This window comes from Meles meles, chromosome 5 (genome assembly GCF_922984935.1).
Source record: "Meles meles chromosome 5, mMelMel3.1 paternal haplotype, whole genome shotgun sequence".
NCBI classification, from domain to species: Eukaryota; Metazoa; Chordata; class Mammalia; order Carnivora; family Mustelidae; genus Meles; species Meles meles.
Window position 1 is genome coordinate 120,971,831 of NC_060070.1, and position 139,551 is coordinate 121,111,381.

The 139,551-nt window shown below is 55.7% G+C and overlaps 1 protein-coding gene across 7 annotated transcripts; it reads left to right on the forward strand.

The window, feature by feature from the left end:
* Positions 1-698: 698 nt before the first annotated feature.
* GRM4 (glutamate metabotropic receptor 4) lies at positions 699-118,339 on the forward strand. Of its 7 annotated transcripts, none has more exons than XM_046006405.1 (11): positions 699-727; positions 12,332-13,226; positions 55,166-55,382; positions 82,477-82,612; positions 85,444-85,598; positions 87,710-87,850; positions 100,443-100,643; positions 100,853-100,989; positions 104,057-104,992; positions 111,432-111,678; positions 117,741-118,339. In XM_046006405.1, the coding sequence occupies exons 2-11, from the start codon at positions 12,708-12,710 to the stop codon at positions 117,788-117,790; spliced, it is 2,739 nt and encodes a 912-aa protein (XP_045862361.1). In that variant the 5' UTR covers positions 699-727; positions 12,332-12,707; the 3' UTR covers positions 117,791-118,339. The 7 variants fall into 7 exon arrangements, with proteins under 7 accessions (XP_045862361.1, XP_045862363.1, XP_045862359.1 ...); XM_046006407.1 differs by lacking the exon at positions 699-727 and adding an exon at positions 1,590-1,694 and having other exon boundaries at positions 104,681-104,992; XM_046006403.1 differs by lacking the exon at positions 699-727 and adding an exon at positions 1,591-1,694.
* The last annotated feature ends 21,212 nt before the right edge of the window (positions 118,340-139,551 follow it).

Consider the following 139,551-nt stretch of genomic DNA (forward strand, 5'->3'; position numbering starts at 1 on the left):
GGTGCCCCCTGCAGATCGGCCAGGAGGACTGAGGTGCTGATGGGGAGGGAGGTCACTGCTGGCCACTCTCCCCCAGCTCCCTGGCACTGTGCTGAGCACCCTCCCTGGGACAAGGACAGTCACACGTCACAGCTCTAATTGAAGCCGCTTCTGCAGTCTGGGACGAGATGCTCTTGCAATCCTAAGAGGGCTGCATGGCTCCCTCCTTCTTTTCTTCCCCTGCCTGCCTCTGAGGCAGGCCCTCTCCCGGGATTTTTCACAGCAACCGCCCCCCCCCCACCCCCATTGCTGGGGCTCCGGCTTCTCCCTGACTGAGGGATTCTTTCCTCGGCTTGTGTTAGCCTGCCGCCAGGCCACCTGTTACACTTTGCAAACCAGTGCTGGAGGGAGACCAGCGGGCTGCGGACCATGGGCTGGGGGATCCCCTAGCTTAGTGAGGTTCTGGGGAGGAGGGGGCCTCAGTGGAAAGAAGCCCTCCTGACAGGCTGGGAGACTAGGGGTAAGTGGATTTGCCTCAGTGGGACTCAGTTTCCCCCCGCGTGATAGGTGCGTGATAGGCTCGAACCAGGAGCGGTGGGGCGTGCAAATGAACACGCCACATGGGGGCACACGCAACGTGCATGCGGATGTGTGAGGAGAGGCCCTGCGGGTGGGGGTTCTAGTGACGCACAGGGGTGGGGAGGAGCGCAACCCCTTTGCATCGTAGTGCTTTGCTCTACTTCCCAGGGTATGTGTTTGAGGCTGTGTTCCCTGACCCTCAACCTTTGTAGTTGGGAGGGCTCCCTACCCGTCCTCGGGGCGCTAAGCTGATTCCCGCCTGAGTGGGGGTGGGAAGGAAGGGGCTTCCAGGAGAGGGCGCCGGTGGGGCGTGGTGGGAGGGGGAAAGACTGCGGGGCGGGTGTGGCGGGGTGGAGGGGCGCTTTGGGAGCCCCGGCCTTCCGGCGGTGGAGGTGCGGGGTCGGAAGGGGGGGGCTCCCAGGTGCTCTCTCTTTAAAAGGCCAGCGGAAGCGCGGCGCGCTTGGCCCGCACTCGCCGCGCAAACTTGCCGGGCTGGGTTCACGCCTTCCCGAGTGCGGCAGTGGGCGCCGGGGCTGAGCGGCTGCGGTCCCCTCGCCCCCTCGTGCTCCCGGGCGCTCCCGCCCCCTCCCGCAGCCTCCCCTCTCCGCGTCTTCCTCGCTCCCCCTGTCTCTCGCTCGCTCTCCAGCGCGCTCTCTCGCTCGCTCTCATTTTTTCCTGCTGCTGCTACTGCTGCTGCCGCGGCGCCGCCGGGCGCCCGCATCTCGGCCGCCTGCGCTCGCCGCTCGGCTCGCGCTCCACTCCCTTCCCCGCCCGGAGCCCCCGGCTGGACCCCGCTGCCCGGAGCCGCGTCGCCCGCTCCCTTCGGCTCGTACGCCGGGCTCGGCGGGGCCGGAGCAGGGCTGGCTAGCTGGCTCGCTGTTGCCGGAGCAGCGGCAGAACGCCGCGCGCTTGGAGGCGGCTCCGGCCGGGCAGCCGCCAGCTCATCCCCGCTGCGTCCCGGACTCCGGGCGGCTCCGCGCCCGGCTCGGTCCGCAGCGTCAGCGCCGTCCGCCGCGGCCCGGGCTCCGGGCAGCGCTAGCAGCCAGCCTCCGCCGCCGCCGCCGCCTCTCTGCGCCCCCGGGGCAGGCGGGAGCGCAACCGACCCCTCGCCGCGGCTCAGACCTCGCCGGCGCGCGGTGAGTTGTGGCCCGCCGGAAACCCGCGGAGGGGACTGTGCCCTCCGGCCTCTGGGGCGCGGGCTGCGGCGGGAACATCGGGGCTCAGGGAGGTGGCCTCTAACTGGCTCCCGCGCTCAGGGCTGCCGGGAGGAGGGCTGGCGGATCCGAGCCCTCGGGGCTGGAGGGTCTCCCTTCGGGGCTGGGGCAGTGTCTCCGAATGCCTCCGAGGGAAGGAATGGGGCAGCAGCTTTTTTTTTTTTTTCCCGGGCCTGGGGGAAAGTGTCTCTGTTTAGGAGGGTTATGTCAGGTTCTGCCGGATGGGGGGTTGCGCCAGCTCTCAGGTGGGGACGGCGGCATTAGTGCGCCCCCTTTGCGCAGGGGTAGGGCAGGCGGGGGCGCGGAGCGTTATTTGCACCCCTTCCCCGCCGTCTCCCGGCAGGAGTGCTGGCAGCACCAGCCTCGCTCGCCTCGGCTCCTTTCCCTTGCACCGCGTCCCGCTCCTCCGGCCGCCCCAGCGCCACCTTCGCCACCGGCCGGCCCGGCAGCCGCTCGCTCGCGGCCGCGGCGGGTTGGGACTGCGTTCTAGGGTCTGGGGTCTCCCCGCGGCTCCGGGACTTCAGGGTCAGGTGCTCCTGGGATACTCGGCACCGACCCTCTCTGGGACCCTGGTAAACCCGAGTCTCTACGAAGACGCCGGGCGGGTGGCCAGGCCGTGTGTATGTGTGTGTGTGTGTGTGTGTGTGTGCACGCGCGCGCGCGTGTGTGTGTGTATGTGTCTGTTGGGGGGTCCCCTCCGGGGTCGGGCTTCCCCGGCGCCCAGGAACTGGCAGCACCCCATCCCCGCGCGGGGGCGGGGCTGCGAGGTGGAGGCCCGGCCTGGGAGCGGCGCCCCCGCACCGGGGCTGTCTGAGGCTGTTTGTGCTGAAATGGGGCGGCAGCAGCGGCTGCAGGGAGTCCTGAGGCCCAACGTACGAGCGCCCCCTGCCCCCAGGCCACGAGTGACACCCCCTCCTTCAGATTTAAGGTCCTTTTTGGAGGAGGCTCCCGGTTTCCGTACCCCTCTCGTCACCATGCCTGCCCCTGGGTGCGGGGAGAGCTGCTTTTCGGGACTGAGCTGGGCTTGGCGAGTGGGGTGTCCGAATCCACGTGTTTGTTGGAGCGGTGGTTAGTCTGTCTGACCCCCTGTCGTCTGTTGGAAAGCTCTTGGTGATAGGAGAGGGAGTACTGTGTGTGTGTGTGTGTGTGTGTGTTCCCCTCGTAGTCTCCATTCTGGGGGGAGAGTGGGGGCCCAGGGCTGGTAGGGCGGCTAGCTGTCTCAGTTTTATACTGGGCATCCCCTTCCCACAGCCTGCTGCTCTTCACTCCCCCAGGGTGCGTGCTGGCTCTGCTCCACTCTCCCCCCTGAGATCCACAGGGGATGTGGGGCCTCTTCCCTGGGGTCTGAGTGCTGAGCTCCTCAGAGGCCAATGCCTGGGTGGCTGGGAGAACTTCCACCAAGAGGTGAGGACCCGTGGGGAGCCTTTCCTGGTGACATTTCCTGAGGTGGCAGGGAGGGGTGTCTGGGGGCTCCAGATGTGGTCGCCTCCCCTGGGCAGGCTTTGGGGGACAGTGGTGAGGGCCCCTGAGGTGGACGTGTGAGGGTCAGAGCCCTTGTACCTTCCCCAGGGCCCCGCAGAGGACCACTTGGAGAACCTCTTTTAGGCTTTAGTCAGAGTCCTGTCCTTGGTGTGGGGTAGCGGGGTCTTTGGGGTTGGTACCCCTGAACCTCTGCTTAGCCTTGGATGGGTGTGCCTGCCCACTTCTTCTCCCCTGCTGTCTTCATCTTCCTCCAAATTCTGCTGTTAGCCATAAACTTTCCCCCACCTGTCACCACTCTCAACCTCTCAGAGACAAAAATACCAGAAAGTTATACCCCCTTGAGGTTCTAGTTACTGCAAGGGCTACCCCTCCCCGGGACACCTGCATTTAAGAGAGGCCCAGAGAGGGAGATGACAATGCTGACCTACTGCTGGTGAGTCTCAGGAAAGAGATGTATGGGATGGGGGGGGGGGGGCGGAAGGGGACAGGCAGCTGGCACAGAGAATGGGTCCTGAGCAGTCGGAGGGGGAGAAGGGGAGGCGGGGAGGCGGGAGCATGTCAGGAGTTGAGTGGCTTCCTCGGCCTCAGTGGCCTAGCGTAGGCTGCTCCTGTCTTCCCTCATCCCTCCTCCCCCACCCTTCCTCGGGGCGGCTTCATTCTGTTGGAGGCGTGAAGTCCCCAGGAGGAGCGCCTCGCAGAGCACAGCAGCAGACAGGCAGCCTGAGGTAGGTGAGAGCACCAGCGAGCGAGTGAGCCAGAGAACGAGGGAGTGAGCATCTTGCTGGCGGGAAGGGTGGGGGGTGGCCCAGGTGAGAAAGCTCTGAGGGGGGTCCCCAGCCCAGCTTCCAAGATGCTCAGCCACACCTGAACCCGCCCTGCTGCTGGGGGTCAGCTGGCAGGAAAAGACGGGACCAGGACCCACGGGTTTCTGCGCTTTATAATTACAGCCAATAGACACATCCTCTCCCCTAGACAAGTGCTCGGAGCTGGCAGCCCCTAATTACCACCCACCCCAAGACATCTGTCCACCCTGCTGTCCTCCTCTGCTCGGCCGAGAACCTAACTTTGCAGTGGGCAGGCCCCGCTGGCAGCATGGGCAACTGGGCCCCGCTGGCTGCTGCCTGGAAGGTTATCTGTCTTCTGCAGAGTGGAAGCTGCCTTTGCCGCCCCGGAGAAGGCGTGGGGGGAGCTGGCATGGGGACTCAGGCCCTTGCTCGATGGGGCTGCTAGGCAAGCTGGCGGCTGGCTAGGCCGACCTGAGACAGGAGACCCAGGGGTTTTCCTTGAGGGGTAGCCCGGCCTGGAGCCAACCAAGGACACTAACCTTCTGTGGCTCCCACCCAGCCTGGGGCCAGCTCCTGGAAAGAGCAAGGAGGGCTTGTTTTCATGTCAACTCTGCCCTAGTTAGCAGGGGACTATCAAAAATTAATTTAGAGATTTCACTGCCTTTGGCCCTTGTAGAGTGCAGGCTGCCTTTCCCCAGCTCCTGGGAACTCTTTCTTTTGTGGCTGTCTACCATCTCTGGCCTCTCTCTGGCCTCTCACCTGCCTCTCTACCAGGGTGCCCCTGCTGCCTCCCAGCCCAACTCCAGGCTCGCAGCTTTGCATGCCAGACAAGCTTCCTTAAGACCCCCACCTCCCCACCCCTTTCCCTGGCCCTGCACTTGAGAAGGAGACAGATCAGCAGAACTTGCTGGGAAAAGGCGAGCCTAACCCACAGCCCTGCCTGCCCCGCCTCCTAGCCCGAGGGCCCAAGAGAGCCTCTTCAGCCTCTCGGTTGTTTCTCTTGGCTCCTTGGAAAGATGAGCACTGCAAGGATAGTAAAAATCACCCCTTAAATTAAAGCTGATGACTCCCGTCGAAATGTTTTATTATTAACCTCACCGTTTGGCGATCTCATGGCAGCAGCGAGGCGTAAATATATGTGTACACACGTATATTAAATAAATTGGGGAATGCAGCGTGTAATGACATTATCTGGACCCCATTCAATTAAGGTAGATATTATCTGCTTTAATGGGATGCCAGCCCACAATGCCAGCCCAGGCTGTTTTGGGCTGAGCCACGCTGACTAGCTGGTTTGGCGTTTCGTGAAGCCTCCTTGTTCTGGACAAAGCTCTGGCTGTCCATTGGCTGTGATGCGGGGAGTCCCAGGAGAGCCCCAGGAGAGCCAGGCCAGCTGCGGGTCCCAAGCTGGGTCCTGCCCTGTCCCCTACTGTCAGCCCTCCCCCCATGCCCCCACCCCTCAGGGGGACAGGAATTAGCCCTCACACCTGTTTTCTGATGGGGGCTGTGGCTTCTAGTAAAAATACTGTCATTGCTGTGGCTCACGTCTTTACCAGGGATTCTAGAATTCTTTTTTTTTTTTTTAAAGACTTTATTTATTTATTTACTAGAGAGAGATAGAGTGCATGAGAGAGAGCAGGGTTAGAGGGAGAGGGAGAAGCAGACTCACTGCTGGGCAGGGAGCCTGACCTGGGACTCAATCCCAGGACTCCAGGATCATGACCTGAGCCTAAGGCAGACGGTTAACTGACTGAGCCACCCAGGCGCCCCAGGGATTTTAGATCTTTGGAAACAAGACTGGGACTTGACCTGGATTCTTAGGTTTTCAGTGAGTGATTACTTCTCAGGTGTCACCGTGCCTTCTCCCTGCCTGGCTTCAGTGTGGCCTAGGGATGAGCTTTGACATGCTGAGCTGGTCTGGGCCCTAGCCTTCCAAGGCAGTGCCGGATTTGGGGAAGCTCTGATTTAAGGAAGGGGGGACAGGAAGAAGGAGGAGAGAGGAAGAAACTACATTAGCCGGGAAGCCCACAATAGCACCAGCTGCAAACAAAAACACTTGGCCACTTGGATTGTGCCAGAACACTGGGGAGGGTGGCGGTAGGTGGGGGTGGGGCGAGTTGGGGCAGGAAGGAGAGGCCTGGGGGTCGGCATGGGAGTGGGGGCTGGTGGGTGGAGAAGATTTGGGCTCTGGCTCTTGGGGAGGGGGAAGATCAGTGTTGGGCCTTTCGTGGGCTGAACTGGCAGGGGTGGGGGGTGCCCAGGGCTGATGAGATGGGCTTGCTTTGCCCTCCAGTGTCTGTGAGCTGCTGTGGCCTTAGCAGGTGGCGGCTCTTGGAGTTTGTCATGAATCCTTGCCTGTCACTGTGCTCCAAGTCCTCCAGTGGGCTCCCATTTCTCCAGCCACAGAGGTCTTGTTAGATCTTGTACTCGATGCCCTCTCTGACCTCTCCTACCTCTCACCCTTCGCACTGCCCTCCAGGTGCACTGGCTTCCTTGCTGGTCCTAGAACAATGAATGCTAAGCACAGCTCAGGGACTTGTTTTCCCTCTCCCCGGGACAATTCTCCCCAGAAAAGGCTCACACCTTTCCTGTGTTTTGTTGTTCCTTCTATGCCACCTCCTCAGAGAAGCCATCCCTATCTTTTTCTGAAAAAGCACCAGGGTCTTGACCTCTCTCCTTCCCTGTCTTAGGTTTCTTCCTAACCCCTTGATTCCCCAAAGCGCCGCACATCTTTGCGTGGTCTGTTTATTGCCTGTCCTATGCCACCTCCCAGGTTGACCCCACAGGGCAGGAGCTGGTGTCCGTTGCTCCTAACTTCTAGTTTCCCAGTGCCCAGAGCAGAGCCGGACACAGCAGGTGCTCACCACACATTCCAATGACACAGGTCAATAACCAGATTGCTGTGGCAGATGAGATTGTATTCTATGCCTGACCTCACAGGGGGGTTGTAAGAATTTGGCGCCGGGTCCGAGACCTACTCTGTGGATGGGCAATGCGGCTGCAGACCCTGCCCTGGGATCCCCCGTGGCTGCCGGCTGGCTCTGGGCACGGACCTGCCTGTGTCTTGTTGTTTATTGAGAATTTTCTGTGTTCTGAGCCTTGGACTAGGCACAGGGGATACAGAGATGAGAGTGGTCCACGCAGGCCCTTAAAATCTTCCAGGCTCATCCTTGTGAAATAACAACAGAGAGAGAGACGTGCATGTGTGAGGAGGAAACAGGAACGGGAATAATCCAGGCAGGCTTCTTGGAGGAGGAAGAGTCTCAGTGGCTACCTGAAGGGTGAAAGTCACAGGGAGGAGGCTATGGGGAATCATAGAGTGGGGAAAGCACAGCGATGGATTTGAAGTTTTCTTTTTAGTTTCTGTGGGCATTAAGCTGTGGAATGATGTCCTCATCTCTCCTCTCCTCTGGCCATTTCCTTCCGTCCATGTACATGGCAGTGTCCAGCTCATGCCCAGCACAGAACCAGTCACTTCGGAATCGGGCTCTTGCTGTTCTGGGGAATGGGGAAGTGATGACTTGAGATGCGAGATCTGGGGTTTCTGCCCTTCGGAGGGTTCCTGATGCAGGCTGGAGAGCTGGAGCTGTTTGGAGCTGGGAAGAGAACAGGGTATGCAGCCCAGACCCCCCACTGTGCCCTCTTCCTGCTTTTCAGACCTGGCCTGGCTAGCCTGGGGAGTGCCTCATGCCGGGAACTGGGCTGCTGTTTCTGTGACATTAATGCCCTGAGAGAAAGGGTGGGAAGAACTCAGACTCCTTCATAACATCACATCATTCATTCACTTCCACAGTCCCTGGCACCGTGCCAGGCTGGGAAGCAGACAGCCGGTAGAGTACGACATGATCCCCCAACTTGGGTTGCTGGGGTTTGAGGGAGCTAGTTGGCCACCCCCCCCAAGGACTTGGAGTCACATTGGTGGAGATCAAACTATGGGCCTTGTTGCTGGTGGAGCAAGGTAGGTGCTGTTCCCTGGGTCTACCCCCGTCCATCTGGGAGGAGACTGTCCAGCAGAGCACACCAGTGTGGGGTCCCACGGTGGGTAGGAGAGCAGGGACTGCAGAGGTGGCTTGCAGACCCCTGTCTCAGGTCCCCATGGGCTCCTATGGGCACAGGAGACCTCCAGTTCTCTCTTGATGTTCCCATTGGGGAGCGAAGCTGCCAGCCCCGCTTGGGGAAGTGTGAGATGTGGGCGATGAGGCATCTAAACAGCTCGGGAGATTCCAAACAGACTCCACTCATCCATCCGTGATGCCCAGCTTTTCTGAGCACCAGGGCTGGGCCACAAGAGAGGCAAAGGTGAAGAGGGAGGATTCAAGTGGAAAAGTTAAGGGGAGGGAGGAGGCCGGCTCAAGGGCAGCCAAAGCTGGGGTGGGGAGAGTGCTGGGAGGCAGGGTGGGTGGAAGAGCCCGGAACTTGAGAGGCTGAGAGCAGGAGCCTGCAGCTCTGCCAGGAGTCCCCAGCCCCAGCCCAGGGAGTGGAGAGCAGGGCCATTCCCTCTGACTCTGGCCTTGACTTTGGGCTTGGGGAGAATTCTCTTTCCTTAGCTTTGGGAGAATAAAAAGCAGCTTAGTGGGAAGTAAGTCAGACCTTAGGAAATCACAGTGGCTTTTTGTGGATCGGGTTGTTGTTCCGTGGTTTGTGATTCCTCCTGGCTTGGGCCTTGGTCGTGGAGGGAAGGGTTTAGGTTAGATGTGAGGAAGCACAGGATCCAGCTCGTTAGGGCTTGGAAGGGGTCAGTGAGGCAGGTTGGGGGAGTTCCTCCCTGCGGGCCTGCAGGTATCAGAGACGCCCTCAGACCTTGCCGTGCCTGGATTGTGGGGGGAGGGTAGATGGCAGCCATCGCCTTCTCACCTCCCCTTTCACTGACGAGGATGTTCTGAGAAATGCTGTTGCATGTGGAGATGACCACGTGCTCCTCCCTCTTCTCGTCCTGCCCTGCTTGTCTGGAGCCAAAGATCTGGCCGAGGGTAGAGGGGAGGGGAATGCAGGGGTTGAGGAGAGAGGTGGGATGGAGAGGGAAAGGACAGAATGGGAGGCCCCCTGGAGGTGGGTGGTGGGCACCCACTTAGACCCCCTGCTTCCCGGTGACTTCATTTGGGGAGGGATACATACGTCCCCCTCCACCAACCCCCCAAACGTCTGAGGTGTCTGAGGTTGGAGGGCTGTCTGAGAACTCTGTCCCCCTTCCCAAGATGGAGACAGCCCTGCGGCATCTGGAAGCATGGCCTCGGCTCCCCCTGCCCCACCCCCAGCCTCAGCTCTGCTCTCCTTTCAGTCCGAGTATTTTTACTTTTCCCTTGTTCCTGCTACAGGATCAAAGGAAGGAGAGGAGGCTAAAAGAGGCGGTGGTTTGCCCAGCTCTTTGGAGATGGTCAGAAAAGGCAGGCCCGGCAGGACTGAGGCATGGAGTGGGGCCCACCCTGTAGGCTGGGGTGGGGCCCAGGGTTGCTGGGGGGAAGCCTGTGAGCGGGCTGTGCAGCCTGGCGCCTGGCCTGGGGCCTTGGGGTCTTGATGCTAATCCTGCAAGTGTTTGCTTTTCTTCTTACTGAGGCATCCTAACTCTGTGTAGCCTCTGCCTCTCTCCATTGTGTGTATATATGTGTGTGTGTGTGTGTGTGTGTGTGCGCGCGTGTATGGTGCATGTGTCTTCTATAGTAGGTGTGGGATATGTGTGTGCATATGAGTGTGTGGTGTGTATATGTTTCTGTATGGTGTGTGGTGTGTGTGTGGTATGTGTGTATGGGCATGTGTGTATATGTTGTGTGTGCGTGTGTGTGTGGTGTGTACCCGTGCCTCCGTGCACATGTTGCTTGGCCTGGGCGGACAGCTCAAGCTTCTAGGAGAAGCCAGTTTGGAGCCCTCGTGAAGAGTCTGGAAGCCTGAGTAGGACGGACTGTCAGAAGCGGCTGTCTGTCAGTCTCCCAGCCTGCCTCTGCCCTGCTGTGGCCTCAGCACATGGCCTGTTGTGATGCCGACCATCCCACCAGTTTTAATCCAGGCCACCCAACCCTGGATCTGCAGGGGCCTCGAGGCCTCTGGGCTGGCGTGGTGGGACGTGGGGGCTCCGGGGGGTCTGCGCGGTGCCGTGTGCCTGGGGGGGAGGTCACTGTGTGAGCGTGGGCTCATCTGTGTGGGAGGGATGACAATGCCAGCCAGTCCTGACAATGTAAGCCAAGCACTTAGTCTGGGGCCCAGCACAGCACACGACTTTGTCATTGCTCCATGGGCTCTCCAGCCTGTGGACAGGACAGCGCTGCATTGTGCAGGCTGACCCACCCATGGTACTCCTTCCCTCCCCTGTGACAGCTGAGAATGCGCCCCTGCAGAGGCAGTATGCCCCCCAGACCACCTCCTCCTCCAGCCCCCGTCACAGAGATTTGGAACCCAAAGCCTCTCCAGGGGACGGCAGGGCAGGCGCAGGACTGGGGGAGTTGCCGAGGCTCCTCCTATCTGAATTACCGGGCCCTGGAATCATTGGCGAGTCCCCCAGAGCCCCTCACTCCCTGCAGCCCCTGGGGGAAGCGATCTGATAAGTTTCATGCACAGGGAGGTGGGGTTGGAGATGACAGTTCCGTCCAGGGGTCTCGCCCCTTCCCAGCATCTTACGGGCTCTTACTCTCAGTCCTCTCCCTGGCACTTCCGCCAGTGCTGGGGCACTGGTTCCTGGCTTCATGAGCTAACGTGGGATTAGGAAGCTTTCCTGCAGGCTACCCCAGGTCTCTCCCCGAGTCTTGCCCCATCTTGACTTGCTCTGTGACTTTGGGAGGGATATGGGAGGCCTCCGGAATTCTGGTTCCCCTGCAAAATGGGCTGCAGGGGAATTAGTAGCTGTGTTCTTGGCTCCTGAGGAGCTAAAAGGTGAGGGAGCATTTTGATGAGGGGTCAGAGGCGAGGTAAGGTTTGAGAAGGTGTTTGTCAGAGAAGCCCAGGAGTTGAGGCCTAGAGTCGGGTGCTGTACCCTCTTCCCTCTCCTTTCCTCAGAACTGCAGCAGTCAGGGCCTCTGGGGGGCGATTACAAGTTGGGGACCAGTGGCTCTGAGACCCCTGCTTGGCTGGATGCAGGGACCACATCTCTAGGACCCCCGCCCCCATCCAAACGCAAGCCTTTCTTCTAAATACCTAGGGAAACTGAAGCATAGAATGTGCACATGACTTGCTGGTCTTCCTTTGACAAGCCCATCTGGAGGGGAGCCTGGGAGTCAGCGCCCCAACTAGTCCCTGACTCAGCTTCTAGCTTTTCTCCTTGTGGCCTCCTAAGTTGAGGGGAGGGAGGTTGCTGGCTTTGAGCGGGAGGCTGGGGCAAGGGAAGGAACCCCAGGGGAAATTAGCCCAAATTAGCAGTGAGAATGAGGAAGAGCTGGTGTTCTCTCCTCTACCCTTGCAGATAAATATTTAATCATAACAACAATAATAATGACAATGATCCTAATAATGTACAGTAGCTTGGGCTGTAACCTGAGCCCCACTCTCAGAGGGAGGAAGTGGGGGGAGAGGAGGAGCAGTGGAGAAATTGAGAGATAAATACTTTGAGAAAGATGGCGGGGAGGGAGGCTAAGCAAATGAAGAGGAAGCTTGTCTTCTTGGGCTTGGAGCCCCCTGGGGTTACCCTCCTCGCCCTGGGGTGGCTGGGCCGCTGGGGTGGAAATGTGAAATTTGCATTGCCCGATTGAGGAGGAGGATACTGAACCCGGACAGCCCCAGCTGGTACCTGGCCTTCAGAGTGAGCAGCTGCCAGCCTGGTTTCTTAGGTGCAGGCTTTCTTTATCCCTGAGTCCCCAAGGAACCTAAGAATCTCTGGTCCCAGAGCTGGCAGCTGGGGAACTGTGTTCTGCATGATGTTTTGCTTCTCACTACCTGTGTGACTTGGGCAAAATGCTCCCCTGCTCTGGGCCTCAGTTTCCTCATCTCTAAAATGGGGTCGGATACTGTGGAACTGGTTTCTTGCTACTCTGTCACGTGGCGAGAAGTGTTGAGGAAGGTGAGGAAGACCCCTCTTCCTCCCAAGTCAGTTCCAGGCTATTCCCGGGGTGTGTGCTCTCTGATGCCCGGGTTTCTGATGGCAGTGGGTACAGACCTTGTGAAATCTTCAAACATGACCTGATTTCTGCCTCAGGCTCTCCCACTTGAACCAAAGTTGAGCAGCAGCTGGGAGAAAACCAAGTTCAGATTTGTGGAGCCTGTAGCCATAACCTCCGGCATCTCCTCTCAGGCTCCTGATGAGAGATCAGAATAGCTAATGTCTTCTTTGGGCTTCTGTTTGATTCTCTCTCTCTCTCTCTCCCTTCTAAGGTTGGTAGGAGGAGAGCATTGGAGCTGTTTTCTCCTTGATGCCAAGATACGTCAAGCTAGGAGCACTCTCTTTTCACACTCATCCGTCAAGAACAGGCCTGCAGGACGCGGGGACCAAGACTAGAGCTTTGCTGCTCCCTGGCCATTCCTGGCTGCCTGGGGGCATGGCCCGTGTCGGCAACTGAGCACTGCCTGAGTGGCAAGGAGCACCAGCATGGGTTACCTGGTTGGCCGCCCTCAGCAACCCCGCTGCTGAAGCTGCCCCGGAGAGACTTGTGGGGACTGCCCCACCCATGCTGACCCAGGCTGTGGGGCCGGGGGCCTGCCAAGGCTAGGAGTGGGGCCTGCCGTTCATGGGTCTCTAGGGATTTCCGAGATGCCTGGGAAGACAGGCTGGGGCTGGTGGTGGGCCCGGCTGCCTCTTTGCCTGCTCCTTAGCCTTTATGGCCCCTGGGTGCCTTCCTCCCTGGGGAAGCCCAAGGGTCACCCTCACATGAATTCCATCCGCATAGATGGGGACATCACACTGGGAGGCCTGTTCCCAGTACACGGCCGGGGCTCAGAGGGCAAGGCTTGTGGGGAACTTAAGAAGGAGAAAGGCATCCACCGACTGGAGGCCATGCTCTTTGCCCTGGATCGCATCAACAATGACCCGGACCTGCTGCCCAACATCACGCTGGGCGCCCGCATTCTGGACACCTGCTCGAGGGACACCCATGCCCTCGAGCAGTCACTGACCTTTGTGCAGGCGCTCATCGAGAAGGATGGCACGGAGGTCCGCTGTGGCAGTGGTGGCCCACCCATCATCACCAAACCTGAACGTGTGGTGGGCGTCATCGGTGCTTCCGGGAGCTCGGTCTCCATCATGGTGGCCAACATCCTTCGCCTCTTCAAGGTTAGTGCCTGGCTGGTTGGCCCCAGAGGTGGTCTTCCATCGACAGCCCAAGTCCTCCACACACACGGTGCTGGGCCTGGCTAATTTCTTTCTCCTCTTTCCTTCTGGACTCTGAGGAAAAGAATTATTGATTTTTTCCTCCCTTGGGAGCAGTATCTGGGAATCTGTGGTCAGAGCTAGGTTCAGCCACATGAAGGTGTTGGGGAGGGTCCCAGCTCTATGGTGCTGGCCATGGTGCTGAAACACTGCCCGGAGCTCCTTGATCAACTCAGCTCCTCTGTGGGGAATTCTGAACCAAGAGAGGAAAAGGAAGTGCTGGTGAACAACAGAAGGGAGGAGGAGATAGGTGGACAGACATATAAAAAGAGACAGACAGATGGATACGTAGAAAGATGGGTAGACAGAAAAGGAAACAGGGTCAAAAAGGTAGGCCGAATGGAAATACGAATGTTGGAGATTGCCAGAGACATAAAGCAAGACTTTTGTTTTGATGTTGTTTTCAAATAATTGCGATTCCCAAGAAAGATATGTTTTTCTTCTAGTAGTTGAGAAAACCCAGTGTGGCCCTCCCACGCCATCCCAAGATTATGTTATAAAATGTGTCTTGATTTTCTGGAGGGAGCATTGGGCTATGGCACCTGCAGAGGATGGACGAGGACAGGGAAAGGGCCTGGCAGGGGCAGGCAGTCTTTGGTTCTCTTCTTGCTCCCCGCACAGAGCCAAGCTTCCCTTGCTCATTTCCTTCCTTCTGCCCTTCTTTCTTGCACACCTTTCTCCCTTCCCTTCTGGAATCCTTCCCTGCCCCCTTCCTGCTACCTCCCTTCCTCTCTTCCTGGGGCAAGAGCTGCTGATTTGCAATTCAATTGGAGCCAAGTGCTTCGCTAAGCTGCTAAAACAACCGAAAGCTACCGGGTAGAGAGAAAAACATTACAAGCATTTTACCAATAATTATGAGCCGCTCTTCTCTTGGAGCCTGCCTTGTTTGCTCTGTGTGTTTGTGTGTGCATGTGCTCGTGTGCGTGTGTGTGTTTAAGGGGTGGGGGGAGAATGAGAGGGAGAGAGAGAGAGAGAGGAGGAAAATATGCTGGAGGAAGAGGAAGGAATGCACTGAGGGAACCCCTGCGTCCCTCCTTCACAATCTCAACCTCTGGAGATGTCCCCTTCCCTCCTCAAAGTCTCCCGAGTTAGTCTCGGTGGGCCGAGAGAGGCTGTCTGGGGTCATGCTGAGTGGGAAGTATTACGGCTGGAACTCTCCCACCTGCAGCCTTTCTGGAGCCTGTTTGTCCAGTCCCATGATACGTAGTACTTGGCAGGCATTTCTAGGGGCCTCGGTAGAAGCAGGGATGAATGGTGTAGAAGGCCGCCATGTTGTGCAGGGGGGTGGAGGTGGGTGGGAAAGAAAGGGGGCTAGAGTTGTCCTGTCACCGCGTGGGGTGGGGGTTGGGACTTTGCGGGGGGTCATGTGCCCTGTGGTTCTCACCTATGTGCCTTCTTCCTGGAGTGTTGGTTTTACGCGATGATCCAGATGGAAACGCTATTTTAATTTTCGAGCAAATGGATGCATTATGAAGAATACCAAATTAAGACGAAACAGAAAGCTTGAAGGAAACCTTGCCCTTGCCGTAGACAATTGGAACAACCCCTAGGGAGCTGGGCTGCCAGAGGTCATTCCTCCTAGCTTGTTTGGGAATAGGTAGCCTGCTCTGGTTCTCCCACCTGTCCTGATTTGGACTGAGGAGTAGAGACCCAGAGGGGAGGAGGAAGCAGGGCTCAGCTGCCCTGGCCAGGGCCTGGAGGTGGCTTGGGCTAGCTGAGTCATTCATTGCTCCAGCCGGCCTGTCCCAGGCCTGAGAGGAGAGGCCACCTGGGGCCATCAGCAGAGGCGATGAGCCCCAGACTCTTTGTCAGCCTGTTTGGGTGGGGCCTAGACCCCAGCCTTGGAGAAGGCCAAGACTCCAGGTAGGGCTGCTGCAGTTTCCTTAGTGGAGCTTTTTATGAAACCCTTTTGGTGACTCTGGGTGTTTCAGAAGACAGCCTGATGGGGCCCTCATGGCTGTGACCTCAGTGAGTGCCCCCCTGCCATCATCTCCCAGGGGAGAGGCAGTGCCCTCTTCATAGGGAGGTGGGGAGGCTCAGAGGAGTGGAGAGGCGTTGCGACATGGCGTAGAGGCTCCAAGCAGGGTATCTGTGAGTGTTAGGGCTTGAAACATGTTCTTGGAAACATGGATGTTTTGGGGTGAGGCATCCAGGGACCCCACATGGGAGTGCAGTGTGACTTCTGTGCTAGTACCTCTCTGGCTGGGGAAAGGTCTCTGGGGGGTGAGGGTGTCTCACCAGCCTAGGGGTCCCCAGACGTTCCTTTTTCTCTGCGCATCTGGTCACCTAGGAACCTGGCTGAGGCCTCGGTTTCATCTGTGCCTCTTTGGACTGCAGAGAAATGAGTGGGTTGGGGCCGAGGGTCAAGAGTATCTGCACGGAAAGCCAGATGGGCCTGGGACATTGAGGCCTGGGGAGGAGAGAAGGGATGGGGGGCAGGGGGGACTTGTTGGAGAGGGCCGGGCCGGGCAGGGGAGTTGGGGAGAGAGAACCAGTGGAAGGCAGTCATCTGTGGTCTGTATTCCCTGGGTTCCTTTTAACAGCGTTTATGTTCCAGGCTGGCGACAAGACGGCTTCTCAATCATTAAACTGATAGAAATGAGAAGCTGGGTGAGAAACTTGAAAGCCACTTACAGAGGCAAAAATATTGAACTTTGGTGGTGGGGGTTGGGAGCTGGGGCCCCTGGCTGGAGAGTGTGAGGGAGGGGTGCCCCAGCGGGGGTAGCTGCTGGGTCAGGTCTCCTTCAAAGGGGACTGCTGCAGCCCCAGCCCGGCTCTGCCATGGCCAGTGAGTGGGGCCTGCTGGCAACTTCCACCAGAGGCTCTGATTATAGCTCCCCTTCCTCCAAGAGGTCAACTTCCTGGGCGCGGCTCTGAGAGAAGCTCTGGACTTGGGGCCGCTAGACGAGATTTCCTCCAGGGTGAAAGCTAATGGGGTGCTGTCGGGGTCAGCAAGACTCAAAACTAGCAGCGCTGGGAGGAGCCAGCTCCCCACCGTGCCAATGTGGGATCTGAGCCCTGATTAAATGACAGGGCAGGGCTGGAAGTCTGGTCCCCAGCTCCCAGACCTGACTTTTGGAAGGCCCATCCAATAAACGGGGTTGGAAGTGAGACCCAGGCCTTCATGGGGACCAGAAGCTCTGACTCTGGGAAGTTATGAGTCTGACTTGACACCTTCTATCCCGTATTTCCTCTTCCTGTTCTCTTCCTTCATCTTCATTTTGGCTCTCTTTTCCCGGGATGGGGAATATTCATGGGTGTAAAGAATACCTTTTGGAAGAGATCCTAAAGGCCAAGGCTGTGACGGGCACAATGCTGTGTTGGGACAGCCCAGGTTCGGTCTGGGTTTGAATCTTCTTTCCACCAGAGTTCCCTCACTTCTGTTCACCCTATAGGTCATTTACACCATAGTGTGAATGATCCAATAAGATCTTTTCCTGAGAGCAGCCTTTGTTTGGGGGAGAAAGAGTATATCAGGTGCCTTGGAAGGAAGCAGTTTTCAAATCTCAGACTTGTAAGAGCTAGAACAATCCAGAAATCACTGCATTGAGTCCCTCATTCTCTTGCAACAGACAGAAAAGCTGAGACTTGAAGAAGGCGGGGGAGGGGGGTCTCTATCCAGCATAGTGGTTAAGAATCTGGATGCTAGGACCAGATAGTCTTTGCCACCTCGGCTTATGGTTTCTCCTGCTTGTGCCTCTGTGTCCTCATGTGTAAAATGGGGATGGGAATGGTCTCGTAGGCCAGGGGAGAGAATTAAGAGTTAATGTCCACAGCAGGAACTAGCACGGTGCCTGGCACACAGTCAGCCCGCAGGAAATGTTACTGCACAGCTTGTCACCCGGCCTGAGATCGGCATGAAACACTCCACTGATGTGGAAGAGGCTGGAGTGGGTGGGCAGTGACAGACGGTGACCTTTGAGACTGATCCTGGAGCGGCCCCACCATCTGCTGGGCCTCTCCTGTCCTCTTGCAGACTGAGCAGCCAACTGAACTTTTAGATACGGAGCTGTGTCTTGCTGTCACACAGTGGGGCATGGGAGGAAGGGCAGTGGAGGGAGGGTAGGAGCGGGCAGGCAGGAGAAGGGGGCGGAGGGGACACCAGTGAGCGGGGGGGGGGGGGGGGGGGGGGGGGGGAGGGAAGGAGGAGGGTGGAGATGAGCAGGTGCCCCAGTTTCCTAGAAGAGAGGCGGGGCCAGGGTGCTGGTGAGCCTATTACCCCTTCCGTGTACCCCACCCCCACCAGCCTGGTGATGCTCTTGACCCACGCGGAGCTGTGAGAGCTATAAAGGTTTGTGGCTTGCTTTTGGAAAAAGCAGCCTGTCTGGTGCTTGGCTCGTTCTGCTCCTTAGGGCCTGGCCCAGGACTCGGGGGGAAACTTTGTGGCTTAGATAACAGGAGATGTTCTTTTGAGGATGTGGCTTTGGGTCTTCGAAGTGTTTTCACTGCACAACCAGGAAGAACTTTCGAGAGTCCCTCCCACAGCTAGCCCCTCCCACAGCTAGCCCCTCTCCCTTGAAGACCCTTTCCTCCTTCCAGCACCCAGGCCAAAAAACTTGGCGACAGTTTTGACCACCCTTTTTCTACCGTCAGCAAACCTTACAGGCTTTTTTTTCAGAACGTGTCCTGGATGTGGCACCCCTCACCCTTTCCACCCCTAGGGCCTCTCCCCCAAACCATTGCAGGAAACTTCTCTTCTTCTCCCTGCTTCCAAATGGGCCTTTCCACAGCCAAACCTTTGCTCAGAGGCCACAGTGATCTTTCTAAAAGCTGGATTAATTCTACTCACCCTTATTTAAACCTTTCATTGCTTTTGGCTTAAAATGCAAGCCTCCACACCCCTGCCTGTCTCAGAGGCTCTGTGCTACCTGGCACCCCAACCACATCTTTTGTCTCTCCTGGATGTACTCTACACACTCATACGGTTTTCCTTATCCTCCTTCATGACACTGTTTTCCCTACCACAGTGCGTTTGCACCTGCTGTTCCCTCTATATGGAATCTCCTTTGACTCTATGAGGCTAGATCCTTCTTTTTTTTTAAGATTTTATTTATATATTTGACAGAGATCACAAGTAGGCAGAGAGGCAGGCAGAGAGATAGAGGAGGAAACAGGCTCCCTGCTGAGCAGAGAGCCTGATGCCGGGTTCGATCCCAGGATACTGGGATCATGACCTGAGCCGAAGGCAGAGGCCTTAACCCACTGAGCCACCCAGGCGCCCCGAGGCTAGATCCTTTTCATCCCACCTTAAGCTTAAATGGACTCCTTTCCAAGAAGCCCCCTACCTCTCCCAATTATTCTATCTTGTTTGCCCATTTTCCCCTTTATGGCACTCATCACAGTTTGTACTTCTGTCTGTATTTCCTCGTTTTCCTCTTTGCTGTTGGCTTCCCCCCTCTACACTAGGAGTTAGCAAACTATAGCTCAAGAGCCAAATCTGGCCCACCACCCATTTTTATGTGACCCATGAGCTAAGAATAGCCTTGGTATTTGAAGTAGTTGAAGAAAAAAATCAAAAGAATCATATGTCACGACACAGGAATATCACGTGGGATTCAAATTTCAAAGCCCATAAATAAAGTTTTGTGGGTATATACCAGGCCGACATTTAGGTATTGTCTAGGACTATTCTTTTTTTTTCTTTAAAGATTTTATTTTATTTATTTTAAAAAATATTTTATTTATTTATTTGACAGACAGAGATCACAAGTAGGCAGAGAGGCAGGCAAAGAGAGAAGGGAGGGAAGCAGGCTCCCTGCTGAGCAGAGAGCTGATGTGGGGCTTGATCCCAGGACCCTGGGATCATGACCCAAGCCAAAGGCAGAGGCTTTAACGCACTGAGCCATCCAGGCACCCCTATTTATTTTATTTTTTAAAGATTTTATTTATTTATTTGACAGAGAGAGACAGAGCAAGAGTGAGTGTACAAGCAGGGGGAGTGGGAGAGGGAGAAGCAGGCTCCTTGCTGAGCAGGGAGCCTGATGCGGAGATTGACCCCAGGAACCCGGGATCATGACCTGAGCTGAAGGCAGGTGCCCAACTGACTGAGCCACCCAGACGCCCCAGAGATTTTACTTTTTAAGTGAACTCTACTTTTATGTCTACTTTTAAATAATCTTAACATGGGGCTGGAACTCACAGCCCCGAGATCGAGAGTCACGTGTTCTACCAACGGAGCCAGCCTGGTGTCAGGCTGTGGAACTGACACCTGGGAACTGAGTCGGTGAGGCCGAGGGTAGCAGCTGACCCCGCTAGACTCTCAGCAGCACCCACAGCACCCCTGGTTGGTGCCAAGCCCATAGCGGGCTCTCGGGAATCTCAGCCAAATGAAGTCATGGAGAGTGAGGCATCTCCTTTCCCCATGTCGCCCCCAAACTCTGGGACATCAGCAGGGTCACCATGGTTCGCAGAGTGCTGTGTAAGTCCCTGGTTGTGGGGATGTGTGCATCCTGGCCGGTCTTACCATTGGGTCAAGCAGGTGCCCACCAGTGCCCACACACACCCCCAACTTTGGTGACCCCAGGGCCCCTTGGATGTATTTCCACCCCCCAAAGAGCTCCAGCTCCTCCCCCACCTACAGAATTCCTAAAGCTTTGTTCCCTGCTGGAGGGTATGTAACCCTGTGCCACTTGAGGCTGTTGTTAGAGATTTGTCCCAACAGAGCTTCCTCAATAAATATTTGGGGGTGAAGGAGGGACCCTCCCGAGGAGGGGTGTGAGTTGTAGTCATCACAACTTTTCCATAACCCATATCCTGTGCCAGGGCTCATCCTGATCCTCACAGTAACCCCGAGGGTACAGCTGTTATCCCCGTTGTTCAGATGGAGAACTGAGGCTCAGAGAAGCTAAGCAGCTTGCCCCAGGTCACACAGCTGGAATACGAACCCAGGCTGTTTGGCCCTGAATCGAGCCCTCCTGCACTCCTATCTCTTGGCGTTCTGATAGACTTGCATTTGAGACCTGGCCTGATACTCACTGTGCGGCCTTTCTGAGCCTCCATTTACCCACACCACGCTGGGATCCACTTGGCAGAGGTGCTGATGTGTACAAAGGCCAGAGTAGGGGCTTAGGGGACGCTGGTGTTCTGACAGATATTTGTGCTTGTGGGGTGCTGGGCCCCTGGAGGAGGGCTGGGGAAGGAGTGGAGAGGTGTGGGCAGGGGCTCTTGCTGAGTGTGACAGTCAGGGCCTGTTGTCCTAGGTGGGGACCACATAGCCTTTGCTTTTACCGCCTCCCTCCTGCCCCCAAGCACTGGGTGTCCCTCTGTGGGGAGAGGCCGGGAAGGGAGACCTCAAGACCTCTGCACAGAGAGCAGAGGCTGGTGTGGGGGGGGGACACGTGGCACCGGGAAGAAGCTGCAGCCCCCCCACATCCCTCCAACCCCCAACCACTCCTGTCTGTTCTCTCTGTGCCCTCAGAGCTCTGTCCAAGCTACCTGGACGTTGCCCATGGTGGAGGGGTAGCCTCGGCATACAGTCAGATACTGGAGAGACAGAGGTGGTCGAAGGCCGGTGGGTAGGGCTGCTGGGGGAGAGACTGTGTGGCTTTAGTGGTTCTCAAGCCCCGCTGCTCATCACAGTTACCTGGGGGAGTTTACTAGCGAATTTGATTCCTCAGCCCCCAGGGGGTTGATGAGACCTGAAGGCCGGTCCTGTGTATGTGCACCTGCTTGGGGATCGCTGGCCATCAGATCAAGTGCTCTGAGCTGGCCTAGTATTTCCCCACCCACCTGGCTTCCCCAGGGGGCACGCCACCCACCCTGCAGTCCTCTCCAGCCTGCTGCCTCTCAGGTGCCCCCCCCCCACTCTGGGCCTTGCAGACTGGCTCTGAATACGGGAGGTTTGGGGGTGGAAGGCAAGATTCGGCTCTGGCGACTGGACTGGCAGACAGGCATATTATTGTGAAACTAAAAGGAGGGAGTGGGGCCTCTGGGGCGACTTCCTAGAAATGCCTGAGGGAGGGAGGCCTGGTGGGCTCCTGGAGTCCCGGTAGGAGCTGACGGGGCCCCTGGGTGAGGTGTGGGGCTTTGCAGAGGTGCTGAGGTGGGGAGGATCAAGTTCACGACTGGTAGCATCTGGCTCTTTCTCCTGCCTGGACCTTGGCTTTTCCATCTGTAAAAATTAATTCACTCACTCTCATTCACTCCCTGGCTCCGTATTGGACAGCTCCTCTGTGCCCAGCACCATCAGAACAGTTTCCTCCATCTGGCCAGACACTGGAATCACCTGGGGAGTTTTAAAAAAATCCTAGGACCTGCGCCCCACCCCTGGAATTCAGATAATTGGTCTGAGATGGGGCTTGGGGTCCCCAGGTGATACCCACGCAGCCCAGGTGAAGAACTACCACTCCAAGCATCTTTATAAAGCTGGACACAAAATAGTGGGCTTGTGTGTTTGAGGGGGAAGGCCAGCAGTGAACTGGTAAAACAGATAAATATCTCTTGGGGAGAGGCAGTTCCTTCCAGAACGTAGCAGGGATGTCACTAGAGAGGTGAGGGAGGGGGAGCCAATTCAGATGGGATGGTTGAGGGTGGCTTTCCTGGAGAGGGAACATTTGTGCATAAGCTCAAATAGAGTAAGGGGGAATTGCTTTGTGGATATCTGGAGGAAGAGTATTCTAGGTAGAAGGAACAGCAAGTACAAAGGCCCTGGGGCAGGACTTTCCCTGGTTATTGATCTAGGAACTCAAGAGAGAGGACCAAGACAGCCCTGGGAACGGGGAGAGGGGGACCAAGGGGATTCCAAAACCCACATCCTGATCCTTATTACTGCAAAAGGTGTTGTGGGAGGGGGGTCAGCAGGAATCTGATGACCTTGGGCAATCACTGGGCCTCTTAGGACCTCAGTTTCCCTACCTGTAAAATAGGCAAGTGGTCGCTGCACGGTCCTTTAGAGCCACAGAGTTGATGGGGGAAGACCTATCAGGGCGGAGTCTGCTGGCTTCCTCCCACCCACGCCCCCACTATCCCTTTTCCATCCCACCCCCTACCCTGGCCTGAGGAAGGAGAGCTGGAGACAGGAGCAAGGCAGGGCCAGCCAGACGGGGAGCCCAGGAGGCAGTAGGGTGCAGTGGTGAAGGCATGGGCTCTGGGGCCGGACGGTCTGGATTCAAACCCCTGCTCTGCTATTTATCACCTGGCGACACCACTCTGTGCCTCCGTTTCCTTGTCTGTGAAGTGCCAGAAACCCACATCTTGGGGCACTGGGAAGATGGCATGAATGCATGGCAAGTGCTTGGGGTGGCACGGAGCAGGTAGGCTGTAGGTGGCAGCTGCATGCCTGGGTGCAGCGGGCAGCCTGGAGCGCTCCCTGGCCTTGGAGGCAGCCACACCATAGGTAGGTCAGATCTTGGCCCCAGGTCATTCTGCCTCTCTGGACCTGGCTCATGTCATCTGTGAAATGGGCAGAATCACATGTACCTTCAGGGCCAGGATGTGGGATAATGCAGTGAGGAGCTAGTGCTGTGGTGGGGGCTCAGGAGGGCTCAGGAGTGTTCGTCCTCATCTGCTGACAGAGCTTCCAAGAGGGGGTTGGGGGCGGGGCATGGTCTGAGCCATGTGGGCTGGGGAGCTGGGCAATGCCGAGGGGCGGATCGCTGCCTTCTGGCAGGGGGATGACTGGTGAGTGTACCTGAGTGTCCCCAGTGAGATGGTCCTAGGGCTCTCCTGACCCTCACTGTGAGGTGGTGGGGGGGCTGCTGGGGTGATCTCTGGCTTCCCACTCTAGGGAGGGCTATGGGTCCTCTTACCACTGAGGCCTCCCATTGGTCAGGGACATGTGTTCTGGGTCTGGCTCTACTGCCAACTCACTGTGTGACCTTGGGTGGAATGAGGGCATTGAATCAGGCGGGCTGACCCCACTCCTCAACCACCCGGGGCCTCTCCTGCAGAAGGAGTGCTGAGTTTACTCCCCTGTGGTTGGGTCGCCACCAGATTGCCATGGCCCCCGTGGCCTTTCTGGTTGTCTCTCCAGGCTACTCCCTTGACCCTGCATGTTCTCTGAGCCTGTGCTGTGCTTTCCAAAACCTGCCTCGGGGATTTTCCTGGCCGTGAGCTCCTCCTGGAATCCTCTTTCCATGTTTGATGGGCAGAGTCAGACTTCTTCAAACTCTGACTCAAATCCAAGACTTTCCTGAGGCTTCAAGGGCGGAGGTGATCCTGGGGCACGTGGGGTCCTTTGTGTGGCTCTTGTGGGTCTCCCTGAAGTCCGTGGGCTTGTCAAGGGCAGGATTGGGCTGGACCCTTCATGGTCTTCCCCTTCTGCCCAGTGCCAGGCTCTGTGTGTCAGCCTTGGGACCAGGTGCGGAACCGGTGAGGGAGCTGCACCTTGCAGCAGGGGTGGGGCCCGCGCTGTCTGAGGGGTTACACTCTCCGTACCTCCCCCTGCTGAACCCTGAATGAGCTGTGTGCTTTTTCGGTTTCCTCCCAATTTATTAAACTAGCATTTTTATGACCCAGACATGCTGGAAATGAGGAGGAGGCAAATTCTACTTCATATTCCAGTTGACCTTTACGCTTGCCTCTTGGCTCAGGGGCCCCTGGCTGGGGTGAGGTGATGAAATGCAGGCTCCAGCCTCCGGGATCTGGGGCTGCAGGGGAGAGTGGTCCCCTGGAGCTGTGCTGGGAGCGGGGAAGCAGGACCATCCCAAGTCCCCAGCCCCTGCCTCATTCTGTGGGACTCTGTGGCTTTCTCTCTTTCCCTCTTCTACTCTCCCCACATCGCTCTCCTTCCTCGCCCCTATGCCTTTTCTGGCTCTGCCTGGGCCTCTCTCTGTATCATGTGGGGGCCTCATCCATGGTTAAGGCCAAGAGGTAGGAATGGCCCCCAACCTCACCTGGCCCTGGACAGTGTGCCCCAGCCTCACGGCCACTCTGGCCGCCTGCCTGCCTCACCCCTTGATTATGGCCATCAGGGTCTCAGGACTGAGCGTACCCTGGTGGGCACCTGACCCCTCCAGGCCCCGCTTCCCAACTCAGATTTTCCTCCCACCTCAACATAGTTCCAGAAATTTGCCCTTGATTGAAAATGGGGCCTGGCTGTGGGCTCTGCTCTCTTTGTCTGTAAGGCGACTGTGGGCTGGCTCTGTACATGACCCAGGGTGGTGGGAAGGTCGAGTAGTTGCAGGGATGTGATGCTGTTTCAAAAAGGGCAATTGTGGGACACCTGGATGGCTCAGTTGGCTAAGTGTCTGCCTTCAGCTCAGGTCCTGGGATCGAACCCTGCATCAGGCTCCCTGCTCTGTGGGGAGTCTGCTTCTCCCTCTCCCTCTCTCTCTTTGCTCCTCACCCCTGTTCATTCTCTTTCTCTCTCTCAAATAAATAAAATCTTAAAAAAAGAAAAAAGAAAAACCAAAAAACAAAAAACAAAGGAGGGAAATCCTGGCTTTGCCACTCCTGGCTTGTGAACTCGGGCAGGTCCCGTAACCTCTCTGATCTTTAAAACTGGGAGGACAGTTGTGAGGTTGAAAAGAGACAAGGCAAAGTGACTAGCACAGTGTCTAGTGTGCAGTAGGCGCTCAGGAAACAGTGACTATGGGGAAGTGTGCTCATGCGTGAGAGGGAGGCTGGATTCTACTCCCTGTCCCCCATCTTTCATTCCCCTGCCACTGCCCCCCCCCCCCACTGTGTCCTCCCCAGGCTTTAGTTTTTCCTGGGGTCCACTGAGAGGTGTCCCTGGATGACGCAAGAGGCAGGATGTGAAGGGGCAGTGAAGGTGGAACCAGGCCCTGCTGCCTGCTCTCCAGCCATCCCTAGGGGCCTAGGAGGAATTTAAAACTCCTTATGACTGAAATACGCTGGAGGAGCCCTCTGAGTCCCACCCCGGCGCTGGGCAGGAGCAGCGAGGGGCCCTAATGGTCCTCTGGTGTCTCTGGCCAGGGCTCCGGGGTAGAGAGACAGCACTTACCTCATTCTCCAATACCACCCCCCCCCCCAGGGGGCTGTGGTTTCTCTGAGAGGCCGTGCAGCATTAACCTTGGTCAGGGTCAGGATGGTGGGTGTTTGTGTTCAATGTAGCTGCCTCCTGTCCTCTGAGTTCAGGTCCTGAGAACTGTCAGGAGATCTGCTTGGGGCAACCTCCCGCCCCCACCCCCACCCAACCCTCCGGGCCCACGCCAGAGCAGCAGGGAGAGGGCAAGGCTGGACCCTTAGGAAGGAATTTGGGTGGAAGGCACCCCTCCCCCCACTCAGGCGAGACATTTGAGGGTTAGGACTGGGCCCCGTCCCCCTGGTGGGTGTGAGGGGCGTGGCTTCCAGGATCAGGTCTGTTCTGGGAGGAGGTGGGGGAAGTGGGGTGCATGCCGATTTCACAAAGGAGCTTTTTACCCCGGATGAGTGGCATCTCCAACGTGGGCCTGATAGGAAAGGGGTTGTCTCTCTCACAAGGCTTCATGAATTGTATTACCCCCAAATTTCAAGCATATGGAGAATTATAGAGCCTAATAAATTGCCCTGTGTCTACCACCTGTCTTGGGCAAATGATGTTTTGCCCTAATAGCATCAATACTGCCCTGTCCTGCATGGATTATTTCTCATTTATTTATTTATTATTTTTAAAGATTTTATTTATTTGTCAGAGAGTGCAAGGAGGAGGAGTGGCCCACAGAGGGAGAAGCAGGCTCCCCTCTGAGCAAGGAGCCTGATGCTGGCGCTCGGTCCCAGGACCCGGGATCATGACCTGAGCCCAAGGTGGGCAGACGCTTAGCCTACTGAACACCCAACGTGTCCCCTGTGTGGATTGTTTATAAGTCTTTTAATGACCGTGCACTTAAAGTAGTTTAGTTTTGCATATTTCATGCCTGCTGAAAATGGGATCGTCTTGTATGTTCTGTGGCTTGCTGTGTCTGCACGGTATCGTGTTGCTCCTTGGTGGCCTGGTTCCTTCTCTTGGCCATGTAGTTCCACACTGGAACAGTGCCCTGTGCATTTACTTGTTCATCTGCTGTGGGCACGTGGTAAGTTCCCTGATGATCTTCCTGGTTTCAGCAACGGTCCCACACCACCGTCCTTGCCAGCGTGACTTTGTGTTCTTGGGAGAGTTTCTTGTGGGTCACACCCAGGAGCGGAATTGCAGACTCACGGGGGAATGCACCTCCTGAACTTTCCCAGAGGCTGCCGGGCATGATGCTGTCTACATTGTATGCAAGGGCGCTGGTTTCCAAACCTGCCTCCCCATTGGAACCTCCTGGGGCTTATTAAAACAAGTTTTCACTAGATGCCTGGGTCCACATTGCCTTGCTAAGGGGAATTTCAGGGTGGAAAGTCCTATTTCACCAAGCTCCTGGGGGCTTGGTGGACCCGCATTTGGAGGTGCCTTGCCTGGGTCTGCCACTCACTTGCTGTGCAACTTTGGGTGAGTTGCTGGAACTCTCTGAGCCTGGGTGTTCTTTATAGAATGGGGATAATGATAAATGGTGGAGACTCAGTCAGGGTTTGCCCTTGTCTCCCTTGGGGTTGGCTTGATGCTTTTGAGGCCTGTGATGTGTCCAGGGTTGCCATGGCCTGACTACGCTCTCGTGTCCTCCAGGGAAGGGTCATACCTTCTTGATTCCATCTGTGAAATCAGGCTTGGATTCACTCTTTCACTCAACAAACATGCAGAGCAGGCTTTAAAAACCTGGCGTATGGGTCAAGGCTTCGGGAATCAGGTGATCAGTGATTTCATGACAGTGAGATGAGGACTTTCATGGAGGTAAATGAGGTGCCCTTCACCAGCCTGGTAGGACATGTCAGGGAAGGCTTCCTGGAGGAGGGCAGGATGGCCAGGATACAGTGAGCTGGGTTGGGGGGGTGTGCTGCCCAGCAGGGGAGGGCCTTTCAGGCGGAGGGACCTAGGAGCCCAAAGGCTTGGTGGTGAGAGGGAGAGCCTGGTGCTTGTGTGTGGGTTGGCTGCCTCGCTTTGGGCAGCACCGAGTCTTGGGGTGACACTGTAGGGCCCTGGGCCTGACACAGGTGCCGACCTCCTGGCAGTGGTCGCTCCTGACTGAGGCCTCAGGCTGCAGCTGGAAGGGGGTTTATGGGAAGCCTGAAGTGTGAGGAAATGTTAAGTGCCTTCTAAGTACTTTGATTATTTTAAATTACTTAAGTGGTTTCTAAGATGGTCCTAAGTATCCTGGGGACACAGACACAAAATCAATTAGGAAAGTACAACAAGCCTCAGTAAAGGGAGAACAGCCCCCTCCCCTGTCTGCCTCCCCTATGCCACCTAGACCTGGCTCCGGCCCTGGCCAGCCAGCCTGGACCAGGACCCCTCCTCTCACCTCCAGCATCAGGCCAGGGAGCCCCCAGGCTCTGTGCTGGGCCCTCCTGGCCTTGAGTCCTGGCTTCTCAAGCATTTTGAGAGGTAGGGAGAGGCGGGAGGGGGAGGAAGGGGGTGTGTGGAGGGATGGGGGGCAGACAGAGGGTTTGTATGTGGAGGGGGTCTCCTTTAAAGATGCTTCTCTCTCTCCTGAATGTGCCTTTTATCCAGGGGCTCTGGAGCCTATAATACTAGAGTAATATTATTATTATTATTATTTATTTTATTTATTTATTTATTAAAGATTTTATTTATTTATTTGACAGAGAGAGATCAAAAGTAGGCAGAGAGGCAGGCAGAGTGAGAGTGGGGGAAGCAGGCTCGCCGCTGAGCAGAGAGCCCGATGCGGGGCTCGATCCCAGAACCCTGGGATCATGACCTGAGCTGAAGGCAGAGGCTTTAATCCACTGAGCCACCCAGGTGCCCCTATTATTATTATTTTTAAAGATTTTATTTATTTATTTGACAGAGACACAGCGAGAGAGGGAGCACAAGCAGGTGAGCAGTAGAGGGAGAGGGAGAAGCAGGTTTCCCGCCGAGCAGGGAGCCTGATGCGGGGCTCAAGGCCAGGACCCTGGGATCATGACTTGAGCCGAAGGCAGACGCTGGCCTCCCAGCCAGCATTATTTTTGAAGCGCGTAATACATTCCCATGGGCATTTGAAGGTACCAAAGGACGTACCCCAGCCCCACCATGGAGGCAGCCACTGCTTCCTTCCAAAGAGGGCTTGGGGCTGGACTCAGGGCTGTTGTGTTGTGCAGTCGGGGGACACCATTCACGAGCGTATCAGGGGAATGTGTGTGCACCTACGTTCTCCCCCGTTTTCACACGACCACAGCACCTGCTTGGTGAACTACGGGATCGTTCAGCTGTGAGTAAGAAGCTTGTCCTCTGCATGGCCACACAGCCCTCTCTGCTTCTGCTCTCGTAAGGGACACGAGGTAGTTCCCAGCCTTGTGTGTTTAGAGACAAGGCGGATACTGCTGCCTTTGGGTGCATCAGCCCCTTTGCACGTCTGTGTAGGGTGAATTCCTATGGAGTACCGGGTCCAAGGGCCGGTGTAGGTGTAATCTCTCGGCCTCCCGCCAGCCAGGGGAGAGGCCCGGACTCCCTTGTCTGGGCTGGGTCTCCACCTCCAGGAGGAGGCCCTGAGGCTGATGCTGAACTTGGCCTCTGTAAGGCCTTGTGTAACAGATCATGGGGAGCAGGGACCCCAGTCCTTAGCTCAGAAGCTGTCCAGAGGAGTGAGTGGGTCCCTCTTAACAGTGAGCGTGTGTGTGCATAGGGGGTGGGGACAGGGGCTGCTCCAGGCCTCTGTGCAGGTCTGGCAGGAGCAGGAGGCCCTGGTCCCCTGGGCCTCCATCTGGGAAGGTGCTGAGAACTGGTTGGGGGTGGGGGTGACCATCTCTGGCCTGGTTCCACTGTCTGCCCACCCATCGCCCTACCCCCCATCATTCAGGTGCGATGACTCCTAGCAAAACTGCTTTCGTGGGGCGCCTGGGTGGCTCAGTGGGTTAAAGCCTCTGCCTTCAGCTCAGGTCATGATCCCAGGCTCCTGGGGTCGAGCCCCACATCGGGCTCTCTGCTTGGCGGGGGGCCTGCTTCCTCCTCTCTCTCTCTCTCTGCCTGTCTCTCTCCCTACTTGTGATCTCTATCTGTCAAATGAATAAATAAAATCTTTAAAAAAAACCAAAACAAAACTGCTTTCGTGCCCATACTCTGCTGCCTTTGGACTCCACGGCTGCCGCATGTATCCCCGTAGCAGGTGCAGCTTGGAGGGGTGGTGACTCCTTGGGTCCTGCAGTGGCTCAGGGCTGGAGATTGGCTGGTCCTTTGCTTTGCTGGTTCCTCAAGAAGAGCTCCTAGCCCAGGCCCGCTGTTCTTCTCATCTCTCCATCTGCACCTTGGTTTAGACGCTTCTCTCTGCTGGGAGGGCCCGCCTTCCATTCTAACCAACCTTGGGCCCTTGACAAAATCACTCAGACTCTCCGTGTTCCCATCTGCACAGTGCATCCAGACCCAGTTTCACTGAAGAACTTCCTGAGGGTGGCGAGGCAGGAGCTTTCCCTCTTCTTCCCGGAGGGCCTCAAAACTCTCCTTTGGGGGGGGGGGGGCTTGAAACTGTTCTTGTTTTCTATGTAAATTTTCCAGGTAATACTTCCTCTGAAACATCAAGGAATCCACTGCCTTCTTTCTCCCACCCCAAGGAGATGCAAGGAAAGCCTTGTCACCTGGAGCACATTGTACATATTTATTATATTAATTTTGCATAATTCACCAAACTCTCTTTGAAAGAGATGTGGCTTCCCTTACTGAAAACCCTCTTTATTCTTCCCCATTCTTCACATCTAGCTTCAAACCTCCTCCTCCCCTGGGACCGTTCCCGCCCACACCAGTCCTTACCTGGATGGGCTCCAACTCCCCTTAGTCCCTGCTGGCCCCTGGGGTTTCCTTCCCTCTAGGCTCCCCACCATGAGAGACCCTGAGGTTAGGGACTGTGTCACCAAATCCTTTTTTTTAAAAAAATATTTTATTTATTTGACAGAGAGAAATCACAACTAGGCAGAGAGGCAGGCAGAGAGAGAGGAGGAAGCAGGCTCCCCGCGGAGCAGAGAGCCCGATGCGGGGCTCGATCCCAGGACCCTGAGATCATGACCTGAGCCAAAGGCAGAGGCTTTAACCCACTGAGCCACCCAGGCACCCCTCACTAAATCCTTTTGTGGGTCCTCACAGAAGCTAGAGGGATGAGTCGAAAAATCTATTTTTTTAAGATTTTATCTTATGTGTTATATCTTATGTATTTAACAGAGAGAGAGAAAGAGTGAGTGCACAAGCGGGGGGAGCGGCAGGCAGAGGGAGAAGCAGACTCCCCGCTGAGCAGGGAGCCCGATATGGGACTAGATCCCAGGACTCTGGGATTATGACCTGAGCCCAAGGCAATCGCTTGACCGACTGAGACACCCGGGCGACCCGAGTTGAAAAATGTAGATATTTTTAAGATTTTATTTATTTATTTGATAGAAAGAGAGCACAAGCAGGCAGAGAGGCAGGCAGAGCGAGAGGGAGAGGCAGGCTCCCCGCCGAGCAGAGAGCCCGATGTGGGGCTCGATCCCAGGACCCTGAGATCATGACCTGAGCTGAAGGCAGAGGCTTTACCCACTGAGACATCCAGGTGCCCCTCGAGTTGAAAAATATTTTTAACAGAATGATGTCAATGTGAAAAAAGAAAATTTCTGTTCCTGAAGGAAATCAGGCACAGAGCCTGCTGGAACTGAGACAGGTCCTTGTTTTGACAATGAACTTTTCCCTGTTTCCTGAGTGGTCAGATGAGCGGGTTCTGCTCCAGTTTGTACAATGGTCTTTTGGCAATGTTGAAAGATGAAGTGGCTTCTTCCTTAGCTTTTTTTTTTTTTTAAAGATTTTATTTATTTATTTGACAGAGAGAGAGAGATCACAAGTAGGCAGAGAGGCAGGCAGAGAGAGGTGGGGGTCGGGGAAGCAGGCTCCCTGCTGAGCCTGATGCGGGGCTCGATCCCAGGACTCTGAGACCACGACCTGAGCCGAAGGCAGAGGCCCAACCCACTAAGCCACCCAGGTGCCCCCTTCCTTAGCTTTTGTTGGGTTTCCAGTTTAATTAAAAATACATATGTTTTCTGGACCACTTGAGATTCAGCACACGACTATGACCCACGATTTTGGGAACTTTCAGGCACCTACTGTTGGCAGCTTCTGAGCATTTCTCAGAAACTGCGTGTAGGGTCTTGGGGTCTGGAGGAAAATGGGAACTGGGGAGAGAGGAGTCACTTGCGACCACGGATAGTGTGCAATCTTTCACACTTACTTCCAGGTCATTCCACATGACTTACGGTCCTATGAAGTGGTCAGGACAGATGTCCTACCTAACACGAAGAAACTGAGGCCCCTAGAAGTTAATGTGTTGGGGGGGGCCCTAGCTAGTCAGAATCAGAGCTGGGCTTAGGACCGTGGTCCTGTATTCCCAGCCCCATGCTTGCCCCCTGCAGACTCCTGAATGTCATGGGCAGGTCCTCTGAGGTCACGCACTCTTAGTGCAGGCTCTGCACTGAGGCAGCTGGTGCCGAAAGGGGTTTGTGGGTTGACATTGTGTCAGTCTTTTCTCGTCCCCGTGGAGCACAGGACAGCCAGCCCCGGGTCCCTATGTGTGATTGTGACCCAATGGCCCCTGAGTCTTTCCTGTTGGTGCTGTTCTAAAAGCCAACACATCCATTGCAGATTTGGAAGAAAACAGCAGAGCATAAAGAAGCAAATGAAAATTGCCCACTCATCCCCCCATCCAGAGTGACAAACTTGAAACATTTGTGTGTTTCCTTCTAGCTTTTCTTGTTTATGAAGTCACGACCATAACATCTCTGTGGTTCTGTTGTCGGCTTTCATCCACGCAACTACAGTTGGGAGCATTTTCCACTATCCTTAAGTCGTCTCTGAAACATGGTGTGTAGTGGCTACGTAATGCCCCATCCAGGGATCCTATCGTGCTTTATGTGCCACGTCTCACTGGTGGCTGGCGGGGGGTGGGTTCCGGGCTGCTCCCCGGGCCGTGTCTGTGCTTTTCCAGTGGGCTCTCTCTCCATGAGGCGATGGGACAGTGAAGGCTTGGGTGCTGGGTGGTGGGAAGCAGGAGGTGGGAGGGTCCTACCTAATTGGACCAGTTATCCTGGGAGAGACAGGTGCTCAAGGTGAGCTCCCTGAGAGGGCGGATGGGAAGGCGGACACGGCAGGTGGAGCGTGGGAGGAGAGCCAGGTGTCCTTACTGTTGCTGTGGGCGTGGGACAGGGAGGCCTGGAGAGACATGCTCAGCTCAACTACAGGCATGGGGCTGAGAGGTTGTGGCTCCCACTTTATTTCCGCTCAGGAGGAAAGCTCCCCAAAGCCCCAGAAATGAAGCTCAGGGCTTCCAATCCAGAGTGGTGGTTGAGGGAGCAGGTGGGCAGGGGGCCAGGCTGGCAGGGAGGGGAAATGACCTCACTGTTTGCGTGGACAGGTGGAATGCGTGACAGGCGATGCCTGGAGAAGGAGGTAGAGGCCTCTGGGGGCCCAGGTTGGCTTTGCCACCGCGGCCCATCCGGTCGCCCTCCTCCCCAGTCCTTCCTCTGACCCCTGGGAATTCTGCTCTGGTTCCCCCACATCGCTCCCTAAACCTTTGAAGGTCCGATCTGCTGGCTTCTGCTTCTGCTGTTTCCTCGGTCCCTAAGAATGCTCTGGCCACCTTGTCTTTCCTCTAAATTAGAAAAAATTGAAGTCTAACTTGTATGTAAGAAAGTACCACCTGATGGGCTTTTATAAATGCATATACCTGCATGAACATCAAGACAGAGAACATCTTCAGATGTTCCTAGAACGTTCCCTCGAGCCTCTTCTAGTCAATAGCCTTCCTTCCCCAAGGCTAATCACTAGCCTGTCTTCTAACAGCATAAATTATTTGCATCTGGCTTTGAGCTTCATAGAAACGGAATCACACAGTAAGTCTTTCACTCACATTGTCTGGGAGATTCTTCTGTGTGGTTGGTGGTATTGTTCTTCCTTGCTCCGTACTATCCCATGGTGTGAATATTTGCCTAGTTTTTAATTTTTTTACCCATTCTTCTTCCGCTGAACATCTGGGCTGAATCCAGTGATTGGCTATTACGAATAAAGCTACTCTGCTATTTGTATGCATGTGTTTTAGTGGACATAAGCACTCACTTTTCACACATGTATGAACATGCACACACACAGAATTGCTACATGAATGATGAGTGCCTTAAGGAGGCACTGCCCAGAGGCCCCTGGGTGGCTCAGTCAGTTAAGCATCTGCCCTCAACTCAGGTTATGATCCCAGGGTTCTGGGATTGAATCCTGCATCAGGCTTCCTGCTTAGTGGGAAACCTGCTTCTCCCTTTCCCTTTCCCTGCTCATGCTCTGTCTCTCACTCTTTCTCAAATAAACAAAATCTTAAAAAAAAAAAAAAAAAAAGAAGGCCCCGCCATACATATCCCTGAAAGGATTATACCTTCTTGCCATTTTTTTTTTTTTTTTGCTTTGGAAATTCCACCTGTGCTTCAAGGCCCATCTGAAACGCTGTATGTAACCTTGATCTCCCATCACCTTGATGGATGGCAAAACTAGTCATTTGGATGTCAGCTCTACTAGTCAGGGCTGTCTCTCTCTTCCTCAGCGCTCTACCTCCTGGCTGGGAACGTAGTAGGTGCTTACTAACACCAGTGATTGAATTTATGTACCTGGCCCCAAGTCAGAGCTTCACAAAGGTTACCGAATGTAAGTGACCAGCTGGGAGCTCCTACAGGTGAGGACGCGGGCTTGTCCAGGAAGCGGCGGAGGCCTGCAGCAGCGCCTGTCCCCAAAGCCTGCGCTCATTCCACTGTTCTTGGCGGCATGTGTTTGCAATTTCTTGCTCTTTTTCAGCTCGCCCACTTTGATTTCACTCGGCCTCATATTCCAGTCCGGGGGTTGTTGAATTAAATCTCGTGGGTGACCTAGTTAGCTTGTGACCCAGCCAGCTCCTGAAGGAGCTGCCAGCTTCTTCTTCGTCGTGAGTCTGTGCTCCAGAACCGGGGATTCTCAGGTTGGGGTACGGGTGGTGAGGCTGCGGAAACCCACTCTTAGGAAATGAAAGCCTCAGCTAGCATGGCCCACATTTGTACCTCACTTTAGCTTTTCCAAGTCCCTCTCCATTGATTGTCACACTCCCTGGGCATCACAGCCTGGGCATCGTCATTTGCATTTTCTGAGGAAGGCAGAGCCCAGGGAGGTGGTGTGATGTGCCCAGAGTTCTTCGTGGGGGGTGGAGAAGAGGTGGGGTGCGCCTTGAACTCCTGCCTTCCAGCCATGGGCTACAAACGGTTTCAGAGAGTGCTGGGGTTGGTAGAGAAGCAGAGTAAGGCTCAAACCTAGCCTGGCTTGTCCCAGGGCTGCTTTGGGAAGCTGGGAAGGCTCTTTTAGGTCACTGATTTACTAAATGGTTTTTTTGAGCTCTGAAGGTTTTGCCACGTGTCTCAGGGGCAGCCTGTGGGTTAAAGTTGAGCGCCCCGGCCAAGGGGGCACTGTCCGTGGTCCTGAAACAGGACTTAGCTGTGGGGAGGCAAGGTAGGGCAACTCTGTTGGCCTTGGGGGTGCTTACAGCTTCCCAGGGGTTGCTATCCTGCCAGTTTTGGTGGGAGCTGGGCATGTGGCCGGGCAGACGGTGCGGGTGCCTTGATATTTTAATTGAAGCCTGGAGACAACGGTTGCTCTCTCTACTGCGCTAACAATGTATGAGATAAATAATTCAGCAGTGGCTGTGTTGTGCCTGCTGTCTTCACCCATGGGGGTGGCCACATTTGTGCTCATACACGCAGGCTGCCGGGTGAGCCAGGAGCTGCTATTATGGGCTGGGCCAGAGGCAGTGCATTGCCATTTTCACGGGGCCCTGGCCACCTCTCTGCCCTGGTGAATCGGTTTCCTCCCAGGCATCCCCCAAGGAGAGGTTAGTGGAATGTGGGGCCAGATGCTCCCATGTGCTGCAATTAAGTGGCACTTAAAGGTCCATTTGTCCTCAGACCAGCCTGAAATGCCAGCAAACTGGAGGAAAGGCCCCTCTTAATGGGCACTCTCCCTGGACTGCCTTTGAATGGGTTCCATTTGATTCAGCAAATATTTATGGAGTTCCAAGTTTGTGCAAGATACCGGAGCAGGTGGTAGGGATGGGAGAGATTGCCAGAGTGAATAAATCTGGGTCCTTCCTGGATGGGGAGGGGTGATATCCATGTGATTTGTCATAGCTCAAGTTGGGGTGTGGGAGGGCTGTGGTGGAGGGGCAGGTGAGAGCCTGTGAGGCCTCAGAGGAGGTGGAAGTCGCTTCTGACAGGGCATGCATGGAGGGGGGACTGCCTGGAGGAGGTGGTCAGTGTCTTGCAGGCAGAAAGGGAGTCATGACAGTGCTCTGAAAGGCAGGGGGTAGCTGGAACTTCAGGTATGTCTGGTTGGATGCAGTAAGGTTTCTGGCATTGGGGTGTGGGAGTTGGGTGGTGGGTAAGTGGAGAGGAGGGCTGGGGTAGATTGGGGACTTAGGCCTATAGAACTGTACCCTGGTCAGATTTGGGAGTTAGAAATATTACTTTGGATGTGGAGTTGAGGGTTGGTTGGAGGCTGAGGCCCGAGTCTGAGAGAGGTTTTGGGAGGCCAGTGGAACAGTTCTGACTAGAGGTGATGGATGGAGGCCTGACTGAGGGCCTTGGGCCTTCATTCTTTCATTCATTCACCAGTCAAATAATGAGTCTGATGCTGGGGGTTCAGTTAGGAATACATCAGTGAAGGAAACACATACATACAGTCCTTGCCCACATGGAGCTTACCTTCTAGAGGGGAAGAAAGTAAACAAGATAAGCAATAATTCAGGTGCTGACAGAACTGTGGCGGAACATTGCATAGGGTCAGGGATTTTGAGAGAGATGAGGAGTGGAAAGAGTCTTTTACTTTATTTTATTATTTTTTTAAGATTTATTTATTTGGCAGAGAGTGAGTCAGTGAGAGAGAGAAAACAAGCAGGGGGATTGGGAGAGGGAGAAGCAAGCTTCCCGCTGAGTAGGGAGCCTGATGTGGGGCTCGATCCCAGGACCCTGGGATCATGACCTGAGCTGAAGGCACGCTTAATGACTGAGCCACCCAGGCACCCTGGAAGGGCTCTTTTAAACAGGGTGCTCAGGGGCGCCTGGGTGGCTCAGTGGGCTAAAGCCTCTGCCTTCAGCTCAGGTCATGATCCCAGGGTCCTGGGATCGAGCTTCACATCAGGCTTTCTGCTCAGCAGGGACCCTGCTTCCTCCTCTCTCTGCCTGCCTCTCTGCCTACTTGTGATCTCTCTCTCTCTGTCAAATAAATAAATAAACTCTTAAAAACACACACACACACAACACACTTAAACAGGGTGCTCAGGGCAGGGTGTTTGAATAGAGACCCGGGCAAGTAAGGAAGGGGGGAGGTGGCTGGATGGTGTTTGGGTGGAGGGCACAGCCAGTGCAAAGGCTCAGAGGCAGGAACACTTGTTTATCTGAGGAACAACAAGCACGCTGTCCAGACAGGAGGGGAAGGGGTTGGCAGGGGTGGATCCCAAGGAACTTCTGGGTCCCAGGACAGAGTTAGGCTATCCCCTCCAGTTGTTATGGGTGGCCTTTGGAAGATTTGAAGCAGAGAGTGATGGGATCAAATAAATGCTTTAAAAGGTGCTTACTGGCTGTCCTGTGAAGACTGGATTTGCTGCATTGTCAGGGGCAGCTGACAGGGAGGAGTTTCTTGGTAGTAACTCTCCAACCTTTTCCATCCCTCTCTCTTCCATTTTTGCCTCCCCTCTTTTCTCTCCTCTCCTCCTCCCAGGGGGGCAGTCAACCTCTAATCCTCCACAGAAAGCCCCCCTCCTGAGAGGCTTCAGAGGGGCCTGGGGATTCTGAAGAGCCCCGCCCTATGCCCCGCCCAGCCCCCCTGGTCCCCGCGCCCCCCCAACCCTGGTCTGAACCTGGGCCTTGCCCACCAACCTCTCTGAGCCCCAGCGTCCCCCCCCCGCCCCCAAAAGTGAGCATCAGTGACAAATACCTCCCTCACCTGGTTGATGTGAGGTTTAAATGGGAGAAAGTATGTGAAAGCTCTAAATGGCAGGGGATTACTCTTACAATTTTCAAAGCCAGAGGGAAAACTGAAGAGAGTGGTGGTGGTAGTGGGGACCCTGAGAGTAATTATTTAAGGAGCTGTGACTCTAAGAGGTGGCCCAGCAGAAGCAGAAGTGGATTTCAAGTCTTCGAGGAGGAGACATTCGGGGAGGCAGCTGCCCCATGAGCCACCAGAGGAAGGGTGTGTGGGGCTGTGTTCTTGACCTGAGGTAGGTGCTATGACCTGTGTGCTTGGTGCCCTGAGCTGGGGAGACTGAGTCCTGTCCTCATGGAATGTCCTTCCTCATCTTCTGTGCTCTGCACCCTTTCCAGCGCCTTCCTACCAAGAGGTTGGGACCAGAAGGGTGTTTCCGGCTGGTACTGTGGGCATCAGAGTGTCCTCATTGCGGGGGGGCAGGGTGCTGCTTATGCTCCCCGCTATCCACACCCAGTCCCTTCTCTTCCCTGCAGGAAACCTGGTGAGTCCTGCACCCGACCATAGGAAACTCCCTTTGTCCCATCTCCGGAGGGTAGTTGAGTTAACTGCCGTTCATATTTTTGGCAGAGAGCTGGCAGTGAGACCTAAACTGGGAGTGCGCTAATTGAGGGGCTCCTTCTGGGGAAACCCCTGTGATTGGCATCCGGGAATCATGGCTCAGCTGTGGTCTTCCCGGCGGTGGCGGCGGCCTGGCTTATAGAGCTGTAAGCAGGAGACACCGCCTCCCTGGGGTGGGAGAGAGGACCAAAAGAAAAGGCCTGTTTAATTTAATCCCATGTTTTATTGCTCGTTGGATAAATAACCTTCATTAAGATGGAAGGTGGGGGGATGGACAGGGAGAAGTTTGATTAATTTCGAGCTGGTTTCTCGTTTGTTAATTTTCTCCCAGTTCAGCAGGATTATTAAAACAAATTACAGACACTGCTTTCTCCTCCCTAGGCAGGAGCGGGGCTTGGCTCGCAGGGAGGGATCCTGCCCTCCACCACTTTCCACTATGGCTATTTGGGTGTGACTTGGGGTGAGGGAGGAGGCCTCCCACCTGCAGGGTCTCTGGGCAAGGCCCTCCTCTTTCTTGATGGGGTTACCGCATCCCTACAGCTTCCTGGAAGATCTGGACAGCCAGGAAGAGGAGCATGGGGTGGGGGAGGCTTGCCAGCACATCTTCCTCCCAGCAGTGCCAGTGAACTGGGCAGCTGGTGTCTGGGGCAGGGGGCAGGCCTGCCAACCCCAGCCTCCAACCCCGCCTGGCCATGGCAGCCCCCCAGGGGGACCAGGGAGAAGCCCGTCTCTCCTTGGCTCCTTGCAGCCCATGGGGCATAGGGTTCCCTTGGAGAGGGGCCGTTTCCTGTGGGCTCCACACCCCCAGCCGTTCCTGGAGGGCCTTCCCGCTGTCTTCCCTATCTCCAGGAGGGCGCCAGAGGAACGGGTCCGGTGAAGGACAGATGGCCCTTGCAGCCAGGGCCAGGGAGGGGTGGAATGCCGTCTCGATCTCCAGTGCCTGGGGGCTTTGGTCCCTGTGGCTCTCGGGGCTGCCAATCCTGTAAGGCAGAGTCAAAGGACTGAGCTAGACACTTACTCAAAGAGACACATGTTATATAAAGTTGGGGTGAGGTGGGCTGTGGGTAAGGGGACAGGGCGTGGGGTGGAGCTACTTGAGACAAGCTGTTCAGCAATGGTGTCTCTGGCAGGTGCCCCTTGATCCGAGGCGAGGATGGAGTGGAGGTGAATGCTTTGCATCTATGTGGGGAAGAGCCAGCTAGGCAGAGGGCTCTGCAAGTGCAAAGGCCCTGAGGCCAGAGATGCTCGGATGCTCAGGGACGATTTCAGGAGGGAAGTGAGGGGTTGGTTAGAGCTTGAGGTCAGCAAGACAACAAGGCCCACAGAGAGCTTGGAATTTCCTGCTAAGCGCGGGGGTGGAGGGGTGGGAGTGTTGGGCTGGGGAGGGTGTTGGGGCAGAGAGGGATGTGGCCTGACCCATGTTTTAAGTGGTGGTCCTGCCTGGGAGTGTCCCCTCTGTATCCCCTGCATGTCCATGTAGGCCCACGTGTGGACCTAGACCCCCAAATGGAGAACAGGTCAGATGCCCAAGCAGGGCTGCAGATGGGGGTGTAAATACAGTAGAGTCGAGGAGCCCTGGGGGGCCTTCCAGCTGGGGGCACAGGCTGGGTCTCTCCAGCTCCAGAGAGCCCCATGAAACACATGAAAGTGACAGATAGGCAGATTTCAATTCAGAGTCCCAAAAAGCCTGACAGGTTTTGGAGCTGGGGTGGGTTCCCTCGTGAAGTGGTGAGCTGCCTGACCTAGGAGGTGAGTAAGCCCAGATCCCTGTCAGGGGCACTGTAGTGGGGCAATCCTACTGTCTTCATCTAAGAGTCTATGGTTAAAGGCTCCCTCTTCCAGGTAACATGGTTGGGTTCAAAAGAATTCACTTTGATCCCAGCGATGGGGATTCTGGCCCCTGTAGGAGGTGCTGGGAAATGCTTGAGGGACTTGAGCTGAGATTTATGCTCCTCTGAATTTACCCTGTAGAGGCCTGCTGTCTTCTGGCATGAAAGGAGGGCCGGTGTTCCCAGCTATGAGGGTGCCCAGACCCTTCTCCAGGCTCTGCTACCCAACCTGCCCCCAGTGGGACCTGTGGAGGCCTTGGTTAATGGGCAGAGCTTTGTCTACCCCGGAGATCCTGGGGTAGGGGCCTGAGTGGATGAGACAGGGTGGAAGGGGCCAAGATCCAGTCAGGGGTTCCCTCCAGAGAGTGGTGTCAGCTCAGATTACCAGTTGCTGGAAATTGGACACATTGGGCTGGGACAGGCAGAGCCTGTGGGCATCTCCAACCTGTCCCCTCATTGTCTGGACAGGACCCAGACGCGCTGGTGGTTCCTGCCATGGGCTCTGTCTCTGGCACTGATGGGCCTGGGTTTTAATCAGTAGCTAAGCGATTGAGGGAGGACGACTTCTCTCCCTGTCCAAGTTTTGCCTACAAAATGCAGATAGTAACATCTCCATGGAAGGGTTTTGTTACGAGTAAATTAAATGAGGTAATGGTAGAAAACACGGTCTGGGGCTGGAACCCTGGAGGTGACCTCAGGATGTACCAGAGACAGAGGAGAAGGGAAGGGGCCGGTATAGGTGTCTTAAAGAGGGGGTTTGCTCAGCTGGGGGCCAGGGCCCATGCCACTGGGGAGTGCTGGGATGGGGCGTAGAGCAGGTCCTTGGTACTGGGCGGGGACTGGGCTCCGCCCCACCATGTCCGAATATCTGGTCTATCGTGGGCAGGTGGAATGTGGCCACTGAACTGGATGGAACATCTGGAGGTTTCTGGAGAAAGTAGAGAGAAGTAGAAGGGTCTGGGGAGAGATCCGCTGCCATGCATACCTGCCATCCTTCCGGAGACGCTGGGGCCTTCCAGGCTGGAGGCTGGATCTCTGGGCTGAGAGTTGCAGGAGGCAGCCACAGCCGTTAGGAGGGTTCCAGAGGGGGATTCAATCTAATCCTTATTTCGGTGGGGGGGAGGGGGGTGCAGTACAGCCTAGCTGCAAGAGGTCATGTCCCTGCGTGGCCAGATGCCAGATGCCTATCTTTGGGCCTCGGTTCCCTCACCTGTGAAATGGGCAAATGCTGGTACTCTGCCTGGGGTGGGATTCTGGGGAGGAGTAAATAAATTAATGCTGCGAACTGAGTCTGGCACATGGGAAGCACCGGTGTAGTTGTTACGACACTTAGATGAGAATGCTGGAGCCCTGGATCGGGGAGGGTCTAGTTACAGGCCACGCGGGGAGTCGGTGACAGCCTGGAATTCAGGTTCTTTCCATCACGGCAAGCTCGCGGAGCTGTAGAGGGTGATGGCAGTGGAGGTGAGAGGCAGGGCTGGTCTCTTCCTGCTCTGGGCCTACTCTCTGACTGCCTCCTCACCCTGCATGTCTCGGGGCAGCTGGAGAACCTCTAGGCGCCTGCTTATCTTGAAGGAATGGACTTGGCTCAGAGGAGAAGCCGGCATCCAGAGAACCTGTTTGCTTGTCTTCTGACTCCAGGCCTTTCTTTTAGTTTTGGTGATCTTGGCATTTAGCGAAAGGCTCACAGATTGGGAGTGTCACAAAGAGACACTTGGAAGCTGGAGGGCTTGTGGGGAGGGCATACTTCTATCCATCTCCACAGATACTCCCTGGCCCTCTGCCCTCCCTTCTTACCTGGACTAGTGCAGGGGCACTCCTGCTGCTCTTCTCTGTCCCCATCTTGTCCCCATGTCTGTTTTCTGTACAGATGCATCTCATGCTCTCTTCTTCCATCCTCTTTGTGTTCTTGCTTTTCCTTGAAACTGCGAAGGACTCTTGGCCACAGGGCCTTTGCTCTTGCTATCACTTCTGTCCAGGATGCTTCTCCCTTCCCGCTTCACCTGGGTATTGCCTATCCATCCAGTTTACTGTCTCTCCTCAGGAAACCTCCTTGGGTGCCCTGACCAGACCAGGCTCTTACTCCAGGTTCTCATAGGCCCTTGCCTCTTCTTCCCAGCATATCTCAGAGGCCCCCTGCAGTCTGGGTGCTCAGCAGCCTTCTCACCCCGGGAACCCACTGGAGGCAGTGCTGGGTCAGAGGGGAGGGCAGCAAAGAGCTGAGCTAGGCTGGCCAGCCTCCGGCAGCCCACCCTGTGGTCTTGGCTAAATTGTTGCCACTTGGACTCTCCACTCCTGGGTTTCATCATTTGGACCAGGCCAGTGTTTTGCAAATTCTTTCTCTAGAAGCAGATACATTGCACCAACAGAATCAGGTAGAGAAACTCATTTATGAGAATCAGGTAGAAGTGGACTGCTGCTTTAGTTCATCTGTTCATTCGTTGATCATTCGTACTTAATTGCAGAATCTGCAAAATAAGGGCTTGGGTGCTAGGCACTATGCTAAGTCCTGGGGCTATGGCAGTGAGCAAGGCAGACAAAAACCTGTCCATGTGGGACTGACATTCTAGTGGGGAGGTAGATGATCAAGAGGACACATGAATGGAATATATAGTATCAACAGGCGGTGACAAGGGCACAGCCAGTGCCAAGGTCCTGAGGCAGGCTCCTGCCTGGTGTGTTGGGAAGGACAGCATGAGGCCCCCGAGTGGCTGGAACAGAGCAAGCAAGGGAAAGAGGGGTGGGTGGTGAGGGCAGGAGGTTAAGGGGTGGCTCGTGTAGGGCCTGGTGAACTGGCTGAGAAGGGAGCCTCTTGAAGAGAGGAGGGACATGACCGAACTTGAGTTTTACATGGGCGCCAGCTGGGAAAGGGGCAGTGGGATGGGATGGGTGGTGTGGGAGGTGGGGGACCAGTGAGAGGATGGTGGGATAGTCCAGGCCAGAAATGCTAGAGCTGTGGCCCAGGGTGATAGTGGCAGTGTGGCTGGGCCGTGCTTGGATTCTGGATTTATTTTCATTGTAGAGCTACCAGTATTCGCTGATAAATCAGGTTTGGGTCGTGAGAGAAAGAGGAATCAAGGACATGTCTGATCCTGTAGACTGAGCAGCATTTACCTGCCTAGGAAGGACTTTGGGAGGGTCTGGGGTTCCCAGTAGATGGCCAAGGGGAACAGGCAGTGGGTGGGAGCCTGGAGTTTGGGGGTAGGTCATCAGGCTATAGGTGGCCTGGGAATGAGTGAGTCTGGGAATGACTGAGTCCCGGGGTTGCCAGCACTTCGGGCCAGCCAAGGAGGCTAAGGAGGTGCTGTCTTAGAGGAAAGAGGGCACCTGGGCAGCAAGGAAGCGGCGGGGGGTGGGTGGGCGGGCAAGTGGAGGGACTGCATGGTCAGATGTTGCTGTGGGGTCAAGTGCCATGAGGACTGGTTGGAAGGATCAGGCCAAGAGCCCCCAAATCACTGCTTGACACCCTGGCCGGGGTATCACCTGGCCTTGCCTGCTTTGTGGCAGGTCCGTTTTGCTCTGGTCTTGGCTCCCCTCCCCCGCCCAGGGCTCAGGGGCCCTCCCCCTCCTCTCCTTCCCTGAGGGAGCCCCAGAGCTCCAGTGGGGCCTCCCCTCCCCCGCCAGCCTGGCTTGGGCCCAGGCTGTGATATAAATTACACGGAGTGACGGTGATGTGACTTTTATCGGCTCATGTGTTCAATAATGTTAATACATCCCATTATATCATATTATATTAATACAGAGCCGTATATTACACGCGGCGCAGCACATTAACTGGCGGGAGCGCTGGGGCAGCCGCTCTGGTTAATTTCCCCTCCGCCCGGCCGCCCCCCTCGGCTGGTGCTCAGCTTGCAAGAGCCGGGCAGCAGGCACGCAGGGCACAGGCGTAGTTCCGGACCTCTCAGGGGCGCCCCATTTGCTGAGCTTGTCCCAGCTTTGCCTGCACCTCCCACAGCTTATAGTTGTGGGCAGATATCACTCCCAGGTCATGGAGGCCCCTCCCTTTGTCCTGACCTTGTAAGTCCAGCTGGCAGGGGTCGTTAACCACGCCCCCTCTTGAACAGATGTGGAAACTGAGGCTCAGAGAGGCAAAGGCGAAGCAATGTGCTAGGGGATGTGCTGGGGAGAGACCTGGGGCACGGACTCTTGACCCCCCATCCTGGCTGCCCCCTCCCCCCCAGTGTGGGGATGGTGTGGACAAAGGGCAGCAGCCGGCAATGAAAGCCGAGCGCATGGGAGGTGTGGTGAAGGGCTGTGTGAGAGCACCCAGGGGCTGAAGTCAAGATAGCCGTGGGTTCAGGTCCTGCTTTGCCACTTGCTCTAATTTTATATCCGTGTTTGTCTGGGCCTCCGTTTTCCCTTCTGAAAAATGAAGGTAATCAATAGCATTCGCTTCATGGGGTTATTGTGTGAGGATTAAATGAGATAATCCCCGTGAAGTGCTCCGCACGGACTAGGTACTCATTAAGGCACAACTACCACCAACACCTGAGCATCCTCTCACCTGCTGCCCTTCCCTCCATGTCCAGAGCTTGCGCAGCAACGCACGTTGGCCCCCTGGGGTGCCGCAGCCACTCTGGGCTGGTCCCGAGCCCTCCTCACCCCTCAGTAACTCGAGTGTGGCTCAGTGCCGCCTAGCTCCCTGGCTCGTGGGCAGTTGTGGCACAGAGAAAGCCCAGCTTTGGCATCAGATGGGCCTGGGTGACTCCGGGTCTGCTCCCCAGCCCCCTGAGCCTCCTGTAAATGGGGCTAAGGCTTCCTATCTTGGGGCTGTGGTGAGAATCAACAAAAGGAGAGTCCGTATCAGCTAACTGCACCCAATGTACTTGTGAGACGTGTCATCATGACTCCTAGCATCTTGGACAGCTGCTCCCTTTCTAAGATTTAACATCTTTCCTCCCATATGAGCCTCAAAGTAAGGCTTAACAGAGCCCAGGCTCTCACTGCTGTGACCGTTTGACAGATGAGAAGATGGAGGCTCACAGGGGAGGCGACTGGCCTACGGTCACACAGCGAGGCGGTGGGCGGACAGTGTGGCAGCCTGTTTCCTCGCCTCTGATAACTTGGGCTTTGAGCCCTTCTTGGGAAAATGGGTGCAGGCGCTGTGGCCCCAGGAGCTCCACCAGACTCCTGGCCCTTCCTCTCTAGGCCTCTGGGCTCCTCCATTCCCTGGCCTCCCCCAATGTGTATTACTGTTGACAAGGTGAAGGAATTAGCATGTAAAACCTGCAAAAGTGAGTGTAATTTATTGATCTACATTTTGCTTATGAAATAGGACTGATTTGAGGATCGTATTTGTTCTCGCCCTTGTGCGCTTCCCGCCCTCTCCACCCCCCCCCCACAGCCACGCCCCAGCCTGTGCTCTTATCTGCGGCAATTCCTCCAAGCCTGCCTCTGAACCCTTCCTTTGTCAGCCCGCCCAGGCCCTCCACTTCTCCAGCCTCAGTACCTTATCGGGACCACATTTTTTCCTGGGTTCCTAAGAAAACATATGATGTTTAAAAGGGTGAGACACGGGACTGAATAAAGCACTTTCTGGGGAAATGTTTGTTCAAAGGCCTGTTGCCTGCCTGCCTCTCTCTGGTTCTCTCCTGGAAAACATAATTCAGAACAGTCCTGGAAATTAATCCAAGTGTCCGCGTGCTCTCCCGATAAGAGGCCGGGTGGGCCCCAGGGATGGGGAGACAGAGATGGCTGTGGGCCAGCCCCACGTGATAGCCTTCTAGGGTGCTGCTGGGAAATCAGGAGAGTCCAGAGGGGTGGGGACAGGGCTCAGCAGGCCCCAGGTGGTGAGGGACAGTCCGGCTGAGTCCTGGGGAGGGAGGAAGGAGAACTCCGAGAACCATCTGTGTGTGCCAGGCACCATCTTGCGGGAGGGGGCGCTTACCCAGGCAAAGGTAACTTTTGCGCAGTCTTCTCTGGAAGGGAAGGATGTGAGGGAGCGAGCCTCATTGCGTCTGCTGGAAGATCATTAGGGCTGAGGGAACAGCCAGCGCAGATGCCCTGAGGCAGAGCATGGCTGGTGTTTCAGGGCTCAGCAAGGAGACGGCTGTAACCAGGGGGCCCCCTCAACGCCTCAACGTGAGCAAGGCCAGGATGGGAGTGGCTGGAGATGAGATCAGAGGTGGTGTGTTGGAAATGCTTTGTTAAAAGGCCAAGTGGTGTTGATAATTTTGACAGACTGCCCTGAGCTGAGCTGTAAGGGCCGTTTTATTAGCACCTGGCAGAGGCTCCCATAGGGAGACTGCTATGTGAATTTTGCATGAAGAGGGGAGATCTGTTATTTCTCCCGTCTCCTGCTTACCTTCAACACCCCAGTCCTTCTTGCTGCAAGGTGGTATGAGTTCTCACCAGGCTGTTTCCCCCATTATGATTCCAGGAGGGAAGAGGCCACTTGTGACTGTGGGGCCGTGTCACCCCATGTGTGGTGGGAGATGGATAACGGTCCTGGCGAGGGGCCCCGTCCTGGCCAGCGGGGTTCCCAGTGACCATGGAGCTGCTCACACATCCCGGCTCTGCCCGGGCCCTCAGGAAGGGAAGCCGGGACTAGGAGCCCACTTTCTGGCAGCCTTGGGTGGGGTTGGTGATCCTAATTAAAAGCTTGGATCCAAAAGGCTTGATGATGGAATTTCTAATTAAATCAATTTCATCTCGTCTGGGAGGCAGAGGTTTGCATATGATAACCATGAAATTAATAATTATGTTTAGAAATTAGCTGTTGCTCAAAGCAGAGCCATTTACACAACCCTCTGGGGCCCCTGGCCCCCACCGCTGCCTGATCCTTTGTGTTGGAGACAGATGGGCCACTTCAGCCCAGCCTGTGACAGCCAGGAGTGAGTGGGGAGCTGAGCGCTCAGAGAGAGTAGGGCTGGCCTTTGGATTCTGTGTGTGCACATGGCTGGTCACGTGTGTGTGCGTGAGTGTGTGTGTGAGCGTGCACATATATGTGCAGGCCTACTGTTACAAGGTGGAGGCTGGGGTTCTACGCGACAGTAACCTGGGCTCTGGAGGATGTCCCCCTGGGTTCAAATCCTGCCTCGGCCACTTGCTAGCCGTGTAGCCTTGGACAAGTTTCTTAACCTCCCCTCAGTTTTGGGGAAATGGGAAGAATAAGAGGGTCCAGTTTATATAGTTATTGTGAGATCAAAGGGGTGAAGGCATTTGTAACCTCGCACGTAGTAAGCACCCAATAAATGCTAGTTTTCTTTTCTTTTTTAAAGATCTTATTTATTTGAGGGTGGGGGGAGAAAGAGAGAGAGAGAGCATGAGTGGGGCGAGGGGCAGAGCCACAGGGAGAAGCAGACTCTCTGCTGAGCAGGGAACCCAATGAGGGGCTCGATCCCAGGACCCCAGGATCATGACCTGAGCCGAAGGCAGACGCTTAACCGACTGAGCCACCCAGGTGCCCCTGAATACTATTTTGCTAGTTTTCATGGTGATAATGACTGTATGCGTGTGTGTGTGTGTGTGAATGTAATTCATTTCAGCCCAAATCAGTGTGTGCTGAGTGTGAACCCAGTATCTCCAGGCTAGTGAGGTGAAGATAAGGAAGGCTGTTTCCGGGCGTCCTGTAGCCAGAGCATGAGGCTTCTGCTGCTCCGTTAGCATCGGTGAGGCTGTGCTGGGAACAAACCTCCTTCACGTTTCTGGGCTTCAAATACATATACTAGATACTCACCGCCTCACACGTCTGTGTGGCTCAGCTGAGGGCTCTGCTCTCTCCCTCTGCAGGGACCCGGGCTGGTCTGGATCGTTGCTGGTCTTGGTAGCCAAGGGAATGTGTACCCTGTAGGGTCTTATGGCTGCAGGGAAATGCTAAGGCCTCCAAGGAATGGCATTTTCTGCTCCGGCCTTGTTAGCCAGAACGTGTCACACGGCCACAGCCAACCACAAGGGTCTGGGAGTTGAGGTTCACTGCGTGGCGCCAGGAAGGGAGCTGGGCGCAGTGCCGGCAGTTCTAAGGACAACGTTATGTGTGTGTATTTATTTATCCCTCCCACTAGAATGTCTGTTCCATGAAGGTAGGGATTTGTCTCTGCTTGTTCCCCCCCGGGGCTGCAGAGTGTGCGAGGGCTGCGGAAACCGTTATCGAGTGGGCGAATGGATAAATGAACGGATCCCTGGAGCTTCTGAGGAGTGCGGGTGGGCCGGGAGAGTGTGGGAGGGGAAGGCTGGTGGCCCCAGGGGCAGCCGGGGTGCAGGGACTGCAGGGGCCTTGTGGACAAATTTTGCTGTCTTTTTTAATATTTTATTTATTTGACAGAGAGAAATCACAACTAGGCAGAGAGGCAGGCAGAGAGAGAGGAGGAAGCAGGCTCCCCGAGGAGCAGAGAGCCCGATGTGGGGCTCGGTCCCAGGACTCTGGGATCATGACCTGAGCCGAAGGCAGAGGCAAATTTTGCTGTCTTTTAAGATAGCATTTGGCTCCTGGGAAAGTCTGATGTCCCCTTCTCAGTCGCAGTGAAGAAATGTGGCAGGCCACAGTGTGAGAGGAAGGGGGTCTCCAGGCCTGGGGGTGGCAAAGCTAAGGGAGGCTGAGTGCCCCAGGTGCTGAGATGGAGACAGAGACTAGAGACCATGGGCATGGCCCGAGTGGGGGCTGAGTGACTGACTGGACATCTGGGGCTAGAAGTCGGTGGCAGGTCTATGTCTGCAGAGCAGGGTAATGAGATCCAATTAATGAGGGTGACACGAATCCCCAGAGGATCTGTGGGGAAGTGGCCAGTGGCCCCCAGTGTGGGGGGCCCCAGTAGGCATGTGGGGAATGGCCCCCGGCTTGTGGGCTGAGAGGAAGCCCTGGGCCAGGCCTATCCAGGTCTATCCTAGTCCTCCCAAAGACCACCCAGATGCCAGCTCAGCCCCATGCCCAGGGTGCCCCTCCCCACTGCCCCCACTTCCCAGGCCTTGGAAATCCACTTCTCTGTTCTTTGGGGGGGCATCTCCGTGGGGTGTGTGTGTGAGGCTTTGTGGCTGTTCTAAGCAGTAGGGTCACTCTTCTGCTTTTAAACCCCAGGGTCCTTGTCCCAGGTGGGTTTGGACAGGGCTGAGGGTGAGGGGGCTATCCACACCCCTCCATGTGCTGGTCCAACCCCCCTTTAAGTTTCCCCACACCCCACAGGCATATCCCTAGTCTCTCACAGTGAAGGCCCTGCCCAGCTGCTTTGATGCCCCCCCTTGACCCTTGTCCCCCTCTTTGCACCTCTTCAGCCTGTCCAAGCCCTCATCCCACACTGCCAGCCTTTTCTGTCCCTACTTTTCTGTCCCTACTCCCCCGGAAAGCCCCCAGTGAATCTCTTGTTGTCCCAGACCTGGCATGTCAGCCTGGAGGCATGTCTGAGGACCCCCTTTTCTAGCCCCCACCAGGCTAGTTCTCGTTGGTGAGCCCGCGAGACTGTGGGCCCAGCTCTGAGGGAGACACACTCTTCCCCTGCCCCTCCCGAGGCCCCATAGAGGGAGAAAGGGGTGGCCGGCAGCATCTCCTGCTCCTCTGGGCACCGTATGCTGCCACAGAAGCCCCATGGGAGATGGTGTGTGGCTCCGGCGGGGGAGGGGGGCTGGGGCTGGGGCACTGTGTCCCTCAGTCCTGACCGTGCAGGCCAGACTTTTGCAAGCTGGCGTTCCCTCCTCTCACCGGCTCTCTGAACTCCAGTTCCTGCTCGTGAAGCTTTCATGTACCTAAAAGCCTGGCTGCCTTTCATCTGGGAGGAAGAGAGTGGATGCTGAGAACCGGGCAGTCGAAGCCTCGAGCAGCTGGGATCAGAAGGGCGAGGAGCAGGAAGCCAGCCCAGGGTCTGCCTGGCCGGCTGCAGGGTCTCCCCACTTCCCTGGTGAGTGGGGCCACAGCCAGCCAGGTGGGGGTCCCAAGGTCTGCGTGAGACTTGGCTGGGGCTGGTGGCCGAAGGTGGTGGCAGGGTCGGGCTTCAATCTGTGGCCTCCCGGCCTGGCTGGTAGGTGGAGCAGAAGGACCAGAGTCAGCTGGGAGGGTGGGCAGGGTCCCAGGCCCCATTCAGGGATGGTGAACCGAGAGGCAGAGTAGTTCAGTCTCTGCCTTGTTTCTGGTATCTCCTGGCAGTGATACTCAGAGAGCACTTTCATCTCTCTGAGCCAACGTTTTCTCATCTGCAAAATGGGCACAATGGTCCTAGCCTTGCCTCCCTCTCTCCTGTCAATAGCTAGCGTTTGCTGAGGGCCTGCGTGTTTTGAACACTGCATGTATGTGCTAGTGCAGTCTTTTCTTATTTATAGGGCAGGAAATTGAGGCCCAGAGAGGCTGTTTGCTTGCCTAAGTTCACAAAGCTGGATGACAAGGCTCGGTCACTGCAGAGCCCCGGGCAGGCTGGCTGTAGGGTGCCCTGGGAGCTTCAGTGCTGTGCGAAGCATTAGGGAAGAGAACAGAAGGGAAGGTGCTTTTCAACACTAGAGCTCATAGCAAGAGGGTTGGTGTTACTGTGGGGGTAGCCTTGGGGTGTCCATGGTGATGGTCATGGACTCCCAGCTACGTGTCTTGGGTTGCTGTGGACATTGTGGAGGTCAAGGTAGAGGTTTGATCCCTGGCCGTTCTAAACAGCCTTGAATGAAATACCGGCTTTTGGGGAACTGGGCTCTAGGGTGCTGGGCAGGGTGCCTCGCTGCCAGATCACTTCTCCTCTGCTGGGTGGTACAGGATTTGGAGCAGCCCCTCTTGGTGGGGGGGGACCCTTGATTCTGCTAGTCTGGGAGCCAGTGAGCCAGAGCCTGAGCTGGGGACATCCTGGGGCCCACCAGTGTTGCCGTACCTAGTGGGGGATGTGGGGCTGCTGGCCAGGCCTGGGACAGCCTGAGAACAGATTCAGGCTCTAAACACACACTTGTGCACCTGGACACACAGGCATGTAACATTTACACACGGACACGGATATGCGCGGGTCTTTGCATGGGCTGTTCCCTCTGTCTGAAATGCCCTCCCTCAAATACCCACGTGGCTCCCTCCTTCATCAGCTTGAGGTCTTGACGCAGATGTCGCCTGGTTGGACAGACATCCCCTGGGCCCCTCTCTAATGGTCTCCTGCTCTGTTCTTCCTTTTTCTCCTGGACCCTTCGTCCCATCTAACAGCTCGGGATCACCTTTCCATGGCCTGCCTCTGGAGACTGGGAGCCTCACGAGGACAGAGTGTCCCCCTGTCCATTGCCAGCACTCAGAACTATGCCTGGCAGGCTGTCGGTACTCTTACCGGTAGGAGGAGTAAATGAATGAATGGGCCGGGTGCTCACGCGCTTAGAGCATGTGCTCCCGCACGTGCACGCACACACGCGCCGCGCACACACACAGATGCACTTGGCATTCATCTTCATTGCTGCTCAAGCCCGGAAGCAGCTTTTGTCTTTCCCCACGTGGCATGGACCTCCTTGTCACTCCAGAAGCCTGAAAGGGAGAGAGGGGGAGAGAGGGAGAGCGTGAGAGCACATGGTGGGGAGGGAGAGCGCGCATGGGGGTGGGGAGAGATTTCCTCACTTCCTCCCTCTCCCCTACCTCCGTCACTTGGGTGAAGTTCTGCTGGGTGCCAGCTCCAGACACAGTGTTTCACTCTGGGATACCCCTTCTGGGGATGCAGTGGGTGTTTCTTTGCGTCCCCACAAGTGGCCTTGCCTAGCACGATCGGGGCACCTCAGAATGCCTGCTGACTTGGCAGATAGGCCAGACTTCCTCATACCAGGATGACATGCCTTGTGCCCCTGAAGCGGCCTCACTCGGTGCTGTGGAAGGTCTGAGCAGACTCTCTGGAGCTCAGGGAGGGCTGCCTGGAGGAGGTGACGTGGGCTCTGTGGGCAGAGGAAGCCAGGCAGCTGGACCGAGAGTAGGCCAGCTGCGGTTGGTCAGGTGCCGCTGGAATCTGGGTTCTGGCTGATGCTGCGTAGGCATTGGCATGGGTGTGGCTGTCCCCTCCTCTGTCACGCGGCTGTCATCAGAGGAGAGGACTTCTCTGAGGAGAATGTTAATCAAGCACCTCTCCCGCTCCAGCTGGGCTGCAATGAGATTGCTGAGGAGACCTCAGAGGCCCGTGGGGTCGGCTTGTCCCAGTCACCCTGTGCAGGGCATCCCAGGGTAGGCCCTGTCTCCCCCTACCCCTGCAGGCCTGGGTGGGGCCAGGAGGGAGGAGGGCCTTGAAGGGCCTGCTGGGCCAGCATTCCAGAAGGAGGCCCCCCCATCCCTGGGAGCACGCTGGGAGAGAGCCTGCAGAGGGGCTGGGAGGTTGGGGATAGAAGGCTAAGGGAGGTATGGCGGGAGGGATTATAACTCACCTCTGAGCTAACCTTTCAAGGGCTTACTCCCTGCCAGCACTTCATGAAAATTCCCTCATATGACCCTCACAACTGTATGAGACAGGGATTGTGATTATTTCCATTTTGCAGCTGAGAAAACTGAGGTCTGGAGAGGAGAAGTAACTTGCTGGAGGCTTCCCAGCTGATGGGTGGCTGAGCCGGGGTTTGAACCTGAGCAGTTGAGCTCTCAAATCACTGCTGGAGAAACGACCGTTCTGGGAAGCTCGGAGGGCCCGAAGCTGAGGAGGAGCCTGCGAGGGGCCCAGGGAGGTGGGGCTGGGAGGGGATGCTTCAGGAGGTTGTCTCCTCCCTCTCAGCCACCTCAGGGCTGGGTCCCTGTTCTAGGGTCTCGGGAATTATTGGGGTTAGAGCAAGGGGCCCTCCTGGGCTCCTGAAAGCCAAGGCGGGGCACCCCTGCAGACTGACCTGTTTACCCTGTGGGAACCCCATGCTTGGCCCTCCCGCCCTTTGTGGGAATGGGGGCAGGCAGTGGGGCGGGGGCCTGGGTCCTGATATCTGGACATCTGTGTGTCCGTGTGCCGTCCCGGTCCATGCAGAGTGCCTGAACTGGAGGAGAGGTGGGGAGGTGGCTTGGAGGGAAGAATGAGGGGTGATGAGTGAGAAGTCTCCTGCGCGAGGGGGCCCTGAGACTTCCCTGGGCTTCCTGTCCCTTCTGTTGCATGCGGTCCCTTTTGACTCCAGAGCCGTATTGGGAGAAAACATCAGAAGCAGGAGACAAGCTTCTTCTCATTAGGAAAAGTGCGGGTCCCTGGGCGTGCGATGAGCTCTCCTTGCTGAAGACCAGACACAGAGGGAAGCGGACAACTGGGACCTGCTGGGAAGGCAGACTGGAAGGGCCGCTCCCAGCCCCGCCCTCTCCACCACCTGCTCTCTCTCCAGCTCCTCTGTTCAGAGGCATGCCCCGGGGGGTGCTGTCGATTTTGTTTTGTTTTATTGTTTAAAATGTGTTAAATCGGGACCTTTTAGGTGCGTGCAAAGCAAATGGGGTGGTGAGCCCCCAAGTATGCGGGACTCAGAGCTGTCCGCTCCTGGCCATCGTCATTTCTTCTGTGCCCTCCCGCTGTGATGCTTTTGAAGCGAACCCCAGACCTCATCATAGCACCACCCCGCTCCGTGTTTCAGTACCGATCCAAAGCAGCAGGTCTCCACTGGTGATGGTTCTGCACCCTGGGGTGTCCTTGGCAATGTCTGGAGACATTTTTGGTTGTCGTGACTGGGGGAGGGGTATGCTCTCGGCATCTAGTGGGTAGGGGAATGGGGTGCTGCTAAGCATCCTTCAGTGCCCAGAACAGAATCATACCCCCAAAGTGTTAATAGTGCCCAGGAAGAGAGATGTTGCTCTGAATGACAGACCCTTAAACAACCAACCTCTACAACCCTGGTACCCCTTGGCAGACCCTAGAAATAGCGATTCTCCTGAAATTAACCTGAAGCTGTTCTAGAGGGCGCTGTGTTCGTGCTCAGCGCTCTCCACAGCAGAGGGCCGGCTGGTTTTGGGGGATCATTGACGCAGGTAGGAGAGGGGATGAAAGCAGGTGCTCGGGAAGATTACAGTGTGATTTATTTCCCAAGCAGGTAGTATGTTTGCCTGATTCTGCATGCAAGAACACACAAAGGGTGTCAGGGGAAGGGTCTCCCTGTTCCTGCCTCCAAGCCACCTGGTTCCCTGTCCAGAGGCTGTTCCATTTCAGAGGGGGGAAAAGCCCATCCTGCCCCCTCCCACAATAGGCTTTGTTCCTGCTGTGGGTCTCGGAGAACTGTCTAGAGCTGGGCATGAAAAACCTCCAGGATCTTTTTCACGGCTGAATAGTATTCCTTGAGGGGCTGTGGTTTCTTTTACTGGATTATTTCCAAAGGTTTGCTCTTACAGACAGTGCCACGGTGGTCATATACCTGCTTAAAAGGACCACGAGTGTTACAGTGAGAGGGTTTGGGGGTTCCCTGCAGTTGCTCAGCCAATCCGGACAAGCCATCATCTGTTTTCCCACATCCTTCCCTTTCTCCTGAGTAAGTTCAGTAAGGGAAGCAGTGAGGGGCCTGCTGGGGCCCACCTTGGGGGACCATCGGGGGGGGCAAGCTCATGGGCATCCTTGGTGGAAGGTGGACCCCTGCTGTCCCTGGGGATGGGGCCAGGTGGCAACCACTTGTTCAGGGTGCACCCCAAATCCTGTTGCCCCCCCAAACATTTCCCACCTTCAGTGGTCACAGATTGGCCAGGAGGTTTTTATCCTTCGGTTGGATGTCGGCCACAGGAAGAAGGACAGCTTAAGGGCTTTGCATCTCACCTTTGCATGGAGAGGGCCCAGGGGACATCTGTGGGGGCACAAAGGTGCTCCATGGCTGGGAGAGCCAGGCCTGGGGGACAGAGGGCCTGGAGTCTGCCATGGAGACCTGTCTGGACCCTGGGTCCCAGGCTCTGGACAGAGGGACTCCCCAGGGGCCCTGCCCTTTCTGTCCTCCTATGATTCCCTCCTCAGTGTGGCCAGGACTGTGGAATAACGGCAGGGACCTTGTCTCCTGAGCTGGGCAGGATGATGGAGCTGTGGGGACAGAGTCTGCTGGGTGGTGACGTGAGGGGCTTCCTGGGAGAGGGCGATGGGCCGAATGACCTCTCAGTGCCCCTCTTGACACCCTCACCCACCCCAGCCCTGGGATAAATTATGTTGTCCACCTAGGGATTTTTCTTTGCTGGGATCTTCTAGCTCTTTGTATGAATGGAGGCACCCAGAGGCTCTGGTGTGCGCGCAGTGCGTGTGTGTTTTGGAGAAAACCAGCCACGGGATCCAGGTGAGGCTGGTTGGGATATTTTTCTGGAAGAGGAGGGCTTGAGGGCTGCTGCATCAGTCACTTCTCATCCTGATGCCAGTCTTACTCTGGGTGGGGATGGGGAGGACACGGGGAGGCTGGGTGGTGGGGGGAGCTGAGAGGAGGTGGGAGGCCTTGGGACTCTGAGCTGGAGCCAGGGGAAGGCCACCCAGCCATGTGCTTACACTCTCTGGGCCTCAGTGTCCTCCCCTGTCAGGGGGGCTAGGACCCACCCAGCCCACACCCCAGGGTCTCCCCAGGACAAGAAGGGCTGGGGCAGTCCCGAGGCTGTGGGGATGGGAAGAAGATTGGTGCTCAGTGGTGTGGTGCTGGCTGAGCATGTGGGGGTACCAGCCGCCCCCATCAGCGGCCCCTCTCGCCCCCAGATCCCCCAGATCAGCTACGCCTCCACAGCCCCCGACCTGAGTGACAACAGCCGCTACGACTTCTTCTCCCGCGTGGTGCCCTCGGACACGTACCAGGCCCAGGCCATGGTGGACATCGTCCGCGCCCTCAAGTGGAACTACGTGTCCACGCTGGCCTCGGAGGGCAGCTATGGTGAGAGCGGCGTGGAGGCCTTCATCCAGAAGTCCCGGGAGGATGGTGAGTCATGCTTGGGAACGGGGGATGGCAGGGCACAGTGGCCCAGTGCTGCCTGAGAGGCCCTCTGGGTCCTGCCGTGGGCTCTGTCTGCCTTGGGCCACTCCCCTCGCAGACCTTCGCCTGTCTCCTGGGCCCTGGAGAGCTGTCCATGGTCTTACCAGCCGGCTAGGGAACCCCTAGGGCTAGGGTAGTGGATGAGGGACTATTGATTCTCCTGGTGTGGGATCCAGCAGAAAGGCTGCTGTTCTCAGGCAGAGGGAGGATGGGATGGGGCGGAGGTGGTCTTGTTTAGGAAGGGTCTCAGGGACCCAGGAGATGGGGGCTCAGCCAGCAGGTTCTTGGGGCCACAGTTGTATGAGGAGTGGAGCTGTATGGCGGGAGTGAGAGACTGGGGCGGGCTGGGCTGTGCTGGTTCCTTGTGGCTTCGGGGAAGTCGGTGCCGACTTGCTCTTGCCACAAGCCACCTTTCCCCCTTAAGCTCCCTGCATTCCCTTAATTGTCCTCAAAAGCTCCAGGGATAAAGATTTAGATAACGGCAAGCAAGAGGCTGGCAAAGCATGGGTTAAACCTTTGGGCATCCTGAAGCCTGGCCCCCTGAGAGGGTCAGTTCTGTGGCCTGTCCTGCTGAGGAGGGCGGCCTGCAGGGGACCTTGGCCGTGGGCGTCCAGTGCAGCAGTCAGGCCCTGGGTCTGGGCCTCCACCTGGGTCCGGGTGCACCTTGCCAAGCAGGCCAGCTCCTTGAGGGTGGAGTGTTGGGTGGGGGGAAGCAGACAGCCTCTTCCCCTCCTGATAGGCCCAGCTCCCGGCAGAGGGGCCCAGGCCTCTCCCAAGGCTCGATCTTTAAAGAGCTCACCGTGGCGCCCTCGACCTTGGAGGACGGCATCTGTATATTTATACCCGCAGAACCCCGGGACTCTAATTGCTTTTCCTAAGGACCACAGAGCATCCAGAGCCTGGCGTTGGTAACACCCTGTGGGCATAATCCTGTTATAAATCTCAGATAAGCCCCTTTAATTGTAGAGCTAGAGCAGCTCAGGGGCCGGCAACCTGGTGGAGAGGATGGAAGTGGGGCGGCGCTGACCGGTGGCTGGGCTCCAGGCCACTCCCCATGCTGGCAGCTGGCCAGGCAGAGGGGAGCAGGGGCTGGATGGGCCCCCACTCCTGCCTCCAGGCAGGGGGGTCATACTGCAGCTTCCCAGGGTCCCCTGGCCGTGTCAGACCCCCAGGGACGCAGCCCCCTCCCGCTGGCTGCCCAGGTGTCCTGTACTGCTTTGCTCCGACAGGACATGGGGACCTCTTTCTGGCCTGGCCCCACCCACCCTGCCCTGCCAGTTCCCATCCTCAACGGCTGGCATCCTTTCCCAAACAAGCCCACCGCCTTTCGGTTTCAGGTGCAATCTTTACAGGATTTGCGGACAAAGGTGCTAGAGGGAGGGACAGAAAGTCTAGAATTGTAGTGTTCAGTGGTAGTCAGTCCCGGCCACAAGGGACCTAGAAGCCCCTCCCAGTGCTTATGTAGCTCTTCCTAGGTGCCTCGCACTGGCTGAGCACACGTTTGACACCTGATGTCCTGGGTAAACCTCCCTACCCACTGAGGTAGACTTGCCCGTTTTACAGGGGAAGAGGCTGAGGCACAGAGAGGCCAATAATAACCAGCCCCAGGTCATACAAATAAAGAGGTAGAGAAGGGATTTGAACCCAGGCTGTCTGGCTTCAGGACTAGAGGTCATAACAGCTTTTATAGTCATCACTCCAGCTTCTGCCGCCATTTCCCACAGATGGGGGCATGACAGACAGACAGACAGACAGACATAGCCTGGAGGGACACTTGCTGATGTGTTAAGAGCAGGAGAGGTATGGGATTGGGGTGAGGTCTAGGTATTGCATTTTTTAAAATTTTTATTTATTTGTTAGAGAGAAGGCGGGGCACAAGTTGGGGGAGGAGCAGAGGCTGAGGGAGAGGGAGAAGCAGGCTCCCCACTGAGCAGGTTGCCTGACATGGGGCTCGATCCCAGGACCCTGGGATCATGACCTGAGCTGAAGGCAGATGCTTAGCCACCTGAGCCACCCAGGCGTCCCTAGGTACTGCATTTTGGCCGAAACTCAGACTATTGTTTGAATTTTCTACAAGCATCTAGAAGGTATTTGGTGGTCAGAAAATATATCATCTACTCAAGACTTTTAGAAAGGAATTCTAGAAAAAGAAAACTAGCTTTGCTCCCGGGGCCCGGCACTGGTGTCCCTCCCAGTGCCCCCTGCCCTCTGCGCCCCATCCCATTGCCCACGGCCTAACCTCCCACGTCTTTAGAACGTCCTCCTGGCTCCCCTTTCAGCCCCAAGACCCTGGCTGGGCCTGCCTTCATGTAAGGGCCGCTAGGTCTCCCTACTCACCTGCTAAATGAAATTTGATTTGGAGGAATGTCTTTACGTGGGTGAAAAGAAAAGGAGAGAGAAAGCGGTGCTCCAGCTGGACAAATTGAAATCAGAATTGAGCGGCCTGTAGAAAAAGGCTGCTGTACCTTGTAGCCTAATCCCTGTGAAAGATTAAAGATGTCTTTGGACGTATATGGTATTGATTCGTCCTCTGAAGTATAAATCATCTGTGAGTTGCCCAGAGGAGTGCCAGGCAGCGGAGTGGAGGGGAGGGCATGCTTGCCAGACTGAGGATGTACATCAGAGGCGAGGGGAGAGGTTGGCCAGCGAGTCCTGGGTGCCTGCCTGCTCTGTGGGCTTGGGGTCCTGCAGGGGAGCACCATTGTGTCCATCTTATGGATGAAGAAACTGAGGCCAGAGACAGTAGGTGATTTCCCCAAGGGTATATAAGCAGGATATACAGGACCTCTGTCCTCTGGGTGGGGAGCTCTTGCCTAGCACCTAGTGTGGGTTGGGCCGTTGGCACAGGGCTTAAAGGAAGCCCTGGCCCTGCGTTTCCCAGGCCCCATCAGTGCTGTTCTCTCCCACCCTAATCATTCAGTCATATGGCTCATTCCCCAGGCTGCCTTGTGGTCCTTGACTGAGCCCTGTCCTGTGCCAGGCACCCTCCATGCACTATTGTGAATCCTAGAGACAATGCTATAGATCCGGTGTGTCTGTTCCCATTTCACAGAGGGGAACACTGAGGCTCCAGGGGGTGAGGTGGCTTGCCCAGGTTCACACAGCGAGGTGTTGCGGCAGAACTTGGAGCCAGGCTCTGTGTCTCCCCACTGCCCAAATCACAGAGGTGGCAGTGTGTGGTTAACAGGCCGCTTCTGGAAGACAGATCTGGGCTCTGGCTCGGCGGCCTCTTGGCTCTGAGAGCCTGGGACAGTCACTCCGCTGCTCAGGTTTGGTTTGCTTACCGGTGAAATGAGGATAAACCTGGTTGCTGCCAGAACAGAATGTGCTTCTGGCCCACGGCTGTGGGAGCTCAGGAACACACACCAGAGGGTTCTTATCAGGGATCGGGGTGCACGAGTTCCAGCTCTCCCCGTCCCCGTTGCCTGGCCACTCCTAGGAAGACCCTGGGGAGAGCTGGAGATCAGGCTGGGTGCTAACGGAAGCTGTAGGTCACGTTCAGGGACTAGGCTAGGGACAAAGCCTCAGGAGTCCAGGGCCAGCCTGGTTCTCACAGGACACTTGGTCCTGCAGCATCAGGGCGGTGAGGTGAGCTCCAAAGGCAGTGAGTGTGGGACCTGTGTGGGGGTGAGGGGTACACGTATGTGATTTTCTGGACACATGACTGGTGGGCCTGCCTGGGTAGCGGCGTCTGTGGACAGGCCTGTGTGCGCATGCGTGCTCGCATGAGGCGTCTGGTGCCTTTCCCTGTCTTTGAACGCCAGGACTCCCTCCTCCTTGCCAGGCAGCTGGGATTAGGCATGCAGAGCAGGCCCTGCCTGGGCTCCGGAGATAATGCTAGTGAGTCACCCCAGGAAGGAGGAACAGGCCTGAGGGGGTGGTACCCATGTGGCCCTGTCCTCAGTGCCTCCCTCCACCATCCTGGGCCCTTCAGGGTTGGGGTCTGGGGTATATAAACTTCTACACCCCCGCAGCCTCTCTCTGGCTCTGGGGCCCCACGTGAGCCTCAGTTTACTTCCCATAGTGCTCCATTTTATGGATAAGGAAAAGGAAGGCTCAGGGAAGTTAAGGGATCTGCTGAAGGTCAAACAGAAGTGCTGAGTAGCAGCCCGGGCCTCCTGTGTGGGTGAGGGAAGAATGGATGATATTAGTAGGTAATACTGACGGAGTCCTTCCATGGACCAGCTCTAGTTTTATGTATCTCATACATGTTAACTCATTTAGCCTTCAAGACAGCCTCATTCTACGAATGGCAATACTGAGGATCAGAGAGGTTAGGCAACTCCTCTGAGGTCACACAGCTGGAAAAGAGCAAGAGTGGAATTTGAATCCAGTAGATGGTATCTTCACCTCTGGTACATGTGACAGGAAGGACACAGGCCAGCTCCTGGCAGGCGCCTCTCCCGGGGGTCACCTGGGGGCTTTGGTTCTGGTTCTCTCTGGTGAGTGATTCCAGCACCCTGGGCATATCTGGGCCTGTGCTCCTAGGGTGGGAACAAGATGGCCTGCCCTGCGTGATGACAGGGCAGGAAGGGGCGGGGGTGGATGGGTCAGGTCTGTTCCTTGGAGGACGTCCTGTCCCTTGCACAGTGAGAAGTTCCAGAGTCTCATCTCCCCGCTGTGTCCCCGTGTCCCCTATTGATATTCCGGAGACACTGGTGAGTCAAGCTGTTGCTGGTCTGACCTCCAGCTCCCCTCCTGCGGTGGAGTGTCAGACCTGCATTTAGATGGCTCCTGTCAGCAAGGGCGCGACTAGCGGGGCTGTCTTAAGGCTGGGGTGCTTCCTCATCCCACTGCTGTGACATCTTTGGACTCATCTTCTCCAGGTGTAAAGGGAACACTCACTTCCTGGAGGCGCCAAGGAGATGGGAGAAGAGCTTGGCCAGCTGGAAAGATTTGTGGCCCCGGGGCTGGAAGTGTTGGCACTGCTCATGTAGCTGGGAAACCAGAAAGGACAGGTTTGCCCCAGCGTGCCCTCAGGATCCAGAGACCCCTTACGGGTGGACAGAATGCCCGCTTCCCTTCCCGCTGCCCTTGGCCTTTTCTCCTCCTTCTCCCATCCATCTCTCTACCTGCCTCCTCACTTCTCCTCTAACACTCTGGGCATCAGCCCACCTCTGGGCCTTTGCACTGGCTGGTCCCTCGGCCTGGAATTGTCTTTCCCTATCTATGTAGCCTACATGCTCAGTACATTCAGGTGTCTTCCCAGCTGTCCCAGTTGTCTTCAGAGGCCTTTCTGGGACCACAGTATTGAAGACAGCCCCTTCTCTGGCCTGTTACTCTCCTGTCCCTGTTGCTGGCTCTGTCTTTCTTGTAGCACTTGACAAGTAAATTCAGATTTGTTTATGGTGCATGAGGGCAGAGGGTTTTTTGCCCATTTTGCTTTCAGCTGCATCACTAACACCGTCCCTGGCTCATAGTAGCCGCCTAGTAAACGTCTGGGGAATGGCTGACCGATAACAAAACCCAGCTCCCGGCTACTTACTTCTTTCGCCCTTCTCCCAGGGGGCCTGAGGTTGTTCTCCCTGCCTGCAGAAGGGCAGACTGAGGATGACAGAGCAGAGGCACCTGGGGTTAGGTCGGGTGGCCCTGGGACCCTGGCTCCCTCCCCCACTGAGCTTCCTGCTGGCCCCGGCCCGCTCCTGACTCTCTGAGGACAGAATTCTTTCCTGGAGGCGGAAGCAGGGATATGAGAGCTCAAGGCTGCTCTGCAGCTGCATCAGGCTGAGATGCAGAGCTCCGCTTCCTCTCATTTCTTGCTGCAGTGCCCAGGGCCTGTCTTGGGGTTCTTCACCCCAAGGGGCTGCCTGCCCTGGAGGCCAGGAAGGGGAAGAGTCTCAGCCTTCCAGACCTGCTTGAGTTTCCCAGCTGGCCCAAGCTTCACAGCCTCCGTCTAGGCAGCCCCATGTGAGGAGAGGAGAGACCCCGGGGGGGCACCGCCGGCTCTTGGTGGGCACGGTGGGTGGGGGTGGGGGATCGGTAAAAACCACCAGACCCCACGCCCTGTCCTGCATGCAGTGGGGGCTCATGGAGTTTGCCTGAGTAATTGAATGGAGGGATGTAATGATGCATCTGTTAAAGTAAGAGCTAGGCTGTAGGGCTGCACGGGGCCTGGCGCAGTGAGACAGGCTTAGACAAGTGAAGAGGAAGGGAAGGGTATGCCAGCTGGGGGAACAGCAGGAAGAAGAGGCTGGAGATAGGAGCGAGTCAGGCAGATGGCCACTGCTGAGGGGCCTGGCTGGTCCTAGTGGTCACAGGACAGGAACCAACATGAGATGGAGCTGAGCAGAGTTTTTTCAAGCCAATCCTGTATTTTAAATTTTTTTGGCAGCTGGGGTCATGTCTGCTGATCCGAGGGAGTGTATTAGCACACACCGTCTCCACCTGCTGTGTCCCACTTGCTCAGGGCCCTGTGGCGGGTCCTCTTTGCCCTTTAGGCTCAGGCCAAGGCCCTGCCTCCCTACAGTCTTCCCTCATCTGCTCTCTCCCGGGCAGAGATGCCACCTGGAGGGAGGCTGACGGTCCCCAGGGCTCACCACATGGGAAGCCTCAAGTTCCCCCACCCCGGTGCCTAGTGAACTTTCCCTGGGCTTTGTCCATAAGGCTCTGGGCCCCCCTGAGGCTGGGGAAGGACAGGGCTCACTTTTTCTCTGTGCTCTTCACCCCCCACCCCCCTTGTACACAGCGGGGCCTTAATAGATGTTTGTACAATGAACACGTGAGCCAACGGATGACCAGCCCTGTGTCCTTGGATCTGTCACTGCCCTTCTGGGGCCTCCTTCTTACCTCTGTTAACAGGTGCAGGAGAGTCAGCTCAGCTCCAGCGTCTAGCTCTGCTCCCTACAGGCTGTGTCCCCACAGTCTATGGCCCTGGACTCCAGGCTTTTTCTCTATAAGGAAAGGCTTTCGGAGAAGTGCTGGAAAAAAAGACAACCCTCAGGACCTAAAGGAATCTGTGTCAAACAGGGATACTTCCGAGTTTGGTCTTTGGGTTCAGGGATGATTGGGGCCAATTGCACAGGGACAGAGGCCGGAGCATGTAATCTTCTCACTCCCAATCAGAAGGAATGTGGTTGGCCCCAAGGGGCCAGGGACTCGGAAGCAGGGAGGGGTCCTGCCGCTGGCTTTAGCTTGGTGTGTATGAGCTTGTAGCATCTTCTCATGGGGAGACCTGTGGACTCTCCCCTCACTGCTTCCTGGAGTCACAGCACTGGGACTGGCAGCCAGGGCCCAGGATGCCCTACCCGCTGGCCATGCATCCTCCAAGGATGCAGAGGGGAAGTGGACCCTGTCTTGCAGCCAGTTGCCATCATTCTAGCTTAGCAACCAGGCCGCCCTGACCTTGAGACGCGTCCTATCTTCCACCGCCTTGGTCTGCCGCCCGTCACTCTACCGTAGGTGGAAACTAAGTGGACCTGGCATGGGCACCCCCTGCTGAGCCATGAGGCCTACCACGCGCCAGTGGGGTCTCCTGGCCGGCGCTTGGAGATTGGCAAGATGCTGGCATCAATGTGACTGCTTGGTGATTGCCAGGTCAATCTTCGTACTGCCGTGAAGATGAACCCCGAGCTTGCCTGGCCCGCCTTGGGGACTTGGCCTGTCCACTCTAATTTCTCTGCCACTCTGGCCTTTGGCAGGGTGCTGACACCTCTTGATTCTGCGTGTCCCCTGGGTTGGGTGTCATTGGGTCACTTTTCCTGCTCTCTCCAGTGTGCCTTTAATGTGCCTACCCTGGTCTATCACGGCGGGGGCTGCGTTCCGTTCTGGGTTTGCCTCCAAGCTGGACGGGAGTGACAGGGAAGAAGACATTAGCCACCCAGCCCTTGTTGCCCTGACTTTGCATGCCTGTCCTCTTGGACAGGAAGCAGCATTTTCTCTCACCAGCTTCCTTTGTGGAACACGTTTGAAGATTTCTTTGAGGTTTTAAAAAAAACCAAACCCTTCCCTTTGTTGGTGGCAGCCCCATTGTGGCTTTGACCTTCTGGACCCTGTCCTCTGGACGCCCCGGTAGGGTGGAGTGGCTGAGAGCCCAGAGGCTGGCTCTGCCCACCAGGAGTTGTACTGTGGTGAGCGGTCCCTTAAGCGTCTCTGGGCCTCAGTTTCCCTCTGGTGAAAGGGGGATATTGATAGTGACCTGCCTTTTTGGTTGCCGGGAACGTGAAGTAAGTGAATCAGTGTAAGGCCTTCTCCATAGTCTGGACCCTGCACGAAACACCAGGCTGCCAAAGGTGTCAGTTGTCGCCATGACTAATCAGAATTGGGGGGGTGGGGGGCCAGTCTAGTTCTGCCTCTGTCTCTGGGTGGTTGTGTAACCCTGGGCTGTTCACTTTCCCTTGTGGAGTGTCAGCTTGATGACCCACATGAGGGTGATGGGTTGGGGACCTCTGAGGTCCTTCACTGTGCATCTCTGCATGCTTCGCTCACCTCTCTTGGCTTTTCTTTTTTTTTTTTTTGGAGATTTTATTTATTTATTTGAGAGAGAGAGTGTGAGCCAGGGGAGGGGCAGAGAAGCAGACTTCCCGTTGAGCATGGAGTGCAACATGGGGCTCGATCCCAGGAACCGGGGGATCATGATCTGAGCTGAAGGCAGATGCCCAACTGACCTAGGTGCCCCTCCCTTGGCTTTTCTATCTGTCCTTGCCATGTGGAAATCCAGGTATCACAGGCCTCCAGCCTCCGGTATGTCTCTTGTTTCTGGGCCCCGACCTGAGCCCACAGAGGAGCCCTGTGCACACTAACCTGACCCATTCTGAGCTCTTTCCCTTTGTTAAAGAGTGAAGCAGTGAAGGCCAGCGACCTTCCCCTGCTCGGATTTGGAAGTTGACCTCCAGGGACCCTCTTCACCTGCTGGCTGACTTGTTCGACTTCAGCCTGTTTTCCTATCTGAGGTGGGGTTCCCTGGATCCCCACTCTGAGCTCCTTGGAGATGTAGCTGAAGCAAGCCCCATGCTGTTCTTTCCCAGCAGCTGGGGAAGGACCCTGGGAGCTCAATGCTTGCTTTCCTCACCACCCTGGGACTTCCTACTTCAGGCCCATTTGGGGCCGCTGAGTGTCCTGGGTGAGGTCTCAGACTCACCCTCTACTCCTGTGTGACCTTAGGCAAGCCCCTATTCTTTCCTGAGCCTCCAGGTCTTCATCAGTGAGACCGGGAAGGGGCTGGGTGCCTTCTTCAATGGGCTCGTGCACGTGAACCCACTGAGGGACACTTGTAGCCATTTTTGCTTGTTATTCCGTGTCCTCCAGCCCTCTTCCTAGAGTCTTTGAGCCCCGACAAGCTCTGACTCCAGCACTGGCCCTCAGCAGGACTGGCCTGGGTAAAGACCCCTGAATCATCTTTTTTTTTTTTCCCTTAGGATTTTATTTATTTGTCAGAGGGCGAGAGAGAGCACAAGCAGGGGAGCAGCAGGCAGAGGGAGAAGCAGGCTCCCTGTTGAGCAGGGAACTCAATGTGGGACTTGATCCCAGGACCCCAGGATCATGACCTGGGCCGAAGGCAGATGCTTAACAGACTGAGCCACCCAGGTGTCCCTTTTCTTGTGTTTTAATGTACATATTTCTTGGGGACATCTCATTAACTGTCCTCACAGACGCTGCCAGGCCCTAGCCTCAGTGTCAGCCCCACACAGCCACTCTGAGAAATGTCCCCCCCCTTTTTTAAAATAGAGAGGAGTGTGACTCAGACTGCCCACAGGCTCACCTGGGCCCCCACTGCTTGTCAGTGGCAGAGCTGGGATTGGTGCTTAGGTTTGTGTGACTCTGGAGCTCGAGAAAGGAAAGGTGGAACCTTCTTTCAATGAAGTATTTGTTTCCTTTCTCCCTGGCTTTCTCCAGGGAAACACTGGAGGGTGAGCTGTGGGGAAAGACCGAGGAGGACTGTCCCCAACAAAGGCCAGAGGTTCTGCTCAGAAAAGGAGGGGGTGGCGGGGCTCCTTTGATGGGGAGTGTGTCTGTGGGAGTGGTGGGGGGATGGGTCAGGAGTCACCAAGTCATGGTGGCTGTGTATGAGCCTGTGACAGGTCCTGTCTAAGAGGCCCCAGGGATAGGGAGGGACCACCCTTGGTGGTCACTTATTCCAGGTTGGTTCCCCTCATGTTCCTGGGGTTTTCAAGGACTTATAAAGTTGTATCCCAGGCCTCTAAATCACATAGAGCCAGCTCTGTGGGATGTAGCTGGTGAGAAGGACAGTAGGGCATTTCTTCCCCTTTTCAGTTCCTTCACCCCTCACTTCTGAATGGTAATTCATTCATTTGCTGGATAAATATTTATTGAGCACCTATTGTGTGTGTGCCAGGACACTGGGCTTATGGCAGTGAACCAAACAGAAGAATATCCCTGGCCTTATGAGCTCCCGTTTGGGGAGAGGGCCAGAGGAACTTACAGCAAACAAGTGAATGCATCATTATATAATACAGTTTCAGATAGGAGCTGATGGCATGCTATGGAGAAGAATAAAACACATAGGTGGGCAGAGAGGACTAGGTAGGGGAGATTATCTCACATAAGGTCAGGGAAGGCCTTTCTGCAGAGATGACATTTGGGCAGAGCCCCAAATGCAGTAAGAGAGTGAGCTTTGTGATCTCCAGGAAGAATGCCTCAGGCAGAGGAACCAGCAAGTGCAAAGGCCCTGAGGTAGAGAGACTGCCTGGCATTTGGGGAAGAACCAAGAGGCAGGAGCAGAGTTAGTGAGATAGAGGGAAGTAGAAGAAGAGAGGCAGATCGTTTGGGGCCTAGTGGACCACTGGGAGGACCTTCGCTTTTGTTCTGAATGAGACGGGAACTATTGGAGGGTTGTGAGCTGGGAGGAATGTTAACAGACTTGGGTTTATTATAATCTCTCTGGCTGTTGTGTAGGGAATAGACTGGGGGAGGGGTGGGACAGCTGAGGCAGGAATGCCAGTGAAGAGGCCAGTCCTCCTCCACAGGTGAGAAGTGCTGATGGATTAGACTGGGGGTGGGGGTGATGAGAAGGGACAGATTTTGGGTGTATTTTGAAGCTCAAGCCCGAAGAACTTGCTCTTAGATTGCGTGCGGAACGGAGGCTGCCCATACGCTTTTGGGTTTCAGTACCACGGACAGCGGAGAAGCCTAGGTGGACTCTGGTCCCAACAAACTGCCGGTTCTTGGCCAGTCCGTGGCTGCTGAACAAAGCCTCATCTGTAAAATGCAGGTTCCTTCCCCTCGATTCTGTTATCAAATTCTTTTTTGCGAAGTATATTTCTGGGCGCTGCTGGGAATTCTCTTTGGGATGAGGCAGGTCTGAATGCAATTACAGTTGGTGCTTGCACAGCCCGGGGGCTAGGGGTGCCAACCCTGCGTGGTGGAAAAGCTGCAACTGAGTTTTGACTCCTTGAAAACTTAACTATCAGTAGCCTCCTGGTGACCGGAAGCGTTACTGGTAACAAACAGTGGATTAATACGTATTTTGTCTGTTACGTGTATATACCGTACTATTGCAATAAAGCAAGCTGGAAAAAAGAAAATGTTATCCAGAAAAATCATAAGGAGAAGAAAATGTATTTACAACACTGTGTCATATCGAGAAAAATCCACAGGCGAGTGGACCTGCACTTGTTCAGAGGGCCAACTGTGTGTGGCTGGAAGAAGAGGTTTGGACACCTTTGTCTCCAAAAATCTCTGCATCTGCTAAACAGTGGTTTTGGGGAGGGAGTGCTTCCTTGAGGAAGGGGTGATAGAAGGAGAGTTAAAGAAAAGGTGGGGGGGCGCCTGGGTGGCTCAGTGGGTTAAGCCGCTGCCTTCAGCTCAGGTCATGATCTCAGGGTCCTGGGATCGAGTCCCTCATCGGGCTCTCTGCTCGGCGGCGAGCCTGCTTCCCTCTCTCTCTCTCTGCCTGCCTCTCTGTCTACTTGTGGTCTCTCTCTGTGTCAAATAAATAAATAAATAAAACTTAAAAAAAAAAAAGAAAAAGAAAAGGTGGGCCTGGGGCGTCTGGGTGGCTCAGTGGGTTGAAGCCTCTGCCTTTGGCTTGGGTCATGGTCCCGGGGTCCTGGGATCGAGCCCCGCATCGGGCTCTCTGTGCAGCTGGGAGCCTGCTTCACCCTCTCTCTGCCTGCCTCTCTGCCTACTTGTGATCTCTGTCTGTCAAATGGATAAATAAAGTCTTTAAAAAAAAAAGAAAAAGAAAAGATGGGCCTGTCTCAGAGGAGCTGGAGGGTGTTCTGGCTGGGACAACTGCATGAGTGGTGTGGCTTTTGATGACATTTTCCTCCTGAGAGTGAGGACGGGCAGGCTTCCTGGGAGAGCAGCAGGCCTATGTGGGTTGGGGAAGCTTGGCCCCCTGGTAGAGAGTGCTGCCCCCCAGGACTGCCATAGACTTACTGTGTGTCTTTGGACAGGCCACTGTTCCTCTTTAGCTCTCAGTTTATCCATCTGTAAAATGGGGGATAATTGCAGTCCCTACTCTGCTGGTTATTGTAAGAATGACAAAATCAAGTGAATTAGCCACAAGAAAGGCCAACAAAGGGCCTGAGAGGGGCTGGCTTTGAGGCCTGAGACCCCAGTAGTGAGCACTTGACCTCTTCCTGATTGGGGTTCTCCCCACGCCTACTGTGAGTGTCCTTCCCTTTCTCCCCGACTTGCATGGTGCCTTCTATCCATGTCCCGTTTTGCTGTAGACAGAATGGTCATATGGATATTCTATGCAAATTCTCATTTTTAATGAGCCAGAAGGAAAGCTAATGACCATTTTACAGATATCTTGGGACCCGAGGGAGGCCCAAGGGATTAATAATCCCGAGGGATTAGGGAGGAAGCAGGACAAAGTGACAAGCAAGAGGAGAGGGGAGGGAGGGAGGAGAATGAAGACGGAGAGGGACACAGTTCAGGCTGCCGAGGGGGCAACTTGTCAGTCACCCCATAAAGTGGGAGAAAGATGGAAAGGTGGAGGAGAGGGGGTGGGCTGGAGACAGGGAAGGTGGAGGCAGCTAGGACGAGGCTCTGGCGTTTCTGGGCCTTGGTTTCTTTATCTGTAAAATGGTCACCTAACTTGTGGGCTGATTGGGAGGAATTAATGAGAAAAAGTGTGAGCTCTGCATGAACACGAGAGGCTGTGGAATAATGGGGGACTGTGTGTATATGTGTGTGTGAGAGAGAGAGAGAGAGAGAACAAGAGAAAAGACAGGATGGGGTGGGGGAGGATGGAAGAGGAAAACAGAGGGACAGGAGCTGGAGATGAAGCCAAGCAACTTTCTGGACAGTGGAACAACTTTTAATTTTTTTAAATAGATTTTTTAATGTACTTGACAGAAAGAGGGAGAGAATGGCAGGAGGAGAAACAGGCAGAGGGAGAGAGAGAGAAGCAGGCAGAGGGAGAGGGAGAAGCAGGCTCTTCATTTTGCAGAGAGGCTGATCTGGGGCTCGATCCCACGACCCTGGGATCATGACCTGAGTCGAAGTCAGATGCTTCACCTACTGAAACACCCAAGCACCTGTAGACCAACTCTTAATAAATTAATTAGTTCATTCCTCAGCATCTGTTGTCTGCTTCTCAAATGACTACCAGGTCCATGAGAGCAAGATTCTGGATTATTCTATTACTAGCTGTACCCATAGTGTCTAGGACAGTGCCTGGTGCTTACAACTTACGTTGTTGCTCATTCAGTGAATGCTCTGAGCCCTGCAGCAGCCATCCCCCCTAATTTTCATTCACTGTGTTAAGTTCAGTGATCGAGATGATCAGGATTGCTATGGGTGCCCAAGGGGGAAGGAGCCTGGGGAGACCCACGAAGATTTCCTGGAGGAGGGGGCCATGTACTGAATCCTCAAGAATGCACAGGTGTTGACTTGAGGAAGGAGGGGTCTGGGAAGGGTAACTGGGCACAAAGGCGGAGAGGAGAGTCTGAGCAAAGGCAGGAAGATAGGGGTACTATGTGTGTCAGAAACTGTAGGAGCTGTTGGAGGTGTGGAGAGGTGCGTGACGAGGGTGCAGGGCCTCAGGTGGGACTGGGGTGAAGAATTTGGACTTTGCCTTGAGGGAGGTGAGAGCCACTGAGGCAGGGGAGTAGTGGAATGGGACTGGAGTTTTGGTGGAGAGGCCAGAGGCCAGGCTGGGCAGGCTGAGTTTTGTGCAGAGGTGTGGGGCTCTGGTCTGGTAAGATGGGGTTGACAGGAGTGGGGGTGCGCAGTGGGTTATGGCTGAGGGATGAGGCTGGACCTGCCCAGGAGTGCCAAGCCAGCCTGGAGAGGGGCCCAGGCAGTGTGGGTGTGTGGACTGCCTTAGGCCGATCACGGTCCCTCTCTGGGTGCTGGTTTCAATCAAAAAGGAGCATTCCCTCCCTCAATTCTGCTCTGTGGGGTGAGGTTCGGCTGAGCATCTGTCCCCCAGCTCCCCTGCCCCTGGATGCCCTCCTGAGACCCACTCAAGGCTGTTCCCTGGATCTAGGCCTGGAGCCCCTCTCCAGGTCCCTGTCTTTCTGCTCCAAGTTGTGGTCTTACAGTGTTGGGAGAGCCCGGGACAGTTTTTTGGGGTGAGGTGGACACTGCACCTCAGGGCCCACATCGGGGTCTCAGCCCCAGACCTTTATCCATCAGCCTCTACTCACCTGAGTCCTGGGCGGCCCAGCGTCTCAAGAAAGCCTCTCATGGCACGCCGGGTCAGGCTGGTGTCCGCTGGTGTCCTTACTGTTGTCCTTCTGCCGTCCTTTGCCAAAGCCAGTTAATGAAGCACGCGGACATCTGCTGTCTGGGTCCTCCCTCCCAGGCGTGGCTCAGCGGCCCCATTTTCTGGGGAAGCTGAGGCCCAGTGGGGCGATGGGATTGCTGGGATAGGTCAATGCCAGGGCTGGACCCAGGCCCCCCCCAGGTTCGCTGCATGACCTCCTGTTCTGCCACGCCTCCTGCTGGCCCGGCCTGAAGTGGAGGGGGCGAAGACTGTGTGGGAGAGGGTCCGGGAGGACTTCATTACCCAGTGCCCGCTTGTGGCAGGTGAGGGGGGGCGGTGCCGAGCCCGCCGCCGGCGGGGAGACATGCTTGGCCTGCCTGGGTAATTACATCTCAACATTTCATTTTGCTTGTCAGTTTCCACTTCCTGGGGATGTGGGCTCCTAAATATTTTATCCCGGCCTGCAGCCGTCCGTTCCTCCCTCACCAAACCGCAGGCCCGGCAGCAGGCCCCTCATCCTGTCCCCTCCCTGCCCAGCTGAGCCTCCGTCCCTGCTGTGGGGGTGGAGCTGGCCTGAGATCATCTTCTTCATACCCCTGCCCCACACAGGGGTCCCTGCCACCAGCCCCTCACTGACTCTTCTCAAGGCGTCTGGTATGAGGAGGCCAGGCAGACAACACTGTGGGAAATGAGGCTCTGTTCAATGCAGATTAGTGCCTACTGTGTGCTTGGCACTCTGCTGGAAATGGGGGAGTTCGACGGGAGAGACACAGTCTCCCCTTAAAGGGACTTAGGGACTGATGGCGGAAACCGAAAATAATATCAGAGTAGCAAACACTTACTGAGTGCATGTGCGCCTGGCAGTGTTCAGAGAACCTTAACCTGCACCCACATATTCTTCAACTGTAGTACAGGGAGATGAGGCCCAGAGAGGTGAGTAACTGGTCCAAGGTCACCCAGTCAAGACATGGCGGAGGTGGGAGGCCTTCTGCCTTGAAGCAGGGCAGTTACGGAAGGGGCCCAGCCAAGGCAGAGGAGCCTAAATGGGCGTGATGAGTTCTGGCTGGGGCAGAGATCTGGCATGTTTTCCAGGGAAAAGAGGAGGAGGGAAGGGTATTTGTGGCAGAGGGACTGAGGGTGGGAACGTCCTAGCTGACTTGGAGAAAGAGGTCCTGATGCGGTAGAGTGTGGAGTTTGAGGCCGAGGAAGCAGGGGCGTCCCTGGAGCCGGTGGTCTTGTTCTGTGACGGGCTGCTCGGCAGAGGACTCAGAGCTAACACCCAGTAGTCCTGGGTCCGGCTGACCCCTGACTTGCTATGTGAGCCTTGGGCAGACTCTTCCCCCTCTGAGTCAAATCTGAGAGGTGGGTAGGATTCCTTCAATCAAAGGATGCCGGTCCTGGCCACTGAGAGTCCAGGGAAAGGTGCGGGCTGGGGCAGGGAGGGGATGGGGGTACTGGATCGGGGCAGGGGTTCTCCTGGGGGGTGGGGAGTGTGTTGGGTGGGGGCGGGTAGGAAACAGCCTCTTGCCACCACTTGCCTCCAAACCTCTTTGCTTCCTTTTCTATTTTTTTTTCTGCCGTTCTCGCTTCAAAGGTGTTTTGCCTAAATGGGTTTGTGTTAAGATATTAGGTCGATCACTCAGCAAATTTCCCTCTGCTCAGAGCTGAGCGCCATGAATAATGCAGCTCCAAAGAAGGCTGCCACTGCCCAGTGGCCTCCTGGGGAGCGGACAGCAGCGCTCAGCTCAGAGGCACTGCTGAGTTCCACCAAACCTGCACCCTCCTCCTCCCCCAGATATCCCATGGGGGCGGGCCTTCCATCCTCACAACAGCCCTGTGCATCTGGGGGTGGGGGGTAATGCCATCCACCATCCGGTGTTACAGACGCAGAAATGGCAGAAATGGATATTTGGAGAGGTTGGGCAAAGGAGCTTTTATCACGAAGCAAGTAAGTGGTTGAAGTGGGACGTGGACCCCGCTGTGCCCCAGCTCTCTGATGCTTGTGTCCCCTGCACCCCCAGAGTGGCCCCGTTCTCCACATGGGCATGGCTGGGCGGGAGTGGAGGCAGAGGGAAAGGGTTTCAGCAGGAAGACAGGACTTCCCTCGGCTGGCCGAGGGGTCACCGAAGCGGCTCGGTAAATGGTTGTTGGATGATGGGGGTGCTGGACCCCGTTGTCAGTCACTAACCCATCCCCCACGGCACTCCCTAGCCAGGCCCCACTCTGAACCATAGCAAAGGAGAGGCATGATTCTTGCCCAGGCGTGGTCCCGCTGGCCTGGTGGCTTTGAGGAGGTGCGGACACACGGCTCGCATGCCGGCGTGCCCAGCTCTGTGGCCGTGTGACTGTGGGGGGCCCGGTGCAGCGAGTGGTCGTGTGAGGCTGTGCAGTTGCCGTGGGAGTTTGTGTGGCTGTGCGGGATTGTGCGAGTGGGACTGTATGTGGCCAGGTGTGGGTCCTGGTGGCCGTGAGGCTGCACGTGGCTGTCATCAGGTTGTGTGAGATTATGATATGGGATGTGAGAGCGTTTGTGTTGTTGTGTGCACACACGCACGCGCGTGCGTGCGCGCGTGTGTGTGTGTGTTGGGAGGGCGCAGCTGGGAATGGTGGGAGGTGCTGAGACTATTCAGGAAGGGAAACTTGCATGTTCTGCCCTTCTGCCTGGGAGAGTCCCTGGGCCTCCCCGCTTTGGCCCTGGCTTCTGCCCCGCACCCTGTCTCTGGGGACAGTTCCTGGGTTAGCACGGTGCCCTTGGTCCCTAGAACGTACCTTTTCCATTTTGTGGTTGGAAAGTCTGATGCTCAGAGAGGCTAAGTGACTTGTCCAAAGTCACACAGTGAGTGAGCCATGGAGCCAGCATGCTCTGGGTCAGGGCAGAGGGGTGGAGGGGAGCTGAACGCAGGTGCGGTATTCATGTTTTGCAGACACCTTCCGTGGAATTTGATAGGGAGGCATCTCCAGGCGGGAAACTAGGGGACTGTCTTCTCCTCATTGTCCCTTGGTACCTGGGTCTTTCTGGCTCCAGCCACCTCTCCCACAGCGGGCTTACTACCTCCGTGGGGCTGGAGTCAGCGGGGAGGGTGAATATTCTAGTTCACCTTCTTCTCTGTTGGCCCTGGCATCTTCAGGCTCTGAGGACCTGCCAGTTTGCATGGCTGTTTGTTTGTTTATTTATTTATTTGACAGAGAGAGAGAAAGAGAGTGATAGATCACAAGCAGGCAGGCAGAGAGAGAGGGGGAAGCAGGCTCTCCATTGAGCAGAGAGCCCAGTGCAGGGCTCGATCCCAGGACCCTGAGATCATGACTGGAGCCGAAGGCAGAGGCTCAATCCTTTGAGCCACCCAGGCACCCCTGCATGGCTGTTTGATACTTGTCTTCACTTCTTCTTCTTGGTTTTTCTAAAAATAAACTCTGTCCCCAACGTGTGACTTGAACTCACGACCCCAAGATCAAGAGTCTCGTGCTTTACCGACCAAGTCTGCGCGGGGCGCCCCTTCCCTTGTTCTTTTGCACATGTATTTCCAAAGCGCTCAGAGCAAGGAATTTGCATCTAGGTGGAGAAGTAGAATCTCAAGGCAGGGTGGGACCGAGAGATGTCTGGGTGTGTGCGGTGTCCACCCCACGCGTGTGCAGAGCTCACGAGTGTGTCCTGCAAGGGCAGGTGCGGTGAGTGGATTAGCTCCGTGTGTGTGTGTTGGGAGGGCGCAGAGCGTGGCATGAAGTTGGTGCCAGGTGCAAAGTGGGTGCCCAGTGCCTGTACGTACAGAGCTCTGAGCCCTCAGCGTGACCGGGGGTGGCTCTGAGGGGAGGTCACAGAGCAGGGCTCAGGGAGCTCCTGGAGGAGGTAGAAGGGTTTGAGCCTTTGCAGGTGCCCCCCTTGGACTCCCACTGAGTCTCTGCCTCTACCCCCCGTGCTAGCAGCTCCAGCCCCTTCCATCCCCACCAGGTGGGTTCTCAGTGGCTCGTTCATGCAGCAAGGATGAATCAGGGCCCGTGTCTTGAGCAGGTGCGGCCTGAGTGCTGGGCCCCTTGAGGGTCTGAGCAGAGATGCAGACACTAAGGAGATAACCAAGACCCAGGGAGGGAAGGCTGCAGAGGGTCACTGCAGCATCAGGCGGGTCCCTCCTGGCTGGGGGAGCAGCCTCTGCAAAGGCCCGTGGAGGGGGCAGACGTGGTCAGATTGCCCTCAGGGACTCATAGGCCTCATAGGGACCTGGGGGAAGGCTGGATGTTGCAGACGTGGGAGGAGTCCCTGTCCCTGTCCCTGTCTCTCTCTCTCTCACACACACTGAACCACAGAGGGTTGCAGGCAGGAAGCTGTGTGTCAGATGGAGGTTGGAGTGGAGACTGGATAGTGGGGAGTATGTCCAGGATCAGGAGCAGAAAGGGACAGTGACCGTGAACCAGGCCCGAGCTGCTGCCTTCCCCCACTCTCCCTCCTCCCCAGGCCTCGAGCTCCCTGTGGAGCCCCAGACCCAGCTGGAATCAGAGCTGGTTGGAGTCTGGGCCTGCCCTCACTCTGTCTCCCCCCAGCCTTCCTCACCCGACAAAAGCCACAGGTCAGGGGCATTCTCTCAGAACCTGGCCTCGTCTCCCCACCCCAAGGCCCCCTCCGGTCACAGCTCTGCTGCCTGAAAACAAAAGTGGTATTGGGTTAGTCACTGCCCCTCTGAGTAGGTCCCTTTCCTGAGAGCGGATTTGGGAAGAGGGCCTGGCTTTTGGATCAGGAGGAAAGGCAGGGAGGAAAGGAGGGCAGGGCCCTGCACGCGTGCGCGTGTGTGTGCGTGTGTGTGTCCCCATATGGTCCAGGGGAACTCCCAGCCTTCGCCTCACCTCCTTCTCTGCTGGGAACCTGTGGGAGCCTGGGGACCCCCCTTGGCTCATCTACCTCTCCCCACCTTTCTCTCCGTGTTGCAATTTGCTGCCTTCACATTTTACCATAATGTAGATTTTTCCACTTGATTTCCCAGGATTTGTCTTTTCATTGTTTCCCCCCTTTTTAAATGTAAAAGGACAAAAAAAAAAAAAAAGAAAGAAAGAAAGAAAAGAAAAGAATAAAGGAAGGCAAAGAGAAAAAGAGGAGAGGATTCTGTATTTGCTTGGTTCCCCCCCCCCCCCCAGCTGCTGGCCTGCACTGTGAGGGGGACAGGCCTTCCCCAGCGACATGCACGCTTCTGCAACAGGGAAATTTCTCTTTCCTGATCGGGAGCCCAGCACCCGGGTTGCAGAGTGCGATCCTGGGGCCCTGGGTGCTGGAGAGAGACCTGGTGGATGTAGGGACCTCCTGGGGAGCCACAGACATGGCGCCCTGTCCTGGCTGCTCTGCCCGTGGACCCCCCCACCCCGCCCCGGCTGTGTGCTGACTGCTTAGCTCCTTCCTCAGGGCCCATCGAGGGTACATTCCCTGGTGCGTGAGAGAATGAGGATAGGACTGGGAGACAGATGCCCAAGACTGGAGGGTGAGATCCCTGGGGAGGAACCAGAGACCCCAGGTCTCTTGACTGTCCCCTACCTGACAGTGGGCATGGCCGAAAGCCAGCTGCTCTGGTGGGAGGCCTTCTCTCTCTGCCTGTCCTGGCTGCCAGGGTGTGCTCAGCCCATAAGTGGAGGTGCTGTGAAGGCTGGGGATCTGGGGCTTGCTTGTGGGGGGGGTGGTGGCAGGATGGTGGGGAAGGCTTATTTAGACAGGTGGAGTGGGGAGAGCCGTCTGGTGGGGGACAGGGAGGTGTGGGGAGGAGGAAGAGGCTGAGTGCAGGTGCGTGTGTGCAAACCCGAGTCCCCAGGGGCTTAGGGAGACCCTTCAAGGGGAGGGGGGTGGCAGACTGACTCCTTCTGGGGGTCCCTTCACGCCTGTCGGTTTCCACATCCCCATCCTCAGACAGGCTCCCCCGATCATTTGGGCTCATGGAGGGAGCCGGGAACACACCCTCCCGGCCAGCGGAGGACAGAAAAACGAGGTCATTTCAGCAGCGGGCGCGCACTTGAGGGTGGGACTTAAAGGTCCAAAGTGTTTTCAATTCCTGGCTCTCAGGCAAGGCGGCAGCTCCTAGGGAAAAGTCAGAGCCGAGTCCAAAGCTGCCTCTGCCTCTCAGGCTGCAGGCCTGGTCTGAGCCTGCGTGTCCTCTAGGACGCAAGGGGTGGAACGAGCGGCTACAGCCCCCTTCTCCCGCCCTCACGTCACCCTGCTGCTTTCCTCCTCTGCCCTGCCCCCAAGAGGTTTTCTGCCACCTCGAGTAGGTTGTCTGGGGGTAGGGGTCTGGCCTCCTCAGGGCTGGATCCTAGCATCTGGAAGTTTCCAGGCACCTAACGGGCTCAGTAAACCTCTGTTGACTCCATGAAGGGAAATCGGTTGTGGCACGTAGGCAGGGTGTGTTGGTGGGTGTGTGAGGAAGCACAGAGAAGCAGGCGGTGGGCCCGGCACCTGAGGGGCCGTCCCCTGCCACTGTATGTGCCTGCCGTCCAGGAGGCTGCCCCCTTGCCTTCCTCCTCTGGCCGATCGCTCTCTTTTCTGGCCTTGCCTTTCCCAGTAGAGCATGAGCTCCGAGGCAGGGATCTACCTTGTTATCATTTCTCAGCATCTGATTGTGCCAGGAACTGAGCAGGGCACTTCTCGAATGAACGCATGCCTGAGTGAATGAATGTGCAAATGTACAGACCTGGTCTTGCCCTTGGGGAGTGCAGTTGGAGGCAGACACAGGAGCATCGGCAGGACCTGGAGAACACCGGGAAAGGTCATCAGACCGCAAATGGAAAGGGCTCAGAGACCACAAAATACAACAGGAAACCAGGATCAAGTTTTGCTAGTGGAGTCTATATGTCACATTCAAGTCAAGGCAGGGGCGTGAGGGGAAGATAGGATTTCAGGAGCCAGAAGGCTGGTGGGCACCCCACTCCCTTCCACTCCAGTGCACTGTGGAGGCCACTAGGCTGGGAGCGGCTGAAGGGCTGCATTTCACAGACGGAAAAGGAGACTGGGTGTGTCCGTGTGTTGTCCATCAGGCGGCACACATGAAGACTAGAACACCATCACTGGGGCTTGTGTCTGAAAGTTTTGTCTGGTTTGGGTTCTGGGGTCCATGTTTACTGAGCATTCACATTTTGCTGTATTTGCTTCTGATTTTTTTTGAAGAGATAAAATGTGGATCATCTGGAAGCCAACCTCCACGCGGCCCTTCAGGGAGGGCATGAAGCTCCTCCATGGAGCCCTTCTCAGTCTGGTTCTTTTGCTTCCTAACCTCAAGGCAACCGCGACTGAAGGTGGTTCAGAGGATTCCTTTCTTGACCAAGCTTAGTCATTCAGCCCGCATTTATTGAGCACCGACTGTATGCCAGGCACTGTTCTAGGCACTGGGGAAGTTGCAGTGAGTGCAACAGACAGAAGCTCCTGCTTTTGCATAGCTTTTGCTCCTATGGATGTGTGTCTCCGTGTATGCCGAGTCTTATCACATGTGGTCTTTGATTTCCTCATAAACGGGACAGATCATGTGGCGATTGGCCTTTTCGATCAACTTCCGGTTCTCCGGATGTTATTGTGCCAATACGTGAGAGCTGTTTTCTTTCCATTGTACAAACACCACAGTTTATCTGTTCTTCTGTTGTACAATATTTAGATCCTTTCTGCGTGTTTGCTGTTTCAGACAGCGCTGCAGGGCCCGTCTGCGTGGGGCGCCTGGGTCCCAGTGTGCGTTCCTGTGGGAGGAATGATGAACGGGATGTGCTGGCACACCCCACTTTGTTAGATGTTACCATGTGGTCTCCAAAGTGTTCAGTGGCTGCTCCCCACTGACTTGTCCAGCTTTCTGGGAGCAGTTGCAGGGTCTTGAGGGATGGACCCGAGGAGGGTCTGTTTTGACCAATGGGAGGGGAAGGTGTGGCGAGAGGGCGGGGCCCTGGGTCTCCACAGCTGGGGGTGGCCTTGACACCCACTCAGAGGGGGAGGGAGGGGGAAGGGAGGTGGGGCCCAGGGAGGTGATAGGACCGCTCCAGCATTCCGTGCTGGTTTAGTCTGGGTGGCTCTGCTGATGCAGTGACAAAAGCAGGCGGGAAGCCACAGAGGGCTGGCCAGGATTTGAAACCTCAGCAGGAAGTGGGCTCTGTGCCCCAGTGGCCGCGCACCCCTGGATAGAGTGCTGCTTCTCTCTGGCCTCCTTCTCCTCGCTCTCTGCCCAGCTTGGGCCCGGAGGTCTCTGAGGTCCCTACGCCTCCGTGTGCTCAGATGGGCTTGGCAAGTGGTTGTGGCTTCGTGCCCATGGCCCTGAGAGTGGACGCAGTGACTGGTGGACAGCAGAGCTGTTGTACGTAGCTTGCAGCTGGCTGCTCCCCAGGGAGGGCAGGGAGGCTGGAGTGTAGAGTGAGGGACTTGCTAAGGGGGGCTTTGGGGGAACCCTGGTCTCTTCCATGCCCCCTGCCTTCTTAAGATCCTGTGCCTGGAGTCTGGGAGAGGTAGAAGGTTCGAGCTTCTGAGCAGAGATAGAGAGTGGTCTCGTTTCTTGTTGCTTGGGTTTAATTTAATTCTGTTTATTGTCTGTATGGACTCATGGGTTCATATTTTATCCAAAGAGAGAGGCCATGGGGCAGATGGAAGGAGTAGGGGTGTGGAGAAGGGCGCCCTCCATGGTACAGAGATTTGAAGAAGGAATCCGAGGGGAGCGTTAGTGGGAGGCACGGTGATGGTCAGGGATCTGCAGTGGGGGGGACGGCAGGCAAGAGGGCTGGGGGCTTGGCATGTGCTTGGGGTCTTTTGGGGGGGAAGGACTGCAGGAAGTCGGGGTCTGCACGGACCCTGTGACCCAGGCCTTTTCTTTCTCTGCCTGAGAGAGGGTCTGGACACAGAGACTGCAGTCCCACTTACAGGCTGTGTGACCTCTGTGAGGGTACCCAGCGCGTCTGAGCCTTAGGGCTCATCTGTAAAATGGGGCTATTAGCAGCTGCCCTGGGGGGTGTGAGGACTCCCTGGGTCCCTCTGGGGCTCCTCCGGTCTTCTCCTGCTCCAGCGAGGGGCCAGGAGGGCAGCTGGAGGAGATGTTGTACCACTCATGGCTGGGAGCTCGTGTCATGCCAGCAGAGCCCCTGGTGAGCCAGCTGCTTACTCCCCATTCTGGGGTCCCTGGAGCAGCCAGGCTGACATCTGGGCTGCACAGGGACCCTATAGGACCTTGGTTTCTCACCTCGGGGTGGTGACACCAGTGGGCACTTCCTCCAGAGCAGGCCCAGACGTGTCCCTGTCTATGGGCTGCAGGTGTTCCTCTGACCTTGGCCCCCAACCCTTTCCCCGTGTGGCCTGAGCCGTGACACAATGGACTAGCTGTGGGGGTGGCTGTGGGAACCAGGTGGCCTGTGTTTAAACCTCCACCCTACCCCTGGCCGTCTGTGTGACCTTGGGAAGCCCCTTAGCCTCTCTGTGCCTCAGTTTCTTCATCTAGAAATTAGAGATGTGCCGATGACACCCCAGTTGAACGAAGCCATGTAAAATTTGCAGAATAAGCTTCAACACACATTAGACGCTTCCTGAATATTCGCTGGTATTTTCGAGCTCTGCAGAAATCCCCAAACTCCTCTCCCGTTGCCTCCCTCTCTTGTGGTTGTAAGGGTGTCCTGCTCAGACCATACTCCCGTCTGAAGTACCTCGAGGCTCACTCACATTCTAGATGATGGTGCTGTGGTCATTTAGTTCTTCTTCCCCCAGAGAAATGAAGCATGCAAGATCTGCCCTGGCCTGGAGGTGCTGGGGTGGCTTAGTCATTAAGCATCTGCCTTTGGCTCGGGTCATGATCCCAGGGTCCTGGGATCAAGCCCTGCGTCAGGCTCCCTACTCAGCGGGAAGCCTGCTTCTCCCTCTCCCACTCCCCCTGCTTATGTTCTCTATCTCAGTGTCTTTCTCTCTCTGTCAAATAAGTAATTAAAATCTTAAAAAAAAAAAAAAAAAAAAGATCTGCCCTGGGCTGTCAGGTGGGATCATCCCACAGATCCTCCTGAGGGGGCATGGCCCAGAAAGAAGACTTAATCTGCAAGTTGCTGCCCGTTTAAGGACACTTGACTCCCAGTCCCTGCTTCCCTCCTTCTACCCCTGCTCCCCTCCTGTCCTGGAGCCAGGCGGCTTGCCCTCACCCCCTGTCCAGCCGCCTCCCCTTGTCCATCTGTCTCTCCAGATGGGGGGAAATGTCACAGTTGGCCCACTTTCTAACTGGAAAGGAACCATATGGAGGGTTTAGCCAGGAGCTGAATGTTTGCCCAGCCACCATTAGAGCAAGGCCAGCGCTGTGGGAAGCGGACTGTCTCCCCTTGGCTCTCTCTATGGGACTCCAGTCTGGAAAGGCCAGTCCTGCAAAGGATCCTCCCTCCTTCTCTCCCTAACCCTGGTCTTCTCTAGGACTTGGGACTTCTTTGGTGCCTTAGGAGAGAGACAAGGAGCTTGGTCAACCTGCAAAAGGCAGAAAGTAAGGGAGATGGGTTCTGGTCAGGGGCCGGGCCAGAGGGCCATGGCTGCTTAGCCAGCTATGGAGAACCAAGGGGTCTGCTTCCTGGGGATAAGGCTGTGAGCATGTGTGTGTCGTGTCGCCCTAGGCCTGGGAGGTCCTGGCACAGAACAACCTCCCTTCTAGAGGGTGTATCTTGTTTCTCCCCAGAATGACCCCCATCTGGCTGCATATGCCTCTGCCCTCAGACTCAGCTCAGGGTCACCGCCTTTGGGCAGCCTTCCCTGGTTGCTACCTCCCCGCCCAAGGGTAGAGTCTCCTTCTTGAGTGAGGCTGGGTGTTGGCATTTCTCCTGGTGGGGCCGAGGGAAGATGTGGACCCCCCACTGATGCACATGGAGTCTGTATAGGGGCATTCAGGTGACCCCAGCATGGGCGGAGGTCATTCAGAGGCCCAGGGGCAGCAGCCAGGTACCCAACTGAGGTAGATGGTTTGAGGCATTGCTTGGTTCCTATTTGGGGTGGAGCTGGGCTGAGACCCTTGCGAAGGCCCAGAGGAGACGGACAGTCTTAGATAAAGGATCGGCTTCATTAAGAATAATCCCCCATGCTTTTCTATCAACTGAGTCCTGACTCTGCCACCTGGGGTGCTGGGGTTCTTAATCCTGGGAGGCTCCCTGTTCTGTGTCGCAGTAGGGGCAGGGGACTGTGTGGCTTTGGGCAAGCTCCTTCTCCTCTCTAGTGTCCTTGTCTATCCAAGGCTGTTGATAACAGCAACAGTGGTCCCCAAGTGCTTTCGTACCAGGAGGTCAGGTGGGATTTCAGCGCACGGATGATACCTGTCTCCTACCAGCACTGGACACATGCCTAAAGCTGGGAACTGGCTGGGTGAAGTCTGAGGTGCTCCCAGGGCTTCTGTGAGCCGCACAGTCTGGGTGTGAATCTGGCCCTCAAGTATTGACTCTGCGTTCTGGATGCTTCTGCAGGCATGGGTGCTGGGCTTCTCGTAGGGGAATGAGCTCAAGAGATAGGCTCCTGGCCCCTCCTCTAGGAGTCAGCCAGGTGCCAGTGGGCCAGAGAGACAGGAGGGCTCCCCAACCCCCCACCCCCCGACCCCTTCAGAGCTCCTTGGGTCACTCTGCTTGAAGCACCTCGTTAGAATGGCTTTCCTGTGAGCTCTTGAACTGGGACTGGGGGGAGAGGCGTCAGGGCACCCTGTGGGAGCTGGGGAGCCTACGAACTGAAGAGCTGGGAAAGGAGAGCCTGGGACGCCCCGGGGGGATGGGCCTGAGATGGGCGGATGTGAGTCAGTGGCAGTGTGCAGAGCTCTTGTCCAGGGGCCTGTTGATGAGCACGTGACCTGGGGACAAGAGCCCTGGGAGGTGCCTGTGGATGTGGGTGCATGGCGTACTGATAGCCCAGGGTGGGCAACTTGCTCTCTTCCCAGAGTTACTCTTCGAAAAAAACGTTAGTTTCAATGAAAATAACCATCATTTACTAACTATTCCCTGCGTGTCTGATATTCTTGTGTTTGTGAGCAGTAATTCACTTAGCCTTGTAACAACCCTGTGAAGTAAGTAGGATTATCTTCACTTTATAGATGATGTACATGAGGCACAGAGAGGTTCAGTAACTGCCTCGAGGTCACACAGCAGTAAGTAGCAGAGCTGAGATTCAAACCCAGGCTATCTAGCTCCTAATCACAATGCTGTATCGCCTCTTGCTAGCAGCCTCTGTTTTATATATGGTGGGGACTGAGACACAAAGAACTGAAGTGACATGCCCAGGGTCATCCAGCTGGTGAGAGGTGGAATCCAAAGTTGTCTGACCGCATAGTCTGTGCCTGGAGATCTGGACTTGGGATCTAGGAGTCCGGCTGCAGGACTGCAGGAGTCCGGCTTGCAGGATCTGTGGGCAGTCCTTGGCTTCTGTCTCCTGGAGGGGAGTGCGCGTGGGAGGGCGGGGAGAGACTCCGGCCACTCTGGGGCTGAGTGACACCCTTCCCACAGGGGGCGTGTGCATCGCGCAGTCAGTGAAGATACCCCGGGAGCCCAAGCCTGGGGAGTTCGATAAGATCGTCCGGCGCCTCCTGGAGACCTCAAACGCCAGGGCGGTCATCATCTTTGCCAATGAGGATGACATCAGGTGAGAGTGGATTGCAGCTGGGTGGGGGTTGGGAGCCGGTCATGGGGAGAGTCAGCGGTCCTGCTGGAGACCTTCCTAGCGAGCCTGACCCCACCACAGGCTCCAAAGAGGTGGGGTGCGACATTCCTCAGGCTGGGGCACAGGCAGCTGCTGATGGGCCCCCCTTCCCCTGCCTCCCTGTTCCCTGCATCCATTCTGCCAGCTGCTAAGGCCCTGGCACTCCCATTCCCTGCTTCCCTCCTTTCTACCCCTGCTCCCTGGTTTTTAGCCAAAGCACCTAGGTTCTAATCCTGCTCTCCTTCCTCCTAGCTGTGTGACCTGAGGCAAGTGTCTCAACCTCTCTGTGCTTCTTTTCTGCTTTAAAAAAAGGGGGGGAGGGGGAGCTAGAGATGCTGGCCTGATAATGTTATTTGAGACCTGAACACGGGAAGCAGAGTCTGGCACACAGCAGGGGCCCGGGGCCTGCGGAGCCCCTGTCAGCCCCTGCCTCCTGTTTTCGGCCAAGCTTGGAGTAGTGGGAAGAGGCCTGGGCTGTGGGTCTAGTCCCGACCTGGGTACATGCTCACAGTGGGCGGTATCCTGGCGGTATCCTGAAGTCCTGGGCTTCAGTCTCTGCCTCTGCACAGGAAATGGATGGACTTCTGGGTGCCAGGACGGTGCATTGTCAATCCTGCCCTCTCCGCACGTCTGCTTCTGGTCCCCAGGCAGAAGTCTGGGTGCACTGAAAAGCCCCATCTTAACCCACTTCCCTTCCTCCTCCTTTTCCCTTGCTGCTGCCTCTCAGGCTAATGTCAAGGCCAAGATGGGGCAGGCCTCTGTGATTGTCCTGTTGGAAGGGGAGAGAAACACCAGCTCTGAGCTCAGGGAGCCTCAGTCTGGAGGGAGACACAGCCCTGCCCTCAGGAACCCCAGTCTGAGGGGGGAGACAAGAGACACAGCCCTGCCCTCAGGGAGCTCCAGTCTGAGCAGAGGAGACACAGCCCCTGCACTTGCAGAGTAAGATAGTAGACGTCCTCCCCAGACCTCCTCTCTCAGTTGGCTGGCCTGAGGTGTCCTAGCCTGCTGTGCCCACAGGCCTCCCCTGCCCTCCAGCCCAGCCAAAGCTGCCTATCTGCCTCTGCCCCCATGTACCTCCCTCCCTGTCGCTAACCAGTGTCCATCCGGGTCCCATTCTTTCCAGCACTTTCCCCACTTGGTAAAGACCCCATCCTGGACCCGAGCTGCAGCAAAACAGATTTCCCCTGGGAGACATTGCCAGGTCCCTGCAGGATGGAGTGGGAAGTTCTGGAAGATCATTAAGGCCCCGAAAGCCAGCTCTAAGGACGGTGTCTCAGGCAGTGAAAGGCTAGGAAGGGGAAGTCAGAGGCTGCTGAGCCCAGGGTCTGCTCCTGACCCCCTCAAGCCTTATAGTCTCCGTAAGTTCTGCCTCGGGACATTCCTGTTACCCGCAGGTCTGCCATCTCCTGGAGCAGGAGGGTCCCTTCAAAAGTCCTTTCTCTCACTTCAGTCACTGGTCCCTGCACAGCTGTCCCCACCACCACCCCAAAGCCCAGCACTCAAATCCCGCCCCCCGCACAGAGGTGCGCCCTGCTCCAGAGGCCTTCTGCTTAGCTCAGATGGACCCAAATGCTGGGAGGGGAGGATGAAGGCACTGGACCCTGTGTCCTAGACAAGAGGCATGTAGGGAAGGGACTGACTCCAGAGGGAACTGGCAGCAGGAAGTTGGTGGGGGGGAACAGAGGCATTTCTGGAAATCCACATGCATTTTCAGAAGCAAACAGAAGTAAAAATAAACCCAGGTGACTTTGCAGGGAGGGAGGCCTGGGAGCCCTGGTCATGTCTGGCTGACCAGATGCAAGTGGGTATTGATAGGGCTGTGGGCGTGGCTTCTGGGAACAGCCCCACTCCAGATTCTGGTGGGTGGGGGGCAGCTGCAATAGGTTTGGGGCTCCAGGACTGTGGAGAGTCAGGAGCTGTTGGAGGAGGGAAGGCGTGGGCTCTGGGGCCTGGAAACCTATTTCTCCTTGGCATCCCCAAGCTATCCCAGGCTCAGCAGCCACTCCTAAGCTCCGGTGGCCGTGTCCCAGTTTCTAGTATCACAGCCTCTTGCTTGCTGTGTGATCCTGAGCAAGGTGCTCGCCTCCTCTGTGTTCTACTCTCCCCACCCCACTATGGGAGAGGGGGTTGGGGGAATTTTGCACAGTCCTGGTTTTCTCCTTCCTGAGTGCCTCTTTGGCCACTGCCCTGTGCTGGGCTCTAGGGTCCCGGATCTCATGACAGCCGCTGTCACAGTAGGACAATGGAGGGGGTGAGCACCTGCCTCGCGCCCTTTCATCCATCCAGGAGGGTGTGGGAAGCAGTTCTTCAGAGGTCCTAGGCTTTTGGCACAGAAAGAGGTAGGGCAGAGAGGGCTCTGCTGGCAGGGAGTGGCAAGTGCAGAGGGTAACCATGTGGGTAGGTGTGTGTGCTCGTGCACACGTATAAATGTGAGAAGGAGACGAGATGTGGCTGTAGAATCAGGGCCAGGGGCATGAACCTGAGGACACAGACAGGGCAGGTGTCATCCTGGGGCCTGAGTCAGCCCGGGGGTGAGCATGCACCTAGGGAAACAGGGACGGTCTTTGCGAGGACAGCTGTGGCCCTGGGGGCAGGATCGAGTTGGGGGGGGGCACCTTGGACCTAGAGGCAAGCATGGGCCAGGGGCAGGGGGACCATGGGCTACTCGAGGGACATGCCAGGGGATCAGCCAAGGGTCGCCGCGAGCAGAGGTGCCTGGGGGGACAGTTGCAGGGGCAGACACGGCTGGGCTGGGCTGGTGCGTGTTCCCACAGGCGTGTGCTCGAGGCGGCGCGGAAGGCCAACCAGACAGGCCACTTCTTCTGGATGGGTTCTGACAGCTGGGGCTCCAAGAGTGCCCCCGTGCTGCACCTGGAGGAGGTGGCCGAGGGCGCTGTCACTATCCTCCCCAAGAGGATGTCCGTGCGAGGTAGGCCCCGCAGCCCTGGACTGCGCCCCCACCTCATTCTTTCCTGCCCCCACTGTTGGTGTGCCCCCCAGCTGTTCCTTATTACTGTCCCCCTACTCCATTCCTTACCCATTCCTCATCTTCCCACATTCTGTCTTTCCTCTTCCTCGGCCCACACCCTCTTCATGCTCATGCTCCAGGCTGCATGGACTTTCTAGCTGCATTCGACCCAGCAGGATTCAAATCCAGATTCAGGAGCTTTCTTCTCCCTTCTCAGATATTTTGGGTGCGGGAGATGGGTGGCCCATACAGGAAGCTTCTTTATCAAGGTCTTTCCTTCATCCCCACACCCCCCCATCCCTTCTCCCATCTGCAACAGAGAGCCAAGGCCTTCACTCTGCCTGGGGCATGTCCTCTGTCAGAAGGGCCTGGGAGCCACCAGCTGGAGACAAGAAGGTGCTGTGCTGGAGGGGGCACGTTCTCCCTGCAGGCCCTGCCCGGGTCTGGCTGGCCCTCAGTGGTGGTGGTGTCGGTGTTGGGTCTATCTTGTCCGGCATCCCTTCCTCTTGGGACAGAACCCACAGTCACCCGGGGCAGGAATGGTCTGCTCTGGCCGGAACCTCACTGTGAGTGAGGCGTGAAGTTCCCATTAGTGGCCCAGTTTGGCAGGGACCTCACTGTCCTCACCCCAGGGGAGGCAGGCTCCCAGGGCCTTCTCCCCTGCTCCTGCTTTGTTAAATAGAAGCCGGCATTGATGTTGCTGGGAAGGCCTGCAGACATCTGTCTCTATAGAACTTTCCAAAAGACCAAGGCCCAAGCATGGGGGGCACCCGCTGAAGGTCACAAGGCACTGTATTCTCTCTACCCTGAGGCAGAGGGCGCCGAAGTTCCCACATTATCCTTCTGAGTCTCGAGCCATAGTAGACACAGAACAGTAGTGACTGTGGCCACTGGGAGACATCTCATTTAGTCTTTCCCGTGACCCCACAAGACACTTTCCCCCACATTTAGTAAATGAATACATTAAGGCTCAGAGAGACAAAGTGACATATAGTGGCTATTAAGTGGCAGAGCCGGGATTGAAACCCAGAACCCGTCTGACAAGTCCCTTTTCTCTCTGCGATATTAGAGAAGACTTTGAACCGTGGTTCTCATCCAGGGGGCGATGTGACCCGCGAGGGACATCTGGCAAAATCTGGAGACATTTTTGGTTGTCCCACCTAGGGGGTGAGGCCACTCTACGTCCTGCTCCCTACAATTCGTAATGATCTGGCCCTAAGTGTCACTAGTGCCAAGGCTGGGAAAGCCCACCCTCGCCCAGTCCCTCACCAATGTCAGCATTCTCCTACAGCTCCGACAGTCACTTGACTTGAACCCTGCCCCAGTGTGGACCCTACTGAACTTTCAGGCACCCCTGGCAGCTCCGTCAACAATGCAACGGTACTGGGAACATCATCCATGCGGGAGGGGCACTGAGGGGAGAGAGCAGGCGCTGTTCACTCGCCAGCCCACCCGTCCTGGGGTGGGGTTTTTTCCTGGGCTTAGAGCAGAGGCGGTGAGTTCCCTTTGGAACATCTGGAGGAGGAAGTCGTGTCTGCCAGTGTTGGGGGAGTTCTGGACTCGAAGACAGAAGATCCAGGCCCTGGTCTTGCTGTATGACTTGGGTCATCCCCTGCCCTCTCTTGTCCCGCTCCTCTTTCGAACCAGAGATGGCCAGAGCTCCCAGCTTTGGTCAGCCCTCCCACCTGCCTCTCTGCTCTAATCTCAGGACCCCCACGTGGTTGCTTCTCAAAAAGGTCCCCTGTTAGCATCTGGGTGGTTAGAACGTGAAGCGAGAAGGACCCTCAACGGCAGACTTCTTTTCCATAGACAGCGGTTGTTAAGATTACACATGCTCCCCTGGGACTTAGTACAGCTCTTTTCATTTTGAATGAAATGAAATGCTCCACGTTTTGTTTTTTTCCGGCTGGGCCTTGGATCAGAGGCTCTGCTCTTCCATTCCTCCCTCCCTCTGCCTGGGCCATCTCTAAAGCTGGGGCGGCGGGAGGGGGGCGGTAGTGAAAGCGGAAGGGCTGGGGACAGGAGGGGAATGGGTACGCAAGGCCCTAACTGACATCCTGGTTCCCTGCCAGGCTTCGACCGCTACTTCTCCAGCCGCACGCTGGACAACAACCGGCGCAACATCTGGTTTGCCGAGTTCTGGGAGGACAACTTCCATTGCAAGCTGAGCCGCCACGCGCTCAAGAAGGGCAGTCACGTCAAGAAGTGCACCAGTGAGCACGCGCGGGGCGGGGCCAGGATGGGCCCTGGGCGAGGGGCGTGGGCTTACCGCCCGAGCTGGGCGGGGAGGTGGGCTGGCTCCTGGGGGCCGGGCTAGGGGCCCACGGGGCGGGGTCTGAGGGGGCAGGGGCGGGCACAGGGCGGGGGTGGGAGGGCGTAGAATCTTAAGAAACCGCGGCGCTCTCAGTCGTCGGTGATGCTGCTGGGGCGAAAGGGGTTCTGTCCGGCCTGTGGTCATCTTGGGGTTCATCTGAAACGTCCCTAGGATGAGTCCACAGAAATGACCCAGTGGGGGAGCCCCGATGCTCCCTGGTCCGAGCATTTTGGAGAAATCATCTCTAACCCCACCCGGTTCCCTCAGTCATTCAGCAAACACCAGTCTGACTCCCAGGGTGTGCCCTGCTCTGTACTAAGCACTGTGGATATGGCACTGAATAAGAGAGTCAAAAATCTCTTGGAATTTTCATCCTAATAGGATAATGCTTAAACAAGATAAATAAGTAAGCTATAGAGTACGTCAGAAAGCAAATGCGCAGTAAAAACAACTAAAACAAGCAGATGGCTTTCACGTAAAGGTAACATTTGAGCCAAGTCCTTAAAAGGATAGGGAATGGGTCACAGGAGGATGAGACAATGGGTCCATTCTACAGACTGGAAAACAGAGGCTCAGGTAGGGTTCCTGTAGAGGGAAGGTGGTAAGCCTGATTTGAACCTAGGTCTGAGCTCCAGGCCCTCAGTCTCCTGGGGCAGCCATCACGGAGTGTCCACATTTAGACACATTCAGATGTGGGTCCCTCTGTACTTAGTCTGAGCAGCTCTGCCACAGGACCTTGCCTCTGACTTTGGGGGAGCTCTGGGTACTTTCAACATGAGTGATACCTGGTGAACTCCCTCCTGTATCCTCCTGGACTGATTGGTGTAGCTTGGGCAGAGGGCCAGATGAGCAAGGGACCACTGCAAGGGTGCAGGGACACCCTGCATGGAATCTTAGGGGGCAGGGAGATCCCCAGGGCCAGGCGAGGAGGAAGGTGGATGAGGTTGGTAGGTGGGTGGGGAGGATGCTGCCCTCTGGTGGCCAGCGCCCTCTGGGACTCAGGAATATTGGCCATTTAGGACCATGGGTATCCCCCCCTCCCCTCCCCCGGGCCCAGCAGGCATGCTCATGTGTGGGTGTACTGTACACGGTAGTGTATGTGTGCACACACAGGTGTATGTGATTGTGTGTACATGAGTCAATACGTCTAAGGGAGAAGGGGTATGTGTGTGTTTGTCTGATGTGGGGGCTTCTGTTTCTGGGCAAGATACTAACCATAAATACCACTATTTGTTGTACATCTGCTGTGATCCAGACACTTTAAAGACGTTATCTCATTTCGCTCTTATAAAAGTTCTAGGGGTTTTTGTGATCCCCATGTTATAGAGCAGGATATGGAGAGTCAGAGACACCAAGCTACTTGCCAAAGGCTGCATAGCAAATGCCTTCATCAGGCAGTAATCACAGCAGGGTTTTAAGAAGTGCAAACATGACAGCCTTTGTGGGTAGGGTGACCATGCGTCTTGGTGACTCCTTTTCTCCTGGCGTAATTTTAGAAAATATTTCTTTTGTTATTACTTTTAAAGGTTTATTTATTTTAATTAATTGATAAGATTTCATTTCTTTACTTGACACTGAGAGAGGGAACACAAACAGGGCAAGTGGAAGAGGGAGAAGCAGGCTCTCTGCTGAGCAATGAGTCCAGTGTGGAGCTCGATCCCAGGATCCCAGGATCATGACTTGAGCCCAAGGTGGATGCTTAACGACTGAGCCACCCAACGCCCCAGATTTATTTACTTTATCTTTTTTTTTTTCAGATTTATTTATTTTAGAGAGAGAGAGAGCTTGAGTGAGAGGGTCAGAGGGAGAGGGAGAGAGGATCTCAAGCGGATTCTGCATTAAGCATGGAGCCTGATGCGAGGTTCAGTCTCACGATCCTGAGATCATGACCTGCGCCAAAACCAAGAGTCAGACCCTTAACCAAATGCGCCACCCAGTCCCTAAAAACATCCCTTTTATTCTTAAAAGGATCCCACTTAGGTGGGATGAAAAATTGTATGTTCACCCTGATTATAGGTCACGAGACCTGACTTGAAGATGGGGATAGGGGAGCCTGGAACTGGGGTCAGGATGTGTAGCCGGGGCCTCCCATGTCCAGCCTGCCAAGGGCGAGGGGATTTCTGGAGTGACCTCTTGGCCTGGGAGGGGGAGAAGAGGGGAGGGCCTTGGTCAGCCCCTGTAGGCTCTACCTAGACTCCTAGTCCTCGGGTCAGGATCGACAAACTTCTCCCACCTGGTGGGTGAGCCGGGGAGAGGGGCTCCTGTCTGCAGCCCTAAGGGAGGACTTTTGGGCTCTCCGAGCCCGAGGAGGAAGGAGGACGAGAGCACAATTCAGAAGAGCGTAGAGCTTCACTGGGAGCCTATGGCCAGCTCTGTGCCCTCTCTGGCCTCTGTGTTCTTATCCGAGAAATGGGATTGGGTGAGCCAACCCAGAGGGTGTCTCGGGTTGGAAATGAGAAAGTACGGAGGCACTTTGCAAACTGGAAAATGGTGGCTCTCAGGCCTGGCTGTGCATTAGAATCACCTGGAAGCTTTGAAAATATAGCAGCCCTCTACCTCCAGACCCATTCAGTCAGAATCTCAGGAGCGGGGTCTGAGCTGCGGGTTTTGTGAAAGCTCCCTAGGTGATTTAGGGCTGGGAAGTCCACAAGCCTGGTTCGCAGTGAATCTCCCAGGGAGTTTTTTAGAGCTACTGAGGCCTGACCCCAGACATCTTCAGTGAGTGGGTCCTGGGAGCAAGCTGGGCATGGGGATTTTTTCCGAAGTGCCCCAGGCCATTCTCCTGTGCAACAAAGTGTGGGAGTCCCTGGGTCGAAGGGAGAGGCAGTGATGGGAGGGAAGACGGCATGCACCCCAGGCTGGGGGGAAGGCGTGAGCAAAGCAGCAGAAACTGGAATGAGGAGGGGGTATGCATCACATGGAGGGGTGGAAGGACAGCGCCTTACAGCTGACCTTGATCCTTCTTTGTGCATCTGAAGCCCCAGCCGAGGCTGGTTAGAGTCCTGGAGTGGCCCCCAAGTCAGGAGCGGTGAGCTCGTCTGTCTCAGGGTAACTGGAACCTGGGACCTGGGAACCATCCTAGGTGAGGGCGAGGCAGCTCTGGCTTTCCATGGCTCTGCCTGGGTTTGAGCCTAGCTGCTCCCTTGGGAGAATGTCTTAGGCTGGGAGGGCTGGAGTGACCCCCATGGAGGGCTGGCTCTGCACTGGGTGCCTGATGGGCGGCAGAGGAAGGACTCACCCCCAGATCTGGATCCGATTCTATCCTCCCTGCTGTGTGACCTTGGCTGAGTCATTTACCTCTCTCTGAGTCTCTGAGAAAACAGGGAGGTCGCTGTCCATCTCAGTGGGTTGCCGTGAGGATTGGAGATGAAGCCAGGGCAAGAGGAGGCTAGCTAAAAGACCACATGCATGACCGGTGCTGGTAAAACTGTGGATGATACGGAGAGGGAGTGGGAGCAATGGCATTCCCAGGTCTGTTGGTACCAAGGCCCTCTGTCAGCTGTAGGATCCCCGGTGAGGGAGGGCTGCTCGTAAAGCTTGTCACAGGGACAGCACTCAGTCTACGGAAGAGGCTCCTGAGGCCATTCGAGAACATCACAGCCCTAAAGAATTGGCAGAACTGGCTTTATACCCCGGGGGGCCTTGGCCTAGCGCCAGTACCTTGCCCAGTCTCCCCCGTTTCCTGCCCTCTGCCTCCTCCAGGCCCCCTCGCTCTTGCCCCCAGCCAGCCCAGGCACGGCACGCTCTGTAGTCTCCTCCTATCCCTACTCTGTCTCCAGAGGCTGCCTTCCCATTCACTTCTTCCTGGATGCCTGCCTGTTGACTCTGGTGGCCTTACCTTGGCCCCCTCTGGTCCCCTTGATGCCAGTGGATGCCGTGGTTGGCCTCTGCCTGTTTCCATCCGTCAGGCTGCTCCTGGAGGGCGCTTGGCTGGGCAGAGAGCTGCCGTGACTGCAGAGAGTCTCAGAAGAGCGGCAGAGGCTGGCAGCTGGAGATGGGGCTGGTGTGTCCCAAAGTGGTAAGAGGGAGAGGGTATCACAGTTTTTTCTTGAACGTACAGCTAGGAGGGTCCTGCAGACTTGTCTGACCTCAGCAGGGCATGTTACCTCTCGAGGCCTCAGTTTCCTCATCTGTGAAATGGGAGTCCTGTTACCCACGCCCGTCCTCCCAGAGCCCCATCCCCAGCAGAGCTGCCATGCTCACTTTTTCCCAAAGAAGGAATCGGACATGATCTTCGGGAAGCACCTGCAGATTGCCCCAGGACTGCCCCACACCTGAGCCAGGGAGGGTCCACCGAGTTGGGGGGGGGTGGATCTTTGCAGCCGTCAAGCCCAGGGGAGGGCTGCACCTGCCTTCCTCTCAGTCCCCCCGGGTCCCTCCCCCGGAACACGCGGAGAGGATTTGCGAATGAAAGCCATAAACAAGGCAGATTCGGCATCCATCTTTTTGACAACACTGCCAGCCAGGTGATGGCTGAGCGGAGGAAGGCCCGGTTTATGAGGAAACAGGAGAAATTTACTGCCTGCTGTTCCCGGGGGCTGGGAGCTCCGGCAGGGAAGGTGGCTGCATGGCAGCTGGGGACCTGTGGGGAGACTCCTGTCTCCCGGTCTACTCCAGCAGCCACAACACCACCACCAGAAATAATCACAGCTAATAGTTATACAGAATTTGTCACTTGTCAAGCCCTGTTCTAGTGCTTGGCGTTTAACCTTCACAGCAACCTATTTCGCAGATGGGGAAATTGAGGTCCAGAGGGACTAAAGGCTTGCCCAAGGTCACAAGATCATAAGTAACAGAGCTGGGATTTGAACCTGGGCTGTCTAGCTCCTGAAAAGTCCTGCCTCAGAGCAGCTGATGACCTGGCCCCGGGGCCCTCCTGGCTATTCCCACCTGACTTTGAAGGTTCTGCTGATCTACACATTCCCAAAGGGACCCGAGAAAGCGTCCTTCCCTGGGGAAAGCCAGGGGGACCAACATTTGGAACTGCCCGTTATCTCCGGTGGGTGCCACCCATTAGAGGAACCCACCTTTATTTAAACCACGAGCCACAGCGTGGCTGGAGGGATCCTGGGTCCACCGTCTCCATGCTGCTTCTTCCTTGTTCTAGCAGCTTTTACTAAGAGGCTGATTACGTGCCCAGCTCTGTGCTGGGCTCTGTGAGGGCAACCGACCTGCCCTGGCAGCTCCAGCTGCCGCTGGGAGACAATTCATCTCTCTAGACAAGGAGGTGGGTGGTGGGCTAGCTCTGGCGGTCAGTGCCTCGGGTCTCCAGGGAGGGCCCAACCATGAAACCAGAGAGAGAGAGTAGGAGCCCTTTGGAAGGAAATGGAGAGTTCTGGGAGACTAGGGAAGTTGCACTTTCGAATCGGGAGGTCAGAAGTTCTCACCGAGAAGGTGATGCTGGAGCAAAGATGCTGGAGCAAAGACCCGAAGCTAGTAAGACAGCCAGGCATGTGGAGGCCTGGGAATGAGCATGCCAGGCAGAGGGCTCCTATGCAAAGGTCTGGAGGCAGGCTCATACCTGGCAGGTTGGGGGAGCAGTGAGGAGGCCCGTGTGGTTGAAGCAGAGTGGGTAGCAAGAAAGGAGATGAGATCAGAGAGGCAGGGCGGGCCGGCCAATGCTGGGGGGCCCTTGTAGGCAATTTGTAGGGATTTAGTCTTTTTTCAACAAATGAGATAGAGCCATTGCAGGCTTTGGAAGAGGATTGATGTGATCCGATTTATGTTCTAAGAGGCTCACTCTGTCCGCTGCCTGGAGAGGAGGTAGGGTTGAGGGCAGAGCGGGAGACCGGGTTCAGAGACCAGTGCTCTGGTCCCGGCGGGAGGTGACGGGGTCTGGAGCAGGTGGTGGCCTCGGAGGTGAGAAGGGGTCAGGTTCTTTGCCAGTTTTGCTGAGTGGCCATGGAGTTGGCCGAGGGGTCTGAGTTGAGAGAAAGGGGACGATAAGTCAAGGATGGCCGCATGGTTCTTGACTCTGCATGAGACAGGTGGAAGAAGCCTGGGCCGGGGAGGAGAGTCAGGAGCTCGGTTCAGGCACGAGATGTCTTTCTGGTATGGGAGGGGGACCTGGTGTTAGCTGGGAGGCCTGGCTGGCTTTGGGATTTGGGGAGTTGCCAGCATATGGGTGGGACTGGTTGGGAACCCCAAGGGAGGGAATACGATTTGGAGTCTCAGGACTGAGTCCTGGACACTGGGAGGTCAAAGAGTTTGGGGAGAGGAGCCAGTAGGGAGGCAGGAGGGAAACCAGCCCTCAGGTCCATCGCCTGCTGTCAGGCTGGGGTTAGGGGCAGGAGGAGCAAGTGAGATGGGAGGAAGAATGGGTGAGGGGATTTGGCAGCCTGGAGACTCCTTGGAGAGATGGGTGCAAAACTCTGACTGGAGTTGGTCAGGAAAACAAGGGAGAAATTGATGATGGATGAGTAGGAACAGTGAGAAGTTCCATTGTACACTGCGAAAGAAAAAGCGGGATGCTAGTTGGGGGGCAGGGCGCATCGAGAGAGGGTTTTTGTTTGTTTAAATGGCAGAAATGAAGACATATTTCCACGTTGAGGGAAAAGATGCTGAAAGGGGAAGGAGCATGGCTGGGTGACTGGCGGGGCTGGTCAGTGGCCATCCAGAAGTGATCTCTGCTAAATTCAGAGACACAAACTTCTCTGCTGCTATGAGCATTTGGATTTCACATGACTGAGAAATCAGATTTCACAGTCATAGAGGGACTTCAACTTCCCATGTCTGTATTTTCACCCTGGGGTCATGTTCTTGAGGGTCTGTAGGGGCCTGCAGGTGGTTCAAAGTTGAGTTGTGGGCTGTGCTACCACAGAGCCAGGAGCCCCTCCCCCTGCTGGGCCAGTTACCTCCCCTCCTCCCAGCTCAGGCGGTGGTCCCCTGGTGGGTACCCCCCCCCGACCCCTCCCCCCTCTGCCCCAACCAGTCTTCCCTGGAGACACCTGAGCTGGCTCTGAGTTCCCTGGGACATGAGTGGGTGGAGAGCTGAGGCTGGGTTTGGGGGCTTGGAAGTTTGGGGAAACAGATAGAGGGGGCCAGGCCGAGTTAGAGCTGCCTCCAACTGGAGAGCAGGTGTTTTGATGGAGGAGAGGGCCCTGCAGAAACCATGAAAGAATGTGAACCTAGGGAAGGGAGAGCCATCTGTGTGATTTGGGAACATGATGGGCAGAACAGGGGAGTGTGGAGCCTAGCCCCAGAAGCAGAACTCCCAGGACGCTCAGAAAAACCTCTGGGTTTCAGGGAGGTGACCGGAAGAATGGCTCAACCATGGGTGAGTCAGGAAAGAGGGAGAAGGGCCTGGAAGCACATTGTGGCAGCTTTGTCCCCCCCATCTGTATATCGGCGGGCAGGCTGACCTGGGCCCTGTCTGAGTGGGGTGGGTACCCTGTGCTCATCTCATCTTGAAGTGGGGAGAGCCCGCATGAACCAGACTGTATGCAGGTTGGAGGGGGAGGCCCGGGATGGGGGGGTCTTTCCCAGTGGAGGGGTACCTGCGAGGAGAGGAAACGGATTAATGTACATAAGGTGTGATGTCATATGTGTTCTGCCTCTTCCACCTTAATCCTCCCAGAGGCCCTGCAAGGTCAGTATCACTACCCCAAATTTACATTGGAGGAACCGACATTGTATTTGACCTGGGTCATCTAGCCAGTCCACCGCGGAGCCGGGAGCCAGGCCCAGCTGTGTTGGCTAGACTTCAGCTCCTGTGTGTGTGTGGGGGGGGGGGGTGGGGATCTCTTATCCTACTCCCTGGAAGTTTGCCCGAGGGCTGAAAACTGGTGTGCACGTTTGCATATTTGTACGTGAATGCAGGCTTCTGCGTGCAGCTGTGTGTGGTGTGTTCATGCACCTGGGCTGGATTGCACCTGTGGGCCTCTACCTGTGAACAGAGACCACCGGCACCCCTGGTCCCCTCAGTGCTCACCAGCCCCATCTTTGTTGATGGAGTCAGTGCCCCCGGGAGCAGAACTTGGCTTAACATTGAGGGGGGGCCCGAGTGTCCCCTCTGATGGGCAACCACGAGGCATCCTCTGCATCGTCTCCTGGAGGGCTCCAGTGGGATCGAGCCCCACTGATGCATCTATTATCATCTCCCAGAGGAAACACCCATGGGCCTCTCAGCCCGACCATGGGTGAATCCGGAAGACAGGATGCTTGGATGCATGCCGAACTGGGCGAGCAGCCGTGTCTGTGTTACTCGTGTTTATATGCGTTTGGACATGAGTGTGAGTATGGCCGTGTGTCTCAGAGCCTGCAGGGTTGTGGGTAGCCACCTTGGACGTGTAGTTGTGGAAATGCGTGCATGTGTGCGTAATTGATTTTGTCTTCTTTCATGCGAGGAAGCCTCTTCAAGAACCGTGCGTGCGTGCGTGCGTGCATGCGTGTGACCGCAACAGCTCAGGAGGGTTGCTGTTGGGCGGGGTGAGTTGTGGCGAGGTGATGGGGGAGACAAGAGGAACTCTGATTATTTCAACCTTGAAAACTCATTTCAATTACAATTTACAACCTGCAGACAAAGGCTGCAGTCACCGTAGTAACCATAGCTGCGGGGTTTGGACGGAGAAAATCCTCTCCCGATGGTTTCTCCGGCTGGCTGTCACCCGTGTTAGAGCCAAACGCATCTCCGGCTCACGGTACCCCGGGACACAATTAGGACATCTTCAAACTATTGCTGCTGTCATTGCCACCATGTGTCTGGGATTTATCTCCTCTAGTAGCGCTCAGAAATGTGCGTCCTGCTTCCTCCCAGAACTGCTTGGGCCTGGAGCTCCTGCCCACCCAGGAGGGGATTTTCTGACCCCCCACCCCTTTCTCTCCACGACCACCGCCTGCTCTGGCCCTGCAGACAGGGATCTTGAACTCCTGATGGGCCTGGGCCCCAGAGAAGGGGGAGGAGGCAGTCCAGGGGCTGGATGGAGGAAGAAGAAGGGGAGGGACGACCAGGGATGGGATGGTGTGGGGTGGTAGAAATGGTTAAGGAGCCAGAGAGATCCAGGTTCAAATCCCAGCTTTGCCCTTCCCAGTCAGGCACTTCCCCAGTATGCACGAGCACATGTTGGGTGACAGGGTTCCTGTGGGATTCTGGGTACATCACTTGACCACTTGCAAACCTCAGTTACCTCCTCTGTGAGGGGGTCAGTTCCTCTGACCTCCCCGAGCCCCAGGGAAGAGAAATTCCAGGCTCGTGAAGGCTCTCGGTATGGGGTAATTTGCTGAGGAATCCAGAGTGTGTGGAGAGAGCCGTGTGGGTTATAGGCACAGCTTCGAACATTCGGGATGGAGCATCTCGTCTTTGTTTAACTTGATTTATGATTCCTGCTCTCCAAAGGGAAGGGCCCTTGGGGGTTGAGGGGTGTCTGTAGAGGGCATGCTCGAGGCCTGTGTCCCGTTGTTAAATACAGGTGCTTTGCAGGTCACCTCACGGTGCATTTTCTCATCCATAATTGGGGCTGGACTCAAGACAAAAGTCAAGGATGTGAAAGTGTGTTGAGAAGTCTCTAGAAGTCCATGGCTGGCACTGTGGCAGCTCTGGGGTAGGGATTCTGGAGGGGCAGCCCTGATGGGCTGACAGGACCCCAGAGCCCCTCTCGTGGGAATGTCCCCCTGCAGAGGTGGATTCTCCTGGGTGAGGCTCATCCTCACTCTGGCCTCAGGGCAGACGGCTTGTGAACCCCCTCCTAGGTCCTGGACCAGAGTGGTCCAGAATGGCTACTTCAGTAGGACCCACTGAGGGAGGACCCCTGAAGGAGGAGAGAGGAGAGGCTGAGGGCAGCTCAGGTGGGGAGGTGTAATCAGATCCCATCAGCCCACGGTGTCCTTGGCTTTGGGAGGGAGCTGTCTGCTTTCCGCAGTGGCCACAGCCTCCCCTCTGTCCTGGTTAATAATTCAGTCTCTGACCCATAGGAAATGAGGATGTGATGGGAGTGCGGGTTGTTGAGTAGCGTTTTGTTTTCCATTCTTCAGGCTGAGGGGAGTAGGACCTGGGAGCTGGGTGCGGTCCGGGGGGGGTGGTACAGCTTTCAACCTGTCCCAGCCCCCTCTGTTCCCCTCCCTCTGGGGCGAGGGTTGTCCCTGGGCTTCTCTCCTTCTTCCCAGAACCTTGTCATCAGTAGCTCAGATAAGAGGGCGGGCTAGTTAAGCTGGAGGATTTGCCTTTCATGTTTATTGCCGTCTGTGCCTTGTCCTAGAAATTGTGTTGCCTGATTAGCCGGGCTCTGCTGGCCCAGGAGCTCTGAGGCAGGGCCGGACTTACACCCGTCTGTGCCGGCAGGTGTCTGGCCAACCTCTGTAGCACTTGGCAAGCACCACACCTCTCTCTGGGTCTTGTGAATATTAACACACTAATCCTCCTTAGGGACCATATCCCGACCCTGTGAGGCAAGTACCATCATCATCCTCATTTTATAGTGGAGGGAGCAGGAGTCCAAGAGAGGAAGTGACAGTCCAAGGTCACACAGCCAAAGTGGTTGGTGGAGCTGGGGTTCCAGCTCCCAGGTTCGAGTCCAGGCCCCCGCAAATGTAGGGCAGGGACGATGGGTAGTGAGGGCCTTTGGTGACCAGGAGAGAGCCAGGGAGACAGATCCCTGAGGCCACACTGTAGGAGCTGTGGGTCATCTTGACTGAATGGTACCACCAGGACCAACAGGGTGTGTGTCCCCAACTGTCAGCATCTGAGTGCTGGTGAGTCTTGATCTCTGACCCCAAGGTTGGGGTAACTGGGGTCAGGTTCTGCCCTCGGTCCCAGGGGCTTGGTGGCCGAGGCAAGCAGGCATATGAAATGTGCTCCTGGCTCTGTGGGAGCCCCGGGCAGGTGTCTGCCTCTGAGTATCCAAGTGCAGGGATGGACGTAGTGACCTCTGGAGTTCCCAGGGCCTGGCGCTCACTCAGCCCAGCTCCCACACAGTAGACATGGGAGGCTCCGGCTGTGGGCCAGGGGACTAGTCTGGGGTGCAGCCCCTCATCCTGCAGCCCGCTGGGGAATCACTTCTGCAAGGTGTGGCACTGGCCCCCTAGCAGGGAGGCGGTGGGTGTACGCGGTTGAGGGGTGGGGTGGGGGGTGGGGTTAATGTCTTTGTCCTGGTCTCCAGGGAGGATGTTACAGGCTGTGATGGGGGCAGGGCCTGCAGCCTCAGAAGGGGAAGCCGGGCTTCCCTAACATTCTTCCCATCCTCTCCCTGCCTCCACTTTGCATCCTCCTGTTGCCTCCCCTCCCTGCATTCCTGTCCCCACCCCCAATCCCCCCCTTAGAATCCCTTGTGTGTATGTGTAGAGTGGCACATAGGCTGGGAGCCCGAGTACTGGGATTCAGGCTCAGCACTTCGTGGTTCTGGGACATCACTGGGCTTTTCTGTGTCTCAGTTGCATCTTTGATGTGTGGATAATTACTCACCTCATGGCACCCTGGTGAGAATTCAATGGGGTTATATGCATAAAGGGCTTAGAAAGATGCCTAGCGTAGAGCAGGTGCTCACTAGACATTAGCAGCCCTTATTCTTCATTATGATTGTTACCCTGGGCCCAGGCTCGGGTAGTGCCTCCTCCTGCAGAAAGCCTTCCTGGCCTGCTCTGGCCCAGGGACGTCTGTTGGCCGCCTCGGAAACCCCCCGTTCTGCACTTAGCACAATAATAATGTGGATCGGTCACCTACGCAGTGCCAAGTGTTCTCAGTTAAACTTCTGGGGGCAGGATTATGATCCCTTTCTATTGAGAGGACACTGAAGCCTTAGGCAGCTGTGAAGCTTGGGCCCAGGGCCTAGGGGGTGAGGATGGGAAGCCAGAGCCCCAAGGCCATGGCACCCAGGCAAGCCACCGCTGTTTGCAGTGAGGTGAGGGAGGGGGGTTCCCCACTTGGCAGAACTCACTCACCCTGGCTAATGGGGAAGGAGTGGGTGGGGACGATGGTAACTTCTGGTATTTGGGGCAATTGGAAGCCATTGAGGGCACCAGGTGGCTTGGGTCCTAAACTCTGAGGGATCTGTAGCCAGGCTCTCACCCTCCCAGGGCCTCAGTTTCCCCTTCCATACCCTGTGGCGGGGGCAGTGTGCCCTGGCTTGCGTGGATGCCCATCCGTGGGCTGCCAGAGTGTACCACTGAGCCACACAGCTCTTGTCCTGTAGATTTCCCAGTGGCTCCCGCGATCGGTCTAGGTCAGGCAGGGGGAAGGTGGGGAGGTTCCACAGCCATAGGGAGACCTCCTGACCCATTGCCTTCTGAGGGTGATCGTGACATGGGGGCCTGCCCTGGCTGTTCTGGGGCCTCAGGGCACAGAGATGGCTGCACAGTGGCGAGGGCAATGGATCCTCCCTGTCCCCTTGTGGGATTATTCCCCATAAGACCATCTCGGGGGAGATAGAGCTGGCACTGGGCCAGGAGCCAGAAGGCCTAGGTGTGCAGAGATGGGCCGTGTCACCTCTCTTGGCTCTGGCGCCCCACATGTGGTCAGTGAGGACGGTGGGCCTCACGTATGCCCCCCGTGCTCGTTGCAGACCGAGAACGCATTGGGCAGGACTCGGCGTATGAGCAGGAGGGGAAGGTACAGTTTGTGATTGACGCCGTGTACGCTATGGGCCACGCACTGCACGCCATGCACCGCGACCTGTGTCCCGGCCGTGTGGGGCTCTGCCCGCGCATGGACCCCGTGGACGGCACCCAGCTCCTCAAGTACATCCGCAACGTCAACTTCTCAGGTGGCTGTCCTGGGCTGTGCACCAGAGGGGGTCCCAGGGTGCTGTGGGGGGAGGGGCTGGGGGGCCTCTGGAGGGTGGGGGAACCTCCTAAAATGTTCCACGCAGGGGCCTCCCCAGAGCTGTCTCTGCTCTGGGCTCCTGATCCTCCCTGCTTCTTGGTGAGAGCTCAGCAAAGATACGGAGTGTGTAACAGTAACCGGCCCCTACAGGCATCGCAGGGAATCCTGTGACCTTCAATGAGAATGGAGATGCCCCTGGCCGCTATGACATCTACCAGTACCAGCTGCGCAATGGCTCAGCTGAGTACAAGGTCATTGGCTCCTGGACGGACCACCTGCACCTCAGAGTAAGTACGTGGTGGTAGGGCAGGGAGGGGCCCCAGGAGGGATGGACGGAGTCACGTGGCCACCCAACCCCTGGGAGGTAAGACCAAGGGGAGGCGGCCGCTGATGGCGTGAACCAGCCCTGACTCCCAGTTTGCTGCTACCAAGCCCAGCCTTCCTTCTAGGCCCTAGTCCAGGCCTCCAAGGGCCCTGAGTGCCACCCCTGCCAGAAATGGAGGGATAGGGCTATGGGCTTTCTGCTGTATGCCCTTTTCCTTGGCCTGGAGCCTTCCTGCCTGCTGCCTGCTGGCGGAGGAAAACTCTGGATAATCTGGACAATTTACCCTGGACTGAAGGGCTCAGCAGGTGCAGGGAAGCAGAGGGGTGTGGGGGGATGGGAGTTTGGGGGTGGCGGGGAAAGGGCTGCATTGGGACAAAGGAGGACAATGTCTTAAGGCAAAGGGCACCGTCAGGTGGGGTTTCTGGTTAGGGGTAGAGGGCTGTTTGAGAGCATTTCCTAAAGCTGTCAAACCGCATCTAGAAGGTCATCATTTTTCTGGGTATGATGGGCAGCCGGGGGGGGGGTGTCTTCTCTTGAATCCTCCTAGCTGCATTTTCCTGGCCCCTGATTGTCCCCGCGACATTGCAGCTCTTCCTCTCTGGCCTCAGTGTACCTAACTGTGACTAGAGCATGTGTTTGGAGAGAAAGGGCCTGTGGTTCATTCCCTAAGGAAATGCCAGTGCACTTGGCCCCGACCTTGCAAGGTGAAGGGGTGAGCCGTGCTTGGGGCAGGCACAATGTGACAGCTGGATGGATGGACCAGAGAGACCAGAAGACACAGACCCGTGTCTGGCCTCAGACTCCCTGTTTCCGATTCTGGGAGAGTTGCCTCACGTCCCTGCTGTCTCCTCTTATAGAAATCTCTTCCAGCGACGAGCCCCTCGAGCTCCTTGAAACGCTTTCTGCCTGTGATCCCATTTGGCTCTGACAGTCTTATGAGTTAGAGGCAGTATTTCTGCGAGCCCAGCCTGAGGGGATGTTCCAAAGGCCACACGGCTGGGCAGGAGTAGAGCCCATTCCCACCGTGATGTTCCTTGGGTTGCTGAAGAGAGACAGACAGACAGACAAAACAGGGCTGGTGGGAGCACTTGGCCAAGGGGATGATATCCCAAGTGGAGGTGTGTCTCTTTGGGGTACAGTGAGGGGAGCAGTGGGGGCCCATGATTCTGTTCACCACCAACATCGGCAGCTCAGCCTTACTGAGTGCCTGCTGTATACAGCAACTGTGGTAAGTGTGGGACCTTACTATGTGGACAGCAGCCCCGTGAGGCAGGCACTGTTCTTATCCCATTCTACAGCTGTGGTAAGTGAAGGCAGGGCCTCGGTGTGGGGAGGGCAACGGATACGTCCCTGATGATACAAGGCCCCTCAGTCAGTGTGGAGTCGGGGCGGGGGGAAGGTCAGGGGGACAGGAACTGCAACTGTCACACCCTCCCCATTTTCTCCTGAGGGCTCAGTTTGGGCTGTGCTGCGGAGGTCACAGAGCAGGCCGGGCTGGGGTGGGGGCCTGAGGAAGAGATTTCACCCTGTCCGCCCCGTCTTCCTCCGGGTCTGAAAGAGAGATGGCCTCTCATGGCTGGTGCGTGGACCTCACTTCCTCTATCATAGATTCCACAGAGAGTCCCAGGGTCCCCGGCATGCTAGCCCTGTGCTAGGGGCTAGACACGAGGCAGGGAACAGGCACAGAGACCTGCGCCTCGTGGGGCTGAGCTTCTGGGGAAATAGAATTTCTGTGATGACTTCCAAATGGAAGCCGCAATAAGTAGCAAAGGGCAGAGTGGCCTCTTTCTGGTGTCCTTGGATCAGGTGGGGAAACAAAGACTCAGAGAGGTTGGGGTGTTTGCTGCAGGGCTCACAGCCAGCTGGCAACACACCTATGATCCCAGGATTTACCTGCATTCATGGCTTTTTCTATGGGAGCCAGAGTTTTCTAGAACAGGCACGGTTTCCATTTGTTTCCCTACAGTCTCATAGCTCCAGTGGCCAGGGTTGTCCTGCCTCATTGTTCCTATAGGGATCGTGGCCCAGGTTGTTCCTGTGCTCTTTGGCTCTAGGGGACCACAAGGTCCTGTCATGCCCAGAGCCACAGGACAAGCTGCTTCCCTGAGCTTTTCCTTCCCCCTCCTGGGAGCCCATCTTTGGCTGCCCCTCCCCTTTTCCTCAGCTCTGAAACCATCCCCTTGCCCAAGCAGCTGCTTACTCCTTCTCTGGGAGCGAGGACCCAGCACAGAGGAGCACCTGTCTGGCCAGGCCTCCTGCTCGCCAAGTGTGAACTCCTAGCAGCCGCTCTATTTGGAACAGATACTTTGAACACGGTTCCCAAGTGTAGTCCAGCTCCCTTTGCTCAGGGCCTGGAGCTCTTCTGCACCTCTCGCTGACTTTGCAGACTTTTCTGTAACACTGAATTTGGTAGGGGTGCCAACACGCCCTGTGGCTCCTTTGCTCGCAGCGACTGTGTCTTCCGAGACATATAACGATGACTAGCACTAATTTAGAGCAAGACATAAAGAAATTCTAACCCCCGGGCACAGATTCTGTGTCCTCTGAGCAAATCTCTGTCATTGCTCTCTGCTGAGCACAGCTTCCTGTCCCACCCAGAGGAGACACTGTGGGCTGAGCCAGGGGGATGGCACATCTCCCAGCAAGCACACAAGTCACCTGCAGGGTCTGGTTAAGACTCAGATCCTGACACAGTAGGTTTGGGGCAGGCCCAAAGGTGGCACTTCCAGCAAGCTTCTGGGTGATGCTGGGGTGGGTCTGGAATCAGGGCTCCCGAGTTCCTTCTGCTTCCCTGTGGGATCCTGGTTCTCCCTGCTGCTCTCTGGGCTCAGTGTCTCTGTACGGTCCTGAAGGGTTTGGGATTTGCTCAGGATGTCTCCTAGGTCAGCCAGGCCTGCATCACGCACGTAGGCTTATTTAAGTCCAGCTGCTGGGTCCAGCGGGTCGTGGCTGGGATGCCAGCTGGTGGGGCGGCCCCGGGCAGCGGGTGGCATAGCCTGAGGCCGGCTCCCCTGCGATGTCGTTGCCAGATAGAGCGGATGCGCTGGCCGGGGAGCGGGCCACAGCCGCCCCGCTCCATCTGCAGCCTGCCGTGCCAGCCGGGTGAGCGGAAGAAGACCGTGAAGGGGATGCCGTGCTGTTGGCACTGTGAGCCGTGCACCGGGTACCAGTACCAGGTGGACCGCTATACCTGTAAGACCTGCCCATACGACATGCGGCCCACTGAGAACCGCACGGGCTGCCGGCCCATCCCCATCATCAAGCTGGAGTGGGACTCGCCCTGGGCCGTGCTGCCCCTCTTCCTGGCCGTGGTGGGCATCGCTGCCACGCTCTTTGTAGTGGTCACCTTCGTGCGCTACAACGACACGCCCATCGTCAAGGCCTCGGGCCGCGAGCTGAGCTACGTGCTGCTGGCCGGCATCTTCCTGTGCTACGCCACCACCTTCCTCATGATCGCTGAGCCCGACCTGGGGACCTGCTCTCTGCGCCGTATCTTCCTGGGGCTGGGCATGAGCATCAGCTACGCGGCCCTGCTCACCAAGACCAATCGCATCTACCGCATCTTTGAGCAGGGCAAGCGGTCGGTGAGTGCACCGCGCTTCATCAGCCCTGCCTCGCAGCTGGCCATCACCTTCAGCCTCATCTCCCTGCAGCTCCTCGGCATCTGCGTGTGGTTTGTGGTGGACCCGTCCCACTCGGTGGTGGACTTCCAAGACCAGCGGACGCTCGACCCCCGCTTTGCCAGGGGCGTGCTCAAGTGCGACATCTCGGACCTGTCGCTCATCTGCCTGCTGGGGTACAGCATGCTGCTCATGGTCACGTGCACCGTGTACGCCATCAAGACGCGCGGTGTGCCCGAGACCTTCAACGAGGCCAAGCCCATCGGTTTCACCATGTACACCACCTGTATCGTCTGGCTCGCTTTCATCCCCATCTTCTTTGGCACCTCACAGTCAGCAGACAAGGTGAGTGGTGGGGCTGGGGGTGGGGGTGAGTGAGGGCCCTGAGCTGCGGGCAGCCGTGGGGGCTCGCTGACCTTTCCTTCTGCTCTGGAGAGGACTTCTTCCATGCCTCACTGCTTCCTCTGCCTCCAGTCTGTTCTCTGGCTTCTGGGTTGTCCCTCTTCTCTCCCACCCTTTCTCTTTTCTGGCTTCCCCTTTCCACCCGTCTCAACTTTCTCCTTCTTCTTCCCTTCCCTCCCTGCCTCTACCTCCCATTGCCTCCCTCTCTCCTCTCTGTCAGCCTTCAGTCTCTTCTAGACTCTTTCCCACCTCTCGCCCTGCTCAGCCCCATCTTCCCTGCATCCACTCCTCTCTTCCTTGTCCTCTGCCTACCCTTCTTTCTGCCCTTGCAGGATCCCCCTGGGTCCCTGGGTGGGGGATGGATCATCTCTCCTGGTCACTAAGCCTCCAAAGCCCGGGAGCCTGGGGTGTCAGCTGAGGGTCCTTCCCTCCACCAGTCAGAGCTGCAGACGGCGTGCCTCCTGCTGGCTCTGTTAGGCCATCCTGTGGGCCTGGACAGACCCCAGGGCCCCATGCACTCTGACCACATCCCAGCCCCTGTGCTGCCTGGCTCCTGCAGGGTTTAATCTTGAAGGACTGAGGGTCACTGAAGCCAGAGGTTGGAGATGGGCCAGGGGTTATTGGGACCAAGGACACCAGCTCCTGGTCCGAGCTCTATGTTTGGGATCTTGGATATGGCAGCTGGCTTCGCCGCCTCAGTTTCTCCATCAGTATGTTGGGGCCATGATCCTTCTCTTGCAGTCATTAAGGTGTTGTCACAATCACATGGCATGATGGGTTTGAAAGCCGTTTACCCCTCTGTGGGGTGGCTGGTGCTGAGGAACCCAGGGGAGGGTGATGGGGACTAGGTCAGAGAGATGACAGGGCAGGTGGTGGAGGACTCAGAGGCTGTGGGAAGGATGTGGGCTTCTAGCATCAGTGAGAAGGGAGCCACGTCGGGGTTCTGAGCAGTGAGGGACATGACGTAGTGCGGGTTTAGAAGGATCCCTCTGGATGCTGGCTGGAGCTCTGAGGAAGGTGGGCCGGGACCTGGATGGCCAATGCAGAGGTGAATGTAGCGAGCCCAGCAGGGGGCTACTGGGGCCAGGGGTGATGGGAAGCAGGGGTTCTTGGATGTGTCTGCAGGTGAGGTGGCTGGATTTGGGAGGGATTGCATGTGGGGCAAGAAGTGCAGAGGAGAGTCAAGGATGACTCTGGGTTTTGGCGTGAGGATCGGGAGGAAGGAACGTCTGCACTCTCAGGTGGGGAAGAGCACAGAGGAGCCTGTTTGGGGGCCGAGATCTGGCGGTCCTCTGGATGTGCTAAGTTTGGGGTGCCTGTTAAGAGGTCCATGTACTGCTGCTGAATATACAGGGCCGGGGTTCAGGGCTGAGGGCTGGGCTGGAGCTGGAGCTGGGGGTGTCACCAGCCTATGGCTGGCATTTGAAGCTGGAGCTTGCCCAGGTGTGAGCTACTCAGGATCCTTGACTTTCAGTGAGGCTGCTGCCAAGGCCATGATAGATGGGGTGCTTGTCATGGACCTGACACTCTACCTGATGGCCCCCATCCACAGTAGCGGGGTAAGGTGGATAGCACTATCCCTGTCTACAGACGAGACACAGAGGCACAGAGAGGCCAAGTGACTCATTTGAGATCACACAGCCCATAGGTGGCATGGTTGAACTTGACCCTACTGTGCCTAACTCAGGAACCCCCCTCCCCAAACCCAGTCCACACTGCCCCCCTGCAGCCCTGGGACACCTTCCTGCCCTGCAGCTTCCTTGGTAAGGGTCACCTCTGCTCCAAGAGTTCCTCGAGAGCAAGACCTCTGCCCTCCATACTGAAACCCTTGGCCTAGCCCGGAGAGGCCTGTAGCCTGCCTTCTAAAGGTGGCCAGTGGGCTGAGGGGCTCTGAGAAGCAGACAGTGGGGTTGACAGTGAGGGCCCTGAGATCAGGGACCAGATTTGGCTCCAGGTCACCCCACAAACCTGAGCCAAAGCAGCCACCAGGCCTAGCTTGCCCTGTGAGCCAGGTCTCCTGCCCCCACAGGCCTGCGGGAAGCCCTCCCTGCTGAAGACAGGTGCAGGCAGAGCCCCATGGCCCGCAGTGCCCAGGGAGCCCACAGAGCCAGCAGGGGAAGCCACCCCACACTGTAGGAAGCTGACAGCTTGAGAAATTTTGGCAACACCAGGAGTCTCCTTCCCCTGCCTCCGCAGGGAGTAAAGGTGAATGGCTGGAAGACAGACAACATGCTGGCTGAGCCCCTGATTCTGCCTTCCCATAGTTTCCTCAGTGGGGGTCCTGCCCTCCCAGGGGGCCATCAGACCCTCCCTCCTCTGGCTGCTGAGTCCCCGCCTCCTGCTCAGCCCCCACATCTCTCCAGGCTACCCGGACTGCCTCTGATTTCTTCCTTTTTAGGAAGCTCCCCTGAGTATAGATGTTGAAAAGGAGCCACTGAAATGATCTTTCCTGAGGCCCAGAGAGGCACAGAGGCCCTTACTTGCCTGGGGTCACACAGCAGGCTAGCCTCTCAGCCACAGGTGACCCTGCTCTGGTCCTGATGGTGGGGGACATGGGACATGACTTTCCCCTCTGGGCTTCTGCACAAGGAGGGGGCAGGGAGAGGAGCTCTTCTCCCACCCCATGCTGGGACCCAACTTCCTAGAGGCACAGGCCACCAGGAGCTGAATCTCTGAATCTCTACTGGGCTCTGCCAGCCCTGCAAACAGGCACAGAGAGAGAGGGGTGGGGCCGCACCGGGGAGTTGTGTGGTTCAGAGGTGTATGTGCCTTCTTGTGCATGGTTGGTGGTGGCTGGGTGGTGTGTGTATCTGTGTGCAGGTGGCTGCGTTTGTGCACACTGGGTGGGGATGGGCAGGTGTGTACATTGAGAGCTTCACAGCTGGGATGCATGTGGGTGTGCAGACGAGTTGCATGTGCCTGGCCATGTACGTGCAGATGTGTGTGTGTGCACTTGTAGGTGTGTATTCAGGTGTGTGTGCAGATGTGGGTGAATGTATCTGGGTGCGTGCATGCGAGTGTCCCTAGGTGCAAAAAGGGAGTGCGTGTGTGTGCGTGCGTGCATGTGCCCCCCGGTGTGAGCCTGAGTCACGTGTGAGCGCACAGCTGTGAGTTCAGGTGTGTGTGTGTGTGAATGTAGAGATACATGTGTCTATGGGCGTGCGTGTCTGTGGGCATGTGGGCATGCCCAGGCTTGTGTGCACACGTGTGTGCAGGGGCTCGGTGGTGCCCATTTCCCCAGCGTGCTGGTGGTGGCGCGGAGCGAAGCAGTCTGTGCTGCTGGGCTGAGCAGGTGGATGGCTTTCCCCATGCTAGCCCTAGTCGCCAGGGGTTATTGTGGCCGCCGTGCAGCACTACCCAGAGCCGTGCACAGCATGCTTTCTCCACCGCGTGGGGTTCCCACTTAGTTGCCTTTGGGTGGGACCTAGCCACAGAGGCTGACCAGGTACTGGGGAGGTTCATTTCTCTGGTTTGTACAGATTCCGAGGATCTCTGTGGCCACTAGGATCAGCCTGGGCCAAATCGCGGAGGAGGTAGATCTCCTTGGCACCCCCAGTGGGGCCCCTTGGACCCTTTGCCCAGCAGGCATCACAGGGAAATGGGAGACTCGTCATCTCCCTCCACAGCAGTTCCTTTCTACGCCCTTTGCCCCACCTGTCCACGCCCATCAGACCTAGCTCTGACAACCTCTTCGCTCTGGGGAGCAGCCACTTGTGAGACAAAGGCAGGATTTCTTGCAGAGGACAGAGTGTAGCCAGGGCCTGACCAGAAAGGGGAGCAGAAATCCAGGCACCTCCATCTGGAAGACAGGTTGGCGGGGAAACAAGACAAAATCAGATCCTGGAAGTCACCTCTCAGCCCACTGGCCTTGGAGGGCTGCATCTGTACGTGGGCCTCATCCCTGGGGTTGGGGGGTGTCTGCTGGGTTCTAGAGGTTTTAGAGGGCCGCTTCTTCTTTGATAGAATCAGCATGCTACCATCTCTTGGTGACAACGTGCGCCTTCACACAGGGGGCTCTGGGACAACGTGTGAGCTGGTGGGAGGGTGGGAATTCCAGACCCTAGAGCATGGAGAGGGCCTGGGGTGTGCAGCCTTACTTGTGCTTGCACGGGGCCCGCTGCCCCTCAGCCTGGGACGGCTAGAAGAGCCCCCGGAGGCCCCTGCTGGAAGGGCAGGGCCCCAGCAGGTGGGGGCAGCTCGCTTAGGTTGGATTGGTTTATGCCCCATCTTGTATCTTTGCGAAAAGGCTCCTAGGCTGAAAAGCAAAAGAGAACACCGAGGATTGTACTGTTTTCCGTGTTCAGGGCTGGCTCTCTGGTTTTCAGGGCCTTATGCAGAAAGAAAGTGAAAACCCCTTCTCTTGTTCAAAAATGATTCAGGATTTAAGATGGTGACAGCAGGGCATGGAACCACATGTGAGTCCCCTGGGCTCTTCTTCTGCTTGTGTTAGTGGAGGGGTCTAGCATCCCACAGTGGCTCAGGGCAGAGTGGAATCTCGCCCCCAACACAGGGCTCACTCTGTCCAGAGAGGGGGCCTCTATCCCTGGTTCCACCAGCTCCGTATGGGCTCAAATGCACATCCCACCCCTCAATCAACAAGGTGTGGGCAGAGGGCCCAAGATGGATATCTGACTTGGAAACACGACCCTGACACCCAAGAACCTCCAGTGTGAGAGAGGAGACTGTCCTCAGGGAGGCCCCGGTCTAATGAGGGAGATGTACCCTCATCCAGGGAGCTCCCAGTCCAATGGTGAAGATCCAGAAAACAAGCGTCATCTTCATCTTGATTAGCCCAGACCTTCATCATTTTCCCCAGTGATGTGGAGCCTGTCCGTCCCCACCACCCCTGCCATCAGCCCCATCTCAGGGGGCAGGAGAGGTAGCCAACAGCCTCCCACTGGCCAGTCATGCTGGGAGGGAGCGCTGGTGCACAAGAGTGAGAATATGGCTGGCCTGGGAGGACAGGAGATGACTGTGTCCAGAGGGGTGTGTGCTGCCTGGCTCTCATTTCCCTGGGCTTGTGACAGTTTCTGAACAGTGACAAATAAAGCCACTTCTCCACACTCCCAGCCTCCTTCCCCACGGTGCTGTGCAAGTTCACAGAGCTTCACAGTCTGGGTTTGGCTCACCTTGTGGGTTGGGAGAGGTAGCAGCTCTCATCCCATTGCACTGATGAGTAAACTGAGGGCTAGAGAGGGCTTGAGACTCAGGGTCACATCCCTCTTTCCTTTCAGAACCCAGGGCTTCTCCAGCCTTTCTCTCAAAGGATAGCTGGAAAGACAGCCTTCAGATCCAGGTCATGAAGCATTTCTAGAGAAGGGCAGATGGGTCAGAGTGTGAGAATGGGTGTCATAGGGGGTCAGATAGAGCTGGGGGTCAGGGAGAGCTTCCTAGAGGAGATGGCGCATCAGCCAGGCCCCAAGGGAGGGGGCCCAGATCTAGAAATGGCAGATTTAGGGGGAAGAGCATTTCCTGCCTTCCCCATGCCCAGACCTAGGGGCTACAGCCTGGGTCTCCTCTGGCCCCACAGAGGTTGAGAGGGGCTGGCGGGAGATCAGAGGCCTGGAGGACTGGGAAGGATGATGGAGGAGGCAGGGAGGGGACCCCAGGGGGCAGTGGGAATTGTCAGGCCCTGCCTGGAAGGTCCTGCTATTGAAGAATGGATTATCCGACACCCAGATTAATGGACTTTCATTTTGCTAAACATCTGTCACCGTTAGTGCTGGAGAGTGAGCGTGAAATGGGCTTTGACTGTGCCGCCATTGCCGTATCTCACTGAGTGCCGTGGCTCCCGTGTCAGTGGCCTGCTCTGCACAGGGTAGCAGTGGGGGTTGCAGTCACTGAATGGGGACCTGGTTGAGGGGCTGTGGCATGGCCCCTGGGAGTTACCCCAAGGCACCAACAGATGTTCACCTCACTTCCAGCCCTGTGTAGCGGGATGCTGCTGAGAGGGTCAGCTGTGGTTCCCTGAGTCCCCTTCTTTAAGGGTGCTCCCCCCACATGGCATGAAGCAGTGGGAAACACTTCCATGTACGTACGTACCATGGGCTGGGCGTTGTATATACGATCACCATTTACCAAGGCATTTCATGCTCATGGTGGCCCTATGACGTGAGTACTATAGCAGCATGCCCATGTGGGGAAACTGAGGCACAGGGTGGGACTTGTCCAAGGTCACAGAGCTGGAAATGATGGAGTCAGGATTTGAATCCAGAGAGTCTGATCTGAAGTCCCAGCTCAACACCACGACTCTCTTCTGCCCGAAGTCAGTGGGACATGCGGCGGGGCTCCCAGGGTCTGTTCCCCTTGTGTCTGTTCCTGGGGTCGGGACCCTGAGGCTGGGGCAGAGCTCTTTCTGACGCCGCCCCTGGCCCACCTCCAGCTGTACATCCAGACGACGACGCTGACGGTCTCGGTGAGTCTGAGTGCCTCGGTGTCCCTGGGGATGCTCTACATGCCCAAGGTCTACATCATCCTCTTCCACCCGGAGCAGAATGTGCCCAAGCGCAAGCGCAGCCTCAAAGCCGTCGTCACCGCCGCCACCATGTCCAACAAGTTCACGCAGAAGGGCAGCTTCCGGCCCAATGGTGAGGCCAAGTCTGAGCTCTGCGAGAACCTCGAGACCCCTGGTGAGTGTCTGGGTCCTCCCCTCTCCCTCGCTCCCCCCCCCCAGCCTCGCCTCCTTCCCAGAGAAGGCCAGCCCCCATACCAGGGACCCTGGCCACATCCCTCCCTAAGCCCATCCTCTGGGGGTCCTGGGAGAGCCCTGAGGCCACAGGTGAGTGGGGATTCTGGGAGAACCTTGAGGCGCCAGGTTAGTGCCCCTCCTCCCCATCCCATCTTGGTAACCGGGAGAGAACCTCAAGGTCCCACCCCGCCTAGCCTTAGCTGCACGCTTCCAGGGATCTGACTGCCAAGGGTGAGGCTGTGGGGGAACCTGGTTCATGCAGGGTGATTGGGGCTCTGGGATTTCTCTGCCCTGGGACCAAGATCTGGGCCTGTGCCCTCTCAGTCCCTCTGGGAGAATGGGTTGTCTGGAGGGCCTCTGCTTTCTGGCCCTTTAGTGACCTGGGCACAGAGGCTCTGGTGCGGGCCTGGCCACACCCTAACAGGGCCCTGAGAGATGGGGACCCAGGAGGTGGGTCCCCAGGATGGGTAAGGGAAGAAGTGGGTTGGACGGAGGGCCTCCAGAGGCCTCCGTTCCCAAGTAGCTGGGTGTTCCCAAGAGATGGTCCAAGGAAACCTCTGCAGTAGAGCGTCATGCTTTGAGGGGAACCTCAGCATCTGAGGGGCAACCCAAGGTCTGGGCCTGGGCAGGAATGTGCATGAGGGAGTGAGGCCGCCATCTTTGCCAGCTTCTCTGGTCCCCCTGGCAGCCAGCCCTCTGTGAGAAGAGATGGAGGGGAGAGAGGGGCAGGGCATGCGAGGGACGGGGGTGCCTCGGGGGCACCAGTCGTGGTGGCAACCATTCCTTGAACCCTGATTGTGTGACACACAGCCATGTGACCTTAAAAGGCAAGTTATTTATCATCTGTGTAATACAGATGAGGAAAGGGAGGCTCAGCAGGGTTAGGGATTCATGTGGGTCACATAGTCACCAGGTAGCTGGACTGGACTTGACCTTCACGGTGATGTTCCTACTGCTTCCTTGGAGACGGAGGCCTCTGCCCTGGGGTGAACCATGGGGTCTCCCACCTGTGGGGTGGGCCTCCAGGGGCCTCCCTTCTAGCTGCTCCAGTGGTTGGCGGGGGCGAGACGAAGGGGTGGCCGTGGTCACCGCCACTCACTGAGACGTTGGCTCCCTCCCTGGATATCGCACAAGTGTCCAAATAGTTTAAGTGGCAGCTTCTGCCTCCCCTGCTCTCTGAAAGTCCTGGGGGGGCTCCCACTGGTGGGGAAGGAGAAGAAGAGCCCCTCCCTCTGGAGAGACTCAGTCCTGGTGGGACCTGGGAGAGGCCAGAAATGGACATTGTTGTTGGTGCAGGAGGATTATGGGCTAGACTACAGGAGTGTCTGGAGTGCAGGCTCTAAGAGGAGGCCCTGTATCACTGACAAGGAGGTCAGGAGACCAGGACACCTAGCCTCCTTGGTGTGTTTTGGCTGGGGCAGCACCTCTCACAGGCTCCCCCCCACCCCGCCCCACGGCCGTGGGGAAGCATCTTCTCTCCCTTTCTCAGCACGGCTCCCACGTGTTGAGAGACTGCCATCTGTGGAAAGAAGGGAAGTCTCTTCTTTCCAGACAGGATTTTTCACTCCCAAAGCCCTCTCCCCTGTTGAGTGATCTTCACAACAGTCCTGTGAGGCTGGGGTGGGGCTAGAGGTTTGATCCCCAGCTGAGGCCCAGAGTGGGTGAGTGACTCTCCTGAAGTCACATAGTAAGTCAGTGGCTGGCTGGCCGGCCCTAGTGTCTTTCCCTTGACCCCGACTTCACATGGTCTTCCTATCTCTGGGGCCCTGTTCTCTGTGTGGAACAGTATAGGTGGCTTTTGACATGCCCCCTTCTTTGACGTGCTGAAGACCATGTGTTGCCCCCCTGCCCCCATCTTCTGCCAGATGACTTCTGGTTCCAATCCTCCCAGAGCTCCTCTGGGACCTACAGCCTTAGGACTCCCTTCAGGGGCCCCCTGGGGCCTCCACTCTGAGATGGGAAGGGGCCTTGTCCTCCCAGGGTGCCCCACCTCTGGCCTTTTGTGTCTAGATTTGCAGAAACCCCAAATGCGACCCCTCACCAGACCCTTCTGTCCTGAGCAGGGGCCCCTCTTTGCTCCCCACCCCACACTCCTGCCTTCGGTTTTTCTCCTTCCCACGGAGACTTACCTGTTCCAGGTTCCACCCTCCAGGCCCTACTACCCAGGCAGGTGTGTCAAATGAGCTCTGCTCCAGGGCTCGTCTGAATGGGGCATGAGCCCTCCAGGGACCATGGGCGTCTAACTGGAGATAACACCCTAACCCCAAAGGGTGACCCTCATGGTGCTGTCACTGGCCAGAGGGAACCAGAGGGCAGGGTCTTCCCAGACAGCTCTGATGGCTCCTCACGACATGGCTTCTTCTGTCTCTGTTGAGGTTGGTCCCATGGGGACAGGGTAGAATTCCCACCCCTTCTCACTCCACCCCCCACCAGACAAGGAGGGGAATGGAGGCCCAGGGAAGGGAAAGGCCCAGGGAAGTGTTCCCAGCACCACTCCCTCCAAGGGAAGGACAAGAGCTGTTTGTTCCCTCCGCCCAGCCGCGGGAGCCAGAGGCCAGGACCCTCAGCCACCACTGTCCCTTAGCTTGGCAATAGCAGGAGCTGTGGGGGTGCTGGGTGGGAGCCCGTGATTAATTCTGGGGATGCCAGAGTGAGAGGGTGTGAGCAGGGAGAGTGGGGAGATGTCACTCCTGTGGAGCAGGGCCATTTTTCACTCTGTCACTGGGAGGCCATGTATCTTTACACAAACAACAGAATAAATAATTCAGGGGCCTGATTGTGGGCAGATTGGGCACAGAGACACAGGGCGACAAATGGGGGCTGTCAGCTCTTGCTTGCCACCTCCCAGCTAATTGTTATCTGAGGTGGCAGGGACTGAAAAGCAGCAAGGGTCTGTCACGGGCAAGGCATGGGTTTGGGGCCCTTGGCTCCTGCCCCGTGTCCCTCCCTTCGGGTTGAGGATGCCTCTGGAGCATCACTGTCCTCACCCTGTCCTCATTGCTCTAGTCATTTCAGCCCTGCCCCTTTGCCCACCACTTTGCAGGGTTCCCTCCACCTTGTGACTGAGAGCCACCCATTGTACAGATGAGAAAATCGAGGCGCTGAGAGGTTCAATTTGTCAGAAGGGCCGCTTGGCAGGTGCTATGATCCTCTGTACTGGGGAGGGCAGGACCAGACCCAAAGCCTCCTGACTCCCAGCCACAGTGGGAGAGTCTCACAGTTAGCTCCCGGGGGGGTGGGGGTGGAGGCCCGGGCAGACTCACTGCTCCCATTTTCCAGATGGTGAGACCGAAGCTGCGCTGAAGGACTCTGGGGCCCCTGGCTTATAGCTGAGGGCTGAATGCACTTCCAGGTTCTGGAACCCAAGGACTGGATTTTCTATTGGAGACAGCTCTGTTCTTAGAGGGACGGCAGGGCCCAACTGTCCCTCACCTCCCTGCCACTTTCCTCCTCCTGCCCGTGTGGGTGCCCCTGGCCCCAGGTGCCTGTTTCCCTACAGCTGGTGGAGGTTTGGCTGCTCCTGCTGCAGTTTTCCTTCACCTCTGAGCCACGGCTGCTGGCGGGTTTGAAGGTTTGGACACTCAATTTTATCAGTTCACCCAGGGGGTGATGGAGCCCCGGGGAACTGATTCAGCCGCTGCCTCTTTTTCTGACCGTGCTGGAGAGAGTAGGGTGGAGACGTGGGGCTGGGGGAGGCCCGCAGGGAAAGAAGTCTGGGCCAAAGGGCCACTGAGTTCTTTTGTGTTATAGGTGGGGAAACGGAGGCCTAGGAGGGCGGGGGAGGAGCTGCCCGAGGTCACAGAAGGAAGTCAGAGACTCCTGTCCCCAGAGTGCTGACCTGCACAGTCCCCCGCACCCCTTCAGTACCTCTGCCTTTGTGGCCGGGCTCCTTTGCCCAAGTCTGTCCAGCCCAGGACCCTCCTGGATGCTGTTCCCTCAAAACTGCCCTGTCCATGGTCCTTTCCTCGTGGTGAGCCAGCACCCTGGAGGCACACGGGTCATTTTAGAAATGAAGGTGGCCAGTCTTGGCAGGCTTTGTAAGCCTCCTTCTGAAGTCATGGGCCCCGTTTCCTTCCTGCCACCTGTCCGGGGGGGGGGGGGCACCTGAGACTTGCAGCTTCCTGGCTGTGGCCCAGCCAAGTGATTGTCCATGTCCTGTTTGCGTATTTCAGCTGACAGGCCGCTGAACTACTGTGTAAGGCCACTCTCTCTACTCAGGAGAAAGTTCTTCCTTTAGCTTCCCTGTGTTCCACCCCTCATGTTGCCCCGCTGGTCCTACGAGGTACCGCTCTGCTCGCCCCACCCCACCCCCCAAGTTCGCTTCTGGTCACACTTGATGGACCCTCTGGCAGTGGGACCCAGAAATCCTGCCTATGTCGGTGGGCTGCCTGCTATGCTGGTGTAGTGGGTGGGCAGGCCTGGGGACCCTGGTCTCTTCCCGTGGCTCTCAGAGGTTGTGCTGAGGCTGATCCCTCTCAGTGACTGCTCTGCCCCCGGAAGGCAGAAGAGGAGAAGTACTGGAGAAACAGTTTTAATCAAATGACATGCAAATCAAATGACACACAGCCCTTCCGCTCCCACGTCATTAGCAGGAGTGTCATCCAGCAGGGAGTGTGGGAAGTGTGGTCTTAACTCAGCAGTTGTGGGCCCAGCGCATGGGGTAGAGGATCGGAGGGTCCAGCCACACTGCACCCCCTCCGTGTCCTCCGTTCCGGGCTGGACGCTCTGGCTGAGTCTGGCAGGGACAGTCCTTTTCTGGGCAGAGAGGCCCCTGATGGCGTGTCAGGCCAGCTTTGCGCACTAGGGTACCATGACCGTCTCCTGTCCGGCTGCCTCCACGCACCAGCACTTAGCTCCCACCTCAGGCAGTAGTTCTGACCTTGCTGACTCTCCACTGAGCTGTCCCCGGCTATGCAGGGAGACCCTGGATCCTGACAGGACAAAACTAAGGTCCTGGCCAGGCTCCTCACCCAACTGGCCTCAGTGCCTCATTTGTCGCAGGAGGGTGGCCCTTACCTGGCTTTGTCACTAGGCTGCCATGAGGTTTGAACCCCACCTGGGTGGAGGTGGGGGAGGCTCATGCTGGGAAGAGCTTGTCACCCAGCTGGGTGGGTGGGGGCCCACAGGGGGCTGAGACTGGGCTCGGGACCTGGGCTCCTGGTGGTGGCTGGCCCTTGCTCAGGGTGCAGATAAGGGAGACTCAAGGCTGGGGTGAGACAGGGACGCCCAGAAATGGGAAGGGTAGCCACACCGAGGCCTGATGGGACCTGGAGGCCTTCCGCCTTCCTTGAGTGAGGGACAGGGGCCGAATCAGTCGGAGGGGCCTCCTGGTCAGCTAGTCAGTGTCTAGCCTCGAAGGGCCCGGCCACTGGTTCCATCATTCATTCTCTCTGTCCCAGCTCACCACTCCCATCCCCTAGGCTGCCAGGCTCTGTCTATTGTCTGTTTTTCGCATGTGCTCTTCCAAAATGTGGGTTGTGGACTGAAACCCTTCTGTCAATAATACTTTAAGGCTATATATAATTAATATCACAAATAAAAATGATTCTCCTCAAGTGTGGTGGAGTCGGGAGGTGGCGGGGGCTTCACTGGGCGCAGGGCGTCGGGGGACCCTCCCAGAGGTGGGGAGGGAGGGCCTGTCGAAGGAGGGGTCCTAACTAAAGCCACAGAGTGAGGAGGGCAGGGCCCTCCAGGGAAGCAGCCTAGCCCAGCGAAGGTGTGGAGGTGGGAAGGATGTTACTGGATGAGTTCAGGGAGTGGGGGAATTTGGCGGGGGTGTGGTGGGGGATGAGGCACTAGTTGCGGGAGGGAGTGCAGAGTAGGGGAAGGGAATTGGAAGCAATGGGATGGGTGGGGTGGGGCCACCGTTCAGTTTGGGGGATGTCAACAGCTTGGTTCAGGGGTCTGGACCTGATGCTATGGGCAGGGCAGTGACTGTGCAGAAGGGGAGGTTTGAAGAAGCCTGCCCCTGATGTCTGGGTACCCCGGTCTCTCTCCTTCCAGCACTGGCCACCAAACAGACCTACGTCACCTACACCAACCATGCAATCTAGCTAGGCCGCCAGAGCCGAACAAGAGGAGGAGGACCTGAGACCCTTGTGGCTGACGCGTCGGGCCAGGGCCACTCCCAGGGGCCCAGGTGATGTCTTGCCTGCCCGTGGGTGCCCACGGACGCGGCTTGGTGCTGAGGACAGCAGAGCCCCCAGCAGTCACTGTCGGGCAGCCTGGGCAAGCTGGGCAGGTGACAGGAGGAGGACAAGAGGCCGGGCCTGCTGCAGGCCACCCCAAGAGCCTGCATCTTGGTCCATGGCCCCTCCTGGCCCCAAATGACAGGGGCCCAGGCTGCGTGGGCCCCAGAGCTGGTTTTCTCTCTCCCTTCGTCTCTGCTGTCGCACTGGTGACCGTCCCAGTCTGTTTCCATCCCTGTCTTTATTTTACCACTGCCTTCTCTGCGTCTGCACCTGTCTGTGTGCTCTGCTTTTCCCTAGCTGCTTTCTTTCTGCCTCTGCCCCCTCTTCCTCGTGCATCCTCCATCTCCAGGTCTTTCCAGTTTTTTCTCTTGTGCTCCCCTGGGTCTCCCGTGCAGGTTTCTTTCCAGTCCTCAGCCCCCTCCCCGCCTTCATTACATCCAGCCCTTGCTTTCTCCCTGTTACTGTCACCCCCATTCACCAAATCTTACGTGTCGCAAAAGAAAAAAGGAAAAAACCCCAAAACGCAAAAAAAAACCAAAACAAAAACCAATCTCAAGTGTGTTGCCAAGTGCCGCGTCCTCCCGGTGGCCTCTGTGTGTGTCCCTGTGGCCCGCAGCCTGCCCGCCTGCCCCCTCCCGTCTGCCGTGTGTCCTACCCCCGCCTGCCCCCTGCCTGCCCCTCCTGCCGATGACACGGAGTTCAGTGCCTGGGTGTTTGGTGATGGTTATTGATGACAATGTGTAGCGCATGACTGTTTTTATACCGAGAACATTTCTAATAAAAATAAACACATGGTTTTGTACCCTGCCTCCACAGCTGCTGAGGGTCCTGCAGGGGGACCCCTGTCTCAACCTGCAGCCGGAGAGCCTGGAATTGGAAGCAAGGAGAAAGTGGGCGATGATGGAGACCGAGGGCTCTAGGGTGGTTAGAAGCTGTCTCAGTCTGGCATGGAGTGGGAGCACAGGGCAGCCCTGGGCAGGGAGGGACCAGGACTTCACAGCAGATTCCAGAAATCAGCCCCTGGTGGTCCCCTAAGGAAGGAGCATGTTCTATTCCTGTCTCCTGCCCTGCAGCCCCTAAGGTGGTACCGTTTCTGCCTTGCCTCTCCCCTGTCTCACATTCCTCACACCTGGGACTCTGACCCCTACCCCGGAACCCAAACCTCTCCTCCTCTTTCCAGCCTGGAACACTCTCTTGAGAAACTGGCTTCCAGGGCTCCCAGGCCCCACAGCCCTCCCCTCCTGCCTGTCCTGTCTCCAGGTTACAGGTGCTAGGATGCTGTGTGTCTGTCCAGAAGACTATCTGCTTAGGCCCAAGCTGGGGGTGGGACACAGAGCACCCATTTCGTGAGGATGCGTGCCGCTGGCCAGCGGCAGGTGTGCAAGTGTGTGTTCTCAGCAGCTGGCTTCCTCTGCGGGTTGGGAGGTGGGAGCGGGAAGCATTTGAGGGGCTGGGCCCTGCCAGGGGTAAATTACAGAGCCGGTGACACAATGAGGCCACAGGCAGCTGCTGAAGCCCAGGCTTCCTGGGCCGCCCCTTCCTGGGCCGCCCCCGGGTCCCCACGCCCCCTCCCTCCTCCCTGGCCAGCTGACTGAAGTGCGAGGCTGGGAGGCCAAGGGTCTGGAGGGCCCTGGGTGGGGGAGAGCCAGGCTGGGACTGGGTGTGGGGGGTGTGGGTGGAGATGAGGCTGGTGTGTTGAATTGTGCCACGGGTAACGCCCCATGGGTGAGCCCATCTTACTCCTGGGAGACGATGGGTATCACCCACACCTCTGTTCAGGAAATCAGGTTCCCTGGAGGGTCTGTGAGACTGTGCACATGTGGAGAGCACCTACCCTACGCTCGTAAGTGTTCGTAAGGGAAGGAGGGGGAAAAGGGAATTTCTCACTCATTGTCTTGCTTTTGCAGGACAGTTCCTAAGACTGCACCCCAGAAGAGAGCACCCCAGTGCTCTAGCCTAATCAGACAAAACTAGGTTGTCAGACTAAGAGTGTTTGCCAGAAGCTCCCAGGCCATGTGTGTGAGCACGCGTGTGTGTGTGTGTGTGCGTGCGCACGTGCGTGTGCACACACCCCTGTGTGGTGGGAGTGGTTTGGATGGAGAAGGGGAGTGTGGCATCTCCAGCATGGGAACCTTGTCCCCTCTCTGGTCTGTTTCCCTCTCCAGGTGATTGTTGCGCTGAGGCCCAAGGCTAGGTGGAGGGTCTGATGCTCAGCCCAGGACTTTCCCAGGCCCCACCCTACATCTGTGGAGCCCCTCTTCTAGGTTCCAGTGGGGAGAATCACCTTCTTTCTAAGGGGCGTACTGGCCCTTCCACTCCCCTCAGCCCCCAGAGTCAGGGGAGGTCCTGGTGGGCCTTAGACCCATCAGATATTCCTGAGGCTTGGCTTGGTCCAGCCTGCCCTGGACTCTAAGAAGGGGCAGGTGGGAAGGAGGCACCCAGGCCCTGCCTTCACAGGGGTAGCAGTCAGATGGAGACACAGCCCCACCGTTAGGGACTGCCCTTTCTGAGAGGAAAATCACAGCCTCCCCCTCAGGGAGCTTCCAGTCCGATGGGGGAGACACAGCCCCAGCATATTTCTATAGCCTAGAAATGCTGGACATCCCAAAGTAACGTCCTTATGAGAAAAGGGTGGGTTAAGTGGGGAAGCCTCGGGTGGGGTGTGAATTCCAAGTAACTACACTGGAGGGGAAGAGAGGAGAGGTGTGTAGGCTCTGTGGGTGTGAGGTGGAGGGGAGGGACCAGTTTCCCCAGGACTTCTGGGAGTCAGACCAGCTGCAGCAGCGTGGGAGGACGGGTGCTACCCCTTCACCTAGAAGGCACTGCCACGGAAGCCTGGGCTGGGATCCCGCAGGCCAGCCTGGGTAGGACCTGCGCATGAGTGGGGAAGACCCACGGCTGCTCCCACTGCTCCCTATGCCATGCTATTAACTTCCCAGGCTCATAGGGGACATCCCAGAGAGTGGAACAGATGAGTCATACCTTCAGAATTTTACACTTCAATAAGATGGGTGGGTTTGCAGTGTTCCTGGTTCACTGGAGAGAGGGCTAGTGGCCCCCCGAGACCTTTGCTCTATAAGAGGGGTGATGGGGTCTCCCCAAGCTCCCAGGGAGAGGCCTAGAGGTACCAGTAGTGGTGGTCCCCAGGGCTGCAGTCTCCTTCTCTGTAAGGCGGAGGGTGGGGGGGGGATCGGTGAGAAGACATTTTTACCAGCTTCCCAGGTATGGGCTATGCAGCGCAGTGGGCCAGGGACATCAGTGGTTTCCAAGCTGTTCCAGCACCACAGCTGTCCCTTTAAATCAGCATCAGCATCCCTGGGAACTTGCTTGAAAAGCAAATTATGGGCCCCACCTCAGACCTGCTGAACCAGAAGCTCTGGGGGCGGTGTCTGGAAGTCTGCTCTGTAGGCCTTTCAGGTCCTTGCAATGCAAGGCCAAGTTGGAGAACCACTGCCTAAAACTAACCGTGTGTGGAAAAGCCAACAGGTGTGGTTGCAATGTGTCAGGGGTGGAGAGCAGTGAGTGGGAGGAGGTGGTGTTCAGGCCTAGGGATATTGGGACTGGGGTTTTGGGGTTGGGTGGCAGAATTCCTGAGATGTCAGACCTTCAGTGCTAAAACCAAGAAAGTCCTGGAAAAACTAGATGGATTGGCCAGCCCATCAGACCTGGTCTTAACCATGTATCCAACAGGTGTTAAGTACCTACTATGGGCCAGGCCCCAGGTGCACAGTAATGAATGAGACCAATGTGGTGCTGGACCTTGGGGTTTCTGTAGCCAAGAGGGGACATCCGCCACTCAAGAGCTTTTGGGGCTCAAAGCCAATACCAGCCCTGGGCAGGAGTCCATGAAGCTATCCAGCCAGTGGGGCACACAGGTCCCCTCTGTGAAACTCCCAGGTCCCTGGGGACTCAGCCTGAGAGGCAGGATACAAGCTTGGGTCTCTTCCAGCTCTGCTGGGGAGTTCCAATGACTCAACATCTGCTTTTCCATCCTGCCTTCTCAGGCCCCAGAGGCAGAGGCAAAGGGGACCAGAAAGTGGCCTGTCAGCACTGTGCCAGGTGTCCCCTGGCCCCCGCCCCCATGCCATCTTGGCCTCCAGATCCAGGGAGGGGCCCTTGGGAGCCCACACAAAGATGCTGAGCTTTTGGAAAGCTGTGGCTCCTCTCTAGCCAGAGGACAGGCTGTGGGCCCTTGCTTTTAGATGCTCTCACTGAGGCCTGAGGCTTCCTCCTCTCAGCCTGGGGTTTCCATCTCCCCACTCAATGTCCAGGGGAGCCTGGGACGCTCTCCCTGGCATCTAGAGCTTCTCTCTGCTCCCACCACCTGCCCTGCGCTGCCCTGGTTGCCTAGCCGGGCTTGGCCCTGGCACTCTGAGCTTCCCAGGGCTCGGACCTCCCTGCAGACAGCTTGGCACTGAATGGCACATGGTGCCCAGATCTCACTTTGGTTGGCAAAAGCAGCAATTAGCATTTAATGAGGCTTCTTGCTTTATTTTTAGGTAACCTCCAAGGCCCTGCCTGTGTAATTCAGCCCGCCATTGCTCGGCAGATAATTAAAGCATGTCACCATAATTTGCCTTTTTTTTTTTTTTTATAAAGCCCGTAATTATGTTTTTATTGCGAGTGAGGGGGGGAAAGAGGAGGGAAAGAAAACAAAGAGGTGAAACTGGGGCAGGAAATGGGGCTTGGCTCCCTCCACCAGGGTCCTTTACCCCACTGGCAGAACCAGAACCCCCATTCTGGGTGCAGCAACCCCTCAGCCTCCTGGGCTTAAGGGTCCACCTTGGGTACTCCCTGCCCAAGACCCAAGCCTCCTTTTTGGGTTGCCTCGCCGGCACTTCTGCAGTCCACCTCTTCCAGGTTTGGTGGAGACGGCTTTCAAGGTCATCCCCTTTCCTTATAAAACCAGCCCACTTCCCTTCAGAGCATTCCAGTGGGGAGGAAGGGGGTGGGGCTAAGAACAGAGATAGCCATGAATTGGTTTCCTGATGCATGCAGGCTCCTGGAGTGCTTTATGCTACAATTCTGTTGTATGTTTGAAGATTTCCATAGGAAGTGAAATAAAACTCCCCTCTCAGGAAGAGTCTGCTAACAGAGTCTGGCATCTGGAATCAGCTTTCAGGGGTGTTTGTGACTTGCTGCTCTTTCTCACTATGAGGTGAAGGGCTATCTTTCTGCACCAGGAACTACACAGCAGTCAGTATTTTGATGCCGGCAAGTGGTGGCAGGCCATCTTTCTGGGGCCTCTGAAACTAGACTCTCTGAGCCTGCAGGCCACACTAGGAACAGGAAAGGCAGCTGCTCGTATCAGGGAGCCCACTGCCCCCAAGCGTCTTCCCACCTGCCACCTATGCCGCTGAAAATTCTACTGGAAAAGTCTCAGGCTCATGGACCAAGGGATGTTCACCCAAAACACATCAACTGGTTGGCAATCTTACTGGACAGGTATCAGACACCAGGTGGTCTGGGAGTGTGGAACAGGGGACAGGTAAGTTGTGAAAGAACATGCAGATTACCCTAACTCAAGTAGCAAGTGGTCCCTCCATCATTTTCTGGACACACCACGTTTGTGTGGTTTGTTCATCGTCTTCAATCTCCCACAAGAGTGCCAGCCCCACTGGGGCAGAGATTTTTGAAACAGTTTGATCACAGTGGAACCCCCAGGGCCTAGAACAGTACCTAACACACAGCAGGCATATAATAAATATTTGTGGAATGAATGAATTGGGCGGGAAGACCTGGGCTGGAGACCGAGTGGGATCTTCTTAGTTGTATCCCCGCCTCCACAATCCCCAGTGCTTGCCTCTATCTTTGAGTCTCTGCCCCGAGTCCAGTGGTCATTTCTTCATTGTACTGCCCAAGGTTTTCCTTAGAGGCCCGAGGTGAGCGAGGATGTAGCACGCTGGTGACTGGATAGGGAGCTGGCCACCCCACGACCTACTCAGGGTGACAGGCACCCTTGGAGCTGGAATGGGGAGACCTGGATTTTGGGTAAGGCTCTGCTGCTAACTCACACTGTGCCCTTGGGCAAGTTGCTTCCCCTCTCTGGGCCTCAGTTTCTTCATCCATAAAATGAGGGATTGAGCTCTGAGCCCTCCCAGCCTGTGTAGGGAGTCAGCATTCCAGCAGTACAGGAAGGGGAGGTGACTGCAAAGAAGAGTCTTTTGGGGCATGTTGCTATGGCAACTGTGCACACATCAAGGGGTGGGAAAGGGGCTTGCTATGCAAATCAGGCCCTTGCTTTGGCGTTCCCAGTCTTGGTTGCCTGTGAGTGATCTGAGGAGGCACTGTTAAGATTGCTGGGCAGGGGAAGAGGATGGAGAAGTGGTGGGGTTGTTCGGGGAGCAGGTCAAGTTGGGGGGGGGCGCTCCCAGCTCTGCACTCTACCACAGTGTGGTGTGCTTACCTATGAAACAGCATAGCAGCAGAGGAAGAAACTGAAGCCCAGAGGGTCAAGAAGTTCATCCAGATCTGAGAGGCCCCGGACAGCCCTTCCTCACCGACATCCTGGTCAACCTAGGACATTAGGGAGGCACGATTTTCAGACGGTCCCGGTAAACCACTCCCTGGTAAACACCGTCCCTTCTGCGGATGCACTTGGGAAAGCAGAGAGCAGAGCTGGGAGGGAACCACCCCGGCTTTGGTCTAGGCCAAGTCACTGACTCAGGCGTCTGAGACACTCAGCCCTCTGACCCTGGGTCTCTGCATCTGTGATACATAGGTAATACCATCTACTGAAGAAGATCTCCAGCCTCCAAAAGGTCATACAGCAGGTCAGGAGGGACCTTGCGCCTGCCCTGTAGCCTTGGCTGCCTTAGCCTCCAAGACCCCGCTCGCCCTCCTCTCTGGTTTAGGGCTTTTTCTTCCCTCCACTCCTCAAATGCTGGGGTTCCCTCTGGGGCTCCAGGCCCCCACCCACGCATTCTCCTCTTCTCCTACCTCAAAAGTCCCGTGGTCTCTCCCATCTAACCTCACGTGAGGCCTCAGCGCTTACACAATATTCCGTATCCCCGGCCCCTACATTTTCCAGCCTCCCTTGCAGGTGGGCTGAGGTCACGTGACAGTTCTGACCAATGAGCTGTGGGGAGCGACCACGCCCATCCCTCCTGGGCACAGGCGCAGGCGCAGGTGTTCCTGGGCAAGATCTCTTGCTGTGGCGGCTGCGGACGTCGCCCTTTGAGATGGTGGCATATAAGATGGAGGGCACCTGGGTCTCAGAATTACTGGTCGGAGCATTTCCTCTGCCGACCGGCTGTGAACTTCGTATGAAGAAGAAATAAGCTTTTTTGTTAAGATGCTGAGATTTCAGGATTTATTTGTTTGTAAGTTCTAGCTTTTCCTGTTCTGACTAATGTATCATCAGGCAACTGCCAAATTTATATCTCTCTCTCAGCCACCAAACCTCCTTCTGTGCTCCCTGCTCGTTACTCAGAATCATCCATGGTGGAAGCCGTAGCCTCTCCTAAATGTGTTCCCCTCCCACGTCCCCCATTTTGGTGATCCAGCAGCCTCTCGAGCCAAAAACCCCGCCCCTTGCCCTGCACCCCGCTTTGCACTTCAGGTCGGTGGCTCAGTCTCCACCATTCTCCCTGCAGCCTCTGAACTTCATGCCCTCACCACCTGTCGCCCTGGATAGTGGGCACAGCCCCCCGGAGCTCCCCCAGCTTCCAGCCTTCATCTTGGTTCCTTAAGCATGTTGCTCCCTGCCTTCTGGCTCATGTCCTTCCTAGGAGAAATCTGCCATCATCCTGATCTTTGTCCTTTCGTATAGTCACTTTCCTCTGAATGCTTTGAAGGTTTTATCACTGATTTTAAGCTATTTGATCATGACCTAGCTTGGTATGGCATTTCTTCATGTTTCTTGTGCTTGGGTTTTGAGATGCTTCTGGGATCTGTGGGTTTTTATGGTTTTCATATTTGGGAAGTTGTTGGCCATTATTTCTTCAGAACTGTTTCTGTCCTGTCCTCTATCTTCTCTCCTTCGGAGACTTCTACACACATGTATCAGGTGTCAAAGTTGTCCAATAATTCAGTGATGCCCTATTCTTTCATTTTGGGTCTTTTTTCTCTTTGTGTTTCATTTTGTATGTTATTACTTTGTCTTCAAGTTACTAACCATTTTTTTCCTGCGGTATCCAGCTGCTGTTAATTGTTTCTCATGTATTTTTCATCTCAGTACGTAGCTTTCATCTCTAGAGGTCTGAGTGGGTCTTTTTCATACCTTCAATGTCTCTAGTTAAATGGTCATTTTCCTCTGGCTTCTTGAACTTGTGGATATCCTTGTCTACTGATGCCATGTCATTTATGGGTTGGTTTCAATTGATTGATTGATAGTCTCATTATGGGCCGCATATTCTTCCTTCCTTGTGTACCTGATCATCCTTTTTAAGAAGATTTATTTATTTATTTTAGAGAGCAAGAGAGTGAACGTGGGGAGGGGCAGAGGGAGAAGGAGAGAGAATCCTCAAGCAGACTTCCTACTGAGTGTGGAGCTCAGTCCCAGGACCCTGAGATTATGACCTGAGCCGAAATCAAGAGTTGCCGGCTTGATCAACTGAGCCACTCAGGACTTCCATATCAGATGCCAGGTATTATGAATTTTATCTCATAGGGTGCTGGTTATTTTTGTATACATATAAATATTCTTGAGCTTTGTCCGGAAATGTGGTTAAGTGACTTGGAAATGGTTCAATTCTTTTAGGTCTTGCTTTCAAACTGTGTTAGGGAGGACCAGAGTGGCCGTTAGGGCTCTTTCTGCCCCACTATGAGGAAAACCTTTAGGCTTCCTGCTCTGGCTGGTGGGGTATGCATAATCCTGGGATCGTTCCCTCTAAGCAGCTTCAGTGTGGTTCCTGCTGGAACCTCATTTCTCAGCAGCTGACCTCTGGAGGGAGGACTCTTTGGGATTCTCTCTGTGTAGCCATTTCTCTCTGACTTGTGAACTCTACCTACTTCGGCCTCTCTGTTTCCCCAAACATAGGAAACTCCAGGCTTTGCCTGGGTCCCCTCTCCTCAGGCCAGAGCCTGGAAGCTCTCTCTGGACGTCTGGGGGACAATTGCTGGGCTCTCCTCATTTGTTCTCACTTCTCAGGGACCACTGTTATTTGTTGCTTGATGTCCAGTGTTGAGAAACAGGGTTTCATGTATTTTGTACATTTTATTGCTGTTCCAGACAGGAGGGTAAATCTGGGCCCTGCCACTTCATTTTGGTTGGAAGTGGAAGTTTCCTCCCGTCTTCCTAAGATGAAGCAGGCCCAGGCTGTTTTCTGCTCATTTTTTTCAGAGGTTCCTGGGTGATGCTGGCCTAATACAGGAAGGGCTAATTCAGTCCCAAGCACTACTCTGAGTAAACATGTGTCAGGTTGTTTCATCTTTGCAACGACTGTGTGAGGAGAGCTCTCGTTTTGTTGCCACTTTACAGATGGAGACACTGAGGCTCAGAGAGGTTAAATAACTTGCTCAGGGGCACACAGCCAGGAGACGGTGGAGCCGGGATTGGAACCCAGATTGCGCAGCTCTGGTGCTTGCCCTTAACCTCCAATGTTTCTCTAAAACCCTGCTGTTCCTTTCTCCCTTTAGTTGTTTCTTGAGCACTGCCACATGCCCAGGTTCGCTGCTAGTTACCAGAGATGTGGAGCAACTAGCTGGAAGAAATAGTTATGAACCAAGGGAGAAATGGAGGGGAGGTCCATGCCCAGAGCTCAGAGGCTCTGAGTCCATTTCCTGAAGGAGTAGCCCCTGAGCCTGTCCCAGAAGGATGAGAGGTCTGTAAGCTGGAAACAGGAAGGGCTGTTCCAGGGATGAGCAAAGGGATAGAGGTGATAAATAACATGATATTTGGGAGGAGGAGCCGAGTGGGGACATCGGGAAGATGGGGATGAGCACTGTAACGGTGAGATGAATCTGGAGAAGTGGGGAAGGGTCAGGGAAGGAGGGCCTTATAGGGTCTGACAATTGGCCTGGACTTTCTTCTGAAGAGGGAGTGACCTGTTCAGAACTGCAGAGTGGGGTGGCCATTCTATGGATGATGGTTTAGAAGGGCCTGGCCTGGAGGCTGGGAGACCTGTGTGGAGCCACTGCCTTGTGCCTGGTGAGGGGTGAGCACCTGGAGAAAAGTGAGGAGCTGGAGCAGAAAGATTTGGTTGGATGCAGAGGGTAGGTGAGGGGAAACAGTAGTAGCTGAGGCTGGCTTGGATGACTGCATGGTGGAGCTGCTGGAAGGGAAGAGTGACAACTTGTGTTTCTCGGTTATATCGCTATAAGAAGCAGGAATGCATGCCACTTACCACTTTCCTCTTCCCTCTGGCTGGGATACAGATGTGATGGCAGGAGCTGGAGCAGCCATCTTGAACTCAGAGACTGGATCCAAGGTCAAGGAATAGCAGGGCCACATTATAGCCTAGGAGCCCCCCAGCTCTGGACTGTTTGTGTAGGAGAACCCAACTTCTGTCTTCAAGCCATTATGTTTTACAGTCTCTGTAACAGCAGATTAGCTTGTTCTTGAACTAATACACCTATATTCTGCCGATTCTCCATCATGCTGTTTTGACTTTCCTACACTTGTCTTAACCTTTCCCTATATTGGTCCCCGTACCAGGGATGCCATTCCTTCTGCCACCTCCACCTGCACTTGCTCGGACAATGGGCACCATCAAGTCAAGATTCTACCTTGGTATTTCTTTATCTGGGACAAGTGTTTTCTTGACTATTTCTGTATCCAGGACCACAAGCTTCTCAGGGGCTGGCCATATCTTATTCCTCTTTGTGTGGCCAGTGCCCCCTTCTAGGGGAAACTATATCAATGCATGGTGGCAGAATGGTTCTGAGAAGTGGGTGTGGAAAGCACATCACGGGGCTGTTAGGAGAATTCAGTGAGCCCACTGTGATAGTCAAGTAGGCTAGGTTCTGCTGTGTAACAAACAACTGCAAATTCTCAGGGGCTTAAAACCACAAAGATTTTGTGCCTTGCTTGTAGGTCACGGGGAGAGGGTGCTGTTCCTGTCACAGTTACTCAGGGACCACAGATGCTGGAGGCTCACTCCTCATCTGCACACAGGCTTTCTTAGCAGGAAAGGAACACATGCAAAATTTGCATACCAGCTCTTAAATGCTTCTACCTGAAAGTGATGCAATCCTTTCTGCTCATAGGGCATCAGCCAGACAAGGTTCCAGAACTCTATATTACTCCAAGGGGATGAGGATTTATAATCCTGTGTACCCAGTAGGAGAAGAGAACTGGACACGTTGGTTAGCAGTGGTGATGTCTGCCACAACTGGTTATGTAATAGGTCTGGTACAATATTGAGAACGTAGTGCAGTGATCAACCAGGGTATTTTTTGCTCCCTAGCCATTCATTATTCAACACATATTTCACTGTATATCGTGGTGAAAGACAGATAATATTCCTTGTCTCATGGAGCTCATGGTCAAGTGGGGGAAGAGGGGCAGACATTTCTGAAATCACACTCATATATAAGAAATTACAGTTTGTAGTAAATCCTCTGAAAGCAAAGAACAGGGTCCCATGGAAGAGAATAATGGTGTGTGTGTGTGTGTGTGTGTGTGTGTGTGTGTGTGTGCCTTTATTAGAAAGGAGAGTCAGGTAAGTCCTCTCTGAGAGGCTGCCTTTGAGAGGAGACTCAAAGAGAAAGGAAGTCAGAGGACAAGGGCGTGGGAAGAACTTTCTGGGCAAAGGGAACAGCATGAGCAAAGGCACTGAGGTGGGAAGGGGGTGTGGCAAGGAGGCTGAGTCTGGTGCAGAGTGACTTGGGGGGATTATGAAGGAAGTGAGTCTAGAGAGGCCCAGGACCTGGTAGCATGCAGCCAGAAGGCTTCTGGAAAGATTTAACCAGGATGGGGCCTGACATGCACCTTTGATGACTTCTGAAATGTTTGTACATCCAGGGCTTAGACCACAGCTTCCTTTGCTTCTCTAACTGACCCTCCCCCCAACCTCCCGGCCAGTGGCTCTCATCAGGTCCTGTGGCTTTGACTCCCAGATTTGCATCTTTAGCTCTGTTCTTGCACCTGAACTCTACCCATGTGGCCCCCTGCCTACTCCTCAGCTCTGCCAGTGTAAAGGAGGGAAAAGTTTTCCTCCACCCTCTTACGGTCCCTGGCTGGGTCTGAAAATTAAAACAAAGACATATTAACAGGAGAAAAGTATGCAGACTTATTTAATGTAAGTTTTATATGATGCAGGAGTCTTCATAAAGAAATGAAGTCCTGGATGCCTGGGTAGCTCAGTCGATTAAGTGTCTGTCTTCAGCTCAGGTCATGATCCCAGTGTCCTGGGATTGAGCCCTGCATCAGGCTCCCTGCTCAGCAGGGAGTCTGCTTCTCCCTCTTCCTCTTCTGTGTTCGCCCTCCCTCCCTCTCTGTTTCTCAAATACATAAGTGAAATCTTAAAAAAGGAAATGAAGACCCAAAGAGAAGTCAGACCGGAGTATTTTTATGCTAGGTTTGATGAAGAGTGGGCAGTCCTGTAGAGATAGGATGGGTTAGAGAATGTGAGGGGAGTGCAGCAAACCACGGGACCATAACACGCCTGTTTGTTGGGATTCTTCTCTCACTGCCTTGTCTTCACAGACAAGGAAACTCCTTTCCTCCAGGTGTAGGGAAGCTGCCTCTTACCTGAAGGTTTATGACCTTTTCACGGGAGAAAGCTGTTTCCTCAAACACATTCAGTTTAAAACCTCCAAGAGGCCAGGGTGCCATATTTTGGGATACTGTGTCCTGAACCCCCTTACCAGACACCTCCACCTTAGTGTGGGTAGATCCAGACTTTTGAACACCCATCCACCTGCTCCTCCCTCCTCTGCCCTCTCAATAAAAGACCCCACCATCCTCATGGATGGACAAACACTGGGAAGGAAGCCTTGGGCTAAAGCTTGACCCCTAATCCCCATCCTTCATCCAGTATGTCAGCAGATCCTGTTGGCTGGCCTTTAGGATGTCTCTGAGTCTAGCTGCTTCTTGCTGGGTGCAAACCTCCATGATCCTTGGGATGGGTCATTTAGACTCCCTCCTAAGTGGCCCTCGAGTTCAGATCTTGACCCCTTACTCTGTTCCCCAAGCTGTGGCCAGAGGGGTGTTGGGAAAATATAAGTCGGATTTTTTTTTTTTTCCCACTCCTGCTTAAAACCCTCCAGGTGTCCCCCCTCAGACCTCTCGCCAAGGCTGGGAGACTCAGGAGGTGAGCCTCGATGATTCTCCTGCCTCATCTTCTCCCTCCCTTCCTTCTTCTCTCCCTTCCTCCCTCCTGTTCCTCTTTCCCTCCCCTTTTTCACTCTTCCCGGTGCTTCAGGTACTGCTCTTCCACCATGGAACTTTCTTCTTCCTAATTCTGGTGAGCTTCACTGAACTGGGCTGTCTTCATGGAGACACATTTCTGCATTGCCCCTCAATATCACACCCATCACTACCGGCCAGCCCACTTCATTTTTCCTCACAGACCTCATCCCTCCCGGGCATCACACAATACCCTGATTTTGTCTCTCCCCAGGGGAGAACAAAAGTGCTGAGTGGGCAGGGACTCTACTCTGTTTTCTATGAAACTTCTAATGCCTGAAAGAGTGCCCAACACATGGAAAATGTTCTAGAAATACCTGTTGAATGAATGAATGTCGGGAATGACCTTGGAATTCAAGGGACTGCTGTGGGAACAGACCTTGTTTTGCTTTATCCAGGAAGAGCAGGGTTGCGTGGAGTTTGGGTTTTTGGAGGTGGAGAACTAATGGCTTTGGAACAGGCTTCATTTGCTTTCCCCTCATCCCAGGCTGGGCCCTGCGGTTACAAACAAACAAGAACCCACCCCTATTTGTTCTCAGAGGAAACTATAAAGTCACCACAAATTGGAGTGTGGCTGTTGCAGTTTACGAGGTTAAGTGCACTAAGCTGTGTAAATTGGGAGCATTTCTAGCCTGGCTGTGCCCTCAAAGCATTAGAGAACCATTTTCCCTAAATGCATGTTTGGGGAGCTCAGCTAAACTGTAGCTTTCCCCAATGTGGTGTCGTGTTGAAGTTGAATAATCCAACTATGGGAAATCTACGTGCAGTTACTATGACTGCCTTGCCTGGGCTGAGAAACCTGGCCTCATTCATTCATTCTTCTGTTCGACAAGTCCATACTGAGCACCTCCTTTGAGCCAGGCACCAGACACCAGAGTGGACAAGGCCAACATAGACTCCAAGGACAGGGTGAATATTCCTGTTGTGGGAACTGCTTGGGCCTGGGGCTGGGAGGAAGAAAGGGTACTCTGTGGATCAGGAGTAGTGAAGTCACTACTGTGGGTCAGGGAAGTGAAGAGACCTCGAGATCTGGGGAGGAGGGAGGTTGTAGGAATCAGGCCTCAACTTTATGGAATCAGGCAAGGGCCATGAGGGTTGGATTTAAGGGTTTTGTGAGCCCCAAGAGTCACTGCTACTGGTGGGCACATCACATCACCTCAGGACTCTTTTGATGGTCTCCCAAGCCTGCAGTAACATTCTTGGGGCTTCCAGGTACACACGGGTGCAGGGAGAGGGGGGAAAATAGAGAAGGTGGTTACCAGACAACAAGAGGTGACTGGAACAGCAAATGTTAGAGGGGTGGATGCAGGCAAGAGTGACAAGTGGATATACAGGACACCCAGAAATGCTTCATAAAATAGACAACTATCCTTTCAAAGGAATGAATGAAGGGAAAAGCTTTAGAGTGTCCAACATAAAGAGGGTGCTGGAAGCCTGGGTGTTAGGGAGCTCCAAAGCTGCAGGGAGACCTCAGGTCATTTGCACATACAGCCCCATGAGCTAGATCAGAGTTTCTCAGTAGCAGCACTGTTGACATTTTGGGCTGGATTATTTTTTTGTTGGGATAGGGACTGTCCTGTGTGTTGTAGAATGTTCAGCAGCAACCTTGGCCTCTACCCAAGAGATACCCATAGCAAAACCTCCAGTTGTGACCACCAGAAATGTCTCCTGAGGGACCAAAGTTGTCCAGGTCCAGAAATAAAGGTCTAGGAGAAAAAGGAAACAAACTGCAGGCACTCATTGTAGGGAGTTGTAATTGAGACACTGTGAAAAACCAGGGCATTCAAAGGCTGCACTTGGGTGAAAGGTTAGAGGGGGGAAAAATCCATCCAGTGGCAAAGAGAAATGGTAAGAATAATTGTCTATTTCTGCATTTCTGCATTGTCTATTTCTACGAGGGGTAGAAAGAAAAGACTTTACATTTGTAAACCTACACAGGGATATAGGGTAAACATTTGCTTTATCTATGTGTTCCAGGAAACTCCCAAGCGGTGAAATTAACCCCAAGTATGTTGGTAGTACCTGGGACACCTAATAGAAGCAAAAGCAAATTCTCCAGGGACAGACACACCCTCGATTCCTGCTGTACAGGATTCTGAGGACTAAAGCTCAACCAAGCTTGAGTTTACAATACAAAATTACAAAGCACATGAGGAATCTCATGAGTGAGTCAATGAAAATAACAAATGGTAGAATTAGCCTTCAAAACTTAAGATACTGGGATGATCAGATTCAGGATATTAAAAAGAAAAAAAAAAGCTTGTTTAAAATGTTTAGAGAAATAGAGATGCTACCAGGAAAACCAGGCAAATACAACATTGAACAAAGACTCAGAAGTGAAAGTGGTAATGCTGACATTTAGACCCAATGTTTGGTTAAACAACAGATTAGATACCGTTGAAGAGACAGTTAGTGAACTGGGAAAATGATTTGAAGAACTTTTTGGCCATAATGAGCACACAGAAAATATGAACAAGTGGGAAAAAGACACAGGCTATAGAATGAGGAATTTAACAAATATTGTTTAGGAATTCCTGCAGAGACAGTTGAGAGAATTGGGGAAGGCAATATTTAACAAATATGTTGATTAGGGATTTTCCAAAAATGATTAAAACGAACAAACAAACAAACACTGGTTAGGAAGCACTGAATTCAAGCAGAGTAAACAAGGTGAAACCCAGACCTAGAAACATTGTAGTGCAACTGCAGAACTCCAAAGAGAAGACCTTAAAAGCAGCCACATAGGAAAAGTCAGATCACCAGTGGCCCAGGATGGAACTGTGGGGTGTGAACACTTGGCCTTGGGTCCCTCAGAGATTACCTTGGGGAAGGGTACCTTGGGAGAAATGCTGGACTGCTGCCATCATGAAGGGGTGGGGCCTCAGATCCTTATGGTTCTAATATTAAAAGAAATATAATCTCAGTATCCCCTTAGCCACTGCCCGGTGGTTGCACAGCCCAGGATGTGGGTGTGTGTAGGGGGCACACTCAGTCACCTCTGGGCAGGGGCCTGGCCTGTAGGCTGCAGGAGAGGGGAGAGGGCCACCTTTGGAACACTGCCTGGACACAGCCCAGAGAGGACAGCAAACGGGAGGACTATGAGTTGGGGTTATCTGAAGTGGCTCTGGGAATTGACTGCCCTGCCTCCAGGCTTGTTTGGGGCCAGTGTCCTCACAGGACTCTGGAGGTTGGGGGTGGGGGAGTGGGGTTGGGGTGGGGAGAGTGAAGGGGTGTGGGGTTTGGCGGTGTTCATCTTGCCAATCCACAAAGGCATAGTGGAGGAAGCATGAGAATGGTGGTTGGGGGAAAGGTGGGGTGGGGGGGTGCCAGAAACCAGGGGAGGGGGTAGGAGAGAGGCTCAAAAGATTGAGGGGAAACCCAGGGACTACCTCTATTTCTTCTATACACACACACACACACACACACACACACACACACACACTCACACACCTCTTCTCTATTCTTGCTATGAATTTCTCACCAAACAAGCTTCATTAATCGTCTAATAACCAGATTAATTAAGAACGTTGAAAGTAAACAGCAAGAAGGTAATTTGCTTCTGATTACTGTGTAATTGTAGGAGGATGAACTCATTTGCATATGCAAAGAAGGCTCCCTACGCAGCGAATGACAATAGAGAGAAGGTAGCTGTGTATCCGACCTACACCCTCCATCTCTCCCCAGGGCTTCCTGCCTCCTCCATCCCCTCCTAAGCCTTTCTAGGAAGGCGAGAGACCAACCCTGCCAATCAGGACCCCTACTCCTCAAGCCCGCTGGCTCAGGCTGCTCCTGCAGCTCCTTTCCCTCTCAACTCAGATTTCCTTAACTTCAAAATGGGCTCGCACACCCGCACTCTGCAGTGTTTAAAACGACTACAACTAAGAGCAAGTGAGGGAGAGCGTTTTATAAATTGCAGAGCGCTGGGTCAAATCTTGGTGGGCATTATTTTTGCGTGTCTTCAAAGGCCCCTTAGAATCCTGCCTCATCCAGGAAGTCTTCCCGGATTGTGCCCTTCCCAGGAACTGGCTTTCCTCTGGGGCCTCAAATTGCTAGTTTCTCTAGAAGCTCTGGCCCACAACTCCCGCTAAATCCCCAGTACCCTGGGAGCTGGAGAGGAGTAGGGACCCCCAGAGTACCCTCTCCCCCATTGAGGCTAAACTCAGGCTTGGGGGTACCCCATGCTGGGGTGTCTCTGGTCTCCCAGAGCCTCAGACGCCAAATTGTCTTCTGATGGCGGCCCCCGTCTCTCCTGAACTCAATTTGCGTTTTCAAAGCAGCTAATAGACGCATTAAAAAATCCATTTTCACTCGGGATTGAATCTGACTGGAGCAAGATCAATGCGCAGAGGCCTCCCTCCTTCTCTCTCCCACCCCGCCCCCGCATCGCCATGGAGACAGTGTTAGCCACCGCACCCCGCTCCGCTCCAGCCCGCCCCTCTGCTCCCCCACATCCAGCGCCCAGGCCCCACCCCCGCTGTCGTGGCTCTTCCACACTCGGCGCGGGTTAGCTCACCTGCACCCACCACACAACCTCTTCCAAGTGTGTGTGTGTGTGTGTGTGTGTGTGTCTGTGTCTGTGTCTGTGTCTGCAAGAGGCGGCTGGTTCATCAACTGAACCGCACCCCAAAACTCGATTTCAACTTGCCACCAGCTGCGATAATTGCCTAGCCCTAGGAACCCGGCAGCCTTGCCTCTGAGAGTCTGCAACCATCTTGTGGAGGGTTCCCATTCCGCTGGCCCCCTCTGGCTCTGAGACCTTGGGCAGACCACTTCCCCCTCTGGTCCTCATTCATTTCCTCCTCCATAAGAGCAATACTGATTCCTTCCATGCAAGGTTGGGGTGAGGGTGAGGATAAGGAGGAACCGTGCTTGTGATGGCAGACAGATAGACTTTCGACCCTGAGCTGCTTTGGGGAGACACTCTGTGCATGTTTACACGCACAAGGGGAGAAGCCCCATAGCAGCATTGGGGGTCCCCTAGACTGTGATCCCGAGCTCTTTCTGCTGTAGTCTGTGGCCTGTTGCCCACCAGACAATGGTGTGCCCTTTCATATGCGTGGACTGCTCAGTGATGAAAGGGGGACCCACATTATACCATGGTGGATATTGGAAAATAGGCCAGCTAGCTTGGCTGTTTGGGTCTGAATTCTGTCTTCCCCACTTAAAACTGTGTGATCTTGGGAATGTTCGCATCTCCGTGCGTTGGCTCATGGGGAAATGACCAGAATAATTGTACTGACCTCATAGTGCTGCTATAGGGAGTAACCGATCCACTACAGAAAGTTTTAGAACGGGGTGAGTCTTCAAGAAGTGTCAGATTGGATTCTTCAAACCTTATGCCGTGAGTTTTATAGGGAAGGAAGGCCCTATCCCCAGCCCTGTCTCTCCTTTTCTCTCTTCTGAGAGCTGCCCCAGCCCCTGATCACCTGGCCTCCTACAAAAGTCTCTGGTGGTTTCCTTCTGTGTTTAGTCTTTGGGGATTAGGACACCTGTATGGGCAAAGAGATCCCCTCTTGTTATTAGTCCGCGGTCACACCCCAGCCTCTGGCCTCCCCAACCCTCAGCTCCTGTGTTCCCTCATTTCTGCCTACAAGCCCTCTTGCAGCCTCTGATGCCTCTTGCCTCTGCTCTGGTCTCCAGAGAGACCCTTAGTGGACAAGTGGGACTGGGAGGCAGGATGATGGGGCTGGCCTGGGTTTTGGACCAAACAGATTCTGGAACTGGAGGGACCTGGGGTGTTCTGCTCAGCGCTCCTGGTGACAGCAGCTCCTTACTATCAAGCTCCATTGATTTTGCGGGGCTCAGTCTGGTATGGCAACAGCGTGGTTTTCCTTTGGGAAAAAAAGTGCCTTTGAAGGCTTAGGAAGGTTTTCAGGTCTCAGGGTCTCCCCAGGAGGACCAGAGCTCCCTCAGACTTTCATCTCAGTGAGTGGGCCCTCCAGGCCTTGTCTCAACAGAAACATCAATGCCTTTAAACACACACACACACATACACACACATACACACACACCCCTCATCTCACCTGGGTGAGTCTCCCCTCTGCCTCTGGTTGTCTGTTCTCCAGTGTACTTCTTCCCTCTTGTGCCCATCATGGGACCAGGCCATCTGGGGCAGGGTGGGAGGGGGACACAAAGGTGTTGAGATGGACAGAGGGGTCTCAGGTTCTCAGTGGTTTCCACTGGAGGAGCAGGGAGTTGCCGGCCTGTGTGAAATAGATATTTAAACACTCAGTGATTCTAATGAATCTGAGGTCCTGGCTTTAAGGCCTGGCTCCACTCTTGAGTCAATTAGGTCATTTCTCTGGGTTCCAGTTTTTGTACCAGTAAAATGGAGATGCAGGTAACAGCATTAGTACTAATGATTGCTGCTGGGCTCAGCCGGTTACGTGTTTTTCTTTGGCTCCCAAGGACATGATCCCAGGGTCTTGGGAATGAGTCCCACATCAGGCTCCCTGCTCAGCGGGGAGTCTACTTCTCTCCCTCTCCCCTAGCTCATGCACATTCTCTCTGTCTCTCAAATAAATAATTAAATCATTTAAAAAGTGATCAATGCCTTGAAGGGTCATTGTAAGGACCAAACGAGGTCCAGGAAGCTCTTGTAAGCTGGGGAGGTCTTCCCTCCTGGCTCGAGGGAGGGTAGAACTGGGTATCCCTCTCTTGTATGTCTGCAGAACCCAGCCAGCACCAAGTGTTTATGAATGTGGGTGGATTTCAAGAATTAGAGGCTCCAGGAAACCCAGGCCTGAACTCATGTGGGAGATGGAGAGGCCAAGATTTTCACCCAGAGGACAGGGTGGTAGAGAGGGAAGTGGGGCAAGAGGACATTAAAATGTCACAGCTTTCATACAAATAAAAAAAACATGTATGAACGACTTAGTAGAAACCAGTGAGACGTTGCCACTGGTTCAAAGGAGAACCCAAGATCCATATATGGGACACCAGGAAATGAATTTACAAATAGTTGAGAAACTGGTCAATAACCATAAGTCAATAATCATTTGTACCCCTACCAGACAAAAGTCATTTGCATCTCTACGGAAAAGAATCACCTGCTTTACTATCATGGGTACAACTTACAGAGATGTGCACACTGCTCCAAGGCAATGAAAGGCAGAGGACCCTTTAGGATCATAACCCCAGGCTGTGCAATTTACCATTTTTTATGGGCCGGAATGAGAGGTAGATGGAGGAAGGGCCCAAGGGTGGGGCCAAAGACTCATCAAAGATATACAGTTCACCCCCTTTCAGGTTTCTGGGGCTTTCCTGGGTCTTAGGGCTCTTTTGTGGAGAGAGCCTAAGTCCCTGGGAGCCCAGGCGTCCATCACTCTTCTTTCTTTTTATTGGTTTTAAAATTGCGATAAAACAGACTTATAGTCAAGTGCACAAATCTGAAGTCTAGAGCTGAGGAGGGGAGGGGCAAAAAAAAGTCTACAGCCTGATGAATTTTTATACATGTATACACCCACATCACCATTATTCAAATGAAATCACAGAACATTTCCAGAACTTCAGAGGGGTCCCTTGGGCACCCTCCTAGCCAATAACAAACCTCTGGTATTCTTTTACCATAGGTTAATTTTGCTTGGTTTTGAACTTAAATGAATGGAAATTGTACTACGTACTCTTCTGTGTCTGTGTTATTCCAGTCAGTATAATATCTATGAGACCCATCCCTGTCGTCATAGACATCAGAAGTTTGTTCCTTTTCTTCACCATGTAGTATTCCATTGAATGATTATACCACAACTGTTTATTCTTCCTCCCTCCTGAATGTGAACATTCTTGCATATGCCTTTTTGTAAACATAAGGTTTTTATTTTTCTCCAGTAAATGCCTTAGAATGGAACTGCCGGGTCTTAAGTTTGACCCATGCTTGGGTTTAGGAGAGGAAGCTAAATAATTCTCCAAAGTGGCTGTACCAATTTCCATTCTTCCCAGCAGTGTGTGAGAAGTCCAGTTGCTCCACTTGCTCACCAGTGCTTGGTATGATCAGATTTTTTTCCCCCTTCATCTTAGCCATTCTTGTGGGTGTACAGTGGTGTCTCATTTTGGTTTTAATTCAAATTTCCCTGGCGATTAGTGATGTTGAGAACTTTTTCATAGCTTACTGAATATTTGGACAGCTTCTTTGTGAAGTGCCTGGTAAAGTCTTTTGCCCATTTTCAATTGGCATTTTTCTTTTTGATTTGTAGGAACTCTATATATTCTGGACATGAGTTGTCAGATATATGTATGAGTAGGTAGCTTCTTCTGTTTTGAGGCTTGTCTATTCACTTTCCTCATTTTTTTTTTTAAGAGAGATTTATTGGTTTTATTTTAGGGAGACAGGGAG

What these genes read in the sequence shown, in the direction of transcription:
- GRM4 (XM_046006405.1), top strand. Translation starts at nt 12,708, where the DNA reads ATGCCTGGGAAGACAGGCTGGGGCTGGTGGTGGGCCCGGCTGCCTCTT. An exon ending in CCAGAAGTCCCGGGAGGATG is followed by an intron (nt 55,383 to 82,476) that starts GTGAGTCATGCT and finishes CCCTTCCCACAG; the next exon opens with GGGGCGTGTGCATCGCGCAG. An exon ending in TCACGTCAAGAAGTGCACCA is followed by an intron (nt 87,851 to 100,442) that starts GTGAGCACGCGC and finishes TGCTCGTTGCAG; the next exon opens with ACCGAGAACGCATTGGGCAG.